The sequence below is a fragment of the Accipiter gentilis genome, chromosome 4 (genome assembly GCF_929443795.1).
Source record: "Accipiter gentilis chromosome 4, bAccGen1.1, whole genome shotgun sequence".
In the NCBI taxonomy this organism is placed as follows: domain Eukaryota; kingdom Metazoa; phylum Chordata; class Aves; order Accipitriformes; family Accipitridae; genus Astur; species Astur gentilis.
The window spans coordinates 30,760,411-30,903,528 of record NC_064883.1 but is presented as its reverse complement, the minus strand read 5'-3'; the positions used below and the strand labels follow the sequence as shown (position 1 = coordinate 30,903,528).

The 143,118-nt window shown below is 45.8% G+C and overlaps 3 protein-coding genes across 17 annotated transcripts in view; 1 reads left to right on the top strand and 2 right to left on the bottom strand.

Moving 5' to 3' along the window:
• JCAD (junctional cadherin 5 associated) overlaps positions 1-46,237 on the bottom strand; it is a 66,655-nt gene extending 20,418 nt beyond the window's left edge. For 2 of the 12 annotated variants that reach the window (XM_049798282.1, XM_049798283.1), the window contains exons 1-3: positions 5,404-5,519; positions 4,706-4,908; positions 3,389-3,583 (exon numbers count right to left, since the gene is read on the bottom strand). Coding sequence is in view for 1 of the 12 variants with exons in the window: in XM_049798283.1 (XP_049654240.1) it covers positions 3,389-3,413 (25 nt within the window). In the remaining 11 variants the exon portion in view is untranslated. Of the gene's footprint in view, positions 1-3,388; positions 3,667-4,705; positions 4,909-5,403; positions 5,521-12,382; positions 12,475-46,121 lie in introns of those variants that run through there. The other 10 variants (XM_049798275.1, XM_049798277.1, XM_049798276.1 and 7 more) reach the window with 10 other exon arrangements.
• A 45,928-nt stretch (positions 46,238-92,165) lies between these two features.
• Positions 92,166-113,843, bottom strand: MTPAP (mitochondrial poly(A) polymerase). Of its 2 annotated transcripts, XM_049798239.1 has the most exons (9): positions 113,669-113,843; positions 111,109-111,281; positions 110,314-110,547; positions 109,756-109,980; positions 104,010-104,221; positions 101,815-102,041; positions 100,514-100,606; positions 100,338-100,411; positions 92,166-99,395 (listed from the first exon to the last, which is right to left on the bottom strand). In XM_049798239.1, exons 1-9 carry the CDS (start codon positions 113,841-113,843, stop codon positions 99,057-99,059), a joined length of 1,752 nt encoding a protein of 583 aa, XP_049654196.1. In that variant the 3' UTR covers positions 92,166-99,056. The 2 variants fall into 2 exon arrangements, with proteins under 2 accessions (XP_049654196.1, XP_049654197.1); XM_049798240.1 differs by lacking the exon at positions 113,669-113,843 and having other exon boundaries at positions 93,838-99,395; positions 111,111-113,592.
• A 2,504-nt stretch (positions 113,844-116,347) lies between these two features.
• On the top strand, positions 116,348-135,805 carry MAP3K8 (mitogen-activated protein kinase kinase kinase 8). Of its 3 annotated transcripts, none has more exons than XM_049798561.1 (9): positions 116,348-116,442; positions 119,324-119,448; positions 120,346-120,706; positions 123,521-123,685; positions 125,195-125,456; positions 128,050-128,156; positions 131,864-132,016; positions 132,642-132,888; positions 134,411-135,805. In XM_049798561.1, the coding sequence occupies exons 2-9, from the start codon at positions 119,414-119,416 to the stop codon at positions 134,542-134,544; spliced, it is 1,464 nt and encodes a 487-aa protein (XP_049654518.1). In that variant the 5' UTR covers positions 116,348-116,442; positions 119,324-119,413; the 3' UTR covers positions 134,545-135,805. The 3 variants fall into 3 exon arrangements, with proteins under 3 accessions (XP_049654518.1, XP_049654517.1, XP_049654520.1); XM_049798560.1 differs by lacking the exon at positions 116,348-116,442 and adding an exon at positions 116,770-117,953; XM_049798563.1 differs by lacking the exons at positions 116,348-116,442; positions 125,195-125,456; positions 128,050-128,156 and adding an exon at positions 116,771-117,953.
• The last annotated feature ends 7,313 nt before the right edge of the window (positions 135,806-143,118 follow it).

Here is a 143,118-nt window from a genome sequence, read left to right as displayed (position 1 = left end):
GAGGTAAGCCCACAATTTGAGTCAGGCATTTCTTTAAAAAAACAGTATTTCTCCAGTCATGGAGAGGTGTGCTCTGTATTACATTCTAAGTTGCTGCAGGAGGAGGGGGTGGATTACAGGGCAATATGCCTCTCCCTACAGCTCTGCATATTCCAATTAAGAAAAAATGTTCACATGAACAAGGACAAAATATGCATGAGAACAAAATGAATTATGCAACCACATGAGAAACCCAGGTAATATCATGCAATACCTCAGCTAAACAGTCCTTTTTACAGCTTGCTTTCTTTTTGGCCTGCGTTGGCCTGCTGGAAATCGGTAATCCTCAATGAGAATAATACAAAACCTAAGATTTCAAGTACGCTTTATTTTTACAGTATACTTCCACCACGTAAAATGACTGGAAACAACCTGAGATGCCTGTGCCTATTGTGTCTCAGTGATTTCCAAGATATGGGACAGTCAAGATTTTTCTTCCCAGTGACAGCCCTCAATTCTGCACTGACTAGACCAAAGATCCAGCAAACTGAATTAGGTGGCCAGAAACAATCTCTATTGTCTATACCACTCTCACAGCTTATTATGGCAATTATAGAATACCCATTCTTCCAGAGTTTTAAAATGAGTGGAAGGTAATGGTCTATTCTGTACATTGTGCACAACAGACCCATTCTGATACATTCCTCCTTGCTTGAGCTGTGCTACCAGAAGAAAGAAATTTAAAAAAAGGCAGATAAAGGAGTGAAACACACAGAAATAGATTTATTATGTAAAACATAAAACACTCAAGACAATTTTCCCTGCATGAAGAGTTCATTTAACATGCCTGGTGAGTACTGTGTCCCCTTAGTAGTAGCAGGTCTACCTGAGGGACAGGAGCCCAGCATTGGCAGCTACTCAAAAGGAGATTGTCTCTGCAAATATCATGACAAGCAAGTACATTTTATACACTGGTTTCTAATGCTCTTCTTGGGCAAGAAGGAAGGGAGAAGTCTCTTCACTGCTGTGTACAATAATTTACTTAAGACGGAGCAACTACTGAGATGGCTGCTGTGAGTTTATTAGTACCAAATCTCTCAGGCTAGGTATACCAGAAGTTGATGGGTTGGCTTAGAATATAAACTAGTTTCGGTGGTGCAGCACTCCATTTATTATGGCCACTTTTTGCCCACCCAGCACCCCATCCATTTTCTGCTCCCGCCCTGTCTCCTGGATGCTCTGCAGACTGCGGAGCCGGTCTGGCCGGCCACTCCGGGCCAGCCTGGTCTGCGGCTCCCAGGCACGCACGGACCCTCCAGCCGCCTCTACCCTGCGCTGCCCACAGCAGCCGCGGCGCTCCCCCGAGGACAGCCCACAGTGTGGAAAACCATGCACAATTTTTATGCAGAGCCATAGTTTAACTGGTAACCTGGAATGCTGCAGAAGTGGCTTTTCAGCCTGAGAGCCTGCTGAGTGTTTAAACCGGTTTGTCTCTAGAGCTTAATGAATCTCTTCCCTTTTCACACATGTAAGGCTACACACCCTTTAAAAACAGCGAAATAAAGCTCCGTGCTGAAGATATTTTAGGAGTATCCCTTGCTAGAACAGGACTCCAAATTCCCAGTAAGCGAGCCAGCAGTAAGTACAAGCAGACAGAAAGCAGGGAGGAGCGGGACCCTTTCCTCTTGGAAGGAAGGGAAGGCTTTGTGAGTTATTTTTGAATGCTGACCTAAAAGGCTGATTTTCCATCCACCTGCTGCCCTGGACTGTGCAAGGAGCCAGGTAGGAGCAGAGCAAGGCGAACATCTGGCTGCTAGAGCTGTTCAGCTTCTAACAAAAGAAAGATCCAATGTGACTACCATAAACAGCAGAAAGCCCATCGGAGCACTCGCAGGTGCAAGGAAGAAGTGTGCTTTTCCTCCTATTATTGTCAGGCTGACTTGGAGCACAGCTTAACTCCCTCTCTGCCGCCCGCGGCAGCCATGGTGCCATCAGAGAGGCAAAGGCAAGTGGGCAAGAAACCTCCAGCCCGTGGGGTTTATTCTGATCCTCCTTTTGGCAGCAGTGGGGAGGAGCAATGGGTTGGAACTGCACCGTGAGGAACTGGTGCAACCGTCTCCTCCTGCTCTGCAAACCCACCACGTGTGGAAGGGAAAAACCCTGTGGTGCTACTGGTGGTGGGAAGGCCCAGCTAGGAGCAGGATGCTATCGCTGTGCTCATCACAGCTCTGCAACGGGAACAAACAAGGCAGAGGAGCCTGCACCCCTCTGCCTGCCGTGGTGCCCTTGGCCCCAACCCCCCCGACGAGCTCTCCGCAGACCCACCACATGGAGAAATGCTCCACGCCAATGGCACAACCTCCCAGGAGCTGGCAGCAGTGGTGGAGGGTGGCCGCTAGCCTGGACACCGTTAGGACACATGCCTCGAAGGGCTGTGCAGAAGTCATGGGGAGGTGCGATACCCCAGCATCGGACCTGGCCAGAGGCAGGGGACCTGCAGGTCCTGCCCCAGGAAAGCCCACAGGACATCAACCGTGTCAGCACCCAATGTCCGCAAGGACGCTGGCCAGCTTTCCAAACCTAGCTGCGGTGCTGGGATGCTCTTCCCACCCTCTCTCAGATAAATAAATCCAAAAAATAAAATCAAAGGAATTGGATTGGAGTAACAAAACTGTTGCTGCAGCGCTGTCTTGTAAATAATCTGTCAGACTGGGCCAAAGAGTAAAGGCTGTGCAGAGCTTCTAATTTAAGGGAAGATCAACAACATTGGAAAACAGTTTGTTTTTCCAGTGCTCATTTGTTTTGTTTGCCAATGACATCAGTGCTTTCTGATAGGCTTTGCTTCCTGAGGATGCCTGCTATCTTGCCAGTGTTTCCGACTTGTCCTTGTCAGCCGGTACAACTCTGCATTACACTGGAAACAGGGGCCAAGCTTTTCTCTGGAAACTTCTCAGCAGCATTCTCAGATGCAAAGAAACAAGTGCTGGCTAAGTGGTGGAAATCGGCATCAGCCCCTGTGTACATGGACACAATGGGGACCCGCAGCCTCGGCGAGGGGACACAATGGGACCACCAGATGAAAATGTCATCAGAGCACCTCATCTCGGGGTGCTCTGTCCGAGAGTGGCGATCTCATCGCTGGGCCTGAGAAAAGCCCACAGCACTCCTGAAAGACACCCTGAAGAAATCTGGTGCCAGTTTCCTCTGAGTTACTTCTGGAGCCCATTCTTGGTGGCAGAAATGCACTGGTTTCTGTTGATGGTCTGCCTTTTTTTTCTGCAGGTTTTTTCAGTGGCAGGCGTTCCCAAGCCTTATTATTTTGAGGGGGGTACCACCACTACCTGTATGATGACCAGTACCGGCAATAACAAATGCTAACAGTTGCAGCAGTGGCAGAAGCAGCTCTTACCTCCGTGCTCTGAAATGGCTTGCATGCCGTTGAATCCTCCCTGCACGGTGTTTCAAGCAGCCCATCAGCATGCTCCTTCCTTTAGCCCTGGTTCCAGAGAGCACCCTGGCACAGGACCCACATGTTGGGTGGGAGACCAGAAGTGACAGAGAATTTGGCCCTGGCTGTCCCCTGTTACGTCTCTGCCGCCCTCTGCTACTTGAAAAAAAGTGGAAAGTGGCAACCCTTTAACTGTTTGAATACGACCACTGAAGTCCTTCTTGTGCATGATTCACCCTTCCCACCTCTGCAGAACTATTTATAACATTTTTGTAAGCAATTCTGTACGACTTTACAGAAAAGAAAACATTGAAGGAACATGATTCATATTGCAAAATGAAGCATATAAACATCATGAATTGCCAAAATCAAGGCACCCTGCATGGACGCATGAGTTATTGCAGCCTGTAATTACATGACTTCAGGCTACTGAATTCTGCAGGACTCCTGCCTCGGTTGATGTGCAGGCTAGGTGATGCTAATCTTCCTGGGCTTTATCTACAGCAGCTATCCAAATACTGTTCTGAAGACAGAGTACTAACAGGCATCTGAATTACAAAGCGTATTATCTAGATGGGTCACACATTAAACTAGCTTATCTTCACTCACATCTGGGTGACATTATTCCCATTTCATATCAGACGTATGCCAGACAGAAGTATTTATGCAGACAGACTAAAGTGAAAACTACCCTCTCCATTCCAGGCGCCCAGTCTGAAGCACCTACAGCCTGATTTTTTTAAAGCACATAGCCTTAAAAGTGAACTAGGTACGTTCAAAGCAACTGCTGCAAGAACCTGGTGCCTCTGCATATCAACCCAAATGTGGCAAGTCAGCTGTCCACACAATGAAGACATGGGTTGAGCCAAAAAATTGGTTGCAGTAATTTGACTACCACGCTCTCCTCCATCCCTCTGCCCATCTAATCCAGCACCAACACTTTTGTCCAGGCAGCCCCATATCCCTCCCACCTCACCACATGTACCCACTTCCCACACCCACCTGTCCTTCTTGCCACCCCCCAGCATCCCTTTCCTGCCTTCCCGTCTCCTGGTCCCACCAGTCTGGCCACTCTTCCCACACAGCCCACCACCATGCTAGCCAGCCCACCCTGTCCTCCTGCACCCCTTACAGCTTCTCCTGACCAGTCCTCAGATCATGTCCATCACCACAACCCCCTCCTTCCCCTCCTGATGACCAGCTTCTGTCCCATCTCCATTTCCAGCAAAAGCACCTCTGTGCCTGCTTTCCGCTCCCATGTCCGAGACCCCATCTCACCTGTACCTAGAAAAAGCAGGAGCCGTCATTACGGGGACAATCCAGCTCCACCGCTGCAGCCCTGGGCAGGGCACGCTCTGCTCGCACACCCGTTGGAGCGGTTTGGGCACGAGTGCAGGGCTGGGGCACGAGTGGGCTGCGCAGCACCAGAGGCTGGGGGGTGCTGATGGATGGGAGGGAAAGATCTTCGGAAAGTGGAGCAGCTAGAAACAGAGGCAAATCTGCTGAGAACATGCGCAGGCGTCTCCAAGCCTTGTCACCATAGATCCTGTTCCTGAACATGATGGCACTGCAGCTCTCAAATCAAACAGCTGGAGGATTTCTTTTCTTTCCCCTTTTTAATGTGGGCAAAACAACATTCCTTCTCTCCTCCTTATTCCCCTTGTTTTTCTTGGAAATGGTTGAATTGGCTTAGCTGACAATATTAAAATAAATTTAGCCTGAGAGACACTACCTGAAAGTCTCAGATCAAGTGATAAAAGCCTGACAGACTACAGCAATGGAAAACAGGTTCTTGTAGTAGAAGTTTTAATACTAGATGGTACCACTTGCTCAGTCTAAATATAACCCTGAGCTACATCCCAGGAGAATATCTAAGTCTTTGGCCATTGTAATTGCTCCTGTTTTCTCACTCTGATTTTGCATGTGTGCATATGAGACAGCTTATAAAAAATAAACACATTAAATAAGGCTTTTACCTTGATCATTTTATCTTTTTTGGGACAATGAAGTCAGATGGGATGGCGGGCTGCTGTGCGTGCAGCCGCACCGGTATTCTGTGCCCCTGCCCTCTGCTGCAGAAACAACCCCGCCACATTCACTGGCTTGCAGACACACGCTCCATCAGGAAAGATAAAATTCCTGTGCTTGAAGAGCCTTCAACAATAATGTTCACTATGATCAAATATTAGATATTTAACGCAAAGATTGTCTAGAACACAAGAAAAAGAGATTAGAGAATATTAATGTAAGTTGGATGTATTCAACTCAGCAGGGCTTAATTAAGCATAGGCTAGGAGTAAGGAAGGAGTAGGGAACTATCTAGGGCAGCCTCCAAGCCATGAGTAAATACCTCCTAGAAATTCTCAAAGGATGGGCAAAGGGCAAACATATTATCTAACTTCAAACAAAAGGGGGAAGGAGACAGATCTGAGGTATCATAGACCAAACAGCCTGGCTTTGATATCAACTCAGACAAATTATTATTCAACCCACTTGTAAATACTTATAACAGGTGTTGATTTATCGCGGAGCGGGCGGGAGCGAGCATGCAATCCAGGAGGACCAGCGGCATTTCCAGCTCCCTGCTTCCCACCCTGCACTGCAGCTGCATCCACTCCCACATGATAAAGTCATGAGAAAACAGAAAACACAGACTTGTCAAGGACAAATTAAGTCTAATCAATTTAATTTTCTTCTTTGACAGAGTTGGGACCATAGTGACTAGGGAGGAGAAAACAGTAGAAGTCGCACATTGGAACGAGGAAAGCTTTTGATGGATGCATGTGATAGCCTTATATGCAAACCAGATGAATACAATTTAGGTATAATTTACTCTAGGTGGGTATACAAATGTTTCAAATCTGTACTCAAGGAATAGTTAGTAAATTCAATGTCAACCTGAAAGAGACACATAAAGGCTGTGCCTGGGGTCTTGCTCTATTCGGTATTTCCATTAATGACTTGTAAATTAGAATAAAGATTACAATTACAAATCTGTAGGGAGTGCTGCAAGCATTTTCAGGGACTACAATTAGAATAAAATCTTAATAAATTAGAGACACAGTCTGAAACGAATGACTGAGATTCAATACAGGCAGGTGTAAAGTACCCTGTTGAAGAAGAAGGTTGCAATGCAAAATTCCAAAATGGAGCGGTATGGCAAAAGAGTCTCTAGGGCTAGAGCCACAAAGAGAGAAGACATGAAGAATAGTGCAGGGCTTGGTACACACAGGCAAATATGCTTGGAGATATACTAAGGGGAGCATCACATGTCAGGCTCTTTACTCCTCTCAGTTTTGAGCCCTACCTCAAGCAAGGTGCTGCTCCCTGCCACTTGCTCATAAGAATGATAAAAAGTTTAGGAAGTGTGACCCCTGGAGAAGACTATACAAGAAGTGGGCGTGTTTAGTTGAAAGAAAAGAGAGGAGGAATGAAGGTGAGAGAATGAGAGATGGTAACAACTTTTAAATATGTCAGACTGCTAAAAGGCAGTGATAATCTTGGCCTGCTCCCTGTGAATGTGGAAAACAGAAGGGACTGGCTTAGCATGCAGCAAGGGAGATTCAGGTTAGGTATCAGGAGAAGCTGTCTAGCCATGATGATAGTTAACCACTGGTTATGCTGGGAAGCTGTGAATCTCCATCGATACAGATTTTCAAGAGTAGGCTAAATGAAGATCTATGAGGAAGCAGATGAAGCAGATCCTGCCTCAGAACAAAGGGATTTGGGATGGCAACTAAATATTTTGACATTCTTCCCCAAAAAAGGTACCGTTTTGTTGGCATGCCCCACACATTACCAAGAAAATCAACAGTCTTCTGTACAAGACTCCCAGTCTTATAAATAGCCACCTCTCCTGAATTACAATGTGACTTTCCTGCCTGCTACAAGTGTCCAAAAAGTAGAATGGCCACTTTATCACAAAATGCCACCAATGGCCTACCTTGTACCCCCCTTTCCTGACATTCAGGAGGCAGGCAGGCCTGGCAAGGTTGCAAGCACCACTTAGTAGGAACAGAAACTTTGCCTCTCCTCCAGGGATGGGAGACATAGGGAGACTGAGACACAAGAGACGCACTACGTGTTGAAGGATCCTGAGCAGAGAAGAGGCAGTAGAGGAGCTGAGTGGAGGCACAAGAATGGGGTCCTGACCAAAGGATTCATATCAGATCACGGACATGCACCGGGCAAAGCTTCAAGAAAGTTCCCATTTCAGCCAACACCATACTGAGGGCTTCAAAGCCGCTAGTGCTAAATGCATAATCATCTCTGCTGACTACATGGGAAGAAGACGTGCCAAAGTCATTGCTGGAAGATAAGCCAACTTTATGTTGGCTCTGCATGTCTTCCCAGGCAAGTCTCTCCCAGTCATCTCACAGAAATTTAAAAGAAATCTGAGAATTTTTGTGTTTAACCCTCATTACCTGTGGGCAGGAGAGTTCACATTTTTTCTCTTAACAGAGATTCACAGACAGTGAAAATTACAGCTCACATCCTCTTTGCATTCTTTGACCAAAAAGTCTTCACTGAAATCACTGAGGAACTGTGCCAGAGCATAAATTAATGACACAACGTGTCTCCAATAAAATTAGGAAGTGGGGAGGAGAAGAGGAGCGAGTCTTAAAGAGTTTATTTAACTCTCAGAAGGTAGTTATTCCTGTCTTGTGTCTCACCGGTGCAGATGCATCAGCAAACCCACTGTGGCATGAGAGAGAGCACAGAGCATCTCCTGGGGGAGACCTTGATGAGTGACAGCTGCTCTCCAGGGGTTGCCAGCCCCATTTGTTAGGAGGTTTCAGGTCATATTTCAAAGTTTGCCTTTTCAGATTTGCCAATAAAAAATGGTAGAGAGCTAGATTTTTTTTTAAGTAATGTGGGTGGTTTTTGAGTACTGGGTTCACACAATGCTGAAATACATGTCTGACGGATGGGAGTTTGTACCCGAAATAAGGTTGTTTTTTAAATTTGCCATGGACCAATCCAGCCCCAGCTGAGCACTGATTCGCTGAAGCTTGTAAGCATCCAAATAGAAGTAAACGCATAAAAGGGAGAGAGGAAACGTCCAAGCATGCACAGATACCGCTGTTCATATTAGCTGGTTTTCAAAATGTCAACAGCTTGCTTCCACCGATGACAGAGCAGCACATTAGTCCACTGAAACCAGTCCAGATTTTTTTCAGAGAAGGAGCAATTGTTAAAGAGCACTCACTGCTACTCTGTGCTCCAGATATAACCAGTCCTTAGACCAACTGGCAGCATATGGTGTATTTCCTCAAATGACAGCTTTTGTTTGTCACAACAGGAGAACAAAATAGTATATTTATTAAACAAAGTGTAATCAGGCAACTCTTTCCCTCCCAAAAAAGAACTGCAGAAGAGGATATTTTTTAGGATTCAGACGAATGTTTCCATGCTGTTTGTGATACTTCTGTACAGAGCAATCCACTCTGGTGGAACAAATCACATGGAATCACATTTGTTGCTCACATCTTAAAATCAAGATGTTAAGGGCTAATCACCCCACCTAAAATACCTATGGGCAAAGTGCTAATAAGCTACTCCCACACTAGGACTACATGGGTCATTATTATTGTTTGTACTTTTTTTAGCAGAAAAGTTGTCCATCCATACAAACAAAAAAAAAAAAAGGGGGGGGGGGGAATCTCAATAACTGTGTTAAAACTTTCAAAGTACAAATTTTTAATAAGGGATCTATCACATAGTTGAACTTCTTCGAGGTGACAGTGACATGACTTATAGACCCTAGGCTCTGTGATCAAAAGGATTACACACATTAGCATCCTACTAATCACAGCAGGACAGGCCGGCCCATCAGGCCAGGACTCACGGAGGAGAGATCGGTAAACAAACATTTTCTCCCGTTCACAAACGTGGCTGGGAGTGGAGGCGTTCCAAGGTTGGTGTGGTCTTCTCCTCTTTCAAAGAGATAAGGATTGTGTCTGCTGGAGTAAATAAATTCTCAGCATAGTCTTACACATCTGTTTGTTTACTCATTTTTAGACATTACCATCCTCTTCTGTGTTGTTATCCCTTTTATATTACCCTTGTATGTATAATCAAATGCCCTTTCTTCTGGATTGACCCTCTGCTTCTTCCTGTATTATAGACGCCTTTGATCTTTCTTTTTTTGCATCTGCGTGTCCTGCCTTGTAGTCTCAGCAGGATTTCCCCCCGACCCCTTGCTCTACCAGCAAATAAATGCCAAAGTAGCATTTCTATGCATTAGTGTAGAAAAAAATAAGACAGGCGCTAGAGAAGCCTATACGCAAGTGCTGCCGTGCTGCTGAGGCACTGTATGTGCTGGGCAGGGCTGCCTACCACTAAGGTAAACCCAGGCTGGTGAAGGGTGGCCCGACTCCTGAGCACGGATGAGCCCCCTGGACCAACAAGGTGAGCATCCAATGTCACAAGGGAGGAAGAGGGACCATCCTAAAATTTCGGAAATGGCTGTTTTCCCCCCTTTGTCATGCACTTGATGACTTGCAGGGTGCCCTCTGCGCTTCCAAAAAGCAGAACTCAGCCTTTAACTTTTCTTTTTTTTTTTTTTTACTAGCTCAGATTTCAGAACCCCTTCCCTTGCCCCACCATTTGAAATGGTCCAAGTTATGGCTGACAAATTCTATTAATATCCTAACTGTAATACACTTGGGTGACGAAGAGGCTGCTGCTGATTTTTGCTCTCGGTGGGCACTGCCAGTACTAGAAGAACTGAGGGTTATCTCTAGGTAGATGTGAAAAGATGCCATCAGTTCACATGGAGACCTTAACGATAGCATCATTCAGACTGCTGAAAGGCTGACCAACCCCTTCCTTCATAGCTGGAACTGGTGAGTAAGCTTCCCCAGCAAGCCCAAATCCACCGGCTCTTGAAACAAAGCACAATAACAAGGTTGCAGAAAGCGAGATAACCCTTTTCACTCAAGAAGTGGAAAACAACATCTGTTAAAAAACAAATAAACCGGTGTAATGGCTTCGGCAAGAGACCCAGAGGATTTTAGAGATGCAGCTCGTGGCTTGGTCAACACATTGTGAACAGCAAATTACAAGAGAACAATTGTTTCATACCAAGCTCTCCCACCCCTGAACTCCCTCAAGGTTAATTAGGATGGCCTCTGGCCAAATTAATTAGAAGAGAAGATTTAGGCAGGACATTGCTATGCACTCAGAACTAGTTCCAAGGTGGCCGAGAAGTTCAGAAATGCCTCACCTTCCAAATAAAGCCTGCTTGGCAAAAAACAAGCTCACATGTGCCATGTCATTTCTCTGACAATCAGGAGAAACACTTAAAAGTAATCTTTCCCTAACTAACAGCTAAGGCAGAAGAATTTTCTGCATCCTTCCCGCCGAACAATATGCCCTTGTTTATTTTCTGTGTGCTTTTTAGGTCATAAGAGGCCAGTGAAATTATGCATCTAAAGAACAATATACTACTGTAATATGCCACTTGACACACACAGCCCGGCAGACTCTGAAAGATCCGCTTTTTCCAAGAGCTGGCAAATACATGTTGCAGCATGGAGAAATCCTGAACATCACCATAGGAAGGGAGGGCCCAGCCTTCAAAACAACAGACTAAACTGGTATTTTAGTTGGTACTATAACATGCCCCGGTGGCACAGCTTAGGAGAGCATCCCACCTCGAGGGGGACAGCCCTGCCCAGCTTCTCTACCCTACGGCAGCAACCTGCCTCGACTTCCTCCGGACTCCTGCTGCCCTCAGCGTCCTTGGCAAAGGGAATAGCTGGCAGGACCACACTTTTCTCCTCCAAGTGGTACCACGGCGAGCGGTAGAACTGCAAGAACATAGTAGGGTAGGGCAGATCTAGCCTCTGTGATTACAAACTAAGCGCTGGCACAAATTAAGGCTCTTGCAGTGGCTGCATCTCTGAACTGCAGAGCCCTTCTCTGTCATTAACCTGATATTCTTTAGTTTGAAGCTGGAAGGTTGCTATTTTCCACGTGTCTGTTACCCACAGACAGCAACGGCGTTTCTGGGCAGAATTGGAACTTCTAAAGTAACAAAGAGCAAACGCTTCAGCTCATGCAAAGCAGCGTAGCTGAATACTTTTCGGCAGGACACAATTCTCATTGTCACTAGCCAAGATTTAATGTCTTGACTGTGTGGATCAGACTGACTACTCAAAACAGTTACATCGTCTTTTCACTTGAAGACATGGGCTGGAGTAACTTAACATGTAGGGTCCGTGCCACAAAAAAGCCATTATTCTCAACTCTTGACCAAAAAAAACCCCACCCCAAAACCCCCATAATAGATGCAAGAGTCCTTTGGCACAGATCCAGCGGCAGACTAAGGCCATAATTTGTAATTCCGAGGCAATTATGAAATGACATAACAGCACAGATCTCCTTCTGACGTAACCGCTTTTTTTTTTTTTTGTCTCCTTTGCAACAGCCCACGGTTTACAACGACCACCAAAAGGGAAGTGACCCAAAAGAACCATTTGACTGCCGCCTAAATATCCGAATAAGAATAAACACCAAGAGGAGCGGCAGCTGATGTTTCAGACCGTGATGCCACGTCCTGGCCGGTGTCAACGGGAGCCGGCACCGACTCCCGGCCGGTGCCCAGGTCCCGGGCGCAGGGGACCGCAGCGACAGGCGCTAAATAAAGGTGAGCGGCTCCAGCCAGCGGGGGGAAACCGGGCCCTAGGCAGGGCTGGGGATGTCGGCGGAGACCCCCCTGGAGAGACGGGGGGCGATGGCGGGGGTGGGTGGGAGGGGGGAAGAGAAGAACGAGCAGGTGCAAAGCGGCCGGAGCAGAGATGGGGCCAGCCGGAGGATGCGCCCCCCGACGCCGCTCATCGCCTGCCGCCCTGGGACACCTCCGAACTCCCCCCACCACCCCGGCCCGGTCCTTCACCCTCCCCGCTCCACCCCCCCACCACCACTTCTCCACGACCTGTCGGGACTCACCTCCCCGGCAGACCGCCGCAAGACCCTGGGTTGGCGGCTGGGGCCGCCGCGTTCAGCGGCCGCGGCAGCCGGGAGGCGCCGAGCCCGGGGAGGGGGGGGGGGGGGGCGGGGGGGGGCGGGGGGGGGGGGGGCGGGCGGGGCGGTACCGCCCCGCCCGCCCCCCCCCCCCCGCCCCGTCCCGCCCCCCCGCCCCCCCCCCCTCCAATCCGCGGAGCATCGCTTTGCCCGTAGCGAGCAGCAGGCACCGGCCCTTGCGAGCGTAACCCGCCGGTTTTCCAGCTGGGGATCCAGCGATCCTCCCTTTAATCCGTCCTTGTCCTGCACCGGTGGCGAAACGCGTGTGAGGCGCTTGCAAGCTAAAAAAAAAAAAAAAAAAAAAGGAAAAGAAAAAGAAAAAGAAAAAGAAAAAGAAAAAGAAAAAGAAAAAGAAAAGAAAAAGAAAAAGAAAAAGAAAAAGAAAAAGAAGAAAAAGAAAAAATGAATGGAAAAAAAAAAAAAAGCCGAGCCCTGGAAGGTCTGGTTAGCTTCAAGCACCAAAGCCTGTCTCTGTCCCAGGCCTGCTCCGTGGGTGCTTAGCTGTGAAGCTGGATCAGGGACATGTCCAACAGCGGTGCGTTCTTCCAGAGAGAAAACCTAACCCAGGAGCCTGCCCCGGCAGCGGCAGCCCTGCCAGGAACACGCTTTTACGTGGGGCAGGTTGTTTTCTCTGAAAAGTTGAACAGGCACCTCCTGCCCCCTCCACTGCTGAGCTCGGCCCATGGCTCAGCTGAGAAGAAAGACATCAACTTTCTCAGCCCAAGGAAAATCTGCAGAAGGGAAAACCGGGGTCTGTCAAGGATGGAGAGGGACCAGAGGAGACCCCTTTCAAAGCTCACTGTGCCTGCCAGCAGCCGGCAGCGCACCCAAAGGTCCTCACCACGGTTTTCACTGCGACATCTGCAAGCGTTTTTGAAGCGTTGCTGGTCGCCTGCTTCCCCACCTCTCCCCTCTCCATCATTTATTCAACCTCTAGAAACCGGTGAATAATTTGCAAATCTGTTTTGGTTTAATGACACTCTTGAAAAGCTTCGTTTGTGAATCATTTACTCAGCAATTGCTTGGGCCCATCAACTGCTTGCCATGTCTTAATTGACTTTTACCCTAGGCTGTCAAAGTGCTTCACACATGTTCATAAATTGAGTCCTATTCAATACGTGCTCTAGTTAATAGCGAGAAAACAAGGGCAGTGAAGTTACACGATGAGTCCAAGGTCAGGGGAGAACTCTGCAGGAGAGCCCAGAACTGCGTACAGGTTTCCCAGTGCCCTGGTTTCGTAGGGCGCTTGGAGTAATTGTCATTGACCTGCTTTTCTGCAGACATCTCCTTTTGTCTTCCAGCAGTGAGACTCTGAGCCTGCAGCTGCTGACACATGAAGCATCCACCAAAGGTGATGCCACCAGTGGCAGGGGGACCTCCGGCAGGACCCTGCGCAGGCACCTTACATCCCGTGCCTGCAGGGTACCTGTGGAGTTCTCCATGGCTTTGCTGGTTGGGAAACCCCTGTATTTTCCCATGGTAAAGCCTAGTAGCTGACACAGTCAATCAGTGGAACGTTTAGGTTTCGTCACGGAGCAGCTTCTTGTGGGTGTGACGATAGCAAGGGTTTCCATCAAGGAAGCCATGCTGGCACAAGTTACGGTTTATTATTTAAATATCTTGACTCTGACAGGCAAATTGGGAGTTGTGGGGTTTTTAAATACACGCCTCTACTGTCTTGCATGAAAAAAATTCTGGGATGATTTGCTCATCTGCATGGCTGCAGCTCTGAGCTGTTTGCTCTCCTTGGTTGTAGGAGACAGTCCTGTTTACATCCCTTTTCCCGAGCCAAAAAGCTTTTGCTCCCTGTTGGGTAGTTACAATGCACTGCACAGAGCAGGTCCTCGCTGCCGGAGCTCTCGGCTCTCCATTGGGAAAGCTGCTGCAGCACTGGCTTTAGGGGGTGGGAAGGAGGGGGGCACAGGCTGGAGCTGCCACTCCAGCGAAGGAAATCTGGATCATTCACTGAACAATGTCAAGGTGAAGAGAAGGGACATCTTTTCATCTTCAGGACGTCACAGCCTGCAGAGAGTACGGTAAAAGTGCAGAGGACAGCACACCTCAGAGCTGCCTCTCTGCACCTGGGGGTATTTTTTGTTACACCTCTTCTGAGAACACTTCGTGGGCTGCAAAGGGAGGCACAGCCTTTGGAAGGAGGCACTTCTGCAGGTTTGTTTGGAGTCCTGCAGTCACTGAAGATTTCCCCTGAGTGAAGTCAAAGGGCCTCGAGCTGAGAAACAGAGCTTTCCTCCTAAAAAAAGAAAACAGCCGCCCATGCTTCTAGCTCTCCTGTTACAGAGAAAAGCCTGAAAACCTGAGCAGAACATAGCTCCACGGTCAGACACCAGAAAGCAAACTGCATGATTTTTGAGACAATCTGAGGTATCTCTCAGGCTAGATTCACAACAAAGTATCGATGATGGCTGGCAGCCCCAAGTCGTGTCCAAGCGGGGTTGCCCAGAGTGCTAGTGTAACACATGAAGCCATTAATTAGTCTGTGGTTTGGGAAGTCTGAGTGCGGTGCTCCTCAGTAGCAGCACAGCTTTCAGGGACTCCCTTTGCTCCTTCTGCATCTTGCCCTCTGCCTGTTAGCAAACTCTTAGGGCAGATGTTGCTTCTGGCTTTGCCTTAGCTCAGTGCCCCGATCGATGAGGTTGTGGTCTCAGGTGGCTGCTGCAATGCAGACTGTGACTGCCAGGAGAAGGGAAAAGATGAAGAAAAGCAGAGGAGACAGGAAAACGATTCTGCTTTTTGATGGTCAGAGTAAATGTGCACAACTGATGGAGCATTGCTCCCCTGCAAAGCCCACAGTCCTGTGGCCACCTGGGGAGATGTCCCTCTCCTGGCTTTTTCCGGAGAAGGGGACAGACTGGACATTCTTCAGTTTAGAGCTTCAGCCTCAAAAAGACTGGAAGAACTAAATATGCCTGCGAGAGAAGAGTACAAATGGGGTTTGCAGAAGAGAAAAGAGGGCTAAAGCATCTGCCCTGCCATGGAGGACTCCTGAAATGGGTGGAAATCAGTGTGATGAGGCAGGGTGGCACAGTGTGTCAACAGAGAAGAGAGCTGTTATTGCCCCTCTGCTTTGCATGACTTGCAGGGGGAAAGGAGAAGGGCAAAGCAACCATGAATCAGAAGCTGGCGGTGGCTGTGTGCAGCAAGGGCAGGCATCTGGAGCATGGAGGGGCTGCACGAACCCAGCAAGTGGTAAAGCCGTCCCCTGTGTCGCAGCGGTCAGGTTCAGATCAGCATCCCGCGGGACACAGTAGAGCAGGTCCACGTGCCTGGGCAAGCGGGGAACGCCAGGGCTTGGCTCCTCGTGAGACGAAGAGCAGCGCCTGCAAGTCTGAGTGAGTGGCCATTATGGACAGAAATCGTGGAAAACAGAAACACACAAACATGAGAGAGACAGGCCAGATGGGGGAAATACAGATGAATTAATGCACAGCGAAGGGAAAAAGGAAAAACACACAGGCATGCTGCACATCAGCCAGCTCTTCAGCAACAGCACTGCTGCGTGCCATTGCTGTGATGAGTGAATGGGAAGTCCTGCTCTGCTCGGTGCAAGTTACTGCTGCTTTATGCCTTTATAATTCTCTCTGGCCTCAAAACCTCCCTGATCGGGAGTCCTGTGTTTATGTTTTATGTCCCATCATCAGCATTGCTGCTCAGGGCCGGAGCTTTCCTGCCATTCCTACCGAGCTTGTTGCAGGCTCGGACCCTCATTTCTGGAGGTGATCCTGCATTAGTGGTTTTTACATTGAAATCAAGCAGATTTCTTTATAATTTGGTGTGGTTTGATGTGACTAGGTGCATTAATTATTCCCTGAAAGACTGTTACAGTTTTTGTCTTAGATCCAGTTGCCGGGAATGTATTTAGGAACATACGCTGAAATCACCACATACCTGAAGTTTACCATAACTAACTAGCCACAGATGTGCTATTAAACCCGTGCTTATTTTTTCCTCTTGTCTGTCCTATATGGCATGTTACAGCCATGATATATTAAACTTTTTGAGAACAGATGCTAGCCATAAACAAAACAGCTATTACCCTTTTGCAAGAAAACATGTCACATTACCCATCCCGCCAGTAATCACCTGTTTATAGAATTGGCACCTCTTTTCAGTTTGGAACAGAAGAGCTTCAGATATTTTATTGCTACATCAAGGGAAACACTAAGCATTGCCATGGAGAGGGGATGTTTTCATTTGCCAGTTCTTTGGTGCTTCTTTAGCTGTATTTTGACCTGGTATTCGGGGATTCAGTTCTTGAACTACTTTATCACTTCCTAAGCATCCCAAAGAAGCAGGTGGGATGGGTGTGTGTTGAATAGAGTGAAATAGTTCACGATGCTGGGTGGTGACCATTCTGCAAGGACGATTTAATACACAGCAGTCAGTGTCTGTGCAAGGTGTCGGGCCACGGGCTGCTGGGGAGGAGTAATAGTGCACTGAGGGAGAATATTTTCTTTTAGATGTAAGGACTCAGCTATCATGACTGTTAGATATACCTCAGAGTCCTAAAGTATGACACAGGAATGTGTGCTGGAGGGAGGAAAAAATGGGGGGGGGGGGGGAAAGCTAAAAAATGAAAAACTAGTCAACACAGAGGAAATGTACACCCATGCTGTGTGTGTTTCTGAACATTGTGAAGACTGCCGAAAAGGCCAAGAGGTGTGGCGCACAAATTACCCTTCAGAATTTAGCTGGTTTACATTTGGGAAAATTAGGCAGTGCTTCCAAAACTTTTGAAGTGCTAAATATTGTTAAAATAATCCTTACAGCTCTTTCATTCAAGGACTTGGCTCAGGGTACTCAGCAAATATTAATGAGGTTTTCATCATAACACCCAGGAGAGATGGGAAGTTATCACAGTAATTACCCCCGTCGCCCAGTTGAGGAACAGAACAGTTAGGCCTCATTTTTCAGGAGAGTTTCCTGACCAAAATATTTGTACAGTCATTCAGCTGAAAAGCTCTCAAGAAGGGTTAGGAGCTCCAGCTGGCCTCCAGCAAGTTGTCGAGATTGGGGAGGGAGAGACTGGTCCCCAAAGGCAGGGGAAGATGAAAGGGGAATAGTTATGCAGTAGCAAAGCATATTGGTGTTGGATCTATCCTATTTTTCCTAGTTTAAAATTTGGATGCTTACTACTCTAGAGAAGGCTAATCCATGCATTCACTTAATAAAGTAATATAGATTTGATACATTAGGTACGAGGGTACACGAATGGTACAATACGGATGCTATCGCAGCTCCATTGATCTCCATGAAGGTACATGTGGAGCCTGAGCTGTGACTGCTACATCGTCATTCCTGGTAGTGATGTGAGCTTCACTTGTTATGGAGTGAAATCTCACGGACACTAGGAAGTGAGGTCATGGCTCAGAGGGGTGCAGCCGGGAAGTGTTTCTTTTCCAAGCACAGGCAAGGTTTTAGCTTGATTTCTCTAATCAACAAGAACATCACTGTGTGTACTAGTGCTCATAGAAAACACGCTTCAAATAAGGTAAAAGAAGAGCAGGTCCTGGTCGGATCTCATGTATTATTACAAGATGTTGATGATCTCCAGGGAAATGCCCACTTTACCATCACTTGTGAGTCCTCAGCATATCCCAGTCAACACTCAGCAGCCCACAGGGTAGTGCCTGATATCCAGTGTAGGTCTAGTCAAACAGTAGGATCCACCCTGTCCTCCCACCAAATTCCTAGCTACACCTCAGCACTGTCCAGCTGTGACTCCGGATTTACTGTGGCAAGTTCAGATACTGACCTGTTGGAGTTACAGTGAAGGATGAGAGCAAACTCAGGTTGCCTACAGGCATGAGCTAAAAGTTCTTTGCCTTTTTCATGAAACTAATTGCAAATCTACTTTAAAAAAAAAAAAAAAAGCAACTGCACCTTCAAAACAGCTGCAAACATCTTCTTAGCAATATAGATAATTTAACTTGCAAACACATAGTGTGTGCTGAGCAGCTTTTTATCTGGGAGAATAGTCTGAAATAGCAGGGCACCTGTGGGAGGAGATGCACAAGGGGCAGGGTGATAAAAGCATGTGAAGTAATGTAGAAACAGGAAACATGGTTTAGGAATGCTTCCTCCCTTTCCTGAACATATATGTATAAACAATTAGCTGGAAGATGGCAAATACAGTACTGATAAAAGGATTCTTATTTATTTCCACTGACATCGCTAGGCTGTGAAAATCACTGCTGTAAGATACAGCTGAAGCCCTGAGGTTTATAAGGAACAACAAAAATACATACCGATGGCTAAACAGCCTATAGCTACAGCAGTAAATATCAAGAAACAAAGTCTGGAGGGGTTACACTCTTCAAAGCTTTGGCCAGACTGGAATTATAGGGAAAATAAAGGAAACCTGCCCTGGAGCAGGTTACCCCCTTCCCCCAGCCCTGGTCATTGCCATTTAGAAAGGCATGGAGGTGCTGAGGGACCGGTGCACAGCCAGGCAGGGGCATGCAGTGGGATGGCGAGTCAGACAGGCAGCTCTAGGCTCTGGGCCAGCTATTGGCATGATAGTCTTCCTGCTCGCCTCTTAAAGGCAGGAGACAAACACAGCTTCAAAACTGAGAGACCACCCTTCCCACAGCACTTGCTGTGCTTTGAGCAGCGTGGCTTTGGGTGCTGCTCGCTCGGAGCCTCTGCAGCAATCTCTTCCCTGGGGAGCGCAGGTTCACACTGAGGAGAGGGGAGCATCGCTGAAATGGCGCACTTTAATACAAAACCACAGCACTCAATAAAAAGGCTCTTTTAACAAATGCTCTGTAGCCTAGTTCCTATTAGTTCCGTAAGGACTTAAGTAATAGCTATTTAAGTCACCAGTTTCAGCTTTTAGCTGTGGTGACATTAATTTTTAAATCTTAGGTTTTGAAAGGCAGCACTGTCCTTTCTGAAATACTGCCTCCCTCCTGTAGAGCTACATGAGCTGGTTTTATGAGATCAAGGGGAGAAAACTGTCTATAGAAGGTTGTTTGGGTTTTTTTCCTAAGAGAAGTTGAGCACAGTAGCAAGGGCAGAGCATGAAGAAAGGCTTTTCTGTAATGGGGGTACTCGAAAAGTTCAACAAGAGTTTGCAAGACCCCTTCATGCCAGTGCATTCCCACAAAAAGCCTCACCCAAAAAGCTGAAATTACAGACCTTCTCCATTAAAGAGAAAAAATGTGAGAATGGCTTGTAAGTTTCAAACCAGGAAAGCTATGTTTATCTTCCAAAGAACAGCTCCTTGAAGATGTGACTGTCATCCAGGGTTAAAGAGCAGGCAGAAAGCCCGCAGAGGGACGGGCCCTCAGCGGCTCAACACCCAGCACCAGGCATCTGTCTCCTCGGGCGAGGGGACGCTCCTGTTATCTAGCTGATATATACCAGAGTGTCACGGCTTTCCATATCCAAACACATCTTGACACTGGAGATTACACAGATCCCAGAGCTCTGGAGTGAGGCCAGGGACGTGCATCCGCCCGGAGCAGCTCACCGCCACGGGAGCAGGCAGAGGCAGCGTGGAGAATCATTATCAGAGAGCAATGACATGTCACGGCCGTCTCAAACGGGCCAGGGGGTCAAAGGATTATGGCTCAAATCCATTCTTCATAGAAAGATCTTTTTCCAAATGCCTGACTTAAAGCTATGAAATCACACAGGGAGTGTGCTGGTATCTGTGGGGGTGGTACAGACCCACCTCTGCTTCAAGCAGGAATCCAAAAAAAGAAAAATATAGCTGTGTGGAGCATCCCCGTTGCACAGAGTCATGCTTGCCAAGCTGCTTTCCTTCCCCCTCACACCCGCTGGTGGACAGGTTTAGAGGAGCGAGTGGGGATGTGTTGTTAGCCCCACAGTAATAAACTTGCCTCGGGCGTGTATATTTTAGTCTTGAATTTAACTCTTATTTGCTCTCATGTTATTTTACGGCAGGGTACGCACTTCTGCAGATACTGCTGTCATGTCCATTTCTTACTGGCTCTCCACTGGAATTGCTTTTGGAGGGACTGCAGAGGAGAGACTTTTTTGGAAAAGTACTTTTGCCAAGAACTTATCTGAGCAGCATTATGGAAACATGGTTTTGCTCAATAACCTTTTAAGTTACAGCAACTGTGCAAAGGATTGCAGCACCAACACCAGAATGTCAGCCTGCACTATAAAGGTTTGCAGGTCTGTAGGGACTGTATTTGGGCTTGAAAGCCATTGAAATCTATTAATTATCTTGTACAAGTTGATGCTGATATTGCAAAGAAATCTTGCTTGGAAGGTAGAGAAATCCAAGCTCTCATACCAAAATGCTTTTCTTGTCAAGCTGAATTCTTCCATTTCCCTCCTTCTATCCAGGACCAGAGGGAAAATGGAACCAAGCACCAAAATAACAGAAGACTTTTATTAGGCAAAGCCTCATTCAGATTAATCAGAAGGCATCTATGTGCATTTACTAAGTTATTTTTTTCTGAGGCCACCTTCTGAGCAATTTATGCAGCCTCCAATTCACTAGAGGGCTTCCAGACTCAGCAGTGGAAATCACACCTCTACCTCACCATATTTTCTGTACTTCAGATCAGAAACAGCCACCATGGAAGCCTTAATTTATCACATCCTTTCTTTCACTGGCTCAAGCTTCACCCCTCATATTTGGGCAATAATGCAGCACTGTGATACAGAGGTGTCATGCAGGCTGTCCTTAGGAGGCAGGCTGTTTAAAGACCAGGGCGCTACGGAACATTTATACCACGCACACTCTTAAATCACATCACCACCCTGCCCAAATCCAGTCATCCCCACAGGCAAGTCCCTACTCTGGGGGTCCCACATCCCCCTGCCCAGATGGGGTGGGACCTCACAAGACCTCCCTTCACCTCATAGACTTGAACCTAGAAGGGGATCCTTCCTTCAAGCTGTTTTGGAGTGCTTTGTCTGTCCTCAGGAAGACTCTGTGAGAAAAGCAGCCAGCCAGCCTCCGAATGAACTGCTGTTTGAAAGGAGATTAAACCCTCCCCTGCACGTGCGACTTATAGTCAGGCAGGCAACATCAGAGAAGCCAAGCTGCATCAACTCCAAGGAGAAAGTTAAAATAGAAATGAGTCTTCTTACTTCAGCTCTGCCTTTTGTTGTGCCCTGCAGGCAGTGTGCACCTGCGACCGTGTATCCTCCAAAGTCAGAGAACACTTGCCTAAAATGAAAAATGGCATATGCAGCCTTACCTTTTAATTCCCATCATTTCTAGAAGAGCCTCTGTTCTCCTTCTGTTCAACATGAACCTCGTGGTCGTGAGCAGCACCACAAACCATGTAGGTACTTGACACATCTCAGAAGGGAAGCTGAAGAGCGAGTTGCGAAACTCAGTGCATAGCTCAGGTCCTTACAAGTGGCCGCTCCATATTTAAGGGAAGAGGCAAACAATCACTACAGAAATAACAGTGCTACTCTAAGATGCTGTCCTCCGCTACCTGCCAGGAGCCACCTTCCTCTCTAACAGTGTCAGATGCATGGATAGTGGGAGCTGCAAATCCATTTCAGCGCCAAGTCAGCGGTAGTAGCCTGGCTAAGTTTCTGGCGTGCACTAGGCTGATGGTTTTGCAGCGAAGCCAGTGAGGAAAGCTCTGCTGAGGGGTGTTTCCTTGTAGAAGTGATGAAGGAAACAGCCTGGGGCAATGACACCATAACCCAGTACAGCTGTCTCTGCAGTGATCATTTGTTCACATCCTAGGATGCATTAAAAGAGCAGCTTGGAGCATTTCTGTTGCTGCTTATCCTCTGACTGGGCTGTTGTTAATGCAACACTCATTCAATGAAGTGTTTGGGATGAGGTCCAAAAAAGCACTTAGGTGCCTAAATCCAAGACAGCCATTCACAGCTGCCTAAGGGCTTAGGTTCCCCCTTTTGTATGCCCCTTCCCAGAACCTCTTTAAAAACCTGGACTTCTGCCATGGGGTGTCTCTAGGTGCTGCCATCTTAGCTGGGCTTGGCCACTGGAGCCTGCCTCCTGCCTCTCCGCCATCCAGCCCTGCAGACGAGGTGGCCGTGTTTGGGTCACTCAGATGCTCTGCGGCTGTGCCCTGAGCTCTGAATTCAGCAACCACAGCTGCTCTTGCTCAAACTGTGGCCGGTGCTGCTCTTCCCCATTGGTATAGCCACCATGGCGGGGTGGTGGTGGTGGTGGTGCTGGCCGGCTCTTTGCAGCCAGACAGTCATGATGAGCATGGCGCAAGGGTGACTTTATGCTGATGAGGGAAGAGGCTGCCACTGGCCTGGCTTGTGTGCATTTTCCCCCAAGTAGCTTTCCCTTTCTCCCACTCCCTAAGAGGGGTCCAGGATAGAAGTGATGAGCATACCCATCGTAGAAAACAGATGTTCCCTCTTCCGCTGCCCTTGCTGCTGATGGACTGACAGGGAACCGTGGAGCCAGGTTGACTCTGCAGTCAGTCTGGCAGCTGCTGCAGGGGTGGAAGCTGGATGGGTCATGGGACATCAGGCTCAAAGCCACTCGTACTGCCACCTGTCAATAAAGCTGTACAAGAACAGCTTAAAGTCATTCCTACCATAGTATAAAAAACCTCCATTAACCAACTCTTCTACGACATTGCAGAATATTTCTGTCCATGTGCCTCTTTCCTCAAGATAGAGCTCAAAATAGTTACAGAAATGTGGTTATTGAACTCTAGTGACTTACAGAGTACGAGAGAGAGCATAGTTGCTCTTCTATTACAGCTTATTCACCCGGCTCCTGAAAAAGCCAATTGCCTCCCAGGAAGCTCCTGGGGTAGATGACAAGCTGAGGCGTGCGTGCTGGGAACTCGTTAGTTGGGTTGGCAGCACTTCCTCCCACAGCCTGAGCATCTGTTTGGGTGATCTGACAGCCATCTTCCACGTGTCTCGCCATGAGATCATTAAGCTTTGCCAGGTTTCTCCTCTTGCCTGATAAAGCAGTTAGGGGTCCGTGTAACAGACACTTGCACTTTTCAAATATATGTCTCAGGTAGGGCTCTACATGCACAAGCTGTTTTTCTCATTAAGCCCTTCAGTTACTGCAGTTTACCTAAATCCATGCTGGACTGTAAAAGGCTTAATTGATGTAACACATTCACTCCTGGTGATGTCAGGGAGCAGCTATACCAATCTAACAGATGAGCTGATCTGATAGCCAGTAAATTTGGGATGACAAGCAAGGTTTATCATGTTAAACCAGATGCCATCAGCACCCTTCAGTCCTGCAAAAATGCTCTAATTCTTCATAAAGATATTACTGAGACATGTAAGGAAAACATGAAATCTGAGCTCCTTCCTGCTCCAGCCTTCTGCCACTGGCTCCTCTTCCTACAATCAGGACCAGAGCCCGGTGTGGAGGCATGTTTCTGAAAGGATTTCAAACGTGAGATTTGGTGGCTTCTCTGCCTACATGTGTCCTCAGCAGAAAAACTGCAGAGCAGCAGAAGACAGAGGATGAAGGCTACTGTGGGACAGAAAATGAATCTTCTGTAGATCTGTCCATGCATGTGTATCTGGCTGGGCCCTGTTCTCCAGCCACGCTGCGATCTGTATTTCAAAGGGACCACGATTCCTTCTCAAATTACTGGTGCTGGCAGAGCAGCAGAGCTGGCAAGTGAGCATTCAGGAATGTCTTTATCCTTCACAATCCATATGAAATAGGTCCAAGTAGTAATATTCTTGGAGAGCCAGATACAGAAATTTTGAAAAGTTTGGGAGCAGCAAAGCACACTATTAATAAAACAGTCACAGTGCTCTTGGTTTTGTTCTGATTGTGATAATTATAAGCAGAAGTGTTCTTCTGTCTAGGTCAAAGTCTCTGTTGCTTCAAGTTTAGAACTGTCAGAGGCAGCTGAGCTAGACAGCGTCATTCAATGGGCAGCAGTATCTGATCCAGTAGGTGCCATCAGTCTACTTTGGTAAGTTCAGTGGAAGAGTGAAGAGGAGAGCTTGCCTGAGGACCCACTCTCCCATCCACTGTTAACACTATTGCATCCACTGTTAACACTATTGCAGTTCAGAGTATCTTACCAAAGGTGTCTTGGCTTAGAGAAAAAAAAAGGATTTTTTTTTGATGTATACCAGCATATCTATGACCGTATACAAAGGTAAAAGCTAGTATTACATCAATTGTCATGTTTATTATTCTATTAATGCTGGCTTATTTTAACAGGGTATCTTCACCTTGGAGAAATAAAGGACATATTCTCAAAATACTGGGAACCAGGTACAAAAAAGAAGCTGCTCATAAGTGTCTTTTTTATGCTCAGCTAAACATTGTGAAACAATGTTGGTGCCTTCTGGCAGTATGAGCCTGCTTAGGAGGGGAGATTTTGTTCTGATAGTCAATAAATTTTCTCTACACATTTTCAATAGGTAAGTCTCAACAGCTACTATTAAGAATCAAAGTCTTCGTGCTCCAGAGGCCAAAGCACCCACCATTTCACCTCATTTGCAATTTAACAGGTTTATCATTTACACTATGGTGTCTCTTTTAAAGGAAATCCCGGTGGAATTAACCAATATTAGATTTCAGGTGCAGCAGGAAAATGTGCAACGGAGCGTATTTATGCTAGAGACAGACTTTTGTGCCTAGGTATGCTGCAGTGGATATTGCTGGAAAGGGCAGCTTTTCTGCAAAGTTCTGTTAGATCCCCTCAGCAGGAAACAATTATCTGTAATACCAATTTCCCGCAGAATTTCGCAAATCCTTCCCTACAGGGATTTCACCTTTCATTGTTTCCCCTGCACAGGACAGAAAATCTAACTGCAGTGGTACAAAAGCAGATCTGAATCATATTTTTTTTAGCCGCTGTCAGCTGAAGGGTATAATCTCATCTTTGACCAGAAGTGGATGGGCAAACAGGGTAAGGGCTGGTGACCTGAGTCCCAAGCTAACCTCCGGAGATCCCTTCCCACGGCACCCATTTCATGGTGTGATGACCAAAAGGAGAGGGGTGGAGGGTGCAGTGGTGGGGTCCCTGCTTTGGGGGCACTCATGCCTTGGCAGCAGAAGGGATCCAAATACAGGCACGTTGGGGCCCCAGAACATCTGTGGGAAGGAGCACTGCCGTAACTGGTACCTGCCAGGAGGAGCGCCTCACAGCACCTGCCGTCCCCCCATGTCCTCTGAAGGCCACGGCACCCCCATGGCAGAGCCCCCGGCTGCCTTGAACCACCCTTTCTTTTTCTTTCTCCTGCGGCGGTGCAGGGTTAAGAGGAAGATTACAGCCATGGCAACCGGGAGTCGCATTTTCAGCGCGTTTTCTGCATTTTTCACCTTTGTCCCTGTTCCCTCTTCCAAAGCGAGATATCTCACCATGTTGCTGCCTGACAGCATGGGCAGAGCCCTGCCTGTGCGGGCAGAGCCCTGCCTGTGCAGGCAGTCCCACAACCAACCCACGGTGCATGTAGGGGTCTGCCGCCTTCTCCCACCTTGGAAGGAAACTCTGAGCTCAGCATCGGGATGCTCAGACCCCGTTACTGGGCAGCACGTGCCCAGGGAAAGAGGATGTGTGGGATTCTCTGGGGAGGTAGGCATACAGCCTGAGTGGGGAATTCTGTCTTTAAGCAGTTCGGCACATTCAGAGCTACCATATACCAAGGTTTCCTTGCAGAATCCACCTTTTTCCACCTCTACATACATTTCGGCAGTGGGGCAACAAGGGCTTTGGCTATGTGGTTAGGGATGCAGGTAGGATGACCCCGGGAACACAAGACAGTCCGTTCTGCTGTCCCCAGTACCTGGCAGCCTAGTAGCAGCAGGACCTGGTCTGCTGGGTGACAGGTACAAATGACTGGTTAGATGTTTTTGCTGCAATTCCCACCAAGAGGAGGCCCATGAGGTTGTGCTGTCTGTCCATCTGCTCCTGGCAGTTGGCTCTGCCAACCACCTTCACCCAGTCCAGATGGGGGAGGCGTTTCAAGGCCGTGAAGTCCCCATGGATTTGTGACGTGCAATGAGCTGGGTCTGTCCCCAGCACCAGCTGCCCTCTGCCCAGGCAAGCGCTGGCCACTGAGGAGGGCAGTGGGAGGGTAAGGCAGCGGCCGAGGCAGCGTGGAGAGCCAGACCCTGCAGGAAACCGACCTCAGAGGCTCCTACGAGCAACTCCATCACCGTTTGTCCCTGTCCATCCTGAGCTGTTTATTAACTCCAGCCCAGATGACCCGACATTTGGGTAAACCGAATCTGATTTTCCAGCTGAGGGAGCCCTCAGGTCTTTACTGTTTCCAACCAGATTTCATTGTCGAAAGCACATTGCCCTCTGAGGTCTGAACTTCAATGCCAGCAGCAGAAAGCACCGAGAACGCCCAGCTGCTGGCTAAAGGAAACTCAGACCTTTGCTAAGCCCTGGCTGCAAAACAGGGAGGAGAAGGAGCGCAGGAGCGGCTCCTGGACACAGCACCCGACCAGGGGGTCTGACCTGGGGTGTCCCATCAGTGCCCGTGGGCGACCCAGGGTGCAGATCTTCTGCTGCACGGCTCGCACAGGGGAGATGCTCACCCCTCTCCAAAATGCAGGCTGTGCCAGAGGGACGTTGGTGGTGAGGTCCTGGTGTCACTCAGGTGAACAGGTTTGGCAAGGAATATGGGAAATGCAGGAGGCACCTGGGCAGCTGCAGAGTCTTTGAGGGTAAAAGAAAGAGGGACAAACAAGGGGAAAAAAACAGATAGAAAGAACTGTCTTTGATACTTTTCAAGTTGTTAGGTACCTGGTACCAGAGGTGGACAAATGAAATTCAAATTTCTCAAGGCTTTTTTTTTTTTTTTTTCAAAAATTGGAAACTTAAATTTTTAAATCCACTGGAAAAAACATGTTCAAAAGCAATATTTTCCTGCAACAAGTGACTTAAAAAAGCAATGACAGAACCCCTTATTTTGGGAAGAACATTTTAAAATCACAAAAGTCTGAGTAACTCTGCTTCCCGCTGTGGATGCTGTCAGACATGCCCAAAGCATGTGCAGTTGTATATAGAGCTGTGATCTGCTCTTCTTTGGGATGCATTCGTTGTTGGCCTTTAAGCGGCAGGAGACCTGCCTTGTTTCCCCCTCAGCAGAAGGAGATACAGAGTATAATGCTACCACCAAGAAGTGCTAGTACAACTGTGGAGGCACACAGACCCGCAACACTGAAATTTAAAGCTATGGAGCAATTCTGCAGGGCTGTTAATATTGTTTGATGTTCATCTCCAATCATCCATTTGTATTCATGGTCTTTTTACTTGCTCGAATTCTCTAGCAGTCTTTAATCAAAAAAAAATGCATTTCCCACTTGAGATCTCAGAGGAACGGGGTAAAAACGTAATTTGCATGATAATCAAGGTCTCCTTCAAGGAAAGTGTAGGATCTGGATAAATTAGCCACAACCCAGCAAGAGTGGGAATACCCATCAAAAGTTTGTCTGCTTAATTCCAGAGTCCAGGCGATCACAAAATGTTTGTTTTGTAGAAGCCAGGAGAGCAACAGCCAAACGGAAAAGATGTGTTATGGTGAGATCTGTACACTGGAAAGCCCTGCTCAAGTGGTCACAGGGGGAAAATGAGAATAGTCACAGGCTGCCCTCCCTGCCCTTGGCAGGCAGGAGGTGAAGCACAGCAATAAGGCAGTCAAGGGAGGTTGTGGGGGATTTGCTAACAGGTTTCACAAGCATTTGGGGTTGGGCTGGGGGGGGGCATGGGGAGCTGAGCCTCCCTGGGAGAGGGGGAGAAGCTGGAAAGCCTCTCCGGGAGCTGGTGAGCCTCCCCAGGCTGCTGCTCTCCAAGGGGAGATGTTCCACCCTGCCCTTGCCTTCACCCCGCCAAAGGCTGGGAAGGGGGTTTGCAGCACCAGGTCTCAGTACCTTTATAGAGGATTTCTATTTTTCAGTCTCAGTGTTTAGTTCTTATAATAAGTTGGACATTTTTGATTCAGTTGCAGCGTAGCCATGATGTCCCATGACATGCCACAACATTTACAAAAAGCAAAACCAGTCCAAGTCCTTTGTTGACTAGGAGCACTCCTGGTTATTTCCAAGTGCAATGGGAGAAGCAAGGATCCTGGCCTTCCTCCGCAATACGTCCTTGAGGAGGATGTAATTACTGAATTGGGTTTTGTAGTCTTTCTGCTGGGCGCGCTCTGACTGACAGCCCGGGCCAACCCGCGCTTCTCTCCTTCATAATAGTGGAAGCTTATTTGCCTGCAGTGCCAATAAAAATAAATCATCTGGTTGCCTTATGCTCTGTGCAGATGAAAACAGAGTCATCAGTGGTCTGTGTACTTCTGTGCTAACTTTACGCCCACAGCATTCTTTTTTTTTTAAATCAAATTGCAGAATTTTGAAGAGGCTACTATGCACTGGAGAAGAACGGAGGGCTGAGGCTCAGTGTGTGCAAATGATGAGGTTACAATACGTTCATTGTTCAGTTTAAATAATGGTTTTTCAAATTAGGTTTGCATGCATGAATGTAATATTCTCATTGACTAGAGCAATGCACAATAGACCACCCACAATTTGGGAGAGCGCTATGGGTTTGTCCCTCTGTGGGCAGGCATCACTTAGTTTTCCATCCCCATTCTGTCAATACATCTTCAGGCTGGCCTTAATCATTTCTTCTAGATGAGTATATCTGGATCATATAATTTTCCGTGGTGGCCTCATATGCAGTTAAAAGATGATTTCAAGTTGAGAGTCCTCAAAGCCTGGAGAGTTGAGACCTGTACCACCGATCCAAAATCCAACTTCAGCATTTTCCACTCATTCAGTGTTGGAGTAAATCAGGATTTATTCTTCTGAAGTCAGAGATTTACATCATTTTAAAGCAGGAATAAGTGAACATGCCTCATCGGTCAAGGGGGGCCAGGTAGCAGGTTAATGTTTTTTACTATATACTGGGTGTCTCAGCTGCTTTGCAGTAGTTTTGTTCTTATTTCTATTATTACCAGCCCCCCTACTTTCATAAAAAAGTAAGTGTGTAAGCAGCCAAATACAATGCAGTGTGTGGAGGAATCAGTCCCACTCAGGTTGCATTGCGATAAAATTATATAACTCGAAGCCCCAGTTGTATTTCCATCTGGAACATATGGCCTTCCCCCTTCCCCCAGCACTTGTAGGGGAGATGCTTGGACAGGTTGTTATTTATGTCTGTGCAAACTGGTGGTACCAGGCATGTCTCTGCGGTAGTGAAGGCAAGTATTAGCGCCGGCATCATAGCGCAGCATATGTATGTGATGAGATAATAGACATCTGGCACTGAGCAGCTACTGGGGCTCCGTAAATCCCTTGTTTTGTAGTTTTGTGCAGAAAAGCTACCTCCAGCACAGTATATGACTGTATAGTCTGGAGTAATAAGCTTGGTCCTTACAAAGCAGTGAGCTGTGTAACGCTGCTTTTGGGTCCCCAGCTTAGCATTTGTGCCCAGATGCCCCCAAAGACATTGGTGCCTGAAGAGGGGCTCAGGGAGCTCTCAGGTGTCTGTGGCCTTGCTTGTAAATCCCTAAGGTTTGCTTTGCTTCCTCACATCCCAGCATTTTGGCCAGGCCAAGCAGCTCAGCATCTGCCCTCAGGCTGGATGTCTCCCACCTGAGAACCCGCACATGACGCATGCTGCCTGGCTGAGCCTTACCAGACAAGCACCCACAACCACAGCCCAGGCACCCCACATCACTTTCCTGCCCCACGTCGCTGCTGTCCACGACGCAGGCAGCTCGCTGTCCAGGATGTGGGATGCGGTCCCTGTTTTCTGGGCCCGAATAGACGTGAATGGCACATCTCCCACTTCGAGGATGGGAGAGGTGAGTGTTCAGGTCCCTGCTCCAGGTGCAGGTTGTGCACTGCGTCCAGCTGCTGTTTAGGATACACACCCTAAAATCCTGTGTTATTAACTCAAGGTTAACATATAGTTAATCTTCTTCCAAATCGAGGAGGTTACAAATGCCGTTAATACTCACCACTGTTGAGAAGCATGAGAGTAAACAACTCATTAGAGAGCACTGTGACCATGGTGAACCCGCCGCAGAACATACAGCATGTTCAATTCTGTGGTGGGGCATTGCCAGCTCAAAATCCCTTGGGATGGGTACGGGACCAAATTCAACTCTCTTGCACTGCCCTGCAGCTACACTGACTTCAGTTTGCATCCCTGTGGCTTTATGTGGTAAACTGGTGGGATATTTGATCTCCAGTACCAAGAATAGGAACAAAGTGTCTGATTCCAGTGCGTGATATTCTGCAAATATCTATCTGAGTAGCCAGGTCTGAGTAAAAAAAAAAGAAATCAAATAGAGGGATGTGGAAAAATCTCTTTATGCCTATAAAAGGATCACTTCAAAACCACAGGATTTTGTATAGGAACCTTTTTCCTTAAATAGTAGAAACAGTCACCGGGTGCATTCCATCAGTGTAAAAAATGGGGGTTAGGGGAGAGCTGCTGTGTCCAGCGGCAGTTTCCTCTCCTTCCATCTCTCCCTTTCCTCCCCTCACCACATGTGTACATTGTCTTAGCCCCAGAAACTGTGCTTGTAGGAAGCATGAAAACAGTATAATTGCAATATATATATTTACACACACAGATATAAGCAAACCCATATATATATATATATATATACACACACACACTCTGCAGTTAAAGAGGAACTGCATGGTGGGATTTTTCTGCATTCTTCAGGAAACACCTTTCTGTCCCATTTTCCCACCAAGATAAACAAAACTTGGCAGTGAATTTTGCTGGGTGGCTAAAACCCCAATGCAGGGTCCTCCTGCAGTCTCACACCTGCAGCCTCCTCCTGCCTGCCACCGGCCAGAAGGGAGAGGAATAAAACCCAAAGCTCTTTGGCAGTGCCCGTACGAAGGCAGTGGGCCAAATCCTGCCACGCAAAACCCTGCTGACATCACGGGGATTAGATGGGCTGCTAATCAGGACAGTGGGATTTGCGTCAATCTTTTAGTTAGGATGTGCTGCTGAGTGCTCCTGTGGACAGTGTGGGGTGGCTGGGGCTGCAAAGGGACCGGGTGTCCCCGGGGGCAAGCAGCTGTGGGGGGTGGTGCTGGGCTTTGGGGTGCCCTGCATCTGCTCCAGGGTGCCCTGTGGCTGCTGCCATGGGGAGGAGCAGGAATGTGGGACCAGCTCTCCCAGGGCACAGGACCTCAGTGCCTCCCGGTGCAAGGGTCCTGTCGCTGCCCTTTCCAGCTTGGGGCTCCCAGGACAGCAGAGGACAGGAGCGGGGAGAAGATTTCTATGACTTTGGGGTTCGGTGGCCCCTTTGCAGCAGGTTTGTCTGAGGGTGGGATGGGGAAAGGAGTCAAAAGGTTTCCATCTTCAAATGGGAAATGGGCTCAGTTGAGACCAAAACCTTTTCTGGGGGTTGTTTAGAAACCAGGGTGATTTTTTTTAGTACTTTATAAGAAGAGTCTCATGAGTTCACATTAATATGTTGAAAATGTCATGCAGAAGTGTCTTCAGGGAATCAGGCTGGCTCTAGTCCATCCCTTTACCCCATGCCTAGGTCATTCCTTACAGATGTCTGGATAACCTGTTCGTAAAAACGTCTAATAACAGAACCTCCACAGTCTCCTGAGACAAAGTATTTCAGTGTTTTACTACGCTTACTATTAGGATCATTTCTTAAATCTGTCTTAAACCTTTCTTAACTCACTCCCAGCCAGACCCAGCACACACCCTCATTGAAATTTTAGCATGTGGCAGGGACAGAGAAGTTTATTTAATTTCTTTTTGCTCAGCCCCTCATGTGCCTGAAAGCCATTATTTCTCCCTTCAGATATCTGCTCTTTAGTCAAACCCAGTTTCTGTAGCCTACCTTCCTGCACATACCTGTATACACCTTTCTCGAGGAACAGCATCCCAATCCATACAAAAATCTCTAGGTGAAGTCTCACACTAACAGGGGGAGCTGAACAGAGGGGTGGGAGATGTCTTGCATGCTGTGTTTCTATTTATGTACTTCACAATGGAGTTTGGGGTTTTTTTTGCAACAGTATGACATTATAGGTACTCAGTCAGCCTGTGACCCCTCACAACCTGCAGGTCCTCAGAGTCGACCAGCAGCCCAGGCAGTCAGCCCCAGCCTGGCTCAGGGACACTGGGGAGAGGTGTGCATTCAATCCCTCTCTCCAGTTTGTCGTTCTTGCAACCTACAGCCAGTGCAACACATGCCATAGCTGCAACAAGCGCATTGCTCTCTTTTTCCGTTGCCCAAACTGTCAGCATTGGTCAATTCTGGGACAAAGAGAGACCGCCAGGGTCCCATTCAAGGCACTGCCCTAGTCAACAGGGAAATATTGGCACCTTCCACACGCAGCTTTGTAACAGCTTCACCCTTCCCACAACAGTTTCACTCCAACCCCATTTCTGCTGCTTGCTCATAAAAGGGATGACACTGTCAGGGTTGGCAGAAACCAGGAGGAAAGGGTGCTGGGGTGATGATGCACCCACCTACACTGCAGGAAAGCCTGGGGTGGCACAGCAGGTAGCACCCGCAGGGTGGGGGCTGTGGGAGCTGCAGGCTGCGCTGCACCACATCGGGCAGAGACAGGGGGGAAAAGCCACTTGGAGCATGGGCCCTGCTGTGGGAAAGCTTTGTAGACCCCAATCTTGGGGTCCCCTAAGGCCACGCATGGGCTGGCACAGACAGGGTGTCAAACGGGGCAGGGGCTCTGCAGCAGCAGGGCAAAACATGTGAGGGGCTGGGAAGCACGGGTTAGGAGCAAGGTGCTGCCCTTTCGGTGCATGCAACTCAGTTCTGCTACTGTAATAAATATTTGCAACCTCCCAGTGGTAAGAGCTGTGCATATGGGTGGCCCCATCCAGAATGGCTGTTTCTACTTCACCCTTGTTCACTGGACCCTTGAACCTTTTGCCAAGTCCTACCCTCCGCAGAGGATACAGGACTTGTGCTGCACATGCACAAGTTTCTAGTAAAGTTGTTTTAGCATAATTAGAAAAGGATAAAAAGTACCTCTGATGCAATTGCTCAATCTCCTTTTCAAAGAGCAACACATCATACAGCTGGAGACACACTGCTGGAGAAAGCACGCTCCATGTACTGGTCTAGCAAACACCTCCTGAACAATTTTTAATGTGACCTGGCAGCGGACCAGGGTAAATGGCATGTTCTTTTTCCAGTGCTTTGGCCCAAAGTGTGCATTTCAGAGGCTTAAAAGAACAGTCAGTCAATTAAATGTGATAAACGAGGCCATTTGTCACCAGCATTTTAGCTTTTCTTTTAAAGTATAAAACGAGATAATGAGCAGGGCTTGAAGAAATCCTTTGTGGTGTTGGGAGCCAAGGGCACATGATATAGAGAACGGATTTTCTGCCTCTCCCATCATGAGAATGTGATCTGACAATACTCCCCCTCACAACACAGAAATCAGAGACAATGTTAAGACGGGGAAAAAAATCACTAATGGATGAAAAATCAGTAACATGTTGCAATGAAGATAAGAAAAGAAATGCACTTAGTTAAGGGCCAATCTACCCCCACTGGAAACTTCCCATTGTAGGTGCTAGTCAATAGGAACACTAACAGAGAGATGGCTGCAGAGTACCTTTAGCTTACAAAAAAGCCTCAAGTAGCATAGTTACCAACACATCACCTACTCAGAAAGAAGCCAGCAGGGTATGCATGCAGGGGCAGGCAGTGGTTGATGGAAAAGATGGAACAACCCTTCCCCCAGCATGGGAGAGGGGACATGACTGTGGTGGGTTATGTGAGCTGCAGGGTCCTGCACAGTATGGGAGTCTCAGGGCTTTGGGGCACAGTGAGACACCCCATTTACTGACAGTCACATAGGCAATGCAGTACAGGTATGTAGCCCATAAGACCGGTGGCACTTAGGTAGTGCCCGCATTCATGTGGGTTAGTATCCGTGGCCGGAGGCTAGAGCTGGATCTGAATCCAGAACTGGAGTCCTTCCAAGCTCTCTTAAAAAATAGCACCCTTCTTTCTGGCAGGTTCCCTGAATATGTTTCCTTCTGTGCGCTGTGCTTGTCTATCTTATGTGTCTAGGAATTAGGAAACATTTACTCCAATGTGTGAAACCTCTCCGCACCTGTGGGACATGAACATATTGACTTTATTGACTGCATTTCACATTGGCGTGGGCGCCACTGGGTCAATGTTACTCCTGCACCCTTTTTCCATCTCCCCTCTGCATCTACCCACTTGTGCGACCACAGTAAGAAATTACTCTTTTTTAAAAAAACCCCTTGTTTTCTTAATCAATCATCAGTTTATACTGAATACATTGAGGCAGGAGTGCCAGTAAGGACGGTTGTGGACAAACACAAATATATTTAAGGAGATGAGAACCACTGACAGTTTGCCTCTACAACCTATGTTTTATTTATGTCTGTGCTGTGCTGTCTTGGCAGCATTTGATTTAGTCCTGGGATGAAAACCCTGTCTTCTTGCAAACGTGGACAGTCTCATACATGTCTCTGACATTAAATAAGTAATATACACCATGCATGGAAACATATATTTTAAGAAAACAACCCAGATGCACCAGCAACAGGAAGCATCAAAGTAACTCAAAAGACAAAGAATTAAATCTTATTAAAGGAATTGCATTAAAGGAGGTCCCAGTAGAGTACCAAATGTGTAAATGCCAAACACGCAGTTGAGCCAATGACTCAGCATCAGGTTAGCCTCAAGTCAATGAGTTTTCAGCTGATAACGAACTTTGTGCATGGCCTTCAATGGGGCTCTCTGTGGAGGACCACCCTCCTCAGCACCCCAGCGACCCAATGCCAGCAGCGTGCAGCCAGCTGCACCCACGCAAAGGTTTCCAACACTCATAGCGGCTACCACAGTAGTGAGGTCTGTGCCCAAGGTGATTTTTCAGATGAGGTTTCAAACAACAGGACCAGAGCCCGTGCTGTACAAAACTGCTGGTAAGAGGGGTCTGTCTGAACCTGCCTCCCCTGGAAGCGGGCTCAGCCCCAGCCCGTGGGTTGCCCCAGCTATGGCTTGCTGAAAGGGTGGGATAATCCTGCTGAAGCCCTTGGTGGGCTGCCCATTTCCTCTCCTTCCGACTCGCTTGCTTCCAAAACAAATTCCTGCTGCGAAGGCTCAGGCCCTTTCAACTCTGCATTCCTGCCTGTAACACGATCCCTTTTAAAAAGGAGGTGAACTGGTACAACTGAGTGAACTGAAAAGGAAAAAGTTCCCAAATAATTGTTGGAAATGATTGGAAAGAAATATCTCATAAAACAACATCCTAGACCAAACAGAGCGCTGAATGTTTCAGAAGCAGTTAGCTGTGAAATGGTATGTTTCAAAAGCATGGTGACTTACCACGGGCAGGCAGGCAATGGAGGTGTGGGAGTTGATGCCAACGCTTTTCCCTTCTTCACACGCAAAGCCCGTGGGACTGCTGCCTGCACCGCGAGGTGGTTGTGTAAAGGTGCTGTCACCATCCATTTCTCCAACAGCATGAGACCCACCACTGCCATCTCTAGCTATGGCCCAAGGAGTGAATACTCCATCCTTTCTGCAGCAGAGGTTTGCTGGCATCCACCTCATTTGTCTGGGTTAAGCTAGGAGGACGTGGAGAAGGAGGAGGAGGGTCTGACTCCCAAAAGCTCAAATTTACAGCTTAGGGAAGATAGTTTCTCTGCAAACACTTTCTATGGTTTTCTCCCTCCTGTTATATACAGAAAGTTGAGAATTTTTAAAACTGCAGTAGCCTCCCTTAGGGATGCTTGTTTTCAGATCCTGTCTCAACCCAATTCGGAGCAGGGACTTCAAAGGCAAGGAAATCTGGTACCCTGTTAACTTGGATCCATTTGGAGCTGGTCTGGGCAGTTGGAGCTTGCCATGGTGTCCACAGTCCTTCGAAATATTTACTTATCTGACTGACAAGAGAGTTATTTAATAAGTTATGATGTCTGCAGTTTTGTGTAAACAATTTACAGTGCCATGATGTATGCTGAGTGCTGTTTGGAGAGAGGCAAAACTGATTGTATACACTGGGCTTCAGTTTGGAAAGTTCAGCCCCACGACTGGGCAATATTATTGTACGTAATAAATAACAACAGTTAATCATTTGGACTCTTGCTGTTTCCGTCCTCATAAAGCCACACAAACACGGGCAAGTTAAGGCCATATTTCAGCAGACCTTGGCCACGCAAACATCAGGGACCTCTGCAGGGGTGCCCGGTACAGTGGTCACAGTGCCCGGCTCTGCTCTTGCCAATGCTGTACACAGTCCTCCAGCACTTACTGAGCAGAAAGAAACAGCTGGTGTTGTGGGTAGGACAGCCATTGCAGATGTGGGACATCACACTTCAAGTGCCTTCTCCAAATCTAGGAGGGTGGAGGTTGGGAAGTAAGTCTCACCATGTCCAGGAGGCAGCTCCAGCCCCTGCAAGAGTACAGTGAAATGAGTGGGTTCGCTTCTTCTGGTACAGCTTCAGGTCATGGTACATGGATGGGTTTGCTTCTTCTGGTACAGCTTCAGGTCATGCTACATGGGTGGGTTCCTCAGTCTTGCATTTTTCAGTACCTTACCTCAGGTCTCTAGGGGCTTCCAGGAGGAGATGGGATTTCTGCTGCAGTGCTTTGGTCACATCAGCAAAGTCCTTTTTCTGTGTAAATAACTTCCATCACAGGTGTGCAGAATCACAAGAAAAGCCTGTTCCTTGGTGGAAGAAGTGTTCCCACCTCCAGTGGCGTGACACAGGAGCGTCATTGCTGTGGTTCATGGGTGCATGCAGACCAGCTGGTGAGCTGTAGCTACTGTAGATAAGAACAAGCCCCCATGAGACACCAGAGCAGAAAAGAGAGGGCATGGACTAATGTCAGACTGAGAGAAAGTCAGAGATTTTGGTTCAGTTCAAACTGGAAACAAGGTGTTTCAGTTCTGAACTGTCAAAATGTTTTGTATCTGGAATTACGTGACCAGGACATGTCTGAAACAACATTTCCAGGACCATGCTGCTCCCTCAAATTTTCTGCAATTTGACTTTCTGACCTGATTGTGCACAAAGACAAGGGTATGTCTCTCAGAAGTTCCCATGAAATGGACATGCTGTGCCCAGTGCAGCCATGTGCAATGCAGGAGCTATGCAACAGCTACTGCTGAAAGGAAAAAGCTTGGCAGGAGAGGAAGAGCGAGCCCTTTCTTGCTACCAAGCAGCTGTTCAGATTGACTAGTACAGGCAAGAAATTTAAAAAAAAAAAAAAAAAAAAAAAAGATTTAAGAATTTTATTCTGGAAATACTCTTTCAGACACATTCACCGTCAAAGGTCTACGCCAGATGCTGTGAATAAAGAACGGGAGGAAATTAAAAGGAGGGAATTGACCCTAACACTGACACAAGGTGGCTGGGTGGATGTGAGCTAGAGAAAGGCTCCACATACCCATGCAGAGAAAAATGTGCTTCCTCTGAACAAAGCAAAGTAATGAAGTATTGATTTGAAGTTATTGAACTGTGATACTACATCCATGTTGCTGATGATGGTGTTGTCTGACGGAGAGAAAAGAACAAGGAGGTCTTTCCAGTTCAGACTGGAAAAAGGAAAAGGATGTCTGAGGCAGACTTTCCACATATTGCATTCACCATGGGAGGAAAGTAATACTCAATGCCCTCCTGATGTTCAAAACTGTTTCTGCAATCCTCCTCAGCCACCAGAAAAGGCTAATTGATCCCCCAGCCTCACCAATAGCATTTGCTCTAGAAAGGATATCTCTTTTCATTTAGTCTGTTGAAGTTTGCACTCAGAACAAGAAGGATCTTGAGCAAAACACAGCCTGCCTCTTCCTCCCAAGGGACCCTCCGGAGATATGCTGCACTTAGCAAAGCAAGTGAAGGTTTCAGGGGGACCTGAGGGACAGCAGGCTGATGGCACCACTCTTGGTCTCCATGGAAATTTGCCTTGATGTAATTAATGATAAAGAACTGGGACAAGAGTAAAAATGATTCAGAGAATCTCTGGTACTTCTCCCCTGTTTAGCTCCCGTGATTAAACCCACACAGGGCCTAGACTGGAGACTTGAGTCTCAATTATAGCTAAGGAACAGAATAATGAATTACCTCCTTTGCACTTACTTTATCTGGTGAGTAATCCAATTTCTACCCAAACCCATGTTGACTATGGAGATTTTGCCAATATCTGATTCATCAAGATGCCGGAAGAATGTGGAATTAGAAATGCAGAAGAAGGACTGCAGCTCTCTACCACTTATACTTAAACACTGATAATTTCGGGTAAACTTTTTAACAGATAACATTAATACAACCAATACTTTGGTGAAAGTCCACCTTTAGCTAAAATTAAATACAAACAAATGGCCTGCTAAGTGAAGAGTTGGAATCCTCTCTTTTATGTACAATATAGAAATCTTTTTATTTTGGATGGTGGGTCCTTCTTAGATTTGAAAACTCCAACTGAATAGTACAGTGTGTGTTTTATCTGTCTTGAAGGTCTTTTGCTCAGAAAATGCCCGGAACTGCAGGTTCTGAGGCTATAATTTAAATACTGTTGAAAGGTATCAGCAGCCTCAGCTTCCCCCCCTCCCCGGCTGCTGAGAGCGGCAGAGGGTTGACATCCTTGTGTTTCCAGCCTCAGCCATTCTGTATGGGTACCAGTCGGAAGAGACGGCTCTAGAAGCAGCTTTCCTGCATCTGAAAGGAGCCTATTCCTGGAAGTTACAGACTTGTTGAGTTCCTGGGACAGAAACAATATGACTGCCGAAGCTCTGCCCTGTGACTCTGCGAGCTGCTGGCATGATTTGAGGGCTGGGTTTGTAAGTCCTGTGGAGCAGGCACCAGCTTTCTGAGCTGTGGGTCTGCAACCCTGGCAGAAGGAGGTCCTGGCCCACAGCATGGCGGTGGAGAAGGAAAGCAGTTCAAATAAATTAAAAGAAAAAAGTTTGGGGTCTTTTATGAAAGGCGACCTTGTACAGCAATTTATAAAGGGCTCAAGGGATGTTATTGTTTAAATAAATATTTAAGGGAGATTCCTCTCCATTTAAACACAGTGAGCTGTAGCATGTGGAAAGCAGCAGCGTTTGATTACATATATGCAAGAGGCCAAAGCAAACCATTATGAACAAAGGCGGCAGAGAAGGAGAAAGCAACTTCATTTGATTCTGTTTCTCTGAGATAGGTTAGTGACAACACTATTTCTGCCTAGTGCCGAAGTGCAGCGGGGGTACAAATCCTGGCAGTCCCAGCAGTGGATGCGCTGTGCAGGAAAGCCATTCTGCAAGCTCTGTTGGCATTTTGTCCATTGAGATGGCTAGGGACAGAAGTAAGTGTAGGGTTTAACTCCGCAGGTGGTACCCTGCCTGGCGGCTAGCGACCTGACATGCAGCAGCAGCAGGACTGTGTGCCCGAGGACAAGGGGACAAAGGTGGGTCTGGCTGATCATGCACGACCCATCAGGTGCGTTGGCCGGTCTTTGACAGACACACAGTCACAGCCTTGATACTAGAGGGCTGCACATTGCAACACAGGTTCACTTTAAAACCCTGCTTGATTTCTTTGGGGGTCAGGGATGGCAACTCGAACTGAGAGGTTTTTGTGCTCGGTGGCTACAGAGCTGGAGTGACTTTGTGCCATGAGCTTGGCACATCCAAAGCTCAACACCGTGCACTGTCAGAGGCTTGATACAAGGAGGTGCTGCCTGCCCTGCAGGTAGAAAATGCCAAGGGCATAGACATCAACTGGTAGTAGTAGAAAAGAAGAGAAAACAAGAGAAATTCACTGTTAAGGGACAAGACCTCTAAATAAAAGTGAAAATATGCTAAAAGGCTGTAAGCAGTTAAAAAAACCATCAGTGAGTTTGGGGTTATTAGGAACCCGTGTATGCCATAAGTCTCATACGTAGATTTGGACTATGGGATTCACAAGGCTGTTATAAATTAATTGATAGAAAAGGACATAGGGGAACCCACGACACTTGCCACAGGGTGGGAAACCTGAATTTATGTCTGGGTAGGGGTTTCCCAAATTGTCTTCACCAGTGCAAAATGCTGAAACGCTCATCTTCCTCACCTTGTGTTTGAATAAGGCGAGGCCTTTGCCTTTTCAGAAATCAGTTTTTCTTTTCTGATATAACTGTCTATTCACTCCCTTTCTGAATTTAAGTCACAAGCCGATAGAGCACCAAATAAATCATTTGTCCAAAGTGTCCCTGAAATTGGAGAATTCTGTAAAGGTCATGCAGCCCAGCTGACACATATTTCATGGATGCATCTGAAGACATGGCAGATCCCCTGTATGAAGTAGGACATAATTTATATAGGAGAACACTCTTTGGATTATCAAGATGGTTGCTACAAGAGTACTCAGCTAGGGCTGTATCTTGGTAGCAGACAACATCTGTGCACCCATTCATGAACAAACATCTTTGATGTTTCACCCTATCCCATGTCACTGGACAGCAGAATAACAGGAAGACAAATTTATGCCTGGGATGCAACTGCAGGAAGGTAGCAGGCTTCTCTCAAGACTGGGATCAATCTGGTTATCTCCAGCCACGGGTTCTAGGGACCTCAATGTTACTGTACAGCCACTTCAGAAACCCAAGACCCTGCCATGGCTCAGGACAGAAGACCTGGCCCACACAGTACGTGGAGACACTGGGGTCTGAAAAGTAGGTCAAAGCAGACCATTTGGAAAAAAAAATGCATTAATATCTGAGACAAAATAGTTCATGATTCATGACTATTTGGAAACAAATGCGAAATAGGAATTACACAAAGGCCCCATTTTGTTCATTGAGGAACCGCAGAATTAATTGCATGTACTTTAGTTTCCAGCAAAGGCTAAGTCCCAAGGCACAGTGTTGTGATTGTTGAACTAGTCATGTCACACATACTGGTTTAATTCAGACCAAAACTGTAGGAAGAGCATGATGGGATATAGGCAGTAGCTAGCTTGGAATAGAGGTAGGATAGGAGCAGGGTCTGTCTCAAGTAGCTCAAGCAATTCATCAAGCAAGGAAGGTTTTGGGTTAGCACCAATGAGGTGACCTCGCTCTTTCCCTGGGCGCTGTGCAGTGAAAGGAGCTGGCTGGACCGGCCAGGGTTGCAGATTAGGAGGTGGCAGCTCTTCCAGAGCTGTGCAAGAAACCTTATGCACAGAACTGTCTGCTTCATTCATGATGTTGCTCCCCACTTGTAATCATCACATCAAAGTTGTAACAGCAACAGCTTCCCAGATTTATTTCTTTTGTGAAAAATTCTACAGGGACATCTGCAATAAGCATCTCCGGTCCTTTGACTGCTAGTCTCCACTCCACCCATCTGCTCTCATCCAGCATCAAAGTTTAGGGCACTGTTTTCCACAATGTCCCGACAAGCACTTTCTTGTTTTTTTCCATGACACTTGGTTCAGAAGGCCGTAAGCGTCGACCGCTCCTTTTCCTTTTCTGTTTCAGTTCTCCTGAAAATACCTCCTTAAAACTCCTTCTTGTGACATCCTTGACAAAGGTGAGGCTGTCTGTTTGCATCAAGCACTGCCTGCCATGCTGGCCAACACCGTCTCACAGCTTCTTAGAACTCCTTCATTTCTCAGTGAGAGGTGTCTGTAGGCAGCCCTGGTCTTCTCACATTGTCATCTCCTGTTCTTTTGGTCTTTGTTTCTACACTATCTCACACAGCTGAGTCCTGGTGTGTCCATGGAGCTCCCAGGAGCTTATGAAGATGATGAAACTTCAGTGCCTGGCTTTGTGGAAGGAGAGGCTGTACAGGATGCTCTGTAACCCATAGCCATAAAAGAAGTGAAGGAAACAACCTCTCCCTGCCACTCCAGCAGGAACGGAAACAAGCAGACTGCAGCTCCCAACTTTTCAACGTGGAAATCACGTCAAGAGGCAAAATGGAAACACTGAGATTTCACCATCTGTCTGCAAATGCTGCATATGTATTGCATAAAAAAATGAGCTATAAGAATACTGTTAAGACTGAAAAACGCATGAGGTAAGAGATGCCAGATTTAGGCCTCCCTTGTGCTATGTTTTATGACACACTTGTTAATTAGATGATCACACAGTATTTTGCCAGAGGTTGCAGCTTTATCCCATGGGGCAGGATGGACTGTCTTCACCGCAGAAGGTGTTACATAGAATTTTGTTTTTTCCTTAGTGTTCAGTGTACTCCTAGGCTTTATTTGCTACCCAAGCCCTCCTCTGAATAAAAATTACTGATTTTCCCAAGACTGGGAAAATTTCAGTGGCACACTTCCCTATAGTATCTGGGTGCTTCACAAGTGTCTCTGAATTGTGGTACCTCTGTCAGAGGGTGGTAGTGCATTAGCCACTTGAACAAAATGGAAACTGAGGGAAGAGATGGGCATCCAAGCAACCAGCCTGATGGCATCAGGCACCAGTTCATCAGGGGTCTGGCTTGGTTGCCCATCCCAGCTGCCCCCCACCACAGTAGTGGGCCTTCCCTGCAGCAAGACCCATGCCCACATCCACCCTTGCAGGCTTCACGGGTCCCACAGCCCAGTGCTTCAAGGTCATGATCTGAGACCAAGGGGTGACCAACAGACATAGCTGGGGATGAGGCTGGGGCTATGGAAGAGTGTTCGGCACTGGAAGGGCTTGAGGCAGAGCTCCCATCAACTCCCATCCCAGGAGCAGACATTCAGTACCAGGGTCTTATGGCATGGCCTCACAGATACTGACTGCAGACTGGGGAAAGCCTCAGTGAGACCCGGCACAAAAGACCCTGCAGGGAGAGCAGGGCTGAAGCCAGTTCTGCAAGGCAGCACTCATATACCTGAAAAGGGACCATGGATGGGGCAGCTCAGGTTTCTGGTCAGGCTCTGGCGTGTCCAGACTCTCCCTATGGCTCACGCCTTGACACACCTCACTGCCCCGCTCCTGAGCCCCCTGAACCCCTGCCTCCTCACTCGTACCATGTACTCCCCATCCCCGTCCCATGCCATCCTTCAGCTTCAGCGTCCCAGTACCAGACCTTCCCTTAGCCCAGCATCCTCAGGGTCCATGGTTGCCTCCTGGCTGTGCGGGGAAGGTGTCAAAAGAAGACTGGTTTTCCCTGCCTGCTTTTCCATTGTCCAACCCCTTTGCCCTGAGCAGCATTACAGAGAGAACCCAACTTCATCCTGCTCCTAGATCTAGGGATGGCTCTTGGGCTGCAGAGAGGGGACATGGGTAGCCTGCTCCGTGCGGAGCTGTGAGGAAGCAGCAGGAACTTGGTAGCACTGACTGGGTGCACAGGAGCACTGGGGTCAGCACTGGGAGCTGCCAGGATGATGGGCTGATCTCGCTCACATGGGAAGGAATCTCAGCAGATTTTGACTACTCAGCCCTAGCACGTTTCTAATAAGTTGCTATTTTTTCCCTTCAAAGGCTGTCACTAAGCCAAATTGGAGGAGATTTACAAAGTAAAAAAAAAAAAAAAAAAAAAAAAATCACAGTCCTAACACAAAGCTGCCAAATTTCAGATCTCTACTCCAATGCACAGAGGGATAAGAACTGTCCAAGGAAAGGATCACCAGGTTCCCCCCTCCTGTTTCTTCCCTTCGTTTTTTTTCCAGTTGGACAACAATACTTTTTTCCCTATGCTCATTCTTGGAAATGGCTGGACAGTTTTGGCTGAAATTTTCCAGAAAAGAACGTAGCCCAAGGCAGACAATCAAGTTGGAAGAACTCAGTCTAAACAGTTCAAAGTCTGGCAGTCATAAGCAACTGCGAACGCGATCTTATAGCAGGACACATATGAGTAACCCTAATCATAGGAGCTGCATGCCATCCCACCTTTGACGCATTTGAAGTTATAATAGCTGATGATGCTGTTCCATTCAGGTGTGTTTTATCACAATTCAGATATGTCACCAGTAAAAGAGCTTTACAACAGTCATCCCACCGAGCCTTCCCACACCCCTTCCTACTCAAACAGCTCTTCCCATCTAACAACTGGTCGCACAAAAAACCACAGTTCCCTCGCCTCCAGTATTTGCATTTGAGCTTCGGCTTCTTGGATAGAGGCAGCTGATGCTAAAATAGGATTGCTCTCTGAACTAATGTATTCAAAATTAATAAAAGAAATAAAGCAACACACTCCTCTGGCAGGTTCCCATGCATATTTTCCATAAAAGTTCATTTTTCCACAAGAACAAATTGTGAGTATGTGGGGGATTTGCACTGAATCTTGATACGGAGCTTAGAATTCTTGGCACCGCTTGGGACGTTAAAATGACATCAGCTCCACTTTCTATATTGAAATTTTATAGTTGCTGCCTGACCGCATTTCTTTGTTCTGCGCATATTCTCTCTCCTCTGAGCTGCTTCTCTGCCACAATGTACTGTACATGAGTATCATGAAAAGCTGTGTGTTTGTATTCCTTATAGCCCTGCTTGCCTCTCCCTGTGCCGGGCACCCGAGTGATGAAGCTGCATTTCTTCCTCCAGGACAAAGCATCATTGTTGGCTCAAGGGACGAGAGCACCTTTGCCAGCCGAGAGGCTTCCCCGCAGCGCAGCGGCTCTGTGCTGCGAGGGAGCTGGTGTGCCAAGCAGGGTCCTCCTCTTTTCTCCGCAGGAGCAGAGGAGTGGAGTGCGTGCTGCTGGGGTGACAGGGCTGTGGGACAGGGGGGACCAAGGGAGGCCAGTTATTGCAGGCAGAACACTGTGAAACTGTCCTGTCTGGCTCAGGGAAGGGAAAGGGGAGTGGAAAGAGGGGGAAGAGGAAAGGGTGCATCTCTGGGTGGGAGACGAGGCTTTCCCCAGCACTGGCAAGGTAGCACCCAGAGCAGCGTTTGTGCAGTGCTACCTCGATGGAGGGAGAGGATAAGCGCCCCCCCCCCCAACACACACAGGCTGCCCCATGCCTCGGTGCAGGGAGGGGCAGCTTTTTTTTTTAAATTAAGCAATAATCTGAGTGATGGTGTTTCTCTATTATCCAGCAGCGTGACCCACTGTGTTTGAACACCGTGGGGCAGGAGGACAGATCTGGTGCTTGGGATCCCCTGTGAATCACAGCATGGGGAGAAGCAAGAGTGTCGGGGCTGGGAGAGTTAACAGACTCCAGCACTGCGAGTACAGCTCCACGGGCATTAGCACAGACATCACACTCGTTTCCTGGATTTCAAGTAAAATAAGGATTCAAGGAAAAGATGATGCTTTCCTACATCCCCTGTGACTTGGAAAGCAATAAGAGCGAATAGAGGCAGTTAATTATCTGGCACGCCACATCCAAACATTTCTGAAAGCACCGCTCTGCCGTTACTGTAAGAGTCACGCTGGAACAGCATTAGCATATACTCCGTAAACAGACTCAGTGCCATCCTCCGGCACAGCCTCAGCCTCCCACATGGGGATTACAGCAGCTGGACAAACCCAGGAGGGACTATACCTGGCAGTCAACAAAATGCTAGTTTTGCTTTAGTCTGGCTTGATCGCAGTAGTACCTGGGTTTGTTATTTCCTACATTGCCTACATGCTCAGCATCTCTCCCGTGTGATGGAGAATTGCTGCTGCTTGCTTCTCCATGCAAGACTGTAATTTCATCATTTCAGTGTCGTATGGAAATAGCCACAAGACCAGATTAACTGTTAAAGATTGTGAAGCCATTTGCCAAATATTTCTTGCTCTATAAGCAACAACGTTTTTATAATTGCGTTTGCAACAGCATTTTTGCAATCACATTTATACACTCCTTTGCAAGCACATGCAACCATATACAGAATGCAGAAAATCTTTACCTTGCGTGCCCAGAAGAGAGAGTCTGGTTTCCTCTCATGGATCAGAAGTAGGATGAAAAACAAACCCGAGAAAGACCCTTGAACAGACTCATCTGCTCAGAGTTGTCTAAATCCCAAGCCAGCTCCCGCTAGCAGCTCTAAGTTTGTGCTCTGAATAGAGGCTGTGTTATTTTAACCACAGGATTTCTAGTCATGGGGGAGGAGAGATGGATTAGGTACGTTTGCAATCTAATGCTTCACATTCACCTCAACTGAAATGAACTCCTTTAAGCCTGATGTAAATAAGTACTGCTAAGATATAAATTTCAAGAGCCCACTAACCAATTACGCTTAAACTAACATTCTAAATAACTGTGGAAAATTCCAGAGGAATAAGATAACATACTTTTGTGTTCTTTCCTAAATAAAAGGCATGTGTGGAATTTCATGCTAGATACTATGACAAGTGAGGGGCAGCAGATGAACTGTGCAAAGTAACCTATGTAAGGTGCCATACCTCATAAAACAGTATTCCTAACACCTGTTAGCATGGATTTCAGCAGGCATCCCGGCAATTTGGGTTTTCATGGCTTGTAAAAACTACAGATATGAGGGATTTGAATCTAAGATTTCAAAAGAGCAAATAAAGCTCTTTAAGGTAATAAGGCAAGATTTTAAAAGGCCACGAGGTCTGAAGTTCTGCAGGAGCACAGACATTAGCCTGCTGAACAAGTGCCATCTCTAACAGGGATGTAAGCTTGATACCCTCCCTGCAGCTTATGGATTGCTACGGAGATTGTTAAATGCAGGCAAAATATTGTGCCCAGGACACTGGTTTGGGATTTTTGTTGTTTAATCCAGCTCAGACTCTGCCTTCATTTCCTGGTTTATGACACTTTGGTGCTGCAGCTGCTGTGGTTGCAAAGCATGGCTACAGTCCAGGCTTCCAGGGCCACCTCACAGATGATGGAAAAGAAATCTATTAACTTTCTGAGAAGTATGATTTATAAATAAAACACATGCTTAAACCTTGGGCTGAACTGAGGAAAATGATTCGGATGCAAAACACTAGAGGAAAGTGGACAAATTCAAATTCATCTCTGACAGCACAGGCTTCAGGAACACAAGTTTAATTCCGTTTCAAATAAAACCTGGCTCTATAAATAACATTATCTTGCACTTACATAATGCTCTTCATCCCAAAGCGTTCGCGAGTGCTTTGCAGATGTAATCATCCTGTCCGAAAACCGCGGGCAGACCTCCCGCCTCGGCGTGGAGGATAGCGCTGGCCGGCACTGCTGCGTGCTCTGGGCAGGAGGGAGGCAGCCGAGCATCCAGCGGCAGCTTGGCCGGATCCCGTCTGTCGTCAGGAGCTGGCAGCTGGCCAGGGCACCACAGCCGGTGCCCTGCTCTTGGGATGCTGGCCAGGAGCACGGGGCATTAGCTCGTTGGGTCACCCGGGTACCGCTGGCTGCAGGAGAGCTCGCTCTGATGTACACGTCTGGTATCTTTAAGGACCAGCAGCGGTTAAGAGCCTGTCGCCCGGCTCAGCCCGCAGGTTCCCGGAATGGCCTGGGGTATCTCCGGGGATGACAACCTGCTTCCTATTGCTCAGGCTGAGCTCTCTGAGCTCCCCGCAATGCTTGGCTCAGGCTGGCTCACCTGAGCTTGGGTTTTTGCAGGGCAGGCAACTAGGATCCCAAGCATCTGTGCCACAGGCAGGGATGTGCGCCTGAGCTAGAAGCAAAATGTCCCCAAACCTCCCACCAACATGCCTCTGGCCCATCAACCAGCTTCTCCTTTCACCGGTCAAGCAGCTCACTCCACCCCAGCTGGCTTTCTTTGGCGTTACTGTAACTGCCATAAGATCAACTCCACTGATGCGTCCCAGCTATAGGTTTTACCTCATCCTTGCATGGGACCCCACAAGGAAAGCAGACATGAGAAAAGCTCTTGGGGCAGGTATTGCTACAGCCCTCCTGGGGGGAGCTCCAGCTGGAAGAGCCCAGGTCTCCCAGTTTGCAGGGATACTTGTATGACAGGCACCAAAGCTGTGCACCAACATTGCAAGCTGCCAGAGAGGACTTTAGGAAGACAACAACCTGTCTCCTTTTCTTGTGCTCCCTGCTCCACCTGGATGGAGGATCTTTGCATGCACAAAGGAAGTTTGTGTGCTGCAGAGGGGTATATTTTTGCTTAGCTGGCTTGATAGGAAACAGCAGGAGGAAGAGAGGCCAGCAGAAGTTGCTCTGCAGGTTGACCTGAAAAGAGTCCATTTTTCCAGAGACACTAAAAAAAAAAAAGTGGGAGGGGGAAAGCAAAAATAGTTTTGAATTAAGTGAAAGCATTTGATCCTAACACATGGTTTGGTTTTTCCAGTTTATCTCTTAGGTCAGACTGTACTCAATTTACAAAGAAACAGCACTTTAAAAACATACATAAAGGAAATGAGGAGTTTCATTTCTAAAATGTCAAGGCAAGACATTTCAATGTTCCATATTGCTCCTGTTTCTCTGGGATGTGGAGAAAAGTAGTAACAGAGGGATGGGGTTAGTGTTCGTTTCCTTTCTCCTGCAAGACAAGTCAACAAATTGGACCCTAATTCACAAACCAGTTCCTTCAAGTTCATATTTTTTTATCCAAAAAAAAGAAAATCATACTGTCTGAAACCTTTGCCAGATTTAGGCTCTGACACAGCAGCCAGCATTTGGAAGTCGAACACCTGCCTATTGATGAAGTTGTTATTTTTCTCTCGTGCCTTGAGGCAGCTCAGACCTGCTCCCTGCCTGACGTGTCCTCCTGCTGCAGTGCAGACCACAAACGTGCCCGCTGCCTCCAAAACAAAGTCGGCTCCACATAGTTTCCTAGAGCTCTTTCCCTTTTCATCCAACCCTAACATTACAGATCTTAGCTGGAATGGCTGTTTCCCAAGTGTAAACAGCAACAAATTATTCCCCGTCTGTGAGAGGAACATTCCCTTTCAGCACCCTCTGCGCAATGCTGGATATTTCTGCACTCTAATCATGCTGGGTTGAGGTCTGTAAGCTGCGGTGCTCACCTGCCTTCCATTAAAGTCTGCAGAGTAAAACATGGCCCATGCTAGAACTATTTTGGGATTCAGTTTTGCATTTCAGTCAGTGCTTAGATGAATCGAGCAACAAATGAAAGGAAACGTGAAGCGCAATGAACTGTTCAATGAAGTAAAATTTTGCAGCAGCAAGAACTCCCACAGCGGCCTCCCCTTCTGAGATAATGGGATGAAGAATTCATAATAGATGTTGTCGATGGGAAATTACACGCTAAAGGAACCTGAATAGTTGCCCATCTATTTTGCATGTTTTCTCCCTTTTTTATAAAGTGAACTGAGAATTAGAGATAAAAAGTTCCTATTTCTTTGGATTAGGGAACTGCTTCTAGAAGTGATATTGCCAATCCCCACCATTAAAAGATCTTCTGTTAGGATCCACACAAAACCACGACTGATCTAGAAAACACAAACTTTGGGGGAAAAAAGCCCATTGGGGAGGGTAGCAGACCACATTTTCACACTTCTGCTCTGCAGTTTTGACATCTGGTACTTACTTCTGTTGTAAAAGAAAGCAAGTGTTTTCTTTAATCAAAGTACTCCAGGAACTGAGGCCCTGAACCAGCCCCTCCCACTATCAAGTACCATAAGACACAAAATTGTGATAGTTCTCAAAAATGAAAAAAAAAATAACAAGAAAAAAAAGGAATTTAGGCCGATGTGTTTTGAGTTATCTTCTTTCTCGATTGCAGTGCTTGTTTCTGTTCTATTTATTTCTAGAATTATGTTGATCGTAACCATCGGTGAACATAAAACACCAAATGACGTGACAAGCTAAAACTGAACGAGCTTACAGCTAATTGCAAGTTAACTCGGGTAATTCCACCAAAGAGTTTCCCCTTAAATGAAGTGTGTGCAGCTCTCAGTTACAAGCCCAAGATAAAACAGGTGGGTGCCCAGTTTGGGGGAACCAGGCCCTGTTGGCTGGCACAGGAGGGCGGTGGCAGCCATTGACCCTATTGCTTCCCCTCTCCAAACCCAGTAGGTCTTGCCCGTACCATGAGGAAGTTGCACCCAACCCAGCAAGAAGCATCTCCCAGTTAATGGCATTCGGAGTCTGACCCCCGTTCAGGGTTATGTGGGACACTGCTCGATGCAGGCAGCCCAGGCACCCACAGGGAGGTGGCAGGTCCAGGGGACAGGAAGGGGGGGTACACCCCACCCTGGCCCCAGGAGATCCAGGTCTGCTGAGCAAGAGCAGGGACATGCTGGGGTGGGCTGAGCACCGTAGCCAGGCCCTGCAGGCTTTGCCGTGGCTCTGGCATGATGAACAAATTTAAATCAATCTCCTTCTGGAATGAGTACTTGTTTAAGTTTCACAGCTCACCACTGCCCCAAGTCAACTTCGTTTCACATGGTGGAAACCTCTGAAGATGTGTTGAATGTTAGTACATGAGTACTGGGCAAAACCTAAAGTATAATATAACTATAATGGTGCAGGCTTTTCTTACCCTGCAGCGGTGGATCTCGAGGAACTGCAGGTCTCTGCAAAGGATTAAATGACTGAATCACCAGGGACCAGGTGTGAGCCAAGGACCTACTGGGACTTCAGCAGAGGTGACCTGCTGTGCTCAGCATGCATAAGGAAAGCTGTGGTCACCTTCAAGCCTGGGGCACCTCACAGTTGTTCCAGGAAAGGTTCGGTGACAGTGCCCAGGGCTGCCTCAGGATGAGGCTCACTTTTAATTATTTGAATTGCCAATAACAAAACTGTAAGCCTGCCCTGTATCTGTAATCACTCGGAGTAGGGTGGGAATTTGTGTTGCTTAGCAAGTTCTTTTGGTTAAATTAACAAATTTAGAGAAAATAAGTATAATTCACTCTTCTCCATGGACACTTAAGAATGTATCATGAGGGTAGCTAAGCTGGCCTCTCTGTTGGGTGTATCCCTAACTCTCCTCCCATTCATACCAGAATGCCTGCATTTGGTGATGCTTCAAATCTGGGCTAACTGGCCCAGCGCAGGTATAGACTTGAGTTCAGGGGTTGCTTTTGCAAAGGAACACCCTGCTTGCAAAGATGATGAAGCCGAAATCATTCAGCTGCTGGTAGTCTTCCCATATCTCCCTGCATGCCTAGAAGGCACTGGGAAGCATGCTGTCCCTAGCATGCCTAGAAGGATGGTTTTTAAGTGACTTACTAGGCAGGTACCATAGAATAGCTCACCTTCTGGCAAGGCGACGGGTTTTGGGGGACCCACACAGGTGAGAGCAGCAGTATGACAGCACAGTAAGGTTAGTACGGTTTCTGCGGTGACTGCTGACATTGAAGCCAGACTGGCCCAGGAGAGCTGCCCTTGATGCAGTGCCCTTAATGCCCATCACTGGCATTAACGCTCTGATGAAGACACAACCAAACTGTCAATCGTATTGAGCAGATTTTTGTCCTAATTTTCTCGATATAAAATGTTATTATATTTCCCTTATGGTGATTTGCTTCAGAAAGGGCTTCCTTCTGGTGGGAGGATTTCAGTTAATAGATCTGATTGGAAAATTCCTGTCTAGGTAGAAGTATTTTATTATCATGTTAGAAGGAGGTATTATGACTTCATTATGTCTTATTTAAGCGTTCTTACCCTGTCTAACTATCTGTACCTCTTCAACATCCCATCTCCCAGCCTTTTCTCTCTTGCTGTGGGTATGAGACAGAACAAAAAAATCCATGTAGATCTCTGAAGGCAGAACATGCATTTCCTGAAGGGAGCTTTTGGATGAGATAGCTGAAAATCAGGCTGTATAGACAGCTAGATTTCACTGAGAACAACACTGAAAATACTCCTAGAGAAGAGCTGGGTTTGCTCAGCAATAGCGAAGTGCTAGTAGCAGCGCCCAGTGAGACCTTCCACTCTAGAAGATGTTATCTTCTGCCCCAGTCCCCACCAGATGGGCAGATGCGATTGCTACTACTGAATATGTCTTTGTTATGAGGTGCCTTCTGAGGTCCTCAAGCGTATTAAATCCCAACAGGCAGGCTCATCCGTCAGCAGGAAACATTTGCGCTAGATATGTGACTGCTATAAACCGGAATTTCTGCCTTGGAGAACTTGTGTTATTAAAAAGCTCTGCTGTTGCAGGAGGACTTCTTTGCATCTCCTGCAATGTCTATGTACTCATCTTTATTGTGGAAAGGAAGATTACCTATTGTGACATTCAGGATCAGAAATGAAGGCAACTGAGTTCTGATTTATGAGATGAAGGATTGTCTCTGTGTTAACAAAGCATTTATGTTCTTGCAGTCAGATATGTGTATCTTTAAAACTGTGTTACATTATGATACCCAAAACAAAACAGTTTTCAGGCACAGCAGGTAGTTTTAGGAGTGGCAGCTCTTGCTTTACTTTGTGAGCAATGCCTCTTTGAACTGCCCTGTCTTATCTTGTATCCTCTGTAGCATGAGCTGCTCTGCACATGCAGTAGAAGCCACCATGGCAGTGCTCATCCAGAACCAGGAAGGACCAAGCCAAACTGGGGCAGCTGGAGGTGTCTCCCACTCTTCTGCACCTTTCTGAACTCCTTCACAATACGGGCTGTATTGGGTTTGCGTGGCAAGGTTTTGGTAGCGGGGAGGTTACAGGGGTGGCTTCTGTGAGAAGCTGCTCGAAGTTTCACCTATGTCCGACAGAGCCAATGCCAGCCGGCTCCAAGGTAGACCCACCGCTGGCCAAGACAGACCCACCGCTGGCCATCAGCAACAGTGGTAGCACCTCTAGGAAAACAGATTTAAGAAGGGGAAAAAAAAAGTTTCTGGGGCACAGAAACTGCACCCAGAGAGAGGAGTGAGAACATGTAAGAGAAACAGCCGTGCAGACCCCAGGTCAGTAAAGAAGGAGGGGGAGGAGGTGCTCCAGGCACTGGAACAGAGATTCCCCTGCAGCCTGTGGTGGGGAAGACCACGGTGAGGCAGGCTGTCCCCCTGCAGCCCATGGAGGTCCACGGTGGAGCAGATATCCACCTGCAGCCCGTGGAGGGTACCACGCCGGAGCAGGTGGGTGTCCAAAGGAGGCTGTGACCCTGTGGGAAGCCCGTACTGGAGCAGGCTCCTGGGAGGACCTGTGGAGAGAGGAGCCCATGCTGGAGCAGGTTTTCTGGCAGGACTTGTGACCCTGCAGGGGACCCACGCTGGAGCAGTCTGTGCCTGAAGGACTGCACCCCATGAAAGAGACCCACGCTGGAGCAGTTCATGAAGAACTGCAGCCTGTGGGAAGGACCCACATTGGAGGAGTTCATGGAGGACTGTCTCCCGTGCGAGGGACCCCACGTTGGAGCAGGGGAAGAGTGAGGAGTCCTGCCCCTGAGGAGGAGGGAGCGGGAGAGACAAGGTGTGATGAACTGACCGTAACCCCCATTCCCCATCCCCCTGCACTGCTGGGAGGGGACAGGTAGAGAATTCGGGAGTGAAGGTGTGCCTGGGAAGAAGGGAGAGGTGGGGGGAAATATGTTTTAAGATTTGGTTTTATTTCTCGTTACATTACTCTGGTTTGATTGGCAATAGATTAAGTTAATCTTCCCCAAGTCGAGCCTGTTTCGCCTGTGACGGTAATTGGTTGAGTGATCTCTCCCCATCCTTATCTTGACCCACAAGCCTTTTGTTATATTTTCTCTCCCCTGTCCGGCTGAGGAGGGGAGTGGTAGAGCAGCTTTGGTGGGCACCTGGTGTCCAGCCAGGGTCAACCCACCACACAGGCGAGGGCTGAATGTGCTCCCACAGCAGCGATGCCCCACACCTGCACAGACTGCACCACTGTGCACACAGTGATAGCGTGTATATTTAGGATGCTGATTGTTAATCCAGACTTGGAGCAAGATGTTGCCAAGCTGTCCTTTAAATAACAAAAATGTGAGCACAAGAGCCGCAGGAGGCCAGTGTGCAGTACTTCTGGTGACTCAAAAGAAAAGTATGGTCACAACAGTGCTCCCCACAGACTTCTTTCCCACAAACTTGTCCATCTGCAAGGTAGCAGGATAAGGTCCCTGGTTTAGAGGGTGCATTCAATGAGATGGGAGCAAATAACAGAGGTCCTTGTTCAGCTGGAGGTGTCAGGGCACATTGTGGAGAAAATGGAGAAACAGGAGGCTGAGAGGAAAGGAAACCGGGGTTTTGGAGCAGGAACCTCAGAGGTCCTGAAAATAGAGGCTAATGAGGAAAACAGGGTTAGCAGAGCTCTTTGCTGAACTTAAGAAAATGTTGATATTCAGACAAAGCATGTGATGGTTCTTGTTAGGCAATAACAGTGGTTCCTCCTTTCTCTCACACCTCTGATCGCAGGAGTCCAGGGACCTCTGGCAGGTTCCTGTACCACGGACCACGAAATGAGTCACGTTAGTAGAAGATGCCATCACACTGCCAATGTCTGGTGGTGGTTGCAGCTTGTCGCTCTATGCTGTGAAAGCAAAATGCAGAGCCAGCCACCGGGAAGGGAGCAGGTCCACCCTGACGGCTGCTCCTCCAGGAAAAGGAGTAATTGCTGCTAATGAAAGTAAGGGTGGGTCTGACATGAATTGGAGTCCTGTCCTGTCGCCTCTGTGGCTCCTTGGCTATTGCTGTTTTCATGTGACAGTTCTTGACGATTTCAGCAAGGCAGGAGGCATCCAGGTACCTGGGAAGGGAGTAAGTATCTTTTTAATGCACCCAGAACTGCAACCTGCATCTCTAAGAAAGCCTCTGTTCCCATGCCTTGCCTTCAGCTACTTACCTGTAATTATTCCTGTTACAATTAGCCAAGTGGCTGGCCAGGCTGCGGTGTGAAAGCCTGTCTGAAGGAAATGCTGAGCTAGAGATCCTACTGAATAAAAAGGTAGGTCATGAATAAAAAGCAGAAAGTGTGGCACCACACAAAAGCTTACCCCTCGCACTGCTTGCAGAACAGCATTTAAGTTTTGCCTTTGTTTTTTGCAAGAAAAGTTATCCTGCATATGATATTATGAGACTTGGGGAAAGATGCTTCACCGACCTACTCTCAGGCATTCTTCAAGCCTTCATCATACCTAACAGCCCTGGAGGAATTTGTTCAAAAATTATGAAGTGTGCATGGAAGATCTAAAATTCTACTGAGCCCCGAAGCCCTTTGCACTGCTTAGGGCAGGCAGGACGAGGTGGGGCTGTCTCTACCTCATCATAGTCATACCAGTCCTGAGGACATTTCCTCGCAGAGAGGTCAGGTCCTTCTCCGGAGCTCCCCAGGGAAATGTGCAGAAGGCTCCTAAGGATTTGCAAGATCTGCTTTGAGGTCTTTTTCTTTTTTTTTTTTTTTTGTCTAAAGCAAGACAGCTAAGCCAAGGCCAAATCTTGTGCTTTCCAGACAATTAAGAGGCCTGAATAATGAACTTTGTCTCAGAGATCAGGATTTGATCCCCAGATATATCGCAGACTCCCCATATCACTTTGGCAAGTCTCTTTGTGATGGATTTTCATACATTTGGCACTAAAGCCAAGTCATTACAGTGACTATATAAGGCAAGAACCCCAGAAGAGCTCATTTCTCCTTGTCTGGAGTTCCTTGGAAGAATTAGCCCATTATTTTACTTACAAAATGGGAGCTCAACTCTTCTGAAAACCTGCCCGTGCTTGGCAGCCCCGAGTTCTTAGGAAACTGTCCCCACACCTCTCTGCCTCTATTCCCATCTGTATGTTGAAAGAAACCATCTTTCCTTGGAGCCCTTTGTCCAGCTTTTCCGTTCCAACCATGAGCTCCTGCAGGTGAGACCTCTCTCATGTGAGGTGTCCCAACCTCTCTGGCACAGCAGGGCACAAACCTCTGACACACACCCACCTGCCCCTGTTACACAAATATACACCGTTGGTAACAGGAATCAAACTTAAAGAAGCAAACTGCCAGGAGGAAGGACACTAAAAACAGAAGAAAAACATCATGTTATATTTCTCTTTGATGCACTTTAATCTGTTTTCTCTTGTAAGATCGTGGGTGTTCAGGACCTATTTCTACTTTACACACTTGGAGGATTAGAAGGCACATTCTCTGGGAAAGGCATTTTAAATCCTCTTCGGGTTTTTAATGATGAAGATGAATAAGGATGAGCATGCTCTGTCTAAAGTGAGCATCAGGAGGAGAGAACACCAGGATTTCCCAGGAAGTATAAAGAAACTGAGCTTAAGGTCAGAGCAAATGGAACTTTCCTCAATTTTATGGCCACAGTAATTCTGCTTGATTTTTTTCTGAAACTGGTGTTTAGCATAGGATTTCTCAGATGCTGGAACTGCCTCTTTGAGCTATGGAAACTTACTCACAAGCAAAGCTACAAAGGTAGTTGTACTCAAATTATACACTGCCCCTAGCAGATCAAAACTCATTCCTACCTGTTCATATTCCAGAAACCCAAGCCTCTCACTGTCAGTGTGGGCCGCTCAGTGATTAACAGTGTACAAATGTTTAGAGGCGATGGAGAAAAACAAGCATATTGTTGGCAAAGTTCTGATATTCAGACTCAGATTTGCACTAAGACCGAAGAGCTCACAGCAACCTTTCCCACCAAAAATTGCAAGAAAGCACGGTAAAATTAAAGAGACTAACGCAGAGGCTGGCAGATGAGCTCCCAGCTCCATCCTTGACAGACACAACTTGCAGGACTGACAGGGTGGTATTTTTGAAATCTTGAGTGCCTTGTAGAAAGCTGTAAGTGCCAGTGGTTCCTTCTAAAGCCAGGGCGTTTGCCACTTTATGGGCCAAACCCTGCTCTGAGGGCAGCTCTGCCTGCCCTGCAGACCGCGCTGTGGATCTACCTGCGCCAGCTGCTGGGGCGCTTACAACGAAGCAGCTGCTGACGGAGTCAGGGTCGGCCCTGTCTCACGGCCTGCTGTTCCCACCTGCTCACAGCAAGCCAGAAAACTCACAGGAGGCCACAAGTCTTATTCTGGGCATTGGTCAGTTTGATACGGAGAAAGCATCCCAAAAAGATTAGCAACTGCATCTACATAACACGCCTTCATACAGCACGGAGCCTCACTCCTGTGCTTGCTCCCTTGCTGCCATTGCAATGCAAGTTTTCAGTGCTTAATTGCCGTTCAAGACGTGGTCAGGGAGGAGTCCTGGACAGTGACAGTGATGCAGTGAAATTTCCCACCCAATAAAAGGGTTTATGAAGACAGGAGTGGGAACATTTACCTGAGCAAAAGCAAGGTGCAAACATCTTGGTTGCATGCGTTAATGATGCTCCTGAGTTTGAAGCTGGTTTTGTTACACTTCAAGTAACAAAATGGGTGGGTCTCTTTCCTTCTTTTTACAGTGCATTTCAGATCTCTACGAGAAAGCAATGTCAGACCGTGCTGGGCTGTACGCAGGGAGTGGCCTGGTTATGGAGTCTTTCGCTTTTAGCTAATCTCTTCAAATCTATTTAAGACAGGAGCAGTTTGAAGCTCTTACCCTCTGAGAACTACTTGGCAGCTCAAATTAAATGAATTAGGCTAGGCTCCAGAAGATGTGACGTTGTCACAGCGGGGCCGGCAGCAGCGCTAGCCAGCATCCTGATCCCCGCTTGCAGATGGGGCAAAAAGAAACACTACGCCCTGTCCACAGCCACACAAGCAGATGAGTGAGATATCACAGGCGTTTTCCTCTCAGAGCACGACTGGCTCTCTGGGCTCAAAGCCAGGCTGCTGTGCCCCACCGCTGCTTGGCGGCTCCCCTGCCCAGATGTGAGCGAGCCGGGGCCCGAGGGCAGCAGGGGAGAGGAAAGAAAGGTGGTGTGCTGCTGAAATTCAGGCCCACGCAGCATTTTCCATTATTGGTCAGGTTTGTCTCCTCGATCTCATTAGAATTTTTCTTTTCCTTTTTGTTTATGTCTTCATTTGAAGGAGATACGGTTGCACTTGTTATCAATACTCAGAGGCAAAAGCAGTCAACCAGCGATTATTCCAATGCATGTGTGTGTGTTGGTATTCCAGAATGACAGAAGGTCTATAAACAGGCTTTTTTTAAGGGTTCTTTATTTGAGGCAGGGCAGAAAAACAATCTTCCACTCTCGGAAAACTCATGAGATTTGCAAAAGTTGAGGAAAGCTCTGCCGTGAGGAAGCAGAAGTGCCTGCCTGGTTTGCCTGCACAAGCCCAGCTCCCCTAGGAGGGCTGCTCAGAGGAAAATGGGGAGGGGGCCCTTAGGCAAAATCAGCTTCTGTTCTCAGCCCTGCAACTGCTCAAGCTGCTGTGGAGATCTGGGGCCCTGGGGCGCAGAGGGGTTTTGTGCTGAGAGCCCCCATGGCAAAACTAACGGGTTTTAACTCCCCTGGCTGCTACAATCTGTCAAAATCGACACATTCCTGCAGAACATTCCCATTTTGACCAACTGGCATTTTCAAATGGAAAAAACACTCAGCTGGAAAACATCCAACCGGATCCAGTCCTCACGATGCGCTGCATTGACATGCTATTTACGCACTGGAGGTTGGCGTAGCTTTCACAAGGAAATGAATCCAAGAGAAGCCTTAACAATGAACCGCAGCCAGCGTCAGTATATTAAGATAGCAAAAATCTGTGCATGAGCAAACCCAGGCAGTGCCATGAATATGACTGAGGCAAGTCCACATCAGCTGTTGAGGTAATGATGTTAACTGATCAATAACTCAAAGTCCCATGGAAACCAAGATGCCTGAAAACAAATCCGTTCCTTCTCCTCCCATTTAGACTCAACTGCTAAGCAAAACAGCAGAGAAAAAAATTGCATTAATTAGATACTCAAAGTCCCAACCTACTTTTTTACTGCCCCTTCATGACTCCTAAAGAAAGGCAACATAGTGTTGCATGCATCAATCTGAAGATAAAAATGATTTCTGAATTTAGGAAACTAAAGACCGGAGCATTTTGTTTATCTTCATTTCCTATGCATCTGCAGATATGAGATTAATCGTAGCACTGCTTTTCAATATGTCACACAAACGTGAGGCTTTTTGAGTGAAATACTCAATTTGCTCCATTTTACACATAAAGAAACAGAAACATGGGAGGTTAAATTGCTGGCTTTAAGACACGCTGTGGGTCATTGTCAGATTGATGACTCAGAGAGCAACTCTTGACCTGTGCCCGATTCATCTGACTCTGCTACCCCGGAAGTTCACAGCAGAATAATTCAGGTGATTTGTCTGGTGTTGGTGGTCTTACCAATGCCTGCCAAAATCACTGGCAAAAACCAATGCTCAGAAACTTGGTTTTGTCAAACTAAACAGAAGTCCCTGCCACAGCCAGGATCCAAGCACTGTCCTTCCAGTGACCCTGCTCTTTTCACAGCTTCCCTTCTCCATCTGCTGCAGTCTCAAGCTGTCGTGGTGTGTTGTCCTCCTCCTGCATTGCTCTCCTACCACTGGCCCCTTGAGGCTCTGAGAAAATTTGGGAGGGGCTGCTAAATTTTCAAGAAGATAACTGGATCAAAATGCAAATCTTAAACATGAAGGATAACCCTTCCCCTGCAAAACTGTGCCTCCCATTTATCCAAGTGACAGCACTGTGATGCCTGGGGGATTCTGTGTTCGCACCTCGTGTAACACGCTCTGGCTTTTCTTTAAGGCTCCAGTTCCTGGAATAATCTGATTATGTGAAAAAGCCTAAATTTATTTAAGGAAAATGTTAGTAGCTCTCTTGTTTGAGGAGAAAAGCTCAAAAATAGGAAACTGAGGGGATCAAAATCCAGGTGGCAAATTTAAATTTAATCCAAATTTAAAAATTTAATCCAGGTTGGGTGATTTCTTTTAGCTCACCCCTCTTCTTGCCCTTGCTCATGAGATGCTCTCTCACTTGTGAGATCTTCCTCTGCCTGTCGGGAAGCTCTCTGAACCACAAGCCACGTGCACTTCTTCCACGAGCTACAATTAACACAACATATTAACCATAAGTAAGCATCAGGCGAGACTGGCACCCCGCCGCTGGACCGGCTGTGCTGGAAGGGGCATGCACAGGCTGAGCCGGGGAAGATGTCTGCACCGGGAGTGAAGTATGAGGTGTAAGGCGTGCAGCAGGAGCACTGCTTCCAGCTCGGCAGGAGCCCACTTGTTGAGAGTGGGGGGCATGGCACAGGAGCGTGCTGAAGCACAAGCTGCCCGGGAGAGATAGTGAGGTTGCACTCGCCTGAGTACCCCGTGGAGATGTCTCCTGAATACCAGTCCTGCCTTAGGCACAGCCGAAGTCCCATCCTCTCGCCTGTGAGAGGAGTCTCTGATGCAGGAGCAGGTATGCTGGATCCTCTCCTTCCCATTTCAGTCAGACAAAACCAAATTGCTCCTTAATTTTCCCCTGGAGCATTTGCTTCTGCATGCTCAGCCAGTGGTCACTGTAGAGAAGGGCCAGCAGTAGATGCGGTGTAAGCAGATATTGCCATTAATGTGGCGTTCATCTTCAGAGCAGCGCGGTGCTTATGGTGCACTGGTGGCATCTTGTGTTTCTCATCAGGCTCCCTGCCGGGTATCTCTGTTGAACGGTGCCTGGTGGGCTGCCGGCCACATGGCACGACGGCAATTCTGCCTTGTGAGCTAGTGGCCACATTGGGGAGGCTGTGCTGGGCGCAGGGAGGGGCTCAGCCAGGGTGCACGGGGGTTTCACACCACCAGCTCCTGCTCAGGCTGTGCTGGCAAGGGGGCGTCACCGCGTCACCCTCAGCTTCTGCCGCTTCAGCATCCCCCAGCGAGGCTGGTCTCGTCAGCCAGCAAGAAGTACCTCACTGCAGAGGAGATGAAAACCCTTAATCGTTTCCTTGCACAGATGCTTTTTTGCATGAGGTTTCCTTGTCTAAAGCTTAGCCCTCTGCTTTGGTCCCACAGGGCAGGATTAGCTGACCCGCAGGGCACGCTGCAAGGCACGTTTGCTTCCAGGGCTTTTCCTGGGACGGTAGAGAGGGACATAACAGAGGCAATCTGCAGCGTGCCCAGCTAGGGAATGCAGCACTAATAAACAACACTAATTAGTTGCTGTGGGAGTTCTTAAAGTTGTGGATGGAGACAGCTGCTCCACTGCACTGGCATGCTGCGCCTTCACCGCGCCTCTCCCTGGCCGAGCAGCTCAAATCCAGCCACAGCACCACGGCTCCCCAGCATCTCCCAGTGCTCACAGAGCTCCCCAGAGCCCTCTGGGGGAGGAAAGGCTGGAGCCAGAGCCCCTAAATTCCCGAACGCTGATGAACATGGCCTCACCATCTTGCAGGTGAGGAGTTGATGAGAGGAGAGCAAATGACCGGTGCATCGGCCATAAAGCTGTCTTTACTCTCTCCTGCATACTTGGAGCATTACTGATTTAAATCCTTTAACTGCCCCATCCCCTAAAGCAGTCAATTAGCAGTGATGTTTAAAAAAAACCCAGAAATTTGACCCAAAAAGTTTTGCCAGTTTAGAAACAGACATGGTGTTAAAACATAGCACTGTACCAGCTACTAGGAAGACAATTAACTCTATCCCAGCTGAAACCAGGACACATGGCAAGGCTGATCAGCCAGAAGAGGGGGGTCCAGAATAACAAGTTGTCCCACTGGTCACATCTGTAGCTGATGAACAAAAGGGTGTTAGGCACCCCTGGGGCATCCCCTCCTGTGGGTCCCCAGCCCTTTGGGGAGTGGGTCCTTGCTGGTTTCTGCTGCTGCAGCCGTACTGTGGGGTGACTGTTTCTGTTTTGATGGCTATTGTCCCTCACTGATGAACTGATTTGTTTCCTTGAGTGTTTTATATATTGATATTTAATAAAGAGTAGTAATTTTGAAAAATGTAATTCCTCTTACCAATATCAGCATTTTTAACTACCAATATATTTCAACAAATGATTGGAAAATATCAATATAATGGAAATACTGTGTTTGAAAGCTTATAACCACCACCATAACTTTCCTGAAAGAGGAGCAGGTAAATATTTTTGGCCTGGCAGTTAGATTCATGGGACTGCCTTGCAAGCCTGTATCTCAGATTTCCAGTGTGACAGTACCTTTATAGGCAAGGTACTTGTGCCAGAATGGCAAAGGGACTTACCACCACCAAACACAGTTTTTACTTGCTCATATTGGAGGGCCGACAGCAAAGCAAGAAAGATTTTCTTTTCCCTTTTTTTCTCCTCCTAATTTAAACAGGAGGAAGCCGTCTTAAAATGACTTCACTTCAATGTGAGACTGGAAATTGTTTAAATTACTGCAGCGAGGAAAAAGAACAAAATAACAGAGAAAGGACACCAGGGGAAAATGGTGCAGAAAGCAAGCAACATTTTCTTTTTGCTGTTGGTGAAATGGCCAAATTACACATGTATGCTCTTGATAGGGCTTTTGGAGATAGAAAAGCTCTGTCCAGCCAGGCTGGTAATCTCACCCCCTGGAGAGGCAGTTTTGGAATTACGGCTGATGCCATGAAGGTGGGACGTCCCCACAGGAGCAGGGTCACCTACTCCTCTGCAGCATGTGGAAGGGACTGCAGCAAGCCCAGAAATGCAGGAGACACCAGAGAGGGGCTGTCTCCTGTGCTTTACAGGGGTTCTTCCCACCACAAGGAGGCTCTACATCTGCTTGTTGGCAGACACTGCCCCAAAAGTAATGTGCTTTAATTCACCGTTATTCATTAGCTGAAGGACAGCAGTGGAGTGCAGGTGCCCTTAGTGCTCCTCTGTCCAGAGATGCCACAGCTCTGCTGGGGTCTAAGTCCTGCTGGCAGCAATGGGAGGGATGGTGGTAACCTGGTTGCTCGTAGCTCATTTGTGCCCTTTGCCTGGGCATAAGGAGGTTGGTACAGCTGGTTATCACCGTGGTTAACCCCTGCCAATGAGAGCTGGGAGGTGCTTGATCTCAGCGTCAGAAAGCCAGCCCTGTGGGACAAAGAGCCATCTCCTCCTGGTGCATGTCCTTGTTCGGGTGGACATCAGACCCTGCCAAAGCTTGGTGGGGTTGAAGGTGGGTTTGGTGGAGGGCAGCCCAGCAGCCAGATGTTCAGTCAGCCAAAATGTACTGCCAACCCCATGGCAGGTGAGCACCCACCTGCCTCCACTCCTTTCTTCACAACGCTTGTGTCCTTGCTGTAGATGAACCTGGAGTGTAACCCTAAGGTTTAGGGGCTGACCCCAGATTGCCCATGTTGACCTCTGGATAGGACTCTGCCCTGGCATGTGCTGGGGACCCTTCAGACCCTGGGAGGGACCCAACATGCAAGGGATCCTTAAGTCTTTCAGACGGTGATTGAAAGTTCATTTGTGAAGTGTTCAGAAGATGTCAGATAGTAAAAGCAACTTTGTTAATCACTTTTACACTTTCAATATGTCTTTCTGAACCTATCAGTTAGGAGCTGCGCTTGCTGAAGGTTTGGTTCTCATGTGGCATGCAGCACCGCACTGTTAGAGGCACTGGACGCTATAACAGAGCAGAGAGTTATTTTGGTAATTGTCTTCAGGCACTCAAAGAGTCTGAAATAGTTTGGTGTTTGGTTTTTTTTAATAAACTTTCTGGAGCACAAGAGCAAGATGGGGTATGTGTCAAAGGGACCTCAGGGTGCCCTTGGCTGGGCTGGGCCACGGTGGGCTTCACTGCCTGCCTGTGAGAAGGGACCGCAGAGACCAGTGCAACGGCTCACTTGCAGCATGGAATTTGTGATTTCAACTGGGAACTGGGAGTTTCACCAGGATAAGGACTGAAGGGACAAGGGACTGTTTTGACAAGGGTGGTATTTAATGGCTGTCAAGTGTACTGACATGGAGGAGAAAAAGCTACTTACGTAAAGCTGTTATAAAAACTGAAAACAATTTAGCACTAATGCCTAGATTTCACTTCACTCTCTGCAGGGAAGAAGGAGAAAAAAAATTGTGTGCTCTCAGTTTTCTGTTTAAATGGCCAGGTTTCCTTAGGAGAAGCCTTTGACCTGCTAATAGCTAATACAGAAATGCTCCACTTTCTCCCAGCTTTTAAAGCTGTTCTTCATCTCTCCTTTCTAGTTAGATATGCAGGGGGAATTGAGGAATATCCATCTACAAAATGATTGCTTAAACCTGTTGTATTTCAGGACACTACAGCCTTGCCTGAAGGAGATTTTGCAAAAATTTTGGCTCTGGCAAACAGATATGCAGGAACTCACTCATTGATAGAGAGGATGCAAGTAGTATTTCACCGGAGAGCAAATTTAAAGTCCTTTTTTTTTCTCTATAAAATAAGAATTCAGCTAATCAAATCTGAGAAATACAGGAAATCTCAGTTGGAAAAAACCCGCAAATATACCTTTACAGTTAATCATCCTTGAATCCTTGCAGGGTAACAGGCTTCCTAGAGTTCTTGCCATCATTACACAAACTCAACAAAACCCATAATACCTGCATGAGGGAGGGCTATATTGAGTGCTACAGAAATGGTGTACAAGGTGTCAGACAACCCTTTGCCAAGTGTCTCTGCTTACGCTGCACAAGTGGATGGAGCAAAGAGGTTCTCATAAAGCCACCCTCTGCTTGTGGCTCAGAATGAATATAAACACTAACTAGAGAGGTGTTGCAAGACACGTACCTGAAGATACACAACAAATTCATACAAAAGACCCAGGGAAAAAGTGAAAAGTTTGCAGAAAGAAAGCAGATCTTGAAATGAAATTGGGGGGTGGGGGGAGGGAGGGGTAGTAGTGTGGGGAATCAATGCTGCCACAGTACAAGGGACCACGAAAGAAAAAATATACGCGTTGTCTTGTGTTTGGATAGTGGTACAAAGCACACACAGAGAAAAGAGAAGAGAGAGAAAGAAGTGAAGTTCATTTCAAAATAGGAAACATTCCTCGGAAGGCCTTTGAACCATCCAGAGAACTGGGTTTGCTCAGTGTACTGCAATGAGAGACACTTCATGAGCTCCCCTGGAGGAAAACTGTATCTAGTAGCTGATTTTCAGTGTGACCTTGAACTGAAGTGTGTGAACCCTGGCCCAGAACAGGTTTCCTCCAGTTTCTGGAAGTGCTGCAGTGGGAAAGGCATTGAAGCAGTCATGGACACTCAGGAAATCCCATTAGGGGACCTGGCAGCTTTAGTATGGACCAAGGCTTGGAAAACTGAGCTTTTATTCCCAGATCTGCCAGTAAACTGATGTGTGACATTGGGGAAGGCAATCCACCCATCTCTGCTTTACTTTCACCATATGTAAAATGGGAATAATTACCTTTCCTGTATTGTGATTTCAGTTCTACTAATGAAAAGAATAGATAAGAGTTCAGTATTAATGCTTATCGTTATTAAATAGGCAATTAATTAGAGAACAGCCCAGATCTTGAGAGCCTTAAATCAAAGTTACTGACTTACTTTCCCTAAGCCACCTGGCACCAGTGCTGCACGTATGCAATGCTGCAGAAATCCTGCTTTCCTTGTCAATGTGACCACAGGGCTCATGGACCTGCTGCCTGCGAGCTGGGAACCACCATCTTGAGCTGGCCATGTCAGGCATGGGGTCTCCTGGGGAATGTGCCACTGTTGGCCACTCTGGACAGAGGAAGATAAAGGCTGGTGTGCAGGGAACAGCCACAAGCCCTAATGAAGGGCCGGTGTCTAATGAGCTCTACCTACTCCACTAGGTGGGTGTCTATTGCAGGGACAGAGTAATGATGTGCTCTCACACTCTCCCTGCTGATAGGATTTCTAGATCATCCATGTAGCTGGCCATGAAAATTCTTTCTCACAAATCAGCATGTATTGTCAGCTACAAGCTACCATAGATATAGTCATCTTATTATATGAAGGGTTTACAAGGACAATCATAAACTGAAGTAATATAACTGACCTGATTGTGCTCTCGGTTTGCATTCAGCCTAAGGCTGCTGCATTATATTAGCCTGGGTTATCTGAAAAGAAAATGCCATTGACAGTTGGGATGGATTTGAATGGCCCTTCAATATATGCAGTTCAATGGAAAAATGAAAGAGCATTTCCTTCACTTCTGTGGTCTCTGCCTTAGAGACAGGCAGAGACACTTCTTGCAAAGGAACATTACCCATACTGATACTTGAGGTTTGCTCTTAATTCACCCAACCCACCCTTTTCTGTCTGTGCCACTCTTTACAGCCCTCACCAAAACCATCTGCCTTGCCTCAGGGTCACAGTGCCTGCAATGAGCATGTTCATGCTCCCCTCCATGTATCAGAGCAAAAATGGATAATTTTTTTAAAATAGGTTGTCTTGCAGTAACAGCTTCAACCAATACTCTCCACAGTTATTCAAGGAGGTATGATGTCTTTATACAAACATACATAAAGCCTTCAGGTTTATCTTTGAGAAAGGCGTGCATAATAGACTTGTATATAACAATGTAATTTACTTAGCAGTTATAATCCTTCTTAAGGACTGCTTTATATTTCAGGATCAATGTTAATTACACACACAAGGACATGATTGGAAGACTAAAGGCTCAAACCTACCAGATCTGTATTATGAGAAGATGACTGGGGGAATGCATTTCCCTAGACTTGTGTTCAACAGCTGTTGCACTCGTGGAGCTTTCTTTAGCAAGAGAAGGAGCATCACTGGTTGGGAACCCTTCATTGCTGTCAAGAGTTTTGTCCAGTAGGTTGTTTGATTTCCTTTTAGCTTTGACTTAATAGACATGTTTTTAAAACAAAACAACCCACCTTCCCATGGATCAGTGATGAAGAATATACAGAAAAAAATAGCAACAAATACCTCAGATAATGAAGGTTTTGTTTTCCTCTTAAGGGAATTCTCTGCTGTTGATGAACTGTGTAAAAGCAAAAGCTAAGACACAACTGAGGGAAAGTCAGTATGGGATGAAAAGATGGTAAAACTAATGGGGAAGAGGTTCAACAGAAGCGTAGGGATCTCTGCCAAAAAGAGGCCAGGAAGAAAAAAAAATCAGCAGTTCTATGACAGTAATAGTCTTTTATATTAATGTTCATATAATCCAGTACTACTTTTGAAGCAATACAAATGTGCAAGTTTCTCCCTGCCCACGTAGGCACGGGAGGGAAGACAGCAGGGCTATGCACGCCACATCCCCATGGCAGTGCTATGGGTCTGGAGGCTGGGTGGGCCAGCCCAGTCAAGGTCCCTGGTATAGAAGGTGCCCTCAGCCTGTCTTCTGCTGGGCTGCAGAGCATGAGCTGGGTGTGGGTCAGGCTCAGCCAAGCCCCCTTTCCCCAGGGGTGGATGCTAAGTCCCAGCAGTTAATAGGGCAGAAACTGGCAATGCCAACCCATCGTCACCCCATCGTGCAGGTGAAAGGGAGACTTTGGCTCCCAACTGTTTGTCCCCCATCTTTCAGCAGGCTCGCTTTACCTCCAGCTCAGGTAGCTGACAACCTGTGGCTGTACATCACATTTTGTGTATTTAAATGGGAAAACCTAACAGCCATCAGAGATGGGTTTTCTGAATATCAAGGGTAATGGCTGTGGTGGAGGTTAGGTCTGGAGGGGACAGGCCTCGAGGGGACAGGGCTGGTGGTACAGGGCTGGCTTTCCAGGAAGGTAGCTACCTCCCAGCTGGATCTGTGCTGTTTGCTCTGAAGCACCTGAAGCTGACTGGAGAGCTGGGGTGTCAGCAATCTCTCCAGGTGATCTTCCAAGCATGCAAACCATCTACTTACAGAGCATTTATTGTCTGTCTTGTGATCCCTCCTGCTCTGCATCTTGCTCAGCTGCTTTGCAGTGGTGGCAATTCCAGTCCTTCATTTAGGGACTGTATGTCTGCATGCAGGCTGGGCTAAGGTGTAGGCAGGTAGTCCTGCTTGGGAAAGAAGAGGAAAACTTCTCTTCTTCCCTTTGGCTGCCAGGAGAACACCAGGCGCTCCGGGGACCAAGCAGAGACCCAGACACAGCCCCACAGCAAGCAAGGATTGTTCTGAATTTGCAGAAGCAGCAAAATGTCCCAAGAGCTGGTGAGGGGAAGAAAAATGGGACCCTCTTGTTTTGGCCTTAGTCAGTCTGTTAGATTGCTTCTTGTCTGCAGTGTCCTGGAGAAACACCTGGGAGGGAACAGGCATTTTCGGGTGAGCTGAAAGTACACATAAATGGTGCAGGCAAAGGATGTCCAGGAAAAAGCCTCTCCAAAAGGAAGACCTGGAATAGAGCAGAGAGGAGAAATGGCAATCCAGGGGAAGCAGGGAGGGAGGAATGCACCACCACTGCCCAGCAGCTCCAGTGCCTGTCCCCGGGGCAGGAGCAGCACGGCCGGAGCTGGCGCTGGTGTTGCTGCAGCTGCGGAGCCACCTGCCTCTGCCGTGGGGCACGGAGGAAACCAGATGTGCACCCGCTCTGCCGGCAGGAAAATGACGTTTTCCTGCAGGAACTGTCTTTCACACCGGTTAATCTCTGCTCAGGGCTCACCCCGCCAAACCGAGAAGCTTTTCCTTTAGTGACTATTCTCTCTGAGAGCTGAGGAAGCTCCATTCTGGCCTTGAGTCAACAACGTCTCCCTTTCTATTTCATGTCTTTGGTGCGTCACAAAGTTTTGGAGAAGGCAGTTGGGGTAGCAGAGCAGAGCTGTCTTGCAAAGGAAGAGGAGACGTGCCGTGCCCTGGGAGCGGGTCGTGCTTATTTAGGTGGCAGCCTCATTGCAAACATGGAGCTGCTAAATGGACCCTGGAGCTCTCCATGGACACAAGCAAGGCAGTAAAAAAAACCCCAAAAGAATGAAGATGATGCCACACCCTTGTCATGGGTAGGGAGCTTTCTCCCTAGCTTGGGCTGCTGGGCTAGTGGGATGTGGTGAGATCTTGTGAATCATAGTAGCAACCACTGCAGGAAGGATTTGGGAAACTGTAAAGGCTTGAGGAAGGACAATGGGCGTAACTGGAAGGAATGATAACTCTGCTTTGTTAAACAGTGTTTGAGGCTTTCAGTGTGGTTTTGGAGTTTGTCAGAGATGAGTTCAGAGGGCTGGGATCACCGCTTGCTTGGGTGGGTCTCATCTGACTAGGCACAGATATATTTAAGCTTATTCTTTAGACTCCCTTTGAAGTTAATGCAGAGAAATAAGCACTGTAGGGGTGCAATTCTCCTTTTGCTGAAGGAGAGGTCTAAAACAGGTGACAAAGATTGTATCCTCAAAGTACCTGTTCCCTCAACTGAGTATAAAGAGCCTGTGGTGACTTGCTCTGCTGGAGACATCCCCACTGCAGCTATCCAAAGGAAGGCAAGGTGAACCCCGCTCTAAGCAATGCTAAAGAGAATAAAAATGTGATCAGGGAGCTCATCCATCTGGAACAAAAAATGCAGCAAAATCTGGAGTTGGATGTCAGAGCACAGGGGTTTTAGATCAAAAGGAAGGTGTTTTAGGAATGACACTAACCAAATAAGGGAATGGTTTAGCATAGGCTGGGGTGGATTTTCAAAACCCAGAAATTTTCCTATCATGCATTTTTAAACAGAAATACTCTGGTTCAAAGGCAAACTAATTCAGGGAAGCTCTGGCCTGAGCTGCCTGGGAAGTCAGAGTAAATGTTCATAACAGTATCTTCTGATTCTGTATTCGGCAAATCTAAATGGCAAACCGAGGACAGGTTTCACCAGCTTTAGTACATTTTTTTTTTTAAGGTTTGCAAGTTGCTGCACTACAGTGATGAAAACTAGATCTGATAGGCATTAGTAATGCTGAGCTCACCACAGCTTCATTTGCAGTATCTGCCACTCCTTCACTGGGGCTGCTAGAAAGAAAAATATTTCTTTGCTTGGGCTGTCCAAGGCTGCTTCAGGAAAGCATTTATTTTGAAAGGGAAATGACTGAAATCATTCAGGGTTTTGCTCCACAGAATAAAACGGGACACAATTGAAACTGGGATGTTGTGGAAAGCCTGGGGAATGCTTATTTTCTTGACTGAGCTGCCACAACCTTTTTCCCATGTAGGTAGCTACTGCTCATTCAGACACAAGAATGGCACAGGGCTGGACTGGGAAAAAGGCTGAAATCAACTTCACAGAAGGTCAGACAAGCATTTTTTCCCAGGCCAAACACTATAGGTGCCTTGGTTAGGAAAGACTGAAATGAAAAAGGTGCTTGAGCCAGGGCCGTGTTTGGCTGGTCTCTGCCAAGGCAGGGCTCTGTGTTGTACCTCGTGCCACTGCCACATCACGTTAGTTAAGCCCTCCTGGAGAGGTTTAAAGAAGCAAACTGCCAGCTCTAAAATGAGCTGTCTTTATCTCACAGTTTTCTTGCTTAAAAGCAGAAAAAGAGAAGGGTTTGTGGCAGCAGAGGCATCCCTCTGTTTTAACCCTTAATTTTAACAAACCATGCATGAAAGATTTTTGTTGTGATTTTCCCTTTCTTCTGTCTTTTGAAATATATGTTTTGGTCTGCTTGAGAAACCCATTTCACAAACCTTCTTTTTTAAGTAAGTTGCATGCACGTGTGTATACAAATATATGTACCTATGGCATAAAGTCTTCTGTTTGGATACACTACCTGGGGCAGGAGCTGTGGTTTTGATCCAGCGTCTAGCAGCAGGGACTACTCAGAGTCCTTTGGGAAGACTCCTAGGCTTCATTGTGTACAGAGAGGTACTACAGTAGCATAATACAATGGGTTGTTCACTCGATGGCCAACTGGGAAAGTATTGGGCCACCATACCAGAATGCTACACAACCCTTCCTCATGTGCGTGGTCACTTTTTTCCTGTCCCTCACCTTTTGGCTGTCAGTGTTTGTCCAGACTTGTGTCACCTCCTCCCAGGTATCTCCATTTCTCCCCCAGTGACACCCTCAATATGACACAGCATCCCCAGAACTGTGCTCTGTCCTTGATGTCTAATCACTGTGCCTAATCCCCCACATGCAAATTCCTCAGTCACTGTTGCTTGCATTGTTATTTTGAGTCACTGAAGCTGGATATTAAAAAGAACTGTTTAATCTTTAAGTCTCATTCCTTTTTCATATGTAAAGATCAAATCCCTTTTGAGAGGACACACTAAATATTTAATGTTATACTACACTTGATCTTCACCAAAAGCCTCCGAGAAGGTATTTGTGAAATCCTAGGTTTAACTAAGGGTTGCCCTTTTTTTCCCCTTTCTCCTCCCGCCCCGCTCCAAGAAACAGCAAGTCGGTGCGTAAGAGGAAACAAGAAAAGGGAAGCACCGTGGCGTATGAAGAATGGAAAATATCCTGCAGGCTATCTTCAGCGTACATGAGGTGTTGCAGTGTTGCTGTTCGCCATCCCCTTGCGGGCTCTGCGACCTGGTGCCTGGTACAACTCTGGCACTCAGTGGGTGAGGGTCCCCAGCAGACCCCCTGCCTATGGGTGGCCATGGGACATCAAAAGAGGCAGCAAGAAAACTGAAAAATCAACTAAAAAGAAGCAACAGGGTTCAGTCTTTGTCTGGAAAGAAGAGCACAGATGTAGACGTGCTGGCAATAGCGCCGTCCCAGAGACAGGATACAACCTCCACTGCCTGCTAGCTGCTGGGAGAGGGAGTTTCATGGTAACCTCAGCCTCATTTCTTATCCCGCTGACACTAGGGTGTTCACTCCCTTGCAGAGAGATAGCAGGATCCCCACACTGCTTCCTCCTCCCCACGTAAGCCTGGAAAGACTGCGATGGCTTGTTCAGGATGGCTGGGGAGAAGGGCTCTGCGCGGCGGCTGGGGGAAACACTGCCCGCTCCCTCCGCAGCTGCACAGCCTCACCCGAGCTGGTGTGAAGGAGCCTGGAAAGCATCGCCACCATCAATAGTGAGGGTGAGGTGACAGAAAAACACCTCAGAGCCCCTGTGCTATCACATGCATCACTAAGACCTCCACTGCTAACCTGAGAGAGGCAGCTCCACCGCCCAAAAGTGCAACGAGAGATGAAATAGTAGTTCAGGGCTATGTTGTTAGAGAACCAGCCTGACTAAAGAAATCCTGAGTTTGAGCAGATTACATAAAAAAATAAGATGTCAACACAGGGAGAATATTCTGTGTGAATATTGTAGGTCTGATTCCAGTTTTCTTGGCTGCATCTTTCTTAGGGAAAAGTGGCGAAGCAGGATCCTGCTTCTCCACAGACTGCAGCCCTGACCTGCACAGAAGGATAACCTTCTGGAAGATTTTGCTCTATGTTCTGTGCTGAGTGAACAAGAGCGTAAAAATACTTTCTAGCCGCTAATGAGAAAGCCAGCAATCCCTGTAGTCAATGAACCACAGAGGTTATAGATGAGAAAGATCAGTAAAATTAGGTCAGTGGGAGCATCCCTGTGCCAGTGCCAGAAAATCTTAAAGCTTAAAGGGCTGCCTTTAAAGCTGAGCAGGCATACACATTTCAAAATGCACAGAGGTTGCAAGGGCTCTAAGTCACCCCTGAGCATCCTGGTTCTAACATGCAGTTCTGCTGAGGTCTTGCGGTGTCTTTTTTGGCAATCAGGAACTCACGAGACCCCATTTTGCTACAAACATTCGTTTGACCTCTGCAAGTCACTTCCCCTTATGATTTTTCCACTCTTGTCTGTAGAAGGGACCTCACATGAGAACCACTTTCAGCATTGCGAGATGCTCCAGTTAATATAACTACCTGAGTAGTTAAGATACCTACTCTACTGACCTAGGTAGTAGATGCAGATCACCACAAAACTAGAGCTTTGTGTGAGGCAGGCCTGGGATATGACTTCTCAAATTCTTATATCTTTTGGTCTTTAACTCATGGTAACCATTGGCTGCACTGGAAAAGCTCATCTTTGGAAAAAAACCTTCAGGCATCCTGTTCTCTGTAGCCCTGGAGAAGACAAGGATATGAGGTTGTGGGCATAGGGGATACAAAGGGAATAAATCCTTCACTGTCTCTCCTGCTGTTTCAAGTGTCGGAGGAAGCAGGACTAGGAGTAAAACAAACATTTTCCAGCTCACCAGCTACTTCACCTCAAACCCCAGGGTTTTCAGAGTTTCCTAAGCCTGTTAAATTCAGAAGGAAGTAGACTCCTTAATGCTCTTGCTGTTGTGACAGACCAGTAGCCCTACAGAAAGGCAGCAGATAGAAATTCAGCAAGGATCAGATGGACCTGTGTGGCACCAAAATTCAGGAGGGTGTTTCTGGGGCCCCACAGCAGCCTATTCCAACAATGACCATCCCAACAGGCTTAGAGAAAAAATTCAAAAGCAGGAGAGCCCCCAGCTGTAGCACAACCCCAAACAGCTGTGAGGAGATACTTTCAGCTCTCCCAGTCTCCTGATTTTGATGAGCTTCAGGTGGTTTTCAGGTTTTGTTTTGGTGTTTTTTTAGGAAATAAGATCCCAGATAATCTGAGAAATGATAAGGGAAGGAAAGGTCTGGGTATATTTACCCTCATGTTGCTGCACTGTTGCACCAAGCTCAGGGCCAACAGCTTCCTTGAAGCCATCTGGTAGAGGGACAATTGATGTCTCCAGAGACAAATGAAGTAATTTGGATGTGCTACCTGCCTTTTCTATGTACAGGATGTCCCTGTGTTCCTTATGGGGTAAGGACACAGTGTTCAGGAGATGAAACTTGCATGTGCACTGAAAAGAACCCGGTAAGTTTAGACCATGCACCCTCCCTCAGACCTAAACCAGTTGTTCTTCATGGCCTTGTCCTGTGAGATGCTGAAGGATAGGCCAAGCCCAACCTGTGGACACTGGCTTGGCCCTTCCTCCTGCGTCGCTACTGGATCAATGCATCTGGAGTGAAGCCATGAAGAGAAATCAGAAGATTTTGTTCACAGGCCCCTTTTTTTGTGCTTTCCTTCTTGACTCCTTTCCTTTCCTTTTCTTCCCACCTTTTGCCACATCTTCATGTGCTAGAAAAGCCTCAGATTGGCGGTGCCTGGGGTGATGTTACCCAGGCATAGAGCTGGCAGATGCTTCTGACGGTGGCAGTCCAGTCTTCCCCCTTTCCCAGCACTCTCAGGGGACCTTTTTGCCATCTGCTCTCCTAAGTACAGGTTTCTACACGTACCACTGGTGCTAATAAGAAACATCAGGGGTGCTCCAACAGAAATGATAATTATCCCCTGCAGCTGGGTGATGACTTTAGTACCTTCCCAGTGGGAAACGTGTCACTGGTTACTGAAGAGCAAACCTAACAAGCATCAGAAATAACATCAGACAAGCCAGTGTCCTCAGCTGTTAATGGGGGAGAAATGGCAGTTTTCCTCCTGTATAAAGGAGGAGCTGTATAAAGCCCATGTATGGTCCCTAGTCCTTCAGAGACAACTTCACAAAAGCATCCACCTGGGTGGCCATAAAGAAAGCATTCTTGTGGTCCATGCCTTCCCCTGCCTGGCTGCTGTGGGGCTGCCTGTTCAGCACCCACCCATCGAACACGTACAGGCATACTCCAAAGGAGTCTGTGTTGCTGCATCTCACCCCCATTCAGTGCAAGGCAGCAACACTGGGGTGGAAGGTGCCCTTGGGAACCTCCAGTGGGGCCCAGTGGCCAGAGGTAACGTTCCTACAAGCCTGTTGCTAGACTTCTTTGAATGGGGGCAAGGCTGGTGTGCAAGGAACATCCCTGAGAATTAGTCTGTCCAGCACAGCACAAAGGTAAAAAACATAATGTCTCCATCAAATAAAAGGACAGAATTTCTAGACTCAAGCTTGCTGACGTTTTCCACTCTTATGAGCACAGAAATGTTAGCTGCATACCAGTCTGGTGTTTAGGGGGGCGGGGGGGGGGGGGAATGAATTTTTATTTTGGATGACAACATCAGAAAGCCCAAAGCAAAACAAACAGATGAAAAGAAACATGATAGACTGTAAAGAACCATGCTTGGCTGTTTCTTTCAGATTTTTAACACTTGCCCATCACATATATTTAGATACCTGCCCTGTGTATATTTTGGATGCTTTCAGTGCTCACACACTAGCAGCTCATTTGCAGGGGAGCCAAGCCGGCGTGCCTGGCCAGGTGTGTGCCATGGTTTCCCAGGGCCGTGTGGTGCCCAGATGCACTGTGAAGCCTCTCGCCACCCTGCACACATGTGGCATGCTGAGGCGGCTCCTGCCAGCCCTGCTGTCCCTCACAGAGCGGTGACAGCCAGCACCGGGCATCCCCGTCACCAAACGGGCTCTGCTCACAGAGACTTGTGGCTTTGGGCTGCGTAGTTGGTTGTGCCTTGTGCCTACTAAAGCAGACAGTCTTGGCTGGTTTTAGAAACACACCGCTGCCCGTGCCGGGGCTAGCAGACGCTGGCTGCAACATGCAGGTGTCCTCCGGGCAGGACAGGCCATGAGGAAGGTCACTGCAGGGGGGCAAGCGTTCCCAAGCAGGCTTGGGGCTGCACACAAAGAGCAGAAGCAAGGCTGCGGCTCTAGGTCCCTCTCTGATCGAAATTTGGCTTTACTGCCAGCCGAGAGCCCCAGGCACAGAGCGACCACATGGAGCTGCAGGCAGAAAATGAAGGGGCAGGTCAGCCCGGCTGGTTTCTCCTGTTGGCCGTAGCTTTGCCACGCAGCTCAGTGGCACCCTCTGCCCCCATCAACGGTGCAGGCACCTGCAGAGCACGGGGGCTGCCATCGCCAAAGTGGCCTTTGTGGTGTTAAAGGTGGGATTACTTCAGGATGCTTCGGTTAACAAAGGAAAATTAGCAAGAGGAGGCTTTTCCCAGCTGGGAGGGAGCGTGGGAGGAAGTGTGGCGGGTGACTCACACAATGCCAGCCCAACAATCACAGGAACTTGCTGGAGGAAATGACTAAAATAGCCACGCGGGGCAGCCCTGGAGAGCCGGCTTCACATAAATAACCAGGACATGAAAGCTGAACTGCAAAAGGTGATGGAGAGTGAGCGGGGAGGGGGAGAGGGGACATCTTAGAAGAGGGTGGTGGAGGGAACGGCTGCCATCCTCCCCGGTGAAGGACCCTCCGTGGCGATGGCTGGAAGGTCAGCAGCAGTGCCGAGGGGTGCAGAAGGACCATGGCCTTCCTCAGGCTTCCCTAGGACAGGCATCACAGGTCACCTTTGGTTCCTATCGAGCTGGGACTAGGCAACTGGTCATTAGCTGTGCCAAAAACCAGCCAAGCAAAGTTTTTCTTCTCCCTCTTCCCCTTTTGGAAAAAACATGGCCAGAGGCAGGACTACACCAGGAGAAAAGTATTTTCCGTGTTGCTGCCTGAGAAGAAAGGTGCAGCCCCCATCCTTTCCCTGGCAGGGGAAGCAGAGCTGCCGCTCGCGGCGCCACGCGTCCGTAGAGCCCAGCTCCGTCTGCTGCCACGCGCCTCGTCCTCGGCCCCGAAAGCACAAGCGCCTTCGTGCAAAGTACACAGGACTTTGCAGAGTTTATATTAAAATGGTGGCTCTAATAAACACTCCCTGCAAAACAAGCAAACAGAGGAACATCACCGTGCCAGCCTTTGTTTTTGAATGAGGTTGTCCCTGTTGGCTATTGCTGACATGAGTTTGTTTCTTCATCACAGATATTCCCTATATAAAATATATAATTTATTAGCTTTGATCTCCCCACATGCAGTACTTGAAGCTGGATCCAAGTTTTATACAGTTAAATACTACCACATGCTTCAAGAGCTCGGTACAGCCTTTTCTACAAACTAACGTAAATCGGAGTAAGAATTTGAACTGCTTCTTGCCAAAATAGAGGGTGTGCCTCTTGCCCAAGCTAAACTCTTTTATTCATCTCTGCTCACAGTTAACCTGCAGTGTAGCAGTCTGGGTTTATACAATACCCATTATGCCCCATCCAGGAACACTGCAGCCTTCCAGTGACTCTGGGAAATGCAAAAGAAATATAACAGCCAAAATCACCAACAGTCATGAAAGTCTTTCTGATCCTGGTTAATCCCTCAGCATCCTGGTGACATTTGTTTGTCAAAACACACGAAACCTTGGGAAAAAATATGAAGGGGTGGGGGGAATCATCTGTAGGATATAAAAGACAGCCAGCCTCTGGAAACTCATCCAGTCCTTCCCAGTCTCATGATCCACAAGGCCATTTCAAGCACAGGAATATCATTCATCACCATGACAGCCCAGTTCAGTCCCAGAGCATCAAACGTCCTTGTCTTTGTGGGGAACCGCACCTTTCAGTGTCTTCGGGAAGGGCTGAAGGAGAGGGCTGGCTGGAGCAGCAGGGATTCCTTCCTGCTGAACGCAGCCAGTCTGCTAGAAATCACATTGAAGCAGAGCCCAGTCTGGCCCTCAGTTACTTGAAGACATGTTCCTGAAGGACATGTGCTAGGGCTAAAATAAACAGCACATTTCCAGGAGGGCAAGCCGGGAGCAGTTAAAAATCCCACAGGAGGGGAAATTCCTGGGCAGCCTGGGGGTGACAAGGAAGACATGTAAATGTGTGGGCAGCCAGGAGCCCAGCCTGTGGCTTTACTTCTGACGAGGGCTTTTTCCAAAATGGGTGATGTTTTCCATGGTGCTCAGCTGCTGCAGATGGCAAGAGCAGCAGGCGCTGGTTTGTGGTGCAAACTGGGTGCTTTTCCTCCATACAGACACCCCTGTGGAGCCTGGCTGTCATCAGGACCAGGGCATATGGGGCATGGCTGACGTTGAAAATGGAGTGAGGCTCTTGGGAAACCCTCTTTTTTCTTTGCTTTGGGTGAAGCCCACCTGCTTTGGAAAGTATAGCATAGGAGACCACACTTCCCCAGGGCAAGCACGAAACACAAAGTCACTGGAAATGAGGCATCAGTAGCTCCTGTGTTCACCAAAGAGCTTGTTATTGCATGAGTTTATTTTCCTCCTGCAGCCTCCAAGGGCTGTCACAGGGTCAGAGCCCTGTGCTGTGGTCCCTCGACGTTGCCAACAGCCACAAAGGCAGGACTAGGCTTTCTGGGCTGATCATGCAGTTGCATTGCCCTGCTGCACTCAGAAGGTGACCCAGAAGGATTTTGCGACATTTCTCCAGACCTGACCCAGTCTGGGGCTGGATACCACCCTTTTGATCCACTGAGAAGTGGGTTTCTTGCAGACCTGTCCCGCACAGAGGCCCAGAGCACTGGATTTGCTTGTCCACACCTTGGACCGATGACAACAGAAACAACTTGTCCTCACCTGAAGAGAGGAGGAGGACATGGATTGATTTGGTTTCAGTCTGTGCTGCTCACACACACTGATGGCTCTTTGGAGCAGTCTGAAAAATCCACTTGATTAAAAAATACAGAAACAATTAAGCACTTACTGCTGTTTACTTTTACAATTGGAACAATTGATCCTTCTTCCTTCTGACTTCCACCTCTGACCCTAATTCCTCACTCTGCACACAGCCAAGCATAGTTCAGAGAGGCGAAACGGTAGGAGAGATTAAGATTCTGGACTTCAGTTAGAAATATAAATCAGCTCTGAAATAGTCACATTTTTTGGCCTAAGTAAAGGAAGTCATCTGTACAAATCAGGCTACGGCCACTTTCTTTTTTTATAACTAGAAAAAAGCCAGCTTTCTGGCTGCTGGAAATTATGATATTTTTTGGTTTTTTCATGACAGTGGGATCATGTAGCTGATAATGTTTGAAGAGAAACTTAGAGCAGGAGAAACAAAGAGGCAACATAAAGGCACTGCTGTGACAGTGGCTGATGGCATGGTCAGGCACAGCACCCCTTGGTGACACACGAGAAAGAAGCTGAGTGGAGGATATAGCACAGGGTCCCAGGCTATAAATGGAGCATGTTGGAAGGAACTGTGAAACCCCATGATGTCCCTGCTCCTTTGGAGTATTTATTTTCATGACTTTAGTCTGTATTTTGCCACACTGGTGGTGACGCATTTCACAACACTGTGTTGGTGGTAGGTTTCCTGGTGCTGGTGACCTCGAAACCCATCCTTGTTAGCTGGCACGCAGGTTCCAGCATCTCCCGGGACACCAGCTTATTATGCATTTGGAGCAAAGGGGTAACCTACCATGTCAGCACAACCAGTTCCTGTCCCAAGACCTGCACAGGGGTCTCAGCAGCCTCCAGCATGAAGCCCCCATGCCCAGGGGCTGCACAGCTGCCAGCCACAGCTACCCCAGTGTCTCGCCTCGCTTGCCAGCAGGCAGTTACTTCACTTTGGTAAAACGGGTAAGAAAAGTAAACTATTTGCTCTGCTTGAACATATATTAAGCAGATGCAGCTTTCCCCCTTTGCTTGCTATTTCTTAATCCAAATCATTTCACTGACATAGTTTATGCTACAGCCCAAAAAAGCAGTTGCATTGGCACAACTGAAGTGGACAGTAGGAATGACCACAGTCTCTGCTGTCAGAAAAAATTTTGGCACCAAGCTTCCATCTCATGCGTGACAGACCAAGAGAGAGCCCAGAACAGCCTTTGGGATAATAACTTTGTGTGTGAGAGGCAGATAGGAGAGAGAGTAGAGGGTGATGGGATACAAATAAAACATTTTCTTATTCCACTTCTACAAAATGAAGCTTTAATTTAAATGTTTCAGCACTATAGCAATGGGAGGGGAAGTGCATTGGGGTATAAAACATATGAAATGTGTCATGGCAAAGAATAGCTGAGAAATGCCCAGCAATAACAGAACTTCAGCTTCACATCTGTTCTTAAATATGTAAAACAGCTAAAACTCCACTGGGCAGTTTCCACTGCCAAATCTGGGTGTGCTGGACCTTATATTGAAACTGGTTTCTCTCCATAACCAGCTACCGAAGTTTCAAAGCAAAATGTGCTGTCCTTCACTTTGGTTTCCCACTGTCCTTTTGCTGCTCAGTGTCCCATACGGCACTGATGCCAGATGAGAAGCCATTTCACTGAAAGCTCTCTCTCCCCCTAAACAGAGAGAGCATCTCCTGCAGACACAGTGCCTATACAGCTCAGTGTCTTTGAAGACAGGAAAATGGCATCTTTTTTTTTTTGAAGCCTGGAATACAACCACCTTCCCGCTGGCCATGGTCTGAGACTAAGGCTTTGTAAACAAAACCCAAAGACGTCAGGAAGCTGCCTTTCTGCTGCCAGCATGAACATCACCTGCGGTGGCTTACCTCAGTCCGAATACCACTTGCTGACAGCACCGCTGGGACACCTTCATTCACCTTGCAGCAGCACGTGCCTGGTCTCCAGCCAGCACTCTGACAGCAGGCACAGGCGCAGGCACGCCAGCGTGCCCACAGCATCCTTCGCAAACCATTCAAACATGTGCAGACTCTTTGATTTTGCAACTGTTTGCAGGCTTCTATGCTTTTCTGAATGGTTTGTGATTATTTCCCACTGGCCTCCAGAAGAATGGTGTGTGATCATGATTTGTGCTGTATCATTAGGTAAGTGAAAGGATTGCACGGATAGAAGATCTGGGAGGGCAGAGCTGGGGGGATGTGAGTTACCATGGGGCGGTTTGGCTCTGGTGGCATTTGGAGGGTGACATGGGTCTGAAGAGAGAGTGCATCACAGAGCCAAGTGCAGCCAAGTGAGGTGTCCACTCTGACCTTTCCTCCACCTCCCCAAAGCAGACAGCCAATCTGTCACATCTTGGAGAAATACAGATAAAAATACTGATATCTGTGTCTATGGATCCACACAAGTGTTCTGCTTTTCCAGGCACCTTTCAATACAATTTTTATTTCTCTTATATGGCAGGGAGGATGTTCAGGGCCAAAAGCCTCCCAGAACCAGGTTGCAAGAAGCGGTTGCCCTTACCTCTCCAATATGCACCACAGAAAAGGACAGCAGTCGTGCCACTGTCACTGCTTATCAGCTTCCCAGCACCGTGGAGAGCCAAAGAGCACTGGAGTTTACTTTAATCATCTCTAGCCATTGAGTGTGGTTGCAGAAAGTCAGACGTGATCAACCTCAGAGCACAAGTGATTGCTGTGATGCTTCTCCTTCGTCACATCAGAGGCAAAAGAGAGGCTGTGTGTGGATCTGGCCAGTTCCTCTGGAAGCAGCGCTGGCTCACCATGGTGGGGCTTTCCTGCCTACAGCTCTTCCAGGAGCAGGCGCTTGCATAGTCGGTTTGGTTTCTGCCCTACCAGCGTCCTCCACAACAGTTTTTCGTGCCCCACTGGGCAGTCTGTATAGTGGGGCAGGCCTTGGCAATGGGATTAACCCACTGGGTTCTGTAGAAATCACTCTTTAGTCATACGCAGATTAATAGACACTGACACCATGTAACTAATTTTCTGTTACATGCAGAAAAAAAAATACCTTATGGGATACATTCCATTTTCTAGCCAAGCCTATAGGTCTAGCCTACCTATAGGTAGGACCTTCTCTCTCTGCAAGTTAAAACTATATGCTCCAGAACATGGAATTTAATTTAAATCTTTTAAGAAGAATCTCAAACTGGCAGGGGCATGGGCTGGAAATCAGAGACCTGCACTTCTGCCTGTTAAGGGGATTCAGTGTGCCCATGGTGTTGACTGTGTACTTGGCTTTAGACATCTGGTTTATGCCAAATGCAACCTGCTCTGAGCTTGCAAACATGGTCTGGGTGTGTAGGAACAAGCTAGAGATGAAGTCTGGCTCTCCATGCTCGCTGTCAACACATCTCCCAGGGTGGTATAAGTCGCTAAATTTTTTCTCCTTTTTTTTTGTCCTGGAGCAGTGGGTAATGTTTTCTTGGATAGAAAATCTTTCCAGCTAGCAGTGTCCAAAATCCAACTGTCAAACCATGGCTGAAACTATGGAAGGATCTGGTCTCAGTGAAGGAGCTGAGAAGGAAAAAAGCGTCAGCATGGGGCAGAGAGGCAGCTTTTGGCACCCAGACCAGATGGGAAGATGGGGAGCAGTCTGGGGCCAAGGCAGGTTGCTGGGGTGATGTGGGCACATGCAGAGAGAAACAGGGAGGGGGGCTCATCCTTTCCACCAGCTGGCTGAGGGGCTCTGCAGACGGACAGGCAAAGGACAGGCTGATATTTGCGAAAAAGCTGCAGTGGTGTATTAATGCAGAGAGTGTTCTTCTGCTTGAGGAGGCAAAGATAAAAGGCAGACGAGCACTTTGGAAAAAAACCCTGTCATTTCAGAGTACTCCTGCTCTGCGGAAGCGTGAGGACTGGCACGCTTGACAGCAACTGACGGGAACTCTTCCCCAAGCCTGCCCAAGCCTTGTTGGGAGCATGATCGACTCATGCTGGGCTCGCCATAGTGGGGCAGGTGGTCTCCCATGCCATGCTGTGCCACCCCAAGCATGGGGCAGTGGGGGCGAGGGTCCCCAGCCCCAGCAAGGAGCAGCATGGGGGAGCAGCTCGGCAGCCTGTGCCACCTCTGATGGCCCTACAGCTAAAAGCTGCTCTCGCCTGCCGTTAGCACTTTTTAACATCATTAATCTTTTAGGAAAAATTTGCAGTATTCTAAAGCACACCCTGGGTAGCAAGTTAAATTTGTATGTTTAAACAGAATCGTTTCACCTTTTCACTGCAAAGAGGCAGCAATGGTACCCCTTGCTGGGGATTTGATGATGTCAGCACTGGGGCTAGGATGACGTTAATGGAAAACCTTCACCAGAGCTCTTTTCCTCTGCAAAATGAAGCTGAAATTTTCAAGTATACACCACAGGGGTTTAAGTGTGCAGCCCTTGTGCAGAGCACAAGGAAATGTGAGTCCACAGACATGCCACAAAGCCCATCTCCTCCTGTAGGCACTGAGGAAGGGGGAGGACTTAGAAATAAGGTGCTGGAGGTGAGTGGGAGGAAAAGGGAGGGAAGGAAGGTAGATATATAGAGGTTATAATTACATGGAAATATTGCTGTTGAGGTAACTTTTTCCTGGAGAATACTGTAGAACTGGATGGGGAAAAAAACAATATGTTGTAAGCACTGCAGAGAATTAACAGAAAATTGCATCCTTGCTATAGGATGCTATAGACTCCTCTGAGACCAGGAAGAAAATCTGGAGCAAGAAAGACTTATCCTCAGTGGAAGTGGTCAGGTTAGGGAACATTTAAACAAGTTAGACAAACACAGGCCCGCGGGACCTCATGAGATGCACCCACAAGTGCTGAGGGGCTGGCCAATGCCATTGTGAGGCTACTCTATAATCTTTGAAAGGTCAGAGCAATCAGGAGAGATTCCTGAAGACTGGAAGCAAGCAAATGTTCCTCCTTCTTCAGGAAGGGCAACAAAAAGATTTGGGGAACTTTGGCAAAGAAGACCAACAGTATCCTGGGCTGCATTAGACAAAGTATTGCCAGGAGGACAAGAGAGGTGATCCTTCCCCTCTACTCAGCACTGGTGAGGCCAGACCTGGAGTGCTGTGTCCAGTTCTGGGGTCCCCAGTGCAAAAGAGACGTGGACATACTGGAGAGAGTACAATGAAGGGCCATGAAGATGATTAAGGGACTGGAGCATCTCTTAAAGAAGGGAAAGCTGAGAGAGCTGGGACTACTCAGCCTGGAGAACAGAAGGCTCAGGGAGGATCTCACCATTATGTATAAATATCTGATGGGAGGATTTAAGGAAGATGGAGCCAAGCTCTTTACAGTGGTTCCCAGTGACAGGACAAGAGGCAATGGGCACAAGCTGAAATGCAAGAAATTCTATATAAACACAAGAAAAAAATGCTTTACTGTGAGGGTGGTCGAATGCTGGAGCAGGTTGCCCAGAAAGGTAGTGAAGTCTCCATCCCTTGAGACATTCAACATCAACTGGACACGGTCCTGGGCAACCTGCTCTAGTTGACCCTGCTTTGAGCAGGAGGTTGGACTGGATGATCTCCAGAGGTCCCTGCCAACCTTATACAGCCTTATCGGTCTGTGATTCCAATGTCACCCAGCTTCAAATTGTTAAGACTTTTATCTCTTCATTTGACTGTCGATAGAAGGACTTTTTTAGTGAATGACAGATGAGCTTTTTGTTGGTAAGAAACATCTGAAATACCAGACTTTATCAGCTCTCAGTTGAAACAAAAAAGTCTGTAGATCTTTACAGGGATTAAACAATGCAGCTACTACATGTACCTAACAGGGCTTGAAAGAATTACCCTGGAATAATGAGAATTTTGTAGGAAAATGACACAGAACAAATGATATCATTATTCTGGTTCATGCTTACAAAAGTAAGAACAAACCTTCTGGGAAGACTTTTTCAAATTTAGTTTTAGAGAGATCTGTGAGGGGATGGGAAAGGTTTCCCAGCTCGCCTGGGACTTCAGCAAAGCCCTTTCTAATCAACGGCCTCATGCTCCAGCCCCGGGAGAGAAGGCCAGGCAGGCTGTTTCAGAGCTTTGGTGCCTCTGACGTGTGCTCCTGCAGAAGCAGCTATTCCGTGTTAAAAATATGTATTTTTTGCACAGCAGCTCCCAGCCTCACACTGAGAGAAAGAAGCTGAGCTGAGGGAGGGAGGGCTGATGCCACAAGGTCTGTGGCAGGCAGAACAGATGCATAATTTCATGCTCAAAGAAATCACCTCCTTACATGAGCTGTCTCTGTTATCCCTCCCACCACTGTTGGTGGAATTTGTCTTTCTGGAAAGTGAGCCTACCACACAGAAAAACTAATTTATCTTCTCCTTTTAGGAGATGTTTTTGCTGGCAGAGCCAGACACCTTCTTTGCTTTTCAAAGTTTTCCAACCACTGTGGTGGAACGTTTCTAAACACCCTCCAGTAAAGCCCATCAACGCAGTCATTCTTTTGCTGGGGGTGCACGCCGCGGCAGGGAGATGTGCTCGGCTTCATCACCCGCTTGCACCCCAGCTGGTGCACTGCCGTGTACCCCGACAGCAGGACCACCTGCATCCCGTGGTGCCAAGTGTAACTTCATGGAGCAGCGATGAGCAGGCTTGGCTGTGCTTCAGCTAAGCAGTAAATGTTTTTTGACAAGGAACAGCAGTGTGAAGTTTAGTCCTCTGTGCTGCTCTGAAGTCATCCAAAATTATGATCTACAGCATCTCCGCACCCACTGAGTTGCTAGTCCTGGGAGCAGACCACCCAGTCTGTATCTCGGCGTATCGCAGGCTGTCGTCCCTACGCACTAGGGGACGGAAAGCTTTCCAACCCGTTACCTTTGCCATTATCAAGGACTGTGTATGGCTAAACTCCATGCAGATAAAGGGTTTTTTTCTATTAATGCTGGGAGGAAACTCAAAATCAAGACAGGAGGTGGTGTTTTGCTGTCTTCTGACTGTCAGGATATGCCCTTCTCCCTGCTGTTGAACGTGCAGAAGAGGGACAACATTTGTGCAGGACATGGACTTAGTAGCAGAAAGGTGTAAGGGATGCAGCAGTCCAGCACTGAATAAGCTGGCGGGTGGGTAAGAAAGTAGACAGAGCCCAGGAATTATTTGCCTCAATAAAGAACATACCCAGAGCTTTTCCCAGCACAAGGGAGAGAGAAGAGTAAGGTTCAGAGGTAGGTGTGAGCAGGCCAGAGGAGGCGGGGACAGCACACAGCCCAGACCCTGATTCGGGTGCTTTTAGCATCATGAAAAGTGTGATGCAAAAGGCAGAGAAGCATGGGGGGGTTGCAGGGCAGTGCCTGCCCTGGGCTGCTGCCGGGCACCCGCGTTCCAGGGAGGCACCTTCTGCAGAGCAGCTCAGAGCCCCCGACCGCCGAGGAAGCCACGGCTGCACCCGTCAGTTCGGCATATCCCTACCTCCCTGCCGGGCTCCTGTAAAATGAGTGGGTGGGTATGTACGGGGCGGTAGGGGCTTGCGGTGGTGCTGCCAGCAGAGCCTGGATGGCAAGGGGCAGCGGGGGCAGCCGACACGCTAGCGTGGGCACTCGCTCGGGCACACACCACGGACAGGGTACAGACGAGGCAACTGCTTGAAAGAGCACAGCACCGGTCCATGCACACAGGGCAGAGCAGCAACGGTACGGAGAAGGGGTGAACCACTGAGGACCCCGAGGACCTCAGCCCAGAGGGGAGTGGGGCTCCAGCTTGTAAAGCACTGGTGTTTCAGATAGGTGATGGATAAGTGGCCTATATTTATCCCGTGCAAACTAATTACTTACAAAGGTTAAGCTTCACATTTACAGACTGCAGTCTCACAAGCCGCCCCTTCAAGTCTCACTGGATTAAAAAAAAGAGCCTGTCTGAAAGGCAGAGGGGGTTTTTATTGTGGGCTGTCCCATGGCACATTCATGAAGCAACCATCTTCCATGATGGAAAAATTTCTCTTGTTTTGAACTCAGGTGGATGATGGCAAAGTTAAATGACTGCAACCTGTTTTGAAATCCAGGTGCTCATAGCCTGTTGCTCCTCAGCCCGAGTCCATCAGCCATGCCTGCTTTCAGGCATATGGCTCTTAGGCTTGGTGCAGTATGGAGTCACTCACGTGTTGACAGCAACCATCCGCCTGCCTTTGCTCACTGGTTTTGAAATACAAGTGAAATTTCTTCAGGCTGTGTAAATGCCTTAAAAGGAAGAAAACAGAATTAGCACACTTTTAATGCTGTCTGTGTATGAAGGGACTTCTCCCTCCAGTGTTACACCAAGAGAAAACGTGCTGTGTGTTGTATCCCTAACAGGGTTGAGCAGCACACAAACACTCTCATGGACTTTGCAGAGGAGATGGGCAAAGGAGGGAATCAGACCATTTCCATGTTAACAGATTTATTCACTTCCCTGGGCCAGAATTTCCATTTCCAGGGAGAAAGGGAGCGCTTTGCCCAGGGTTTTGGAATTGGAGCAAAACCCAGGTGCGCCACAGCAGTCAGAGTTTCCTCGCTCCCTTACTGGAAATTTGGGGATGATTTTCTCTGCCAACAGAAAGCAGAGTAGCCAGCTCTCCCATCCCTAGGGACTCGGGATGATTTGGGGAATGCCTCTGCCCAGGGGGTCCCCTGCAGAGGCGCAGCGGGGGAGGATGCTGAGAAGGTCTCTGTGAGACACGGCATGTACCCGAAAACTTCCTGATAGAGCAAAAGACATTTTAAAATTCCCCAAACGTAGCTGCAGCTTGTTCGAGCATTGAAGCATCATTGCTCCCAGCTCCGATGTCAAGTTGGATGAGGACAGAGCTTTCCACATTACCTTTTCTACGGCTAGAAGAGTGAAAGCTGCAAGGTCCGTGCTATTGCACAAGAAGGACTCTCTTACGCAGGGGGATTTCCCAACGAGGAGTGCAGCCTGCTTAGCCCAACCCTGCGAGAAGCTCTCTGCGTCACGGGATGCTGTGTGGGCATGAGGCATGGTACAGCGATGGTGGGGGTGGTTGCCTTGGGAATAAAGCCCACGTCAGTCTTTTTCAGATTGAAACATAAAGAAAACATAAGTTATTAGAAACTGGTCTGTTATTTACTGCTGGCAGGCTGCAAGAGCTCATAAAAGCAGAAGAAACCAGGCTTGTAGCTTCCTGGGCTCATTAAACAGACAGAGGCGCAGGGGAAGTGTGGGCTTTGTCTGGGTCACTTTTATGGTCCCTCTGCCAGGGGTGATCACTGCGTGGCTGCCCAAACGTGTGTGCCCGCGCGAGGGGGCAACGCAGGAGCAGGAACGAGGGGAGGGCAGCTCCCTCGGTGGCAGCCGCAGCTGGAAGGCTGTGCCAAGCTCAGCTGAAAGGGCCTGCAAAACTCAGCAAAAGGGGGTACAGAACTCAGCTAAAGGGTCTGCAAATCACAGCTGAAAGGGTGTGCAAAGCTGAGGCCTTCGAGCAGCTACAGCCAGAACTCGCTCAGCAAAGCGCTTGCACAAGTTTCTTTCCAGAGGCATGGGGGAATCTAACGGTCTCCAACGTTTTCTTGTCTTAGCCTGTGCTGGGCCACTGGAGCACATACGTATTTTGCTGTTGACAGTTTTCACTAAAGGATGAAGTGGTGTAGCCACAGTCACTCCCTGGTATCGCTAGAATTGCATGGGGTTAGGCTACAGCAGAATTTAATCCAAATATTTTTAATTTTACTGATTATGCGTAAATTCCCCTACTCTGTCTCCATTGATTATCTATGCCCAAAAAGTGAGATTGAATTTGCCTTCTATCAGCTAGGTAAATATGCTAAATAAAGGCTTTCAGTCAACTTACAGGACTATTGTCACAGCTGATCCACATTAATAGTTCAACAGCCTTGAGCTTGCTCTCAATTCAACATCTGACCTTGCTAAGGAGGAAAACACTACAGTCCCCCTGAGTTGTAACAGAGTGGTTTTGCAAACCTCAATACATTTTCCTCGTTATAAAAAGGAGCTTGTTTCTGGAAATGGTACCAGTAGGATAGGCTGTTATATCCCAACAAGAAGCTTTCACATAGATGTGTATAAAATGCCTTAGAACTGTGAGAGAGGAACAAGAAAACTTTCATGAATAACTGAGAAACCCAGCCTTGAACTTCGGGGGGTTTTGAGCATCTTCTTAGCTGCATCCTTAGTGCCAATGGAGAAAATCAAGGGGGACCTCATTTCTCTTATTTTTTATAGGAATCGGCCCAAACCCAACACTTTTGAAAAGTGGATTTATTTAAATTAGTGCATTAAATAGATGCATATAAAAATAGCCTAATATGATAGTAGTTATTACACCATCCAAATCTAAATACAATCTTTAAGCCTGACAGTCAAAGTGTATGTGGTAAAGCCTTGTCACAAGATGTTTTTTCATCCTATCATGCTACTCTTTATTCTGGTATTACAGATATTTGAATGGGAAGATTAGAGTGTGGCTCATGACCTATACTCCTTTTTTTCTACTTTCAGCAGCAAACAGTAGTGGCAGTGTTAAACAAGATTATAATATCTTGTTTAATTGAAAACATCACCGTTATTGAACATTTGACACAGTCAGCCATGCTTTTATCACAGCACCGAACTACTTGTTGGATCAGGTTTCCAGATGACTTCCCATCCTTCCAGATATACACTGGCTCATTTACAGAAACAAAGACCAGACTGGAATGGATGACTGGCTCACCGGACATACTGGCCATTCATCACAACGTGATGCTTCAACAGAAGACATGCTCTGTTTCTTCTTCCCAGCATAAACTGCTGTGTAATTGATTTTTCAGTGATTTTTCAAAGATGCCGAAAAGATTTGGGATTCAACACTGGGGCCCTTTGAAAATCCAGGTTGTGTTTACATGCTTCTCTGTGTCAGAACATGGTGTTCTGCTCTGTGTTTGCATGCATTTCACGTAAGAGCACAGTAGCGGAGATCAAAATCCCCTTCCATTATTATTCTTTATGCTTTTATTCATAATCAAGAACAATCAAGATCCTCAGCTAGTGACCTCTACAGCCATTGAGCTTACAGATACTTACACAAACACTGGGTAGGGCTTCAGCCCTACGAGAAGAGAAATCTGACCTTTAGGCAGGTAGACAGAATTTCCCTGGCTTTTTTTAAATTAAGCCTCACCAGCAATAAAAAAGTAGATTAAATTGAATTCTCATGATGAAGCTGAAATACAAATATCAGAGTTACCACCCACTTCCCTTCTGAATTGTGTTGCAACTTAAAATCTTTGATTGCACATATTGTTATTTCAAATTTATTATCACCTGACTTGGTATCTTTCCTGTATGAGACAGATTTGCATAAGCTAATTAACTGAACACTGGAGAAAAGAATCGCTATAAATGGTTAGGACTGATAGAGGGAGGAGAACAGTCTCATAAAAGTCCACACTGTGCTAATAAACATGCCAAGAAAGTATGATCATTAGACAACATCATGTCCAGCCATCAGGATTTATTTCCTTCTTTCCAGAGGGAACAAAAAGGGTAGATCTGGTCTTGGAACACTGCCTCCAACTGCTTCAAAAGTCTATTCAGCTCTCAAGATATGGGACAAAGAGAGTAATTTTTTTCCTTGAACATGCGTGGTGTGGAACCTAAAAAAGTACTGGGTTTGGCTGTAATGTTTGTCACAACATATATTCTATCGATGCTGTAATGCATTGCACATTTCTCCCACTGGTATGAGAAGAAGCTGACAGTTTCAAGGAGATGCATCATTTGGGAAAGAGTTATTCTCCCCAAAACAGGAAGGCACAATATATGCCTCAGCTTCTCCTAGCTATAGAGCAGTATTAGCTGTCCTGCTGCTGTTTGTGTAAGTAATGGTGACAGAGGACCAGAGGGACAAACCTGGAAACTAGAGCCTGAGGTGCTTGCATGGGCACACGCAGAGACACGCCATGCTCCAAAGGGTGCACGATACCATCCAAACCTACCAAACAAAAGCAGTCCCAGGTCCCTCCCTTGGAACACTCGCATAGGGAAAGAGATAAAAGCTTGGTTCTTCACCTTTAATAACCAGAGGCTTTCCTTGAAAGAAGAGGCATCAGGGGAGAGCTGGTAGACTCCCACAAGAAGACATGTCGTCATGATGTGCAATGGAGTGTCCAATAAAACCTTGTAATGCATTACACAAAATTATGTCCCAGACAACTTCATCTCCTGCCAATTCGCAAAGCCTGTATTTAGTGAAAAGGTAAACCCCAAACCGACAGGTGAACAGGTCTCTGCAGCACTATTACAGACATTACAAGGCACAGGGCTGAAAGAAAAGTCTTGAGCTAACCAAGTTATCTGCCAATTTCCCCTGACTCTTAAGTACATGAAATGTCTACATTAACATAAACTGCTGTCAGGAACTCATGCTGGAACAGCATGACTGAGTATTTCTAAGGGCTTTCTCCTTGACACAGACCCAGACTTTAATCACAGAGCTTGGGTGAAGAGTAAATGAGCTGTTTAATCTGAAAAATTAAACCTCCTCATATACAGTGTCCAGCTATGCCAGCTAGACAGCAAGTATTTGACAGCAAACTGTTTATAGCCTACCTCTGCCAGGGGAACAATTTAAGTAGTATCAGAATAGGGTTTTTCCTGTCATGCTTCCCATTCCCAGACTTCTTTGTAAAGTCTGCAGAGATGCCAACATACCCCATTCTGACCTACATAGCAAACAACTGGGCTTGTGTTCCTGCTGTGTTATCACCAAAATGAATCATTGTCGCATCTCCTCAATGGCCTGGCAAGACGGAGAGTTTTCTGCCGGGAAGTGTCAGCTGAATCCCGCACCTACTGCTCTCATGACACCAACTGCATATTTTGTGTTTATCAGAGAAAAGAAAAACACGCAGCAGAAAAAGGCTTAGCTTTAAATTTTGCTCTTTGCCAGGACAAACATGGGAGCAAGTGAAGCACAACTCTGAAAGCTCTAGCTTATTAAACTCCAGGGAAGAAAAAAAAATCGGTTCATCAATCTTTTTTAAAAAACAGAATAAAGATGCTAGATAAAAATGTGTCATCCCCTGCCAACAACATAAATTGCACAAATCTGAGGAATAGAAATGGCCATGCTATAACATCATTGTCCGCTCCTTCTGTATCTGAGAAGAATTTTAGTGTTGTGTCCTGTTGTTATTGGAGTCAGGAGGATAAAAACTTGCCGGGAACGGGGCATGGGGATGACAAACCGTTCTTTGGTTTCTCAGGCTTCACAAGTCCCTGGGTTGGCTTGGCAATGAAAGGTCCCCACAGAATCAGAAAGATTAACTCCAAGGGAAGGCATCCCTACTGGGAGTGAGCAGCTGGCGGTAGTTAATATTTATAGTCTTCTCCTGTAATGGTGGGTGGGGTCTAAAAAAGTGTAGGAAATTTGGACTAGGTGTCTTTGAATCAAGACTACATTAACCTATGTGATCTGAAGCTTCACTCTCACCAGCATTTGGAGCATAAAATCCTATCACTTATGCCTAACTGCCACATACTTGTAACCCTATACATGTGGGATAAAATTTAATTAAGACAAACTGAGACACCCATATTCTCCCTTTATAATTTATGAGGATAAAAGGCAAGTTTTTTGCCAGGGCAGGGTTCAGGAACTTCACATATCCTGCTAGAAAAAATTCCTTCTCTCCCCATTAAGAGATATCTTTCAGAGTTTGTCAGACATCCAAAATATTATTTCTGCTCTCTTCATTAGAAACCATGTTTTGCAAGCGACAGAGACGTACTCTTCACAGACCACCATTTACTTAAACAAATTATTAATCATAAAGTGATGTCGGAATGCAAGACATGCTACATCTCCAACCATGACTCAACGGCACTTGGTTTGACCTTTGTTTTGTTTGGAAAATCCCCAAAGTTAAAAACCTCTGCTGGGTGAGTTGAAGCTGGCTGACAATCAGGTTGGCTTTCTCAGGGTTTTGTTTTCTTGCTTTTTTTTGGTGAGCTCTTTAGACATAGTTCCCTGGGCACTGAGGGGTTCAGAGATCAACAGTTCAAAACCATTGCTGTATGAAACGCATCCTCATTTCAGTATGCAACAAACCTCTGCCCGCACCTGAGGAAGGAAAGTGCCAGGTATTTTATTCTTTATCTCATCAAAGACTTCAACAGCACAATGGAACAGCAACTTACTGAACAAATACAGATATCTTTCACTTTAACTCCTAGAAGAAATATAAAATTAATCGCTGCAAAACATTTCAATGATTGAAAATACTGTGTACAGTAAAAAGGGGAACTAAAATCATACAGCCTAAGTGGGAGAAGTGTGAAAGTCTGTTGCTATCTGTAAGCATTTGCATTTTTAGGATAACTGAAAATGATAATATTCCACATTCTTAAGCCAACTGCAATGCAAACCCTTTTAAACATGGATTTTAGTGCAGAACTGTAATAGCTAAGGTCTTTAGTGTCTCAGCAAAACAGATCATGGTCATTTCAAAGAAGACCTTACTTTGCAAGCTCAGATATCAAGCAACTATAGCAAACCCTCTTTTGAAAGGTGTCCAAAGATAATTTTCAAAAGGAAGAAGTATGAATCACCTAAAGATCCACAGAACAATTCTCTATATTGTATTTTTGGAGTCACAAAATCTCTGACTCTCATTTCACAATGGAGTCAGTAATGCTTCTTTTTTATTTACTGCAGTGGCTAAATACTCACTTTCTCATGTATTGGATATTGTAATTTCCATTCAGTATGCTCTCCCAAATCCCATCCTTTATAAAAGTAGTGCACCACTGGGAGGACCACAGAAAATTAAGGGAGGAAAATTGGTTCAAAGAGACAAGGCAGTGTTCCTTGTTATTGCTGGATTGTTACATGTATTACTTTCCACTATATAATTATTTTTGATAATTAATCTAATAGTAATTAACACTTATCTAATTACTTGAAATATGAAGCCTTTATGTATTCTCCCAGCTCTTCTCACATCCTGAAAATCTCTAGCAATAGCTCCTAGAGAAGGACGTTAGAAAATGAAACTTAAGATGTAAATATTCATAAAGAATTTAAATAATACTGCTTTTCAACCTAACAATCCACCTTCTAACATATGTACCTTTTCTCTGCAGGAAAGCAGAGTTTTGCCTGTGTCCAACATGAGAAAAAGCAATACAGAATTATGGGAATTCTTCCATCCCGTGGAGTCAGCAACACAAATGGGAGGCTATGCCTTAGTAATTCGTGGGGCTTTTACCTCCCCCGTCAGGCTGCGAGGATAATACTTAGAAGACATATTCTGGGAGTTGTTCCATGCAAGATTCCTGTACGGGGCTGCACTGTTTACATTGACTACAAATCTGTATGCCCAAGAGAGCTCAGCATGGGAACAAAAACCTATCTCTGAAGTCTTCCTGTGAAACAAATTGAACATAGTTTTCCCCCTAACAACAGGGGAAATCAGAAATAATTCTGAAGGGTAAAGTGTCTCTCAAAAAATTTGAAGAGAACTTCTGCTTTCAGACTGTGTTAAATGAGTCTCTTAAATGAACAGACTTCCTAAAAATACATGCTCAGTATAGGTGAGGCCCATCAAGTCCAGCTAATTTATCTCTCTACAAGCCACAGAAAAGGCAGTATGGAGACTCAATCTACACAAGAAATTAAGCAGTTGAAAAAAGTTACATTGCAATGTGAGAGCCATGTTTTAAAAACTACCCATTTGTTGAATGCGGCTGTATTCACTGTTGCTCCACAAAATACTATGGACCAAATGAAATACTATTTTTTACAGATCAGATCAGATCAGATATGATGAAAAGACAATGGGGACAGGGAAAAGAAGCAAGAAGGTCCTGAAAAAGAAAGCAAAACAACCCTCTACTTAAAGAAAGTATGAGAAACAGGTCTGCAAAAGCAGTGGATCAAGACCTTCAACTAAGAGGATTTATGGAAGAAGAGATTTTATCTCCAGGCACAGGTTAGCCTTGTATAAATTCTAACCCTTGTTTTAAAGAAACTGACCCCAAATTACCCATGAGGTTTAGAAAAATTTTGTACTAGAAGAGAACCTTGTCTAATTTTGAGATAAGCAAGACACAGCATTTGGAAGAGAGAGCTTTCCAGTGAATAGGATGATTTCACTTTGAAAAACTTTCTAATTGTTGATTCATCAGATCTCCAGAGCAGCCTAGGCTGGAAATCCTAAACTTGCTTCAGTTGAACTTGGCATAGACCTTTAACTAGTTCGTTGGCAAAATTATTTAAACAAAGGTTGTCTATCTTTCCTTCTTCCAAAGGTACAAAATTGCATCAAGTAAAAACATAGCCCGTACCCCCCAGAGAGTATAAATGAAACTGAACTTAGAAATAAATCTGCAAGAACGAAGACGTTGTAAAGAACATTGTAAGAACAGGTTTCCTCAATGACCAGAGACCCAGCACGAGCATGGAGTGCAGCTACATTGCAGTCGAGAGCCCAACTTCTCTGGACCCAGAAGTAACAGTGCACCAGCAACATGCAAATCCAAGCTGCCAAGCTCTGCTGGGCAGCAGAGTCCTGTTCCACACTAGTGCATGTGTGGAAGCAACAAAGTCCTGGAGACGCTGTGTCTCTAGAACTTTGTTGCTTCAACACCTGCCCAAGTGTCTCTACGTGGTGTTATGTGCTTCTCTGCAGAAGCACCAGCACAGCTAAATCTAGCTCAGATGTTTCCACCATGCTCCCCTGCAGCAGCACAAATGTATTTTCTGCTGCTTGTCTGCAATGCCAATCTGGTACTCACGATCTCTTATTTTCCTGCAGATCCTTTTAGAAATTCATTTTTAGGCAGGATTTTAATGTCATGGGGACTTTGTAAGCTGGATGAGAGCAGTGGCCATATCAAGGGTTTCAGCTAGGAACAATAAGGGACGACAATTATAACCCACAGTTAAGTGAAGCAGCAGTGGACATGGATTGAGAGCAAAGGATACGGGGTGATGGGAACAAGAGGGACCTACTGAAAAATAAAAAAGGATAAACAGGTACCCACCCCAAATGTACAGATACAAATGTGTGGCAGTTTGGAGAACAAGCAGGAGGAACTAAAGCCCCTCATGCTGTTAGTACAGCACTGTTGGAATAACAGATATGGTGGAAATGCTCACGTGGTGGAAGCACTGTGAAGGATGAATACAAGCTCCTCAGGAAAGACAGGGAAGGAAGAAGGGAAGTCTTGGGGGGGCCTCTTCACATGAAGGACCAGCCAGAACATTTGTGATGGATGGTAGTCTGATTGGATTGTGCGTCAGGATCAGAAAAGAAGCCATTAAGAGTGACAAGGATGTGGCAGTGTATTACGGACCAGCCCATCAGGGTGATGAGGGCAGTGAAGCATTGAAACAGGTTGTCCGGAGAGGTTGTGCAGTCTCCATTCTTTGAGTTTTTCAAGGCCTGACTAGATAAAGCCCTGAGGAACCCGGTCTGATCTCACAGCTGATACTGCTTGAGGAGGCAGCTGGACTAGGTCCAGAGGTCTCTCCCAACCTGAATTATGCTGTGATCCAAAGAGTAAAGAACAGAATCCCAGGCAGGAACTGTAATTTTGAAATTGAGGCAGAGGAACAGAGCATCTACTACCAGCCAAGAAGTCTGTTTTGTGACTGTGTCTTAGCCATGAGCCTGACACAAAGATGCTTACCCAGCAGCCAACTGTAGACGAAGGTTGCAGATTCCCAGGAAGCCACAGAGGAATGATGGCACAGTGGCAGTTGCAGCAGAACCCATTCCTGCAACTAGTGAGCATCAAACATTTGTGGGGGGGGGGGAAATCCCTGGCAGCAAATGTTAACTTGAAGTTATTGTCCCAAAGAACTTTTTCTCAGGGCAAGGAACTTTTAAATGTTTCCGTTTCCCTAACCAGTTAAGAGCGAGGGAATGTGAGACTGCACTAAAAATATTGTCAGGGAGGGGAAGGGGCAGAAGGGGAAAAACGTGTTTAATTCACTGATGTTCCTCACACGTGGCCTCTCCAACAGTCCTACCCTACAACGTAGTCTATCAGCGCCAAGTCCAAGAAGCAACTAAAACTTACTGCCTCACTTTTGCAGAGACATTGTTTACGTGTTTTTGGACCATATGAACGAGCTCTTAAATCCACTGTCACCATAGTCCTTTGTTCACAAACATCCAACCCTTGTGTTTACTGACAGAACCATACTGCTGTTTCTAACCATCTTCAATGTGATAAGGCTGCTGCTCTCAGGAAATTATAATCACACCATTTCTCTTGATTTGCTAAATACACCGCCTCAAATCTTGGTCATCCTCTTCTCTGTCTGGTTCTCTTCACACAGGTGGCTTCAGTTCCACCAGTGTCACACAGCTCTTCTCCCAGACACAGCTCATGCTCTAGGGAAGCTTACGGTCAGCTCTCCACCCCCAGCTAGCAGCCTCCTCTATGAAAGCTGCCCATCGGGCTTATTTGTATCATCGATAGCTGCTCCTCAAAGTCTCTAGGCTTCACTCAGCAGCTGGCCTCCAGCTCCCTGGACTTGCAGACATCTGAAACAATCACTTGTGCATTTCCATTGCTACAACACTGCTTTTGGCTTCTTTCTTTTCAGAAATTGGCCTGCAGCCATGACAAGGGTTCAGAACTACTCCCCAAAGGGACAGGCAGTCTAAACAGAAAAGTGATGCTGAAAGACGCTGCATGTGCAATAACCATGTTCTGCCCTGCCTTTTAAGGAATACTAAGCAGCTTTAACGCCTATACACATTTACAAATAAAGCCTGTGCTTCAGGGTGGCACAACAGTAGAACCAAATTACAAAGTTTATTAGTATTTGACAAGTGTCCTGTGTCTATGTGTCAAAATTCTTATAAAATCTTTCCTATCTATGTCAGAGTGAACCACTGTGAATGTAATACAAGTAGGTCAGTTCTGCTGTATGCTCCTGTCCCTGATAAGCCATTTTCTTACTATTGCACTGCAGTATTACCCATTTTGTTTAGCTGGAAAAAAGAAAACTCACAAGTACTTGAGTACTGCCCTAATCTTCAAAAAGCTTCAAAGTCTATTGCTGGAGAAACAGCAGAAAATGTACCTCTAGGTTCTGTAAAGATTAAGGTAGCAATGGACTCCTTACAGCATCAGTGCCAAGCTTGCTATCAAAGGCTTTGGGTTAGCACCAATAACAAGTTACAATAAACTTCATACCAGCCTCCAAAAAGAAGTTCACACACCAGCACCAGGATTTAGGTACAAAACTAAGTCTGAAATTCAAGGCTCAGTCTTGAAGAAGTTCATATGAGAATTAATTCCTGTGACCAAGATAATGACTATGTGAGTCATTGTTCAAGAAAACATTTATAAATCAGAAATGGACACATATGAATATTATTTTAAATTCCAAATAAACTAATACAGAATTGATCTGTAAGAGGGTCTTTCCTGCCACTCAAGGTCCAACCCTTTAGTCTGCCAACTGCTGGAAAGTACTTTTCCTTGCCCAGTTTTTACAAGTACTTTGGAAGTATGCATTACTGCCCACAAGTATTTCCAACAAATAATATCTCAGGGAAAAGAGAAAACACACTTTTAAACTGTTCAGACTACACCATTAGAAATAAAGCCTACATAAAATCATATACCACTGCAACATTAAAGAATCTAAAAATACTGAAAATGAAACTGTAATCATAAACTTCAATGTTGCATCTGTACGATAATCTCTGAGTTACAGTAATTTCTTGTACAGAATTTCTGTTAAGAATATAGACAACAGTCTGTAGAGTTATTATCACTGTTGCCATTTAGTTTTCATGCACGAGTGGCTCTCAAACTGGACAGGTGGAATAGTCACAAATGTACCTGGAAAGTCTATCTGACATTTGCTTGCTCTCCATTTCCCTTTCTGACTTTCTTCCCTTCTCTCTCCCCCTTCCTCTGAAAACACTCTCTTTTGTGGCAGATGGACAGAGAATTCAATGCTTCTAAGTCCATCAGAAGCATCGATCCTCGCTGGGCCAACTGATCTGGAAGGGAGACTCACTGTTCTGCTGGATATCTTAAAAAACAAGGCAAGACTAGGAACAGGACTCCAGCATGATACATGATTCCCTATGGATCTCTGCAAGGGACAGATCCCTCTGCAAACGATAGTGAGAGGAAGGCTTTGGTGTTGCCTAGTAGGCAGCAACTTTGAGGAGAGTGATGAGGCAAGAAAGGCCTGCAGAAGCCCCTGCCTTAACCTGAAATACAAGTTCAAAGAGAAGTTGAAGGCAAAATGAGAAACGTGAGTGTATATACAAATGTGGGTAGTAACCCGTCCTACGGGTACAGAAAACAAAAGAGAGTTGACTGAAGAAATTTGAGATCAGGTGGTAAAGACAAGAGCAAAACCACTTTTCCAACACAAACCAGTTGCACTACCCTTGGAGAGCAATGCTTTATGAAACTGCAAACACTACTATCTAATTGCATTCTCTTTATTTTGTCTTGGCACTATCTACATGAATGAAAAACAACTGCAAAAATAGATACATGCACTTTGGTTTTACTGGCTTCCAGAACATGATTGGATTGGAAGCAACGGTTCTAATGTGTTCATATTCTTTCAAACTGTGGTTTCACTGAAAGGTGGTTGTTTTTTGAGCTTTTACTTAGCAGATCATTTTTATGTTAGTCAACAGAATTCCCAAAGGCTTTTTCCCATGCTGCTCCCGTCAGCCTTTTTTTTTTTTTTTAAAAGACTGCCCAACTGAAGGCTACTTTCAAAATGTATCTGTAAAACTTGCATTTGAATGCTCTTCATTCATAGAACAGATAGAAAAGTGAAGAGTAAGGAGGAGAAAAATGTACAGAAGGAAAGCAGACCTGTACAAAAAGCATCACAATGGAAAACAGAGGTCATTTGACTCTCCATTTCACCATAATAGAAATATTAAAAGCAATGTTCTTCGGACTGTGTGTGACATTCAATTCCTAGAACAGAATATCAGCTACTGTGTTTCTGTGCTGAAAGTCACTTTCCCACTGTTTTTTGTAGACTATTTGCATTAGTTAACCTTAAAGAGTCCAAGAGGCTTCTGATTGTTTCACTTCCTAGTCCTTTCACCCTATTCCTCATCTTGCTGGGACTACTTTTTCCAAATGGTACCAGTAAGGCTGCCAATCCCCAAGGCTCTTTATTGGTCATTTGCTGAGTTTTATCTTCCTTCTGTAAAATCCAGGCACTTTCTCTGGCCATAGCTACAAATTTCTCCAGCTGTGGCTGATTAACATTCTTGCTGATATTAAGGTCCTGTTCAAAGGGATTCCAGATATAAAGAGGAGTCGACTCAGGTTTATTTACTTCCTTTCCCTGCAGACAGCATAAAGAAAAAGCCAAAGTTGCATATGTGCATTACAGGCTGAGCAAATAACAATCACTTGAGTTGTTACATTAGCATTAAAAGTATTTTGACCTAGTAGAGAACTTTTTTGGGGAAAAAAAAAAATCATTATTAATCAAGTTAATTTTCCTGTCAGCCTGGCTGTAAGACTCCTGTTCTCTGAATCCTCTTAGTGGTGCTTTTCCTTGCCACATTCAGCTTAGATTTCCTTCAAGGCAAAGAACACACAACTACAGCTTAGCCTGTCCATTTGGCCATTCTCCCATTTGTTTTTCCACAAACCTCAGACCTCATTCATTGCAACCTCCTACTCCTATCTCCATTCATGTATGGGCAGCATAAGTGCGTCATATTAACCTGCATAGCCCAGTTTGATAAACTACTACAAGCACTTAAACTGTTCAAACCATTCCTCTCACAGTGCTCATTAAGAGCTACTATAATAAACCAAGATTACTGCCTTGGCTTAAATTCCTCCCAGTTCAGTCTGTCTTTTAAGTACAGAGCTATTCAGGTCATGGTCCACTTCTGGGCACTTGGTGTAGTAAAGACAAGTTGTTGACAACTACGTAGTTTGCTATATAAATGCACTTCCATCTCAGTGCGTATCAGTGCTACTTAGCTGACTTGCTCTGTATTATAGAACCTCTGCAAGCTTAGCATCAGAGTTTGTGCTTTCCAACATATCCAAGTAATGACACTGTACATTTTTTTAATGGTGCTGTAAGTGATTAGGCTCTGAGAGGAAAACTCTCTTCCTTCCCAGAAAGGATTCAATTTCTGGATACAAACAATTTAAATGTACTTTCTATATACAATACGACAGAAATTGTTGCTTAGCATATGTAGTTTGTCAAAACGGCAGACTGAGAAATTCAACTGATAATGATGAGAGATTAAAATTAATATACCTTTCGGAGATTTATGGAATTCTTTCTGAAATCAAAGTTTCCAAAGTATTCAAAAAAGTCACCCAACAATACATCTAAAAGAAAGAAAACAATAGCCATCAGTAACATTAAGCAAAAGTTTACTTTCGATATGCTCGTAACAATTAAAAAAAAAAAGTTAATGAAGATTTACCTACCAAGTGTTTCTGTATTTTTGGTAGGTTTAATCTTGCTTAAATCACTAACAAATGAGCAATCATATCCTCCAATTATATGCTTGTCTTTTTCATCTGAAACAAAAATCACAGGCATATTTTGAAGTGATAAACAAGAAAATACCATTGTATTTAATAAAATTCAGATGACTGAATTCAATGAATGCTACCATATTAAGTAAATCAAATTAGGAGTTCACAAGTGAACTTTCATGTTAACATTCAACTTAAGTGGTTAAAGATTTACAAGAAAATCTTTATGGAAAGATTGGACATGCAACAGAAAAGAAGCATGAGTAAATGGCATATTTTCAAAAGCCTACAAGAATAAGGTATACGACATCTTTGTAACTCTGAAGTTACTTCTTTTACATAACAAACCTGATATCTCTGCATACAGAGCTTTATCATACACTGAACAGCACAAACCTCTAAGATACCTGTATGGGGGTTTCAAAACAATCAGACCCAAAGTGTCCACCATATTTTTCTGAAAAACTTAAGAGAATTAGGAATATTCTCGTAAAATTTCAGGACAGGTGTTTTATGTATAAAAAGCCTATGGAATTCTGATGGAAAAGTTTAAACTGATTTTAAAGCAACTAACCACAGACCTTTTTCTCCAGTCAGAGCACTAAAGCTTCCAAGGAAACGTCAATAAGCAGAAAGCACAAGTGAGGAATCAAGAACTTGGGGTGTCATTCTCTACGCTTTCATAAGATTTACTGAAGATAATACAGCCTGAAAGCTATGTACGAAACTGCCAGAATAGCTTGTTTGCGAAGATACAAGAATTATTTGCAGATGGCCTGAACAGTCTCAAGGATATTACAAATTGTGAAGAAAAAATATAGCCTTTCTTTTAAACATTTGGTATCTATAAAACAATATACATCATACCAATCTGCACAAAATCCTTAACAACTGCAGAAACATCTGAGACCCTACAAGTCTTCTAAAATACAAAATACAAAATAAACAAAAAACAGCCATCATGAGAGAACTGAGCAAATAAATGACTTTTAATTATGTGAGGCATAGAACAAGCCTAACCCCTCTAAATAGAATTTAGAATTGTATTGAAAATGGATTTAGTTTGCCTTTAAAAATGCATTATTTTCATCAAAAATATACAAGTAAAACTTGTATATTCCCTCAAACTGAAGGCACACTTGATATGCATTAGCATTTAGAACATAAAGAAATTGCTTGGGTTTATTCATCACTTCAGAGAAAACAAATGTGAAAGTCACTTCAATAAACACAAAAACAGCTGTCCTTACCTGCCAGTTCTTTAAGTTGGTCTAGCGTTGGAATGATAGGTGGTGATCTCTTTTGCAGAAAAAACATGACCATCATGGTCAGAGAGAAGTTTGTAATCCACGTACCAGGAACACTATTTGTAAGTCCATGAACACGGGCCCAACATCGTACACTGAACACCAGCGCTCTTACACGGGAATCAAGACAGCCATAGATATATAAGAGTTCTGAACTTCTTATAGCAATACTGAAGAATAAAAATGAAAAGACATGTACATAATGAGAGAATTGTGAAGTACCAGATGCAGTGTTCGTTGTTCATCCCTAGAACGTCAGTTATAAGGGAAGAGGGTATCCATTTAAAAAAAAATTAAAAAAAAAAAAAATTCATGCATTTAAAAAAAAAATAGAAGAGAATGCCTGAAATTGTCCAGGATGAACTACCTTGTAGTTTTCCATAGTAAGAAGGACATAGTTATGAGTAAATAATAATAGTGCATTTGCACTGTTTCCTGTTTCCTTGTTCCACATCACAGTGGGGAAAAAAACCCAATCAACCACCATCAAGTACTCAAGAGTGAAACTGTGCAAAATCAAGGTGGAAAAACCTACACAGTTATCCACAGTTGCCTTTGAGGTACATCAGACAATATCTCTATCCTAATATATAATAAAATACAACTAGAACTTCTTTTACAATTTTTAGTCTGAAAAGTAATAGAATAATGCACTGAAAAATACATGAAGTCCAGAGACAAAATGAAATCTGCAAAACAAGCCAATTTGGTAATTTTCAAATGACTAATGTTTGGTCCTGGTGAAAAAACAACTATTCTGGAAGGATAAAAGCGTTCAGCTGGATCAGTTTTTAATATGCTTCATCTTATGGTCATACAAACTTTCATGTAGTGTACAATTGGAAAGGCAATAAAAAACAGAAAAAAAAATGGAAGCAAGGTGTGAGAGCAAAATTTACCTTGGGGTCAGTTTTAGTTTAAAGTGCTTGTTGAACTACAGCTGCAGGAGTGTTTACTCCCAATCTTTCACTGAATTCCTCTAAAAATCCACCATGGCATTTTGGGGAAATCTACTATGTCTAGGTTTTGTAACACCTGGGCTTCTAAAATTTCAACTGTGAAGTGCTTCCTTCTGTCCACAGAGGTCTGTTATTACTCCAAATGATAACAAGACAACACGCACAGTCCCAACCAGCCAAACTGTCAGCAGAGAATTACAAGGAGGTTTGCACAGAACTGCATGCTGACTTTCACTGTGGCTGCATATACGAAAGTAATTTTAATGTAAGACATTTGTTCAGTACTGCCTTAACAACTCCTGCGTATTCTGAAACAGAATTTTGGGTAATTCAGAAAATTCAGTCTAGGATCTGACTGTATCTTTTGTAGACAAATCACAAAATCTGCACTAAAAGTCACACCAAAAGTATTCTGAAAGATAATCACTCATATTTTACTATTCTCTAACAACAATGAAAAGGGTTAGTAACTCATTTTTAATTATGTACCCTTATGCCAGGGCTACTGATGTATACTGGATTGAGGTGGGTATTTCTTAATAAAATACGTGACAGCAAAACAAATTATATGCTTTACTATCAACCAAATGAGAGCAAGCCAGAAGAGGAAAATTAGATGCAGAGAGGTATTTCTAAGAAGCCTGCTCCCTCTATTGGGCACTGCTGTGAAAGGTCCTAAATGACAGTAACACTTTAGACTGCCGTTTTCTGATGCAGTGAGTTAATTTAGCATTCAAGATACCTTGCCAGCAAACAGGTGTATGCAGGCCCTTAAAGAAGAAAAAAAGGACACCAAAATAACTAGAAGCCCAATCACTAAAAACTAACACAATGGAGCTCCTTAATCTGAAAAGCAATCAAAAAAAGGCTGTGCATATATCCATATACATGAAGGGAAGTAATGACCATTGAATGCTGCCTTCTTTCAATTCCTTGTAAGCCAACCTTATTGTATAAAGTGGTTTTCAAGTCTTCAGTTTCAGCTAGCAAGTATGTCCTATGCTGGAGAAGGAGATGTTAAGCACATTAAAACCAAAGCTCCAGAAGTCAAAAATATCGTTTTTACTTTCAGAGCCTGCACTCACATTTGTCAAAAACACAGCAACAGTTTTCATTACAGGTTTTCAAGAACGTAAGTACATTAGTATGCTTCCTAAACTTTTTAAAACCAGCTCTCACCTGTTGCTCACTGAGAGATCACACTGGAATCCTGTTGGCTGATGGGAAAATTTCACCAGTGGGCAGCGAGCATTGAGTATCTTCTGTACGCTCACACATCCAGGACCAAAATTGTCAAGGCAATCACCAATCACAGAAAGAATTTTCTGAGTTGCTAATCTTTCAGATGGTAATCTTTTCATCTGATACTCCATTTCGAAGGGACCTTTTTTCTAACACAAAATTTTGAAAATAAACTGTTAGGTCTGGAACCAAAGATACGTTTAAGAATACTTCTGAAAGACCAATTTGCAAAGGAGTCTGTACAATGAGAGACTGAAAGACAAGAATTATTCAAAGCAGCCCACAGAACTTAAAAAGGTAAAAACATATTGCTTTCTCTTTTATCTTCTTTTCCAGTGATTCAATTTTTCCAGGTTAATAGTGATCAACTTACTGTAAAGTTACTTGTTCAGATGAGCGTGTAATAATACTACATCTCACTATTGACTACAACAGGTAATTCTGGAATTCCCGAGAGAGGATATATGGTCTGACTGAAAAGAGGAGCATACAGCTAAATTGAAAAGTAAGAGGGGCAAAACACAACCAAACCACCATTAATTTCAAACCACCAGTAATTCCATTTCAAATCCTCAAAGAACAATGTGTTATTAGTGAATCAAGTAGCAGTGTAAAGGAAAATGTCTTTTTCATTTAAAAAAACTTAAAAATTTTAGCATGCAAATTACTTAATCCTTCAAAATGAAGGTAAGTTTCCGTAAGACTTAAAATAATCAATTCACATCAGACATGTTTTTTCTGACAAATAAAAAAAAAAAATGTGGAGATGTATTTTGACACATCAGACATGCATTTTCCTGTAGGCCTTCGTATTTTAAATTGTCATATTTGTAGTTTATACCTCAATAAAATAACTTTACACCTATGAAATCTCTGTTCTTTTTACAGTCTCTCTATATTTTTAAGCCTCACCTAATTTTGCTTGTTAATGCAATACCTGATGCTGACTTACCCTCCCCTTGGAACATGTCATGGGTGAATGCTGTCGTGGTTTAACCCCTGCCAGCAACTAAGCACCACACAGCCACTCGCTTGTGAGTCAAGTTAAGGACAGGGAGAGATCACTCAACCAATTACTGTCACGGGCAAAACAGACCTGACTTGGGGAAAATAAACTTAATTTATTGTCAATCAAACCAGAGTAGGGTAATGAGAAATAAAACCAAATCTTAAAACACCTTCTCCCACCTCTCCCTTCTTCCCAGGCACACCTTCACTCCCAAATTCTCTGCCTACCCCCACCCAGCGGTGCAGGGGGATGGGGAATGGGGGTTACGGTCAGTTCATCACACCTTGTCTCTGCTTCTCCTTCCTCCTCAGGGCGAGGACTCCTCACACTCTTCCCCTGCTCCAGCGTGGGGTCCCTCACACAGGAGACAGTCCTCCGTGAACTTCTCCAACATGGGTACTTCCCACAGGCTGCAGTTCTTCATGAACTGCTCCACCATGGGTCACTTCCACAGCGTGCAGTCCTTCAGGAGCACACTGCTCCAGCGTGGGTCCCCCGTGGGGTCACAAGTCCTGCCAGAAAACCTGCTCCAGCATGGACTCCTCTCTCCATGGGTCCACGATCCTGCCAGGAGCCTGCTCCAGTGCATGCTTCCCACAAGGTCACAGCCTCTTCGGGCATCCACCTGCTCCGGCGTGGGGTCCTCCATGGGCTGCAGGTAGAGATCTGCTCCACTGTGGACCTCCGCGGACTGCAAGGGGACAGCCTGCCTCACCATGGTCTTCTAGAGAATCTCTGCCCCGGTGCTTGGAGCACCTCCTCCCCCTCCTTCTTCACTGACCCTGGGGTCTGCAGGGCTGTTTCTCTTGCATGTTCTCACTCCTCTCTCTGGCTGCAGTTACTGTGCCCCAGCAACTTTTTCTCCCTTCTTAAATATGTGATCCCAGAGGTGCTACCGCTGTCGCTGATGGGCTCAGCCTTAGCCAGCAGCGGGTCCATCTTGGAGCCGGCTGGCATTGGCTCTGTCGGGCATAGGGGAAGCTTCGAGCAGCTTCTCACACAAGCCACCCTGTACTTGCCATGCAAACCCAATACAATGCATACTATACAAACAGCATTATGAAGTGACCTAACCAGTCCTCTGAGACACAGAGCAAGTTACTTTTGTCATCACCAGGTTAGTGCAAAGAAAATTTGCACTCACAGACAGGTGAAACAATCCAGAACTTATGGACCTTGCAACCTTTCACACAAACTCACTTTAGGTGCTGAAATTCTGAGTTGCTCTGGCAATCAATGAGGTGACTGTTCCTGCTCTCCTCTTGCCAACAGTTCTCCAGGCAGCATGTGTGCTTGAACATACCAGAACAGAGGTCCCTAATCCCATTTGGCTGTGTAGCTGCATGCTACAGCAGGGCTGGCTCAAAGTGAAAGGAGCCTATAACTATCAACATTGAGGTAGGTAACAGGAAAGAAAAAGACAGGGACTCGGCCAACATGTAGGTGTGCTTAGTGTCTGGACCTTTATGTTTGCGACAAAAATCACAATGTGCCTTACCAGACAGCAGGTCAAGATCTCTCAAAAGCTGGATGAAGACTTTTTTGTAATGATAAAACAGACACTCTTAATAGTTGATCGGACCTTCAGATGAATTCTGTGAGAAGACACCACAAGGTGTCCTCATGTTGGACAGAGACAGTTCCAGCCAGCTCCAAGACGGACCAGCCACTGGCCAAAGCTGAGCCCATCAGTGACGCTGGTGGCACCTCTGTGATAACATACTTAAGAAAGGGTAAAAAATGCTGTGCAGCAGCTGGGAGAGTGAGAAAAATATGAGAGAAACAACCCTGCAGACACCAAGGTCAGTGAAGAAGGAAGAGGAGGAGGTGCTCCAGGCACCAGAGCAGAGATTCCCTAGAAGACCATGGTGTTGCATGTTGTCCTCCTGCAGCCCATGGAGGACCACAGTGGAGCAGATACCCACCCTGCAGCCCATGGAGGACTCCATACCAGAGCCGGTGGATATACCCTGAAGAAAGCTGCAGACTGTGAAGGGCTCACACAGGAGCAGGCTCCTGGCGGGAGCTGCAGGCCATGGAGAGGAGCAGCTTTTCTGGCAGGACCTGTGACCCCATGGGGAACCGACACTGGAGCAGTCCATTCCTGAAGGACTGTACCCCATGGGAAGGACCCATGCTGGAGCAGTTCTTGGAAGAGCTGCAGCCCGTGGCAGAGACCCCATGCTGGAGCAGTGAAACAGCATGAGGAGGAAGGAACAGCAGAGATGAAGCATTATGAACTGACCACAACCCCCATTCCCCATCCCTCTCTGCTGCTTGGTGGAAGAAGGTGGAAGCATTGGGAGTGAAGTTAAGCCTGGGAAGAAGCGGGCATGATGGGAAAGTGGTTTTAATTTTGGTTTGTTTTTTTTTTTTATTTCTCACTATCCTAATCTGGCAATAAATTAAAATAATCTTCTCCAAGTTGAGTCTGTTTTGCCTGTGATGGTAATCAGTAAGTGATCTCCCTGTCTTTATCTCGACCCATGAGCTTTTTCATCTTATTTTCTCCCTTTCCTGCTGAGGAGGGGGGAGTGAGAGAACAACAGGGAAGGCAGCTGGAGGTCAGCCAAGGTTAACCCACCACACCTACAAAGCACAAAGGTCTCTACGTGGTGGCACCTTAGTCTCCCATTTTGACTATGCTTGAATCAAGACACAAGAGTTGCAATAATGATTTTTACATTTCTTTACAGGACAATGCTCTAAGGTACCTTATTTTGGTACATGCTTTCACATTGATGTAGCAGATGCACCTGTGTTTTAACACTCCAAAATTTCAACAAAACCAACAAGATCATCATCTTTAGTGTGTAAAGACTGTGCTTGCAAGCAAGACAAAAGCCTCACGACACCACACAGAGTTTTAAATGTGCCATGCAGCCTATTAACCTATCATGTAACCTGAAGACACACATTAACCTAGTATCCCTCCTGGCTTTTGCTGCAGCATCCCCATAGTAGTAAGTCTGTCAACCATCCACAAGTAATTACAACTGCTAGTAAACCCATCGCCAAATAACTCTAAAGTTTACAACAGAACTTCTATTTCTACAGAGAATGAATACTAAAGAAAACAGCTAGTTACAAAACATGCTTTGAAAATAGACATTTTATACTTGAAAGATTCTTCCCTCAAAATTTAAGAGGCAACTTTACTGTTAAAACATAAATGGTTCCTAGATTTTAACACTTCCCACACATGCACGATGATCCTACCCTTCAGCAGACACATTTGCTTTCCTTGTGTTTGATCACCGCAATAATACTAAAAACTATGTATGTTTGAAGGGATATTTCTTTAAAAGTAATGTATATGGCAATATACAAATTGTATGGAAAAGCTGAGTGAATTTTCAAATCTTCAAAAGCTTAAGCCCATTGCCTTTTTTTTTTCTTAAGGAAAACAGTTATTTTTTCCCAAACTATCTGTCACCATACAAATAAAAAGAAAAGTTTTCAAAAAGCCAGAATCACTTACTTAATTACCTATTCAGAATCCATGAAGAATCCCAACTTCTCCACAGGGCATTTCTGATCCAGCTCTCCCTTCTTCCTATCCTGATTCTCATGTCTCTCTTTCATATTTTGTTCTCTAATCTGAAAGGATATTTACACTGCCCACAGCCAAAAAACAGCAGCAAGAGATAAGATCCTTCCAAAAAAGCCTTGTCTAGTCCTTTCCCATTCTTAATGCCTACACGCACAAGGACGGGGACACAACCTACTCTAAATAACAGCTAAAATTTGAAGCTGCCCAAATACCAACACTAAACATGTGAACTTGGTTAAATAGTGTAGATTTCTGATTCATAGTATGGGTAAAGACATGATTAAGATGAAATTTAATAAGTGCATTGAAAAAGGCAATACTGTTGAGCAAATACTGCTTACTGGCAGTCTTGTAACCCTCCAGCTTCTCGAGGTAGTGATGCAAATTCTGTACTTTGGTCAGCAAATTCAAGTGAGTGTATTTCAATTTCAAGCCTCTACACCTGCTTAGTAATCACCACTTGTCTTGGTGCTTACTATTGTATTATCAATGAGGCATTCAAATAATTATGAAGTATCTTATGGAAAGTCTGACACTGAAAGTATCTGCATTATTGATATGGCTCAGTTCCTGTTTTGCTCCTGCGTCCTGGTCCCCAAAATGTCTACAGGTTCCTTTCAGGAGTAAGTTAATTAATTCCCTTCAGCTCTTGAAACTAAGGAAAAGAACCTGACAACCCTCCCAAAATGCACATGCACACACACACACACAAAATTACTATGCTTTAGAACATGGAAGACCCTAACAAGCTTTAAAACAGCAGGGATGAAGCCCAGCAGCTCGAGAGAAGAAAACACAACAGTAGGATGGGAAGGTCTGACATTGCCGAATCAATTTCGGAGGATGAAGGGGTTTTTTCACAGTGAAATTCACCCTAACAGTATGAAGTCTATGTCAACACCAAATCATTTTCTTCCTATTGCAAGGAAGATCTCTTTCATGTCACATCAAGCTTTTAAAAGTCTTCAAATACAAATGTTCAAATAAACTCATTCACAGTCTATTGTATGAACTCATGTAAAACCTAGGTATAAATAAACTGATTCCTGTGTGTGAAACAGCAAATGAACTGCCCTGTTGGAAGAAATCCAACAGACTGAAGATGCACAGCATAATCTTACCATTTTTGTAGCATGCTTTTGTGTATCATGGAAGTCCAGAAACATGTCCACATCACATCCCAATTTGCCAAAGGTGTTGACTGAAGAGCCAAATGGCTTTACCGTGCTGTCTGGAAAATACGCACGTGTGAAATCCCGAACCAGAGAACAGGCCAGAAATCGGAGCTTGATATTTTCTTCTGTAAGCTGATACTCATTCAGTAGAATGTACATCTGACTGCTTATCTAGTTAAGAAAATAAACATTGTAAAAATGCAATGACACACCTTCTATCTATTAATATGTATTTTCAACTACTAAATATCACTGCAATTAGAAGATTTTTTTTTTTATCTCAAACAGGTTTATTTCACACACAAAAAATTATTTTGACAACTAAAATTAGTAATTTCATCTATTTGTTTCAATGTAGGAGAACAATTCACACAAAATTCTAACAGGGGTTACTTTTTTTTTTAATAGAAATAAATCGCTTTATAAGTTGCACATGACCACTTGCAAATCTGAAATGGACATTGATCATTTTTAATTGAGAGAGATCTAGAAACCTCTACTTACACTGTCTGCATGACAAAGCTTTTCAGTAAGCTCTTTCACTGGAATGTGAGACTGAGGAGAGAGGTGAACTGGTGTCTCTTCAGCAGCTTGACTCACTGGGTTTTTCAGCGTGAAAGTAAAAAGTCTAGATTTAAATGGGACAACGTGATGCTGTGCAGCACTTGGGATTCCAATAGCGTCCTGCAATGAGGCTATACTGTTTTTTTCCGAAAATTCTATTAAAGCATGGATACCCTAAAACATTAAGAATGGAAATAGACAGGGTTAGATAAATGCATACAAGCCTTGAACTGATGGTACTGCTATTATTCAGATGTTCCTGAGAGTATTGAGACAGTTTAATATGACAGTCCTGAAGCTGAATGCTAGGTTCTGTACCTCAAGACTCTTCAGACACTTTTTCACAAGAGGTCAAAAATATTTAAGATATGCTATTCTTGGCAGTAAGCACTCAACATAAAAGTTCTAAAAGCTATTTATCTTCACAACCGTAATGCTCAAGAAACACATAAAAAAAGAGTTAGCTCTATTGTTAGAATAATAAACAGTGCTATGTCAAAGTTTCAAAGATTTAGTGCAAAACAGTTTGCTAACTATCCCTTAGAGGTGTTCCTTAACTGACTTATGAATAAAAATCTGTTGCTCAGCAACTTGTAAACATTAACAAAGATAAAAACTAATTTAATATACTAAGTATATATAATTTGCTTAACTTGCATGTATGAGGCCTTGACCAAATGCTGGTATTTCTTTTTGTCTAAGTCTAGATTTTAGTTTACAGTGTTAATTACTTACACGGTTTTCAAAAAAGAAATGACTCTCAATATTTCCATGACTAGATAAATACTGCAATAACTTTTTTTCGTTAAGTTTTGGTGGGCACTTAATTAAAACAGTCCGTTCTGCTTGCTCTGATCGTTCTGTTTGGACCTCAGCAAATGTCTTCTTTCTAGTATTGACTTCAGCATCTGTGAGAAGAAATGAGCATCAAGGCTTTTCTATATAAACAGAAAGATTTTAGTATACTTAATCTCTTCCTCTGGGTTGAACAAAGGCTTGTCCTGGCTCTCTGAGAGGGTTACAGCAAAAGAGAAAACAATCAAGAATGAATGAAAGACACAAACATAAGTGTATTTCTCTCACAAATGCATACATTTGTAAGGAATAGGAAATGTACGAAGAAAACAACACTGACTCCTCTTGATGCCACAGGAAGCTTAATGATACAAGGAATCTTTGCTCTTCTTTGATTTGCTGTTCACCATCAAAAAACTCAGCACACACAGTCAGACTCATACATACGAGTCTGGAAATACCAGTGAGGGTGTGAGGCAGAGCTAGCTACACTGAAAAGATAATCTCTCTCAGCTACCACAAAACCAGCACTTTCACCTTCGGAACAATTCAACACTTGCTTATTTTTACAACTCATCGCCTTCTTTTACAGTAAACTCCTACTCAAAGTTTTCATTTAATACTATACTTTCATCTACACTACTACAGTAAACCCACAGATCAGTCATATCTCACCATACTACTGGCAATCTATATTGTTGCTGACAGCCTACAGAATTAACATGGAAATGAGACATGCTGGAACATCCAGAAACACAGAAGCTTTTTTCTCGATTGCACACAGGCAAAGGGGCCATGCCCCAAATTTGAAATCATAATCTCTTCCTTGCATAAGTCTCAAACTATTCCATTGACCACATCACATTACCAGAGCCTGTGAAACTGCTACTTGTTAATACTGCCATTTGTAATTCAGTTTGGGAAGCTGGATAACATGCAGTTATTTCTCTGCAGCTACCATCTGCTACAGAAAGGTTCAAGAGAGCTCTTTATTCTATGTTTTTATTTTGAGGAACCCACGAGATATTACGGCCTCAAGAAAATCTTAACTATCATCTAATGACACTTGTTAGTATTTATTTTTATTTTTAAGCAATCTTTTGTTTTACAAAGTTTACTGAGCTCTCACACAGGCTTGTAAATAATAACCAAAGTAGTTGTTTCAATAGCTTGTTTTATATAGCATTTTTCATCAGGAGACCAAAGAAGCCCTTTATGAAGATGATAAATATCCTATTTTCCATAGGGGCAGAGAAGTGTGAAGTGACTGAGATGCAGAAAGGACAAGTCCCATGGACAAGTGACACAATCAGGAGATGAACCCAGATTTTCTCACTCCCACAGCTCTCTGCATTAAGCCAGAGTGGCTCTGTAATTCTTGCCCGATTTCCTACCCATACATGCTCAGTTACTACACCAAAAGATGTGCTCTAACATCTCTTCTCAGCTCTGCTGTCATTTGCACAGTCTGAGCATAGCACAGATGCAGATGATTGCATCCAAATGGTGGTTGTAAGCATTTTTAAACGCATGAGAGGCTGTACGCTTTGCTTTCTTCTCCTGTTCCATTCAACATTTCCAGTTAGTGACAGAGTTTCACAGTTATTTTAAACAGGTATACACCAGCACTGCTGCTGGAAGAAACAGCCCCATCTTCCAAACGGTGCTCGTACATATTCTAATGCTGCCCTCTGCATGCTGATGCTAATGTGAGCATTCGCAGTCATGTAGCAAACCAGGTAAGACTAATGATCAAATTTATACACCAAAACAAGAATGATTAGCCGAAATCTGGAATTGTTCCTGAATCGAATTTGCCCCATGTTTGTTTGTACAAGGATGTGAACAGCAAAGGTTTCGTGAAACCGATAATACGGCCTGATCTTCTCCCCTCTTTTAAAAAAGGTTGCTATCTAATGTTTCCCAAGCACTGAAACATGAACCTAAGTAGAAGCACAGGCCTCAGGCTCACAAACGCATGGACTGCAAGTTACACGCTACATCCAAGTTACAGCGCGTCAACAGCGTACAGTCCTCGCTAGTTCTTGGCTTCTCCTAAAGACACGGCATCAAACGTTCCCTGTGCCTTTTCAAGGGCGTCTCTCGGGAATAACCACCGTCGCTTCATCTGCCTCCACCTGACACCGGCGTTTAATAAACCAAGTCCTACACAACGACAGCGCATTCCGGCCTCCTGGACCGCTCCCTGGCGCCTCGGCCGGGAGAGCACAGGCCGACCCTGCTGCCGCCGGGAGGACCCCGGCGGCGGCTCCCCGGGCCCTGAGGAGCTCCTCACGCCCGGGACGCCGGTAATGCCCTGGCGCCGCTCCCGGAGCCGAACCGCCGGCCGCAAACAGGGCAGGCGGCCGCTCCACAGCCCAGGCCCTCGCCTGACCTCGTCGTCCCCACCACCGCCCCCCGGGAGAGACAGCCGGGCCGCCCCGGTCCCACACGGCAGCCAGGCCCCGAGGGGAACGCGGCGCGGCCCGGCGACCCCTACCTTCGCCCGCCTCCTCGGCGCCGGCTGCCTGCGGGGCCCGCTGCACCGCGGCGCCGGAGGAGCCGAGGCGGGCCTGCCCGCGGGCCGCGCAGCCGCCGGCCGCCGCCGCCGGGCCGGGGAGGCGGAGGCGGCCCCGCAGCAGGGACAGCGCCCGCCCGCCCGCGCGGTGCGCCATTACCGGCCAGCGCCGCGCCCGCAGCAGCCTCTGCGCAGGCGCCGGCCGCCTCGCTCGACGGCGGCCGGCGCGGCTCAGCCTTCCTCCGTCTCGGCGCGGAGCGGCTCCCGGCGTACCGGGCCGCCCGTGGGTTGCCGGCGCGACGTTTCCCGCGCCGGGAAGGGCTGTTGCTGCCGCCGAGGCGTGCGGGAGCGGGCAGCTGCCTGGTCTGGCACGAGGGAGCAAACCTAACTGGCCGGGCCCGGCCCAGGGCGTGTGGGTGCGGGCAGCTGCCCGTTCCAGGCAGAGGGAACGAGCTGAGGTTGCCAGGCCGGTCCGAGGCGTGGGGGCGCGGGCAGCTGCCTCCCCTGTGTGAGGAAGCGCACGGCGGCCTAGGCCTCCTGCGTGCCCAGCTGCCGGGGCCTGCGGTCACCCCCGGCATGAGCCCCCCCAGCCGAGGGCGGGAGGGTGAAGGCGGGCGCGGAGGTGAACCCGAAGGGGCCGATGGCCAAGATGGCGGGGGCCGAATGCGGGTTTTGGCAGACTGGCTAGTGAAGAAGGGGAAGTAAAACGTTTGCCTGGTCCCATGCCAGGGATGGGAAAGCAGAGTTACTGTAGCGAAGGCAGCGGGGTCAGAAAGGCAGCGGTTGGGGCACGGAGCTGCAGGGGGCCTACAGCACGGTTCCCCAGGTATGGGCTGAAGACGTCTCTTTCTTGAGTATTTAAAACCAAGTCATTTGTGTAAAACTTGTGGGCGCATCTGTAGCGTGTGTTAGGGGCCAGGTGGCTGCTTTGTGCGTTAGCAGGTCTTCACTACAGAGCCATACTCTTGGTAGCCTAGTAAGTCAGGGTCTGCAAGTAGTTGCTGTGACCTAATTATCTTGGGTTTGTATCCCAGGATGATCCTAAAGACAGAGAGTAGATTGCTTTTAAAATACTGCATTTCAGTCTATATCCTACGTACGCGTGCCATGGAGCAGAAACTCGTGTTTCCTCCATCTCTCCATGGTGACTTTCTGCTGGAATCCTATGACTTTCCTTCCTAAATTCATTGATGTGGATAGAGAGAAACTCCTCCTCTTTTACCCTTTGATGCTGCTCTAAAAGAGGAAAATGGTTTCATTAAAATTAATTGTGGGTTTAGGAAAACTAATAACCCAAGCAAGTTCGTGAAAGAGGGTGCCTAAGGTATCCTAGCGTGAGAGCTGCTGCGTGTTAAGGATGTGTTGTTACCCAGCCTTAACCTCCCACTTTCAAGGTGTTGCCAATTCCGCCCTCTCCTAGCCCCGGCCTCTCTCCATTTTACCTACCTGTCCCGTGGCCTACCTTCTTCCTCAATCCATTTCCTTCCTCAGTTTTTTCTTCCTTTAATCATCTTCAACTTTCTTGCATTTTTTCACTGATGTTTCTTAGCAAATGCTAGTGCAGTTGTAGTAGCACAATTGAACAAGGTCAGACTCAAGAAAGAAGACACTTCTTTATGGAGGTTTGGCAATGTATTTATCATCTGTATATTTTGGAGAAGAAACAATGTGCAAACAGCTTAATCCTGCTAGCATTGTTCCACATACTAAGTTATGATGCTAAGGAAAACAAAATCAGGTAGTGAGTCTGTCTGAGTCCCCGCACATTTCAGAACGTTGTTTGTGCCATGCTTTGGACAGTTGTGAACAACGTGGTAGGGATGGCAGACGTATAACCTTTAAACAAGGGAGTCAGTATGTCTGGATAATATAAACAGAAAAGGAGTTGTATGTACTGATAACAAACACTGAGGCCTAAGGTGGGTGTTTGTCCTGAAACTTTATAGTGAAAGTTTTGCCATTGACTTCGGTAAGCAAATAGTCATTATAGTGCAGATAATAAACAGAAAATACAGCTCATGAGCTCATGTCTGGTGAGACCTTGAGACAGGTTCAACTCATCAGCTCCTAGTGCTGCGGCAACTGGTTTTGGTGATGGAGAGGTGCTGCTTCTCTCCTTAAAAACTCATTCACTGAAGAGGAAGCTATTGGGCAGCACGGTCCCGCGTGAGTTCCTGCCTTTTGGGTGAGAAATAAAACGTAGCCCTGCCCCATTTTAGCAACTGCCAAACTCGCGCTACTGTCTCCCGGAGTACTTTAGTCCTACTGCCACTAACGAATCCTTCACGTTGTTGCCCTAAATTCCACCAGAGTTTCAGCTTAAGTTTTTTTTTTTTTCCAGACAACGCTTAAACTAAGCGTGTGTCGGAAGCTGCCGGCAGCCCCCCCTAGATGCGCCTGGGAACACGAGGGGCCGTGGGAAGGGGCTCGCCGGTGCCGCCAGCCAGTGACCGCCGGGGCGCGACGAGAGCGCTCGCCGGCACCGGGGCGGAGCCGGGGCCTCGCTTCCCCCCGGCCGGCCGGCCGCCCCGGTCTGCGCCCGGCGCCGGGCGGGCGGCGCTCGCTCCCGCCTTCCAGGAAACCGAAATAGAAACCCCGGCCGGAGCCGCGCCGGTCCCCCGCCCCGGCCGGGAGCGGGCGGCGCTACCTGCGGCCTTCCCCGCCCCCGGGAGTTTCCCGCGGGACCCGGCCGAGCGGCCCCGGCGCTGGCTGCGGGCGGGCGGGCGGGCGGCGCGGCCTCTCCCGGAGCCCCGCGGGTAAGTGGGGCCTGGGGGGGGAGCGGGGCTGGGGGCTGCGCTGGGGAGAGGCGCCGGCAGAGACGGGACGGGGCTGCCTCGCCGCTCGCCCTCCAGCCCGGCCGGCTGGCAGCAGGGGGTGGGCATGGGGATGCAGGGGGTTATGGCTGGGCAGGCTGCTTGCTGGCTGCCCTCAGCCTTCTCGGCAGCCCCCGTTTGGTCTCCAGCACCTATGCGGTCCGCCGGAGGGCTGGGGGGGGGGGCTGCAGGGCGGGGAGGGGGCACTGCAACACCTCCCTGCTGGAGGTGAACTTTCTGCCGCTGTCAGCGATAGGAGGTTCGGGTTTTTTCGTGGGTTTTGTTGCTGGTGGTTTTTTTAATTTTTCCCAAGTAAAAATCCGAAATGGCGTGGAAGTTGAAATTGTCGATATTTCTTGTCCCTTGGCAGCAGAACTGTATTTCTAAGGGATTGCGTTTTTCAAGGTCTGTCGATAACCTTTCTTAAAAGCAAATAAGGACTTTTTTTTCATCACTGGTGGGCAATTACTTGCCGCTCAGACCAAAAAATTATTCCCTAAAAGCAGCACGAGAAATCTTTATTATGGGTGTGTGATTGTGTTAAGCCAGTCTGCGGTTTTTGGTTAGGTTTTTTTTTCTTAGTAGTATTTATTTTTATTGTAGGTTTTGTTTGGGTTTTTTGTTTTGTTGATCCTTGACACAGAAAAGTCCCACAGGAGCTCAGAGGTCTGGTATCCGGTTGCTTGTATTTTAATATGGTGGATATAAGGATGCTCTCAAGCAGCATACGTCTCAGAAAAAGGGGTTTAAGGAAAAGCTACTCGTGATAAATAGAGAAGTAAACTTGGCTTGCAGATTACTCATGTGATGATGTTGAAATAATGGCAGAACTGGAGAAAGAGTCGTGTGCTTTAGCAACTGACTTAAGTGCTTACGTTTAGTTTTATTTTCCCACTGTAGGCAAAACCAGTTTTTTAACTGAGAACCTAAGTAAAGCATACTTAGTGATGGAATTTTTTCACGTACCTGCATTGTGCAGAATGATTTAGAACATAAATTGACTGCCCACCACACATACTAGTACAGGATTTTAGGGATAAAAAGAAAGAGTGAATTCCCTGTTGGCAAATGGACACCTTTTTAGTGGTGGAAATATAATAACATAAACTGCTGCATAATTTTAAAAAAATCAGCTTTACGTAGTCTGGACACTGCTCGCCTAATGTAAACACTTAGTGTTTAGAATTTGCTAGATAGAGGGGAAGATGCAGCTTTTCTCAAGCACTAAAAGCACAGAACCAAGAACACGCAGTTTATAGCCACTTTTTCTTGTTATTCAGAGCTTTTTGGGTAGTAGTGAAACTGTCAAGAATATTATTAGTATTGTGCTGTAGTTTGGGAACATTTTGAGGAATGGAGCAGAGCTGGCACTTTTGGAAAGCTGCATTTGGTCTAAACTGTACAGATGCCTCACGCATGAAAATGTTATCAGAGAGTGAATTAGTTAATTCATGGTACGTACTTGTCTTTATCCACAAAAGACTAGAGCATCTAGAGGCTCATGTTTTTCTTCAGAAAGTCCCTCGGGACTAGTTTCTAACTTTACCTGACTTTACACATGCAGTCTCTCAGTTCCTTTTATGACTGGACTGTTTCTTTTCTCTCCACCCCCACTAATTCAGCACCAAAAAAAAAAAAAAAAAAAAAAAAAGCAATGAATAAAGTCCTGCTGTGGGGAAAAAAAGAAATCTCCTTTATAATGAAGAGTAAACACTTTCAGGCTTTGTTAACAGCCTTTAGCTTGGGCACAGAGCAGGAAGGTGGGATGCTAGGGGTTAGAAAACACTCCTAGCATCTTTTATTTCTTGTGTAGGTTGGAAAAAACTGACCTCTGTCAGCACCCCGGATACAAAGCCTGGCTGCTCCCCCCTTGAGTAGTGCTAGCGACCGCAAGGTTTCCTACCCAGCTGCCCTAATGCCGGAGGTGCTGTCAGGTTGACCTGAGGCTGGGTGAACTGCTGTAAAGTGCTGGTGAAAGTCACTCTGTTCATCTTGGGGGGACAGGTGGGCTGGGTGCTGCTCTGCCACCGTCACCCCAAAGATTTGAAAAGGAGCGCGTTGCACTGCAGGCACTCCCCTTGCCTTTTCCTGTGTTGCGTCTGCTGAGCTGTCCTGTCCTGCCTTTCGAACTCGCAGCACATGGTCTCGGTTTCTTTGCCAAATCAGCTGCGTCATTTTACTCCGTTTTCTTCAACGTTAGAGCTGACGTAAATTCTCTAACCCATGAGAAATATGTGCCACAAAGCTTCCACGTCCTTGTGGGGAGGGTAAGAAAGATAATGATCATAACCAGAAACTGTACCTGGGTAAATGGCATTGCTTCATGGCCTCAGGGGACCGAGTCTGCTGCTTGTCCTTGAGATAAATAAGTTGTGCTTGCTGCTTTTCTTTTTTCCTTTTTTTTAAGTATCTTTTTGTCTCGTTGTTATCTTTTGCCCAGAATAGATGGTTGCAGTGGATTATGAGAAAAGGAAGTGAGACCTCTCTAAATAGGGCATGATCTACTCAGTTCTGCTAGAGGAAAAGGAGATCCTTCTCTTCTTTGCTACTAGCAAGCATGAGGCAGGGAGGATAAAACTGAGGACCTAATCATGGAAAAAACTATTTTTCACTACTACTTGGAAATCTGGATGATCATAGAGTAGCTTGATTCTTTTTTGAGCTGTCATTGTTTTCTGCAGAAAAATCCCCTGTTATCTCAGCCTTGTGATTACTAGTTTTTCTTTCCGTGAAGCCTGTGAAGCCAATGATCATATGAGTATAAACCAGTCTTTCTGCCTGAGCTGGTATGCCATGGCTTTATTTGTTTTGCTTTTTTTAATAGACTGCTACAGAACGCTGTGAAATTATCATCGGTGGTAAATACAGGTTCAAGAAACATGACGACTTTAGGGATTATATTGAGACGTTTTTGATGGTTTTGTGTGATGTAACCAGGATAAATACAAGGTAAGTCCTGTAGACATTTACGTGTTGAAAACTATTTGTATAAGTATTTTAATGACTGACGATGCATATGTTTTTAACTTGAATAAAGTAACTCTCTCTGGCTTAAAGTAGAACCTGGGATGGGAAGGGATTTCTTGGGATATTGAACCCAGTTTCTTTTAGTGAAAGTCCGCTTCAGCAAAATGGTCAAGATTTACCTTAAAAAGTTATTGTTAGGACTAGCGAGGGCAGAACAAACTGCTGGAAACTGCTTCAGAAGGTCTTTGCTTTTGTGATGACTCCATTTCTGACTTTCTTCTGAAACTGGTGAAAATTTCAGTTCAAGTCTAGTTCTGATCAGTTATTTTCAAAAAAGATGGATCGTGTATATCAGGTGGTGACTTGTGCTTTATGCAATGATACTAACAGATGTTTATTGCTAGTGAAATGATCTTGCTCCATGACCTTCTAATCTTTCTGGACACATCACATAAATTGCTCATAAAAACTTGGGGATAAGCTAGTTGAGTACATTTATATCCCTCTTTGTCATTAATTTCCAAATAATAAAGGTGCTCCTTCATTTTTGCCTATCCAGCAAAATAGAACTAGTATGTGCTTCCTTACTGTGCCAGTTCCTCTAACAAAAAGCTTTATCAAGGTAAATTCCAGGAATGAATGACAGGGGAGGTTCATTAATAACTTCTAAATAAAATTTCACTAGCAGAGTTTTTTTCCATTTCCTCTTCACCCAGTCTGCTAATTATGATTTTCTTCATAATACAAATTAATAATTTTAAATCTAACTGTATAATGATGAGCTGTCTATCACCCCGATCACTTCTTTTCATTCTTACTTTGCTAAAACAAATTTAGGTGAAAAATGTTTTCAGGTTTGTTTGTTTCTTTTTTTTTCAGGAGTGGTTTTGCAAAGTGGACAGTAATGGAGTATATGAGCACGGGTAGTGATAGCAAAGAGGAGATTGACTTGTTGCTAACTAATTTAAATATGTCTGAGGTGATCGACATCATGGAAAACCTTTATCCAGGTGGAGACCTTGCAGTCTATGAAGACAGCTTGATTACAATGTGTGAAGAGGCAAATCAAAATGAAGAACGTGCGGAATCCTTGCTGTTTTGTGAAAGGGAGGTTTCTTTGATGTCCTCTGTCAAATATGGGACTGTGGAAGACCTGCTTGCTTTTGCAAATCAGGTGTCTAACACTTCAAAACAATTTAAAGGATGCAGACAGCAAGAATCTGGAATCCTTTTGAATATGGTATGTCTCTCTTCTTTTTTACTTGAAAATTAGTAGACCTTAGGAGTTAGAAGTTTTTAGTAAATCTAAACAAAGATCACCCCCAATCCCAGGAGTAACAGTCAGGCTGTTGTTCTCTGTGCAAATCTGGGACTGGAGGGATCTCTGAGGTCATCAAGTCTAGCCCCTGCAGTCTCAGGCAGCTATGGAAGAAGGTCTGTTGTTCAGGAAGATCCACTCTGTGTTGCCTCTTGGGATCCTCGGAGATTAGAAAACATTTCCCAACATTGAATACAAACTTGAGATGCGCAGTAAAAAAGCAAAAGCCACAACTATGATGGCTTACAGGTTTGGGAAATGGTAAGGGTTTTCCTAGTGCCTTGTGTTTGTGCAGTGAAAAGAGTTCATTATGCAAAACTCCCAATAAAAGTCTAGCATCTATTTTGGTATATTTATTGAATTCACTCTCTATGCACAAAATGTAAAAAGTAGTAATGTAAGGAGAAAAAGCATATAGTATCAACTGTGACTTTCCGAATTAACAGTATTATGTAATATCACACACTGCTAAACTCGAATATAGATGTGTTGCTTTGAGATATGTTCATTTTTTCTCTAAAATGGTTGGTGTTCTACAAGCATCTGTAGATGTTAGTGTCATTGGACTGCTTAAAATCAGTTGCTCTGGAAACAAATCAACTATGAAATGGAAGTTTATTCATATATGTGTGTTCTGCTGCTTTATTTTCTTAAGATGTTTTCTACATCTATCATCTAAAATATCTTGCATGTAATGTTTTATATGTGAACATTGGTTGCTTGAGGCTTACTGGTTACTGAGTTTGTGTGTGAAATAGCACAGGGTATTGCTTTATTTTGATTTGGAGGGAACATTGCAGTATTGCAAAACAGTCCCTTTTAAACTCTGTAACACTGAAATGACACTTACTAATATTAAATGTTTCCTATACTTAGGATAGACACTGTTCAACATACTCGTGGTTATTTTGCATGCATATTGTTTCTACAGATGCATACAATTGGTATGAACCAAGTACTATGAGGTGCATATGATCCCATTAAGCAACTGAGGATTGGAGGCAGGGCATTACCTGTACATGCATTTCAGCAGGTGCATCTACACTGTAAATATCTACAGTGTTTTAGTTAGGATCAGGAGTGGTTTTGATTGCCTGGTTACCCCCACTGACTGCACCATGGCTCGTGTCACGAAGGGTCTTGGAGCGCACAAGCTGGACTTCTTTCGGTTGAAACTAAACTGCAGGATGTGTTACAGCCACAGATGAGCATTCGCTGCATAGGACCAGGCTCGGAACTAGTCCTGAAAGCCTCCTGAAAATGTGAATAGTGTAGTGGTTGTAAGTCTCTTGCTCTGCAAATCCACTCCACTCGGTCTCTGTTACTTTCCAGGATAGGTGTAACCTATGTGAATTATCTAGTCTCAACCCCTTGAAATGCAGAAGTGAGCAGGCGAGATGTACAGATTGCTAGTCTTTACCTTGCTTCTGATAAGTAGAGGGGAGGCTCATTCTGCATATCCTAAGCAAAATACTTTTAATAAAAAGACACGCACCCCCCAACAGTTCAGAACTTATCGTCCTGAAAATTAAGAACTTCAAAGAATTAATTTATTTCATGTAAATACTAGTCACAAATTACAGTTTTAGCAGTCAAGAAGATACTTTCCTAATTAAAAAACATGAAGGTAGTTAAAGCACAGAAAGATTATGTGCATTACTTCTTAAAAAGAAATCTAAACCAAATAATTTTCCTAATATGCTGTTATCTTAAAAAGGGTAGCTGAGGAGCTAAGTGCGTGAGGCCATGTGACAGACATGAAGTGATAATATCCTTGATCTGCCTTTACATATCTTCAAGAATCTCGATAAAGGAGCAATAAACAGGTTAATGCTATTCAAGATACGGACAATACTTTATATCCCTGAATTAATTAGAATCATATTCTCAGGAAACATTACTAATTCTTTAGCTGAGAGAATACTAAGAGACTGAAGAAATAACATCAAACCTCAAGCAGTACTCACATGGCTGTACTTAGGAGTTTGGTCTTTCTCTGTCGTGCAGAGGGAGGGAGCTGTTTCGGAGGAAGATTTAGGGCAAGATACTGACTTAGATGCTCTGAATCGCTTCCTGGAGCAACCCTCTTTGCCTTGTTGACGGACAGTATAGAGAACCAAAGCTCCCAACATTACCCACCTAAAGCAGATGGTGTGCTTTTTTTTTTTTTTTTTTTAACTACAGTATAAAACTAGAAGTTAGCTGGTAAAATCGCAGCAGAGTTCTTCAACCTTTTACTAAGCAGCAGAAACTCTGATACAGGATGGAAAATTAAAATGTGTTCCCCTAGCAGTACATGTGATATTAGGAAATGCTGAAACTCTTGCTCACATTGTATAAGATAGCCTGTGAGTAACAGGTATGTGGCATAACAAGTTAGTAGATTACAGGAAGGACAAACATGTGCAGGTAAACCTAATAACAAGAGGTGGGTAATTTCATTAATCCAGCTTCTGTTGTTGTTGTTTCAAGACAATTAATTGCAACTTACACTTTGTAAATTAGTCACTGGAGAGAAACGTGGATGCCTGGGCTGTGAATGAATGCCACACCTCACATGCTGTTCCCATTTGGCATTTCTAAATAAAGACTGCTGAACAGATCGCATGCATCATGCACATATACAAGTGATTTTTTTTTTTTCCTACCACATGTATAAAATTAATCAGGCTTAAAGTAGTTTTAACTTCATTGCGATTTTTTTTATTATTATTATTTTTTTATTTAACTCCACAGATCACACCCAAGAATGGGCGCTATCAAATTGACTCGGATGTGCTCCTGTTTCCGTGGAAGCTGACTTACAGGAACATTGGCTCTGATTTTATTCCTCGGGGAGCTTTTGGGAAGGTGTACTTAGCCCAAGACAGAGAAACCAAGAAACGAATGGCATGCAAACTGGTTAGTTCAGTAGTTTTATCTCTGAGCAAATATTGTACGACACAGTACATATGGTATATTTTCAAATATGTCTGCATCAAATTCTGCTGTTAGGCTGGTGATCATCTTCATTTTGTTGGCCTACACAAGGTAGGAAAAATCCATCTATTAAACTGTTAACTTGTTTTAATTTTTTTGTCTCTGAGACTGCAAAAGTTTCAGCATTTTGAGAGTATCTGGAAGTATGTGTAACTGCCATGTGGGCAGGCCTGCTGTGCTGTGGGGGTAGAAGTATTTCTACTTGTCCTGCTGTACTCAAGGCAGTAAAATATCAGCATGAGGTCACGTCCCCACTGAAGTTGATAGCAAAACCCTGTTGCTGCAGATGGTTTTAGGATCTTGTGCTTTCACTGGGGTCTTCAGACATAAGTTTTCTTTACTCCAGTGCCATTAATGTCCCTGAGAGCTCAGCTTAAGTGCAACTCTTATTGTGTTTTGGGCACTGACTGAGCATAAGGTTGTGAGACATTTCAAGAAAACTGCTGAAGCACTTCCCTATTTTTATACATGCCAACATTTTCTTTCAACTTTACCTTCAAGATACTATTCTGAACTGAACAGTAAATGCTTAGGGCCAGTAAAATCTCAGCTGGGACACTGCTCTATATCCCCCTGCTCATGAGTAAAGCATGTGCATTACTTCTGTATGGGAAAGAGTTGGGAAGGCTGTTGTATGTCCTTCCACTGCAGCCGGTGTATCCACATGGGGACAGATTTAGTTTGCCACTCCTGCATAACTCATTGCAGCATTAAAGCTTCCTAACATTTCTGAAGATACAAAGAGTATTTCTCATTGCAGTAAAAAATGTGAGCCTCTTATTTGGTTCACAACCACAAATCTGAGGGAAGGAGAATAAAAAGAGCGGTAGTAGCCTTTCCATGTCTAAGCAAACACTGCTTTTTATTGTCTTGGCAATCTGCTATCAAGACTTTTTAAAGAAATATAGTGCTGCCATTTTCTCACTTTAAAGCAGGTTTCATTTCTTGTGAGCCATAAAACAGTGCTAATAAGGATTGAATCGAGGTCAGTAATGGTCCTGACCATGATTAGTCTGTAGACTTTGCTGAGCACTGCAAGCACTGATCCACGTGTCAGATGAGTGTATAGTTCTGGTAGAGCAGATGAGACTGCACAAAGCTAATGGAAAAAGCAGTGGGATTTTTATCTCCTTCACCAGGAAGTTTGCATAGAGCTTTTACATAACCACTGGATTTTGACAGGAATAACTCTTGCTACATCGCTTTTTCTGGAAGATTGCGCTTTTTATTTGGGCATGATTCCAAAAACTCTCTCAACTTTAAACTGGAAAGGAAGAACAAGTCACAGGATCAAAATAAAGCTCCATATTTTAACAAGTGCATAGGAATGCTTTGCTTCCTTCTTACATTTTTATCTACAGGATAACTAGTGTTAGTACAGATAACTTGTTTTTTGAGCTGCTTTTCTGTGGTTTTGTTTCAATATCCTAGGTCCCAGTGGAACAGTTCAAACCATCGGATGTTGAAATACAGGCATGTTTCCGTCACGAAAACATTGCTGAATTATATGGTGCTATTTTGTGGGATGAGACAATCCATCTCTTTATGGAAGCTGGAGAGGGAGGATCTGTCATGGAAAAGCTGGAGAGTTGTGGTCCTATGAGAGAATTTGAAATCATTTGGGTGACAAAGCATATTCTGAAAGGACTTGACTTTCTCCACTCCAAGAGGATTATCCACCACGATATCAAACGTATGTGTGTGGGATTCTTTGGGGTGCTTTCTGGTCCAAGCAGGGCTGGGGCTCTGCTGGAGAGCCTGGGACTGAGCTGGGGTGCATAGCTTCGCATCTCTGGGAGGGAGAGATGGATAATGCTCAACAAATGACAAGGTTGGGTTCTGGAGATAATAATTATTTACACTATTAATTCACTGCAGTGGAGAGGATGATTCGAAAGTCATAGTTCCTTTGCCTTTCTTAAGCAACTCAATTTGAAATAAAAACCTAAAGAAAATGAGTGAAATTAGCAGTCTGTGTTAAACCAGAAGTTTCCCTCTTTCCATGTAAATTCATCCTGAGTGCTTCCGTGCCCACCTTCCTCTTGCACCTTCTTTTAGGTTTTATGTTTCTGCATGGATGTTTCTCAGTTTGAGATGCTTTGGAACTAAATACCTAATTTGTACTCTTTTTTTCTTTCAGCAATTACTGCAAATTTTACTATATATTTGCTTTTAAAAAGCTCTGAGTATTAACGTGTATAAATAATTGAAACATACTGATACTAAACCGAAATTAAATACATTAGTATTAAATTGCTTTAAAAATTAATTTTAATGCATTACATTTAATTTAATATTAAATACTGTTTCTCCCAGCACCACCTATGCCCGCAGACAGGTAAATTCTGCCTTTCTGGTAGCAGTGCTTCTAATGAAGACTTACCTCTTCTGTGAGTTAATTTTTTGCTGAACTTGAGGGCTTAAAACAGAAATATTCAAACTGAAGTGTTACAATAAATAGTTGACAGAAGACAGTTATCAAGAATCGCTAAATTTTTATCTCAGTTTTGCATTACTTTTAGTTAATGTGGGTCAGTACTTTAGATGTAAGCCTTTGAGATTCTGACAACTATAAAACTCCTTAATTTTTCCCTTAGTTGTGCTTTCTCATTTGTAGTAAGTCTTTCCTATGGGTTTACTGTAATTGACAGTAACAAAGACATTAATTAAGAGGTTTAAAAACCAAACCAGCCAAAACCCAACCTACAACATCTACATAGTGGATAGGAGAACCATCCCATTGTGAACGTGGTGAATGTGAGCGCATTTTGCTTTTTCCAGCCTTTTTCTGTGTTACTGAATGCAGGGCAGCAGCTGAGGCAGAGGTGCTTGGGTGCAAACCCCGGCCATGCTCCTGCCTGCAGGGAGCTGTTTTGTTTGAAGGGGTGAGCTGGGTAACCCTGGCCCTTAATGGTAGTTGTACCCACCACCTGGCGAGGTGGCCTCTGCTTGAGGGAGATGAGGTGTGTGCTTTTGCCCATCAGGTGGAATCGATAAAAGAGGCTGTTTCCCAAACATTTCTGATGTCATCCTTACTGCATTTTGAGTCTGTCCTGCTGACGCAGGAGGTGATGGGGATTTTACTGGGAAGAAGACGACCCTGAGCCAGGAAGGGGAGGAGGACTTTCTGTTGGTTCTTAGTAGCAGCTCAGTGCTGCCACTCACTTTAACCCTTGGTTGGAAAGCGGTTAAATTGAAGGTTATTTGGCGGGGGAAACTTTTGCCCAAAACCAGCTGAAGCTGGGGCTGGGTGCAGTCCCAAACAGGCAGCAGAGCTTGCTGCACTGTGGCAGTGTGGGCCTCTGCACTGTCCTTTACATGGTGTTTAAAATCTGTATCTTCAAAGGTATCCCTAAAATTACACCTTTATTTTTGTAGTTTTGTAGCACTGGTTAGGAGGCAGGTATGTGAAGGATTGCTTCAGGAACCAGTACTGCTAAAATCAAGTCTGTGTCTTCTCACTGGGTGGGCATGGTGGGCACTGTCAAGATGGAAAATGACCCACAGTTTCCTCTGGGAGATGTGTTTCTGTTGTGTAACTTGAAGACTTCATTTGTTCTTGTCTTCTGAAATGGCAAACAAGAATTTCTCAAGGTTTACACGCAGTACTACCTTCATAAATATTTGATCAGAAATACAACTGCAAAGAAAGCCCTCTGAGCACAAAGTTGTGCCTTAGGCAGAGTTTTATGAAGGAAAGTGAGTTAAGCTCCTAGATATTGCAGCAATGTGGTGGGAGTTTGGAAATCCCTGTCTTGTATTACTTTTGCAGCCATAGTCTTGTCCTCTGTCATCATGCTGAGCTGCTATTGCTGACTGCTGCAGGAGACTGGTGTGGCTGCTGTGGAGGGGCCTCGGTTCCTCTCTACTTCTGTCTTCATTTAAATTGTTAGTGTAGAGAAACCGCTTGGTGACCAACAGTTATGTTGTTTATATCCAGACCTGCACAGCATGCTCTCCACCTTGGAGACCATTAAACGTCTTCAGAGCAAGCCTCACTGCACTGAGGTGCCTACCAATCTTCCACCTTCCTCCCTTACCATCAGCCATTTTTTCTCTCTCTTTTTTTTAAGCTAGGAAATTCTCCAAATGTTGATTCTTCTTTTATGTAAACCAGTCTAGGTTGATTTTTAAGATATGATTTAAAATTGAACTCAGTTGCTAACAGATCCATTTTCGCTAGGAGAAGTACTGTGTTGTCTACATCCAAATGAAACTGGCACATTGTAAAATAAATGCCTAACATGCTAGAAACTTAAATGTTGCCATTTTTATTTTTCTTTTAGCAAGCAACATTGTCTTTATGTCAACTAAGGCTGTTTTGGTGGATTTTGGCCTAAGTGTTCAAATGACTGAAGACATTTACTATCCCAAAGACCTTAGAGGAACAGAGGTAAGAAGCTGGAGGGACAAAAGTTCTTATATTACTCCTACGGTTGTGATGCTTAGGCTCAAATTTGGAGCTTGAGGGTAGAAACTTGGGCAAAAGATTTTTATAACAACATCAAAAAGTTACAAACAAACATTAGTGTAATCTCAATCATATTTTTCTTTTCAACTTGCTGAATGGAGAATCAGGTGTTAGACTTTGAAAGCCATGTCACCTTCTCTGTAGTCCCATTTCTTAGCAATTTCTAAATCTGAAGTCAAAGAGAAATCAGGGTTCACTGAAGTCAAACAAGGGAACAGTACTCTGAGGAGGGTTGTTTTCAGTGGATCAGCTGCTGGTCAGAGACACTTCAGATAGGAATTTGTTCTTTGCTCTAGCAAAGATTTCTTCTGAGATACCAGGTATGGACTGGGGTGACCCGCTCAACACAGTAGTTTGACTCCTCCTTTGAAACTGCAGAAATTACAGACCTCTGAGTTTCACTGTCTTTCTAGTCAGGGGAGTAAAGAGCTTACAATGCTTACTATACTGGAAGCAACATGCTTTCTGGCATTTGATGTACATGCTTTGTGGTTTTTTTTTATTTTGGTTTGGTTTGGGGTTTTTTATTTGTTTGTTTAAGGGGGTTTTGTGTGCTGTTAATGAGAATAAGAAAAATGGTGGGAATGAGTTGGAAGCCCTGGTAGGGTATTTCCCAAGGATGGAGGTGTGTGTAAAAAGGAAATTTCTAAGTTTGTGGAGTGGACTGGTGATGATCCTCTCCCGGCTGTTGGAGGACAGGCCAAGTTCGTGTTGGTAGGAACAACTGTGGAAAACGCTTAATTCTTCATTTAGTAGGAAGAAAATTATTCTGCACTGTTGAGCACCTGCAGTCACGTCCTCAGAAAGCGGATAGTCCCCACAACCCTGAAACATGGTGGTACTTGGTGTTGACTGTCTCGGGGGAGAGGTAGGCAGTCCTCAGAACCAGCAATCCTGCCGTTCCACCGCAGCATTGCAGGCCAGAAGTAAAGTCACAGAGAGAGTGCTGGGAAAGGAGATATTCAAATGCCAGTCAAAGACTTAAAGGAACATCATGAATGCTAGTCTATAGGTTTTTCTGCTCACAGTCTTCCTCCCAGGCATCTTCCTCTCCACAGTGCCTGTGTTCAGCCTTGTGGGTTGCCTAATCCAGTCACCCACAAATGCCCTCTGTAGTCTTTGATAGCGCTGGCTTTCTTGATTTTTTTTTCAAAGTAAGATCTGGACTCCAAAGTCCTCCTAAGTTTTGCACCCTCTATTATGCAGCCTTAAGAAGTGGTGCAGTTGTCAAGGAGTGCTGTTTCTTCACATGGTTGTGCAACCCCTTGTTTGGGCTCTATCACTGCCATGCAGCATTGTGCCTGTGAACTGAATGGTTTCTTATGTCTGGCATTGGTAGGGACTTGTGTCCACGAAGCCAGTGGCAGTTGGAGGTATCTTTCTCCTGTGCATGTTCTCCTGTGGGGGTTTTTATTAGGTTTTATTAGGGTTTTTATTTGCTTCTATAGCACAGGAAGTCTGAATGTAGTGAATCTGCTTTGTGTTTATGAAAATGAATAGTTGCAATTCTGACAGAATGATTGAAAGATAGTTAAATTTTGTTTAGTTGGTGTAGCATGAAAAAAATGTGTTTCTGAATAGTGTGTACAAGGCATGCAGCACAATATACCCTGGTTGTGATGAAACTGCTCTGCGAGAAATACTTTTTCTAGGCATTTGCTACACTTTCTCTCACGCTTCTGTCACTTTGTTAAAATATGTAAGCTTCAGTTACAACCATTTGAGGGGAGGAAAAATTCGTCTGCTGAGGTTTATTGAATGTGGAAGGTGTGATTCATTTGCATGAATGCTAAAGTATAACTAGCACAGTATAAAGAAAAGGACTGGTTTTCAGTTGTGTTGTGTCTCTGGTCTGACCAGTAGACGCGTGCCAGCCCAGCAGTAGGAAGGAGTGAGAATGGCAAGGTATCCGGGGCTTGGGCCGCCTACTTCGGTGACAAGAGTCTTAGGCCAGTCTAAATCAGTCTGAAATCACAGCTTTGGTGCACATCTCATTTTTGCTTTTTGTCCCTGTGCAATCAAGGTGCCTCTTGACCATTTTCACACCTGGACTATAACTGCAGACAGGTTCTTGTTCCAGCATCGTTTTTCCTCGGGAAGGCAGCTGCTTTTTGTTTATATAGATTTCACACAAGTCACACTGTATTTGCTAATCGTGTATTTTTTTACAAAAGTAGAAATTCTGTTCTTTGGTCCTTATGAGACTTAAAGGCAGCAGGTGCGGATGCACTTACTCTATCGTAGCCCAGAGGAAAGCAATGGATAGGAGTAAGTAGCAGCTGTAGATGCTTGCTTGAACCTTTGCACATGCTTCCGATCTGAAGCTCTGTTTGCAGATGTGGTATGTGATTTACTGGGAAATATTCCTTGGAATTTGCGTGAGCCCTGCAGCCTTTCTCAATCTGTGGTAGTAAGTAGTCAAACCATGTGGTGATGACTTAACTTCCTGCTCTTGTGTCAGTTAATGGCTTTTAATGTGATTCTTTGTGGCAGGATGACTTGAACTAATTAAAGTTCTGTTTGGTTCCTTTTGAGGGAAATTGGGTGAGGGAAAAGTAGAAACCAGAAGCAAACAGCGCGGCTTGCTAACCTAGTGTGTTGTGGGCTGTGCCCACATAGTGTTGAAACCTACTCCCTCGGCTGGTGGCGGTGGCCGAGCCATGCAGGCAGCTCCTGCCAGCTGCGGGGTGTGCCTCCTGCATCCTGCCCATCTCGTTCTCCTCCAGCTGTGCTCCCAGCTGCCTGGAGCTGGCAGGAGCTTCCCACTAGATCCTTCTTCAGGGTCTTGACAAATCCAAACTTTTCAGTGAAATGTTTGGATGGAAACTGTATTTTGGTTTAGACAAGATTAGAATTTTTGGTTTAAAAAAAGGATGGAAGAGGGATGCTTGCCTTAATAGCTGCCCTGAGGATAACCTGGTGGAAAGGGCATGCAGCAGGACTTAAGAGACCTGGCTTTTAATTTGTGCGTTACCTTAGACTTGGTTTGTTCCTCACCATCCCATTTCTTAGGATAATACCCCAACATGCAGGTTATTGGATAAGGAGTGGAGAGGAAAAGAGTAAGGAAGACAGGAAGGTGTATATCTGTCAGTTCTGCCCAGAAGAGTTGTATAGTATCCAATGTAACAGGGATTTGAAGAGTGGACTCTTACCCCCAGCTGGGTGGCTAGCAGTGAGGGTCACCCTCTCTCTTTAGCCTAGCGCATGGCCATGTTGTGCAAGCAGAATGGAGCAGTCCTGGCAATACAAACTGGCAATTCAGGCACCTCCTTTTGCTATGGAGGGATGAGGTTCCTGCTACACAGCTGTACAAAGCAGAGCCATGGCTTGAACCTCAGCCTCTCACAGCTCAGCTAAGTCCCATAGCCACTGAGCTGTGGCCTGTTTGGGGAGGGCAAACCTGGAATATGACTTCGTCCAGGTGCCAGACCAGAAAATCCCTGTGATTGTGGTAACGTACAGAGCAGAAAAATCTTATTCCCCAGACGGTGCTTGGTCTTTAGGCTGCAGGTACTAGTGGGGTGCATCTCTTCAGAGGGGAGTTTTCCAGATCACAAAATGTAACGATTCATCTTTGCTTCTTGTTTTCCCCTATTGATTAATCTTTTTTTGTCTATTCTTCACAGATTTACATGAGCCCTGAAGTTATCCTCTGCAGAGGCCACACAACAAAAGCGGACATCTACAGCATGGGAGCTACTATTATTCATATGCAAACTGGCATCCCACCCTGGGTGAACAGATATCCACGTTCTGCATATCCATCCTACCTCTATATTGTAAGTGTCCTTAGCAAAGCTATAGCTGAATTTCAGTTGAAGGCTTTCCTGTACTTTTGTTGGGAAAGCTTCAGTCATATAAAAACTATCAAAATATTTGTCAGAGAGATGATATCATCCTTTTTGCTTCGGGGGAGGGAGGGAAGAAGTGGGTTTTGATCATTTAGGGGAAGACAAGAGACTGAGGTGGAGTCATCTCTGTGGTTTGTGTTACAATTTATAGGCCCTGAGTTTACTGCAAGGACAGGGTTAGAACACTGTGAAACTTGATTGAAACAAGCCCATCTGTGTCCTACTTGTCTGTTTTGCTTCAAAGTTGCAGATAAAAACTGGAGCCTGGCAAATATGATTCTCTGGTTCTTCCAGTGTGGTACAGAAATCTGGTGAATTTGCATTGCACCAGATTTTAGGCTTGCTTGGACTTGCTTTGAGTTTTTAAATTTATGATAAAATCTGATTTTAAAAAGGTGGATTTTGTTACATGTTCTGTTCTCATTGATCAGCCCAGCTTAAGGAGGTGATGAGTTTTAAGTGGGGAATTCCCAGACCACTCGTGGTTATCTGTGACTTCCTCTTCTATTGTTTTTGGAATAACTGTTTCAATGGTCTTTTTTTATTCCAACAGATACACAAGCAAGCTCCCCCCTTAGAAGACATTGCTGAAGACTGCAGCACTTCCATGAGAGAGTTGCTAGAAGCAGCTCTAGAAAGGAATCCTAATCATAGGCTGTCTGCAGCAGACTTACTGAAGCACGAAGCCTTACACCCACCCCCAGAAGAGCAGCCGCGGTGCCAGAGTCTGGATTCAGCATTGTTTGAAAGGAAAAGACTGCTTGCAAGGAAGGAGCTGCAATTGCCAGAAAACATTACAGGTAATGACATCAGGCTTACTTATCTTGCACTCTGTAGATTTTACTTTGTGTCAAAACTTGATTTGAGTGAGTGTTTAGAAACAAACAAAACTCAGAAAGCTTCTGGAAAGACACCAGTAAAACTCCCAATCAGATGAGATCACATCCAGAGCTCATTAAGTGTTACGTAAAACGCCCATTGACTTCAACAGGGGAAGAACTTAGCCTGAATTCTGCAGCTCCGGAAGGGCTGGCTCATGAAAAAAACCTGGGAGTCAGTCATGGCACTTCATGAAGTATAGGTTGCTGTCCCAAATTGCCTTAATTTGCCACAGTGCTACAGATGTTTTATTGATACCAGCGATTTGTTAACAACAACAAAAAGGGTCCAACAACTACCACCATCACCAAATCCAACATTTTGCTTCCTTAAAGGAAAAGACAGATACAAACCCATGACTGTAATGTCACTGAGTGTCAGTAGTACAAGCCCTTTATTTTAAAAACAAAAAGACTGTAGGATAGAACACAGTTTCTCTTGTGCATTAGTAAGTGCTTTATGAAGGATAACACATGAACTAGTTAGGAAGCTCAGTGGGTTCTCAGATAATATCAAGCCCAAGAGAGATTTAGTGCCAGCAACTTGCTAACAGGCTTCAAAATGCTTTTCTTGTAAAATATGTTAGGAGGGTCCTGACAAAAGGCATTTAAGAACTGACCCCAGACAAGTGGTTTATTTGATTGTGATAAGTATTTGAAAAGATATCTATGCAAAGTTTTGGGTGCTGTAATTGTTGCAATAAATCCACTTAACATTTAAATCAATCACAGCCTTTGCATCTATTGATCCTTCAGGCTTTGCCTTGTGGGTGCATAATCCTTTAACTGGCTCAGGCCATCTGAATTAATTCTTTTGAAGATGAAAAAATATTTGACTATTAAACTGGAACTTTAGTTTAGGAGCATGAAGTTCCATGACACTCATTATACAAGTATTCAGGGAAGTTCTGCCATTGCAAACAGGGTCTGGTTTCTTCAGACCTTGATTTAAAGGGAAAAAAAAATCTGAGACTGATGGTCCCATATTTGTTCTGCATTGTCACACCCAGCGACACAAAGAGGATGTCATCTGTTTAGATGAAAATTCCCCTGTAATGAAGGGGAATTCTCAGCTGGCAGAAAGTTAGCAGGTTTTTTTTCTTGCACCAAACTCTCCTTTAGCATTATGGCTCAGAGGATGAGGAAGCTCTGCCTAGCTGTCCCAGCTGATGGAGGTCTTTTTTGAAACAGTTGAACACACTTGCTGTTTTCAGTAGCAAACTGCTTACCTTTCTTTCCCCTAGAGTTGTCGGTTGATTTGTTACCTTTTATTTTATTTTATATGAGGTTTATGTTATATTGTCCTTAAAAATGAAGCTTTCTAAACCACAGATAAATAAAAGCAAATATTAGGCCAATTATTCCAGTAACGTCTACAACCATGAAACTGAACTAGTGTAGCTATTTTTGCAATAATGACATGCTTTGTCTCTTTCCTTTTTAGATTCCTCACTGTGTACCGGGAGCATGGATGAGTCGGACCTGCTAAAGAGGCAAAGATCACTCTATATAGATCTTGGAGCTCTAGCTGGTTACTTCAATATTGTTAGGGGACCACCAGCCTTAGAATATGACTGACTCAGTAACATTTTATGTTGGCAGGTCAGAAGTGGACCTCTACCTCTTAAAACTTGATTTTAAGACTTGATTTTCAAATTTGTACATAAAAATATTGCCATTGTAGGCTGTCAAATGTGAATAGTGTTTAATTGCACAGATGATTAAGCTAAACCCTTAGGGGCTCTGATAAGCTGATCCCAAGCCACGACACTTGTGCATTTGCTGGTTGACCAACAAGAAGATGGCAAAAAGAACACTGCTGGGAATGTCTTAATCCGGGATATCTTCCTGTGCTGGGCCTTGCACTTTTATAAAACTTGTAATATATGCTTGAAAATACTGCCGTGAAAAAAAGAAAATTGAGCATGTGGGCTGTAAGATTCAGTCTCTCTGAGTTGTCCTTAGAGAAAACCTTCCAAAAAAAAAAAAGTTCTTGATTTAACTCATCAAAGACTGGTTCAGTCTTGTTCTGTCTTTGAGACTTGGCCAGTCTCTGGTCACTCTTAATGGAAATCAGGGCCTCCCTTATGCTGAGCTAATTTCTATCAGTTATCTCTGTAGCCAAAGCATCACTTGGTTACAGATGTGTTTTAACTCTGCATCTTCCCTGGGCTGTCAGAGCTAAGCAGGGCCCTTTCCCCCTTCTCTGTGGGTGGAGGGAATCCTTCACTGGCTATATCGGTTAGCTTTGGGAATAGCGCAGCAAGCTGGCCCTGACAAAGCACGACAGTGATTCCACCTGCTTCCTATGTTACAGCTACTGCAAGGATATATTGGGTAGTTTTCAACGGTAGATTGAATGTTATTCCCTATTGGTAACAGTGGGCAGGCTCCAGACTCTTGCTTTTTAATACTTTAAAATTGTACATGTGTATAATTGCCGTGAGTGCTATGGTTTGGAAAGCATGTCATTAGTGACAAGCTCTGTTTATGTTCCTATGGAAATGGAATTATATTGTTCTTGCTGTGCCTCATACATTTGAAACATGATGTTTTGGATGATAGTAAAACTATGTAAACTGCATAGTTCTGTACATCCCATGGGATGAGAACGTAAACTTTTATAAAACTCTCTTTGATGCTTAGGATGACTCTTTATAAGCATTTGTGTTAAAATGGCATACTATGTATGTTGTATACTGAATCTTTTCTGAAGCACAGTCTCTTTTTCATATGTCTATTATTTAATGCTGCTCCTGTCTAACACATGACCTTAAACAGATGATTTCTAGTTTGATACTGATATGGTCAAATGAATAAATCCAGCTCAGTGCCTTAAGATGTGGTCACTTTGTTATTTCATCTTTGCAAATGGCATGGGGCTGTGACTGTATTTGGGCCAACCTCCCTTACCATGGCCCAGGTACACCACGTGCATTGTTCCACTTATTGGGGAGTTGCGTGAAGGTCCTTGTTGATGGATGTGGGACTCTGGTAACAGACAATGAGAGTTTCTGACAAAATCTTATTGTCAAACCCCAACACTCCTTCTGGACTGCCTGGATGTTGCCCAGTGGTTGTGTACAACATGCAGCGCTTCAGTCCTGATGTTAATTGCTGCAAAACATCCTGCTGGGAATAACCCACCTGCTCCAGTACTCTGTGCAAAATCTGTAGATGACTAGTCGCTGTGAGGAGAGCTGTGTAAGGGAACCCTCTTCATATCCATACTGGCTGTAGTGGCCAGGATATTTGGGGATCAGACTTTCAGCGTAGCTGACTTACAAAAAACATGACCTAATGGTTTGGATGCTCACCTTTGCCTTGAGAGACCTGGGTTCAATTTTCTGATCTTTTGCTGATGGCTTTTGAACTTTAATGAGATTCATAGAATTAGTAGGAAGCAGCTTTTCGGGTAACTGGAGGTGGTTTTAAAATCTCTTCCCCAGTTTCCCCTTTATCAAATAAAGGTGTTTATCCCCACCAAATAGGGGCTAGATGTTATGCGAATGCTTATCAAGTGTCTAGATACTTCAGCAATGATATCCATGTCAGAATTACAGGCTGCTAGGGGGCTTTTGCCATTGCTTGAAAAGTGTTAAACTGATTTTTCTTCTTTTATTTTTTTCTTCAATGCCATCTTCCTTTCCCCACCCAGTTAAATGGTTTAACATGGAAATCTGCATATGGGGACAGGCTCACAATTTAAGACTTGTTCCTAGTATATGGCTTTTATATACCTTCACACTATGCAAGTAATAAGTGACCAGGTTATCCAAAGTAATTACACTTTATGTATTGCCAGGTATAGGTGATAAGATTTGGCTGAGTGAACCAATAGCTCTGCATAGGCATATCCACAGGTCTAAATAGTATGAGGCTTCATGACAAATATCACTTCAGAGGACTGATACACAGCCAACAAACAGCTGTTCACAGGTACACTGAACACCAAGCATTGCTACCAGGTCTGTGAGCTTTCTAATAGATAAGGATTTTTGCAGGTGAGCCTCAAGCTGCAGTTAAGCAGGGATTTCTCTTTGGAGCAATACATCATATCCCAAGCATATCGCATCCCTCCAGCGTATCCCACAGAGGTTGATCCCTGTGTTGTGTAGGTTCACCGGTTTGTGCCACCACCTGGGGCACGAGGTCAGGGAAATGAACTGGGTTGGAAATAACCTGGGAGGGGGAAGATCGTTTCTCTAATCTGGTTGCTTGAGCAGCTGTGTACTTGGAGCAATCAAAGCTGGAGGTGAGGAGGAGGGAAATGAAAAGACACGGTGGGAAAACTCTGCCAGCACAAGCCCCAAGGGGATGACTGGTCTGCACTGAGCTGTGGGATTCTGCAAATGGTTTGCCTCTGTGTTGATTTCTGGTGTGTAGTTTCATTTTCCCTTGGGGGAATACTGAGACTCATGCTAACTGCAACGGAAAATACAAAGGGAGAAACCCACTGCTCACAGTGACTGGTGAAATTAGGTAGCCAGAGGTGCCTTTTCTCCGCCCGGGCTTAGCAGGTTTCTTGTCTTCAGAGCAGCCTGTGACCCTGAGACTGAGCCCACCACTGTGCTCCTCCACAGGGCTTCCTGGTGTGAGCAGCCTACAGCGGGTGTGGAGCTCCTTTGAGGATGTGCTGAGCTGCCCACTCTGTTCAAGAAGGAAGATCAGGTTCAGGTTATGCCTTTGAAACAACATGGGGAGAGAGAGAGAATTCAAAGTCCCTTTTTTCCCATTTTCTTGTAGCTGCTGCTTCTTTGCAACCCTGCTCCCCCTCTTGTGTCCCATGCCTCCTGCAAGTGAGAGGGTTTTGCTCACTGCCTGGTTTCTGGAGGCTTCTTAACTCCTTCTAAATTCAGGCCCTTGTGTTTCTAATCCTGCAAAAATGTCAGTGGACAGAAGAGACTGGGAGGAGCAATTGGAAGAAGTAGAAATAAGGGGTTTCTTGCCTGGAGGTTAAATGAGTTTCCCTGTTAACCCAAATGGAAGTTTGAGAAGCTGCAGTAGAAGTACAGAGCAGTTTGCCAGGCCCTTCCCGCGTTCGGTGCTGGTGGGGATGAGCGGTGTTAGTCCCTTTGTTGGGACCTTGGGGAAGACAGTGTGTTGCTCTTCTGGCTAAATGGCAGAAGCGAAGCAGCAGCTGGGGAAGGGGCACCAGAGGTGTGACCCCCTGCAGCAGCTGTGAGGACTGAACAGGTCCATTGGGAAGGGCTGGGGCGTAGAGAGCAGCACAGTGCTGTGTGTGGCCAAAACTGGCTGGAAACAGCTTCCCTTGGGGCTGTACTAGCTGCTTCCAAGGCAGGCTCAGCCACTGTGGGGGAGGACTTTGCTTCCTACGCTTTGCTTTGCATCCTATGCCTAGGGAGGAAGGAGTTTGCAAATTCCCAGAAAAAGAGCACCAAAGCACTATTTGGAGCCCAGGCATCATTTTCTTTTCCTTGCAGGAAAGGCCCAGCAAGGTCCATTTCTAAAACTGTCACCATCCAAAGCTAATCATCTGGACAAAGGGAAAACAAGTCCTTTATATATGGTGCGTGCTGTGCTGGCCAAACTCAGCAACACCCCAAAAAAATCCAGCCAGACCTTGGGAGTGGCTCATTACAGCCCCATGGGCACACTCGTGCTGCTTCAGGCTGGCCACCAGAAATAGCCCTGCCGACTGATACTGGGGCACAGTGACTCACTGGGGAGGAGGCGAGCTGCTGTGACAGCCACGAGCCTTTGCTCACCTGTGTCCCACACCTCCCGTGCGAGGCAGCACCACGTGCCACCTGAGCAGCGGGTTGGCATGGCTGTGGGGTCGGTCTGAGCATGTCCAGGGGAAGGTGGGTTTGTCTGGAGAGAGGGACGAAAGCCAGGGATGCTCCAGAGCGGGGCATGCAAGAGAAAAAAGGCTGCATGTAGCTGATCCTCATCAAAGCTACGCGCAATAGCAGCATCACTCTCACCCTTAAATCTGGTCTCAAGTGTGAACCTTGTTCCAGTAGGAGCCAGTTTCAGAGGAAGGATGCTACCATAGCGTCCATGCACAGAGGGACAATGCCCCACTTGCAGGCTATGACACTAAGCATAGCTTTGCCAATATGAAAAAGTCAAATAAATGGTGATGTCTGGAAAATTTAAAATCCCTCCTGGTGCTGATAGCAAGTCACAGGCTGAAGCGGCACGCAGCTGAGGAAGGACGAGGGATGGAAATGAGAGACAGACAGGGAAGGACTTGGTGAGGCGTATGCAGAGCCCGAGAGGAGGGGGTGGCAGGAAGGTATCTGTCAAACCCCCAGGGTGGAAGTGGCACAGAGCCAGTGAGCAGGCTGGGGGCTTGCTGAGGCTGCTGGTAGTGCAAAGGGTTGCCTTCTCCTGTAGCTCTCACTCACAGTAAGCCAAGGTCAACTTTTATTCTTCCCCTGCGCCCTTCAAAAACAGAAAAGAAAAACCTGTTTGCACAAAGAGGAAGTCTTCAAAACCGGTGTGCGAATTCCCAGTGTAGGTATTTTCCCTTTGTCAGCTCCTGTCTCGCCTGTCTAAACTGCAAGTGAACAGGAGCTGCTGTGTGTGGTCCTGGTACACGTAAGCCCATGGCAGATCTGACCCTGAGCTGAGTCTTTGCCTGTATCACACTGTCACTGCGGATGCTGCTTCAGGAGCCTTTATCCACTGCTGGTATAAAGATCACCTCCAATCACCGAGCTGTTGTGCCTTATTTTTGTGCATAATGATAGTGGTTTCCAAGCCAAACTTGGTGACCCTATCACCCGTGCCAGCTTCCCTCCCATCCCCCAGTGCTGGCTCTCCCACCGCAATGCCCTCCGGTCCCTGCGAGTCACTGTCTGCACAGCACACTCCGCCGTGCCAGCCAGCCTGGGGATGCTGGGAGAGGCTGGCACCCTGGCTCTGCCTCTGCGCTGGGTCACCAGCCTCTTGGAGGTGACTTGGCTGCCACTACTGGCACAGGTGGAGCTGTTTGGGGATGCCTTGCTCTGCCCACTAAGCTCCCACCGCAGTGCCTGAAGGTGGTGGGTTTCAGCTGCTGCCCTGGGCAGGGCCAGGAGCACGGCCATGCCCCGGGGATGACAGCAGCCCAGGAGCAGCCTGTTCCCATCCCCCAGGGGCAACCTGGACCGCTGGGAGCATCCACCAGGTGAGCCCCTGCCAGGGCACCGGGGCCGGCACTGCGAGGACCATGGCTGCGCTTCCTGGCATACAGAGGTGGCAACGCCAGGGATGTCAGCAAAGGCTACCACTAAGGGACGTGTTTGAAAAATGGTCCAAAAACCCCGTGCAATGGTGTCTGGTCTAACTGGCTCCCTGCTCGCCCTGCAGACCTGCTGCGGAGGGACATGTATGCTGCCTACATGTGGGTTTGAGTGTAGGTGGTTTTGAAAGAAAAGAAAACCAGGTTTCACTGTCTCAGGCGGAGTTAGCCACATGCTGTTTTCAGGTACACGCTGGGTTATTTTCAGGGAAAACTGAACCGTTTTCTGCGCAATGAAAGATCTTTCCAAGAAATAAGGAGTACCCTTTGAAGCTCAGTTGGCTCTTCCCCAGAAATATGAAAACATCTTTGGCTGCAACACATCAATAACTCATCTTGCCAAAAGAGCAACATTTCAGGGAAGGGAAATGACCCAAATAACGTTAAAAATGTTCAGGAAGTTCTGGCTCCCTTTCTGCACTGTTTTATGCAACTACTACCCCAGTTAGGTTGTATTTTCCAGCCTTGCAGCAAGATTCCAGTATTAATTGTGACATCTTCTCTTAACCTTCTCTGTAGTGTGCGTGAATAAGTGCAGATTTGGTAAGACATCAGAAATCACATGGAAGGAGGAGGCCTCAAGGTGTGTCTCTGAGCATGCATATCTTAAAGAGAGGTGTGGTATTTCCTCCTGCACCCCATGAAATTTGTAAACGGGGCCAGAAGCATTCCTTCTTCCATGATGAAGGTGGGTGACTTCCAGCGCTAATTTATCAGGTGGATGCTTGGGCAGCATTGCACATTCAGACACCTGAAGCCAGAATTAGCGCACGTGCCCATCAGCGGGTGTCCCTGCACACCTCATGTTCTGGCATGCCAGAGGACAGGAGGGACAGCAAACCCCTCTATAAGCAGGTCTTGGGCAAGAGAGACTTCTTATGCACACCTCCAGATCTCTTATTAGGACACATGGGAGATGAAACCAGCACGGTAGGAAGTCCTGCTGGAGATGGTCAGCAATAAAGACCTTTCATCCCTCAGCTGCCTGGGAGAAGGAGAAAAAATCTGGATTTAGGCAAGGAAATGTGGTGCACCTTGCAAACTCAGCTAACTCCAGCTGTTGTAAGCTGGAATTTGCCTTCTCTTAGACTTTGACGTTTTGCATGCGCAGCCTTCATATTTCAGTAGATATTATTCTTCTAGATTTTGCAATAGTGATGATTACAGTACTTCATTGTGCCTTTTTGATCAGAAAAGGTCTTATTTATATTTAGGATGTGGCTTTAGTGAACTGGATAGTGCTGCTATATGGAAAGTCATCACGGCAGAGCTTCTTGCAGGAGCGATTAGTACCAGAAGCCATGAAGACGGATCATCTTCTCCAAAATGATATTGTTGGTGTTGTATTTGCAAATGTTGTCTCAGGCAACATCACCTCTGCCCCTGAAAGATTATGAAATGAGGCAGAGGTTAGACACCAGGGAAACATGTCCAGCTATTAAATATCGGCCTGTTGAGCATGACTCATCTTTGTAACACTCCCTGCTGGGTGCTCTTCTCCCAGGTCCCGTGAGGCTGTGATTATTCAGCTGAAGTCATGCACTCACAGCAACATAACAGTTTCAGACCAGAGTTTTGAAAATACTAGCAACCAACTGGGTGCATAACATTGCATGCACAGTTTCAAGCCTAATTTATAAGGTCGGTTGCCTTAAATTGGTATTTTTACAGATACAGGGACATATTTTCAACGCTTGAATGGGACGACCCAAATAACCAAGTGTGACTTTGCAGTCTGTCCTGTGTGGAGCAGGGATTGGACTAGAGATGCCTCCTGCTCCGTGTGGACCTGAACCTTGAGGGGCAGCAGGAAAAAGCTGAGCCACCCTGCATCCCATCGCTCACTCTCCCATGTTTTGGATGGAGAGCAGAGGCTGGTGCATGAAAAGGCGGTCACAAAAAGGCAAACCTTATCTCCCTTCAGCGTCTGCCTGCACCCTCACCTCTGTCTGGTGTCCCAGAGCAATGGGCACCTTCCTCTTCCTCTGCTTGCTCCCCTCCCCTCCCCTCCCAGTCTTACAAGGTCTCAGGAATGGCTTTTATAATTTCCACCTCCTCAAGACACAGTGACTTTTACACCCTGTCCCTTGCAGCTCACCTAGGTTATTCCTTGTGCCTGGGAGAAACTACAGAAGGAAGCCTTGTTTCCCCCATCCAGGTAACTTTCAATGTGCTGCGGGGCACTGTCCCCCCCCTTCCCCCCTGCCTGACTCAGCCATCTTCTCTCCCCTCTCCTCTAAGGTTGATGGGAGAGGGACTACCAGGCCCTCAGTGCCTTTCTGAGCAGAAAAGTCTGCCTAAGCACTAGCACTGTGGTATGTGCGTTACTCTCCTCTCTCCTGCCAGCCCCTACAAGGGAAGGTTTTACTGGGAAAGGAGCTAGGCAGAAAGCCTGGAAGGGTAACAAGCCTTTAGCAGAGGACAATACTTGACGTATAGCTGCACTGTCACCAAAACGTGCTGAAGAGCAGGGGTGGCCTGTACATCATGCTTGCCCTGAGCCAGCGTGCTGGCAGTGCTGGGCTGGCTCAGAAGTCAGGTACTTTGGGAAGCCGACTGCCGTGGGAAGGGGTCCTGCGCTACCCACCAGCCGGTGCTGAGCACAGCACCCAGCGTGTCTCCTGCAGGAACACTGGCATATTGCTGTAATACAGAGCGGAAAGATTAAAGATTATTTCCACTTTCCCAGCGACGTCAGTACCTCCACCTCATCTCCTCTCAGGACACGAGACAGTAAAGCCATAGCTGTTCCACTGCCAACTTGTGAGTCAAAGCCATAGGGTGATGCATGCACCAAAAGGGCACCGGGGATGCAGAAGCTGACCAGACATGGCACGTAGTCCGACCCTATTAATTTGCCTAGTGCATTTATCCATAACATGCACACAAGTTTCTCTTTT

Coding starts and splice junctions, on each gene's coding strand:
- MTPAP (XM_049798239.1), bottom strand. CDS start 113,843: ATGGCGCACCGCGCGGGCGGGCGGGCGCTGTCCCTGCTGCGGGGCCGC. Junction 110,548..111,108: donor ATTTCTTTTTTGAAAACCGT/GTAAGTAATTAA, acceptor TTAATGTTTTAG/GGTATCCATGCTTTAATAGA. Junction 102,042..104,009: donor GATCTCTCAGTGAGCAACAG/GTGAGAGCTGGT, acceptor TTTATTCTTCAG/TATTGCTATAAGAAGTTCAG.
- MAP3K8 (XM_049798560.1), top strand. Junction 125,457..128,049: donor TATCCACCACGATATCAAAC/GTATGTGTGTGG, acceptor TTTTTCTTTTAG/CAAGCAACATTGTCTTTATG. Junction 132,017..132,641: donor ATCCATCCTACCTCTATATT/GTAAGTGTCCTT, acceptor TTATTCCAACAG/ATACACAAGCAAGCTCCCCC.